This window comes from Mesoplodon bidens (assembly GCF_964165515.1).
Source record: "Mesoplodon bidens genome assembly, chromosome: 8".
Classification (NCBI taxonomy): Eukaryota; Metazoa; Chordata; class Mammalia; order Artiodactyla; family Ziphiidae; genus Mesoplodon; species Mesoplodon bidens.
The window spans coordinates 36,866,340-36,996,466 of record NC_138165.1 but is presented as its reverse complement, the minus strand read 5'-3'; the positions used below and the strand labels follow the sequence as shown (position 1 = coordinate 36,996,466).

Sequence of the window (130,127 nt, the reverse complement as noted above, 5' to 3'; positions counted from 1 at the left end):
AGAGCTGAAAATGTAAACACAAGCTGGTATTATGGTGTGACTGGCGGTTTGTGGTTCTTTGTTTGAATACTTTAAAAATGGGCACCCTGGCAAGAACAAAAGAGGCAGAAAGCAGAACTGCTCTGAAATGGCTTCTCTCATCTTCGTCCCTCCTCAGGTACACCCAAAGTAACTCATCCACTTGATGGGGTCTCCAGCAACCATTTGTTTTTGCCTAGTTGGCTACACTTCAACGCAACAGTTTTGTTTTCAAAGCCAGGCCGTTCATTCTTTGCCTTTCGTAATTTTAAATTAGCTTCTGAGTATTTGCAAGCACTATACTTCTGCAGTCATTATTTGCATCAAAATCTTCCACGTGGCAATTTCATGGCAAAGTTTGATGGGTTTAAGCAAGAACCTAAATGCCTTCTGTGGCCTTGTTTTCATATTTGCAAATCAGCAGTGGTTCTTTTACCTCAAATGAGGATTGGCATCAACATAAACCTATCAGACAATATATCTACCTACTGCTCTTGCTTATGCTACTTTAGTCATTGATTTTGAAGTGCAGAAGTTGACCTTAAGAGAAATGTAAAGCGTAAAAAAACCCAAAATTATAAACTTTATTTTAGCATAACATCTACTTGCATTGGTGGACCTTTAGTTTTCTCTGCAGTCTTTGTCATTTCTCCATTTTTACACTAAATATGTTCAATCATTGGCTCTCTGCTGTGCACTTTGATTCTGAAATAGATTTACTTGTGGGATGAAGAGATGATTGTATCATTTCAGGGAGAAAATTAAGACATATAAAGAAGGAAGGCTTAAAAAAAACTCATTTCCTGAAAAATGTCAAGGTAGCTCATGATATGCTTGGTAAAGTACACTATCTTGTTTTTTACAAAACAAAATTTTCTCTTTGGAATTAGGTATACCATCACTACCAAAAATCGGTAAGCAAAGGAACAGTGGATAGTATGGCAGGTCCCTTTTCTTAAATAAAAATTACAAAATCTGATTTTACACCTATTGAGGCAGCCATTCGCCACTGTAAACTTATTTCTGACAACTGTTTCTTTTGGAATCTAATAAGTAATCGAAAAACAAAAGTGATTTTCTCAATATAATCGAAAGGCAGTTAATGCAAAGACATAAACACAAACAACTCATGGTTGTAGACAGTTTTGATGTAGACTGCAATACTTAATAAAGGAATAAGAGGGATCCTAGCTTCGGATTTTTAATGAAATGCCACTCAAATGGAAGCAAGTGATTTCAGAAGTGTTGTCAGTCACTTTAGACTGAAAAGAAATAACAAGAAATAGCTTTTAAGATATCAAATAATTTGCACTCAAATACTGTACTATAGCACCTTGCCTTTGAATAAGCCAACAATTTGCCTTGTTTGTTTAAAACTTATTGTACTTGATCACTTCACGAAACTGCACAACTTGACTGACCTTTGCCATCTTGTATCTTTCTTATCTCTCTCCATGTGAGAATGAGAGCGCTTGCAAGCATTCCACAAATTACAATAAATGAACCATCTACATATACACCAATACTGACAGATCTGGATCATCTTATTTTCACCTGATATATGTTCAGGCTCAATTGAAAACTAAATTATAGAATGAATAGATACACTGGAAGAGTGAGTTTGGCCTTATCTTACACATATGTTTTGAGAACAGCTGTATGAAGCTATTTTGGAGGTTCAATATCTATGGTAATATGTTCAGGTATACAAATAATTAATGTACAAAGCATTGACATTTTCACGGATTTTATCCCCAATATCATATAATTTCCTATCTTGTGAGCTGTATTTCATATTCTGGAGGGAATAGGCTGTGCTACAGGATTTCATAGCTTTAAACTTGAGCTTTTAGTTTTATAGTTTTTTTTTAAATTCTTTATTTCAAATATACGATTGTAATTTTACAGAAAGTTCAAAACATCTTTGAGCCTGTAAACATTCTTATTACTCCTCATAATTTGTGTTGGCCCATCTACTTGCTAATGTGATCACTTTCCTTAGCTACCTCATGCTACTAGTATCTGTTGATAGTAAATACAAACAAACGCAGCCTTTAGGTTAGAAGGCCTTTGGCAAATTTATCTTGTGGAAGCCAGCTAAGGAAGGGAAAATGGGGGTCAGAAAAGCCGCAGCAATGGTCCAATTCTGCATCTGTAGCAATAAGGGTTAAAAAAAAAACAGGATGGACGGTTAAAGGTGGATGGTGGTGATGACTGTTCAACAACGTGAATGTACTTAATGCTACTGAACTGTACACTTAAAAATGGCTAAAATGGTGAATTTTATGTTATGTGTATTTTACCACAATAAAAAAGTAGAGGTTAAAATTGACTCTAATGAGAAATTAGGGACTGGCTCTAAGAACCTACTTGCCCAACAAAAAAGCAATTTTACTGCAGAAAAGATATATGAAAGCAGGAAAACCAAACTTTTCATTCCCATTCATTGTAGCAAACACTTAAGAATTCTTTGCCATTGGAGTTTATTCAAACACAAATTATCATGTAAAATAGCCAAAAGTTGATATTAAAGTAAGACAAAGTTTATCAAATATTCTTTAGTCCCTATTCTATATTTTTTACAACAGGCCATCTTTTTTTTCCAGGTTTTTTGTGTGTGTGCATGCGGTACGCGGGCCTCTCACTGTTGTGGCCTCTCCTGTTGCGGAGCACAGGCTCCGGATGCGCAGGCTCAGCGGCCATGGCTCACGGCCCAGCCGCTCCGCGGCATGTGGGATCTTCCCGGACCGGGGCACGAACCAGTGTCCCCTGCATCGGCAGGCAGACTCTCAACCGCTGCGCCACCAGGGAAGCCCCCCAGGTTAGTTTTTTAAAGCCCATGCACATAAGCATATAACTTATCTGTATGACTATTTATAAAAATGAAAAGGAATGAAGTTAAAAGAAGTGAAAAATAACTCTGCCTTAAATACTAATGAATTTTAAGTAGTTGAAATATTTAAAAGTAAACTATAAGTCATACTGTAGGGCCTACTTTCCTAACTTTTAATAGATTTCTAAAAAAATTCAAACCTTGAAGTGCATGCAATTAGAAACATGCAACAGTGAGGCTAGGCTTAGTCACAGTACTATTTCAATGCAAACTTCTATTTTTGGTGTCCTACAGAGAAGTAGAATTAGAATGTTCTAACCTCTGCTCATTCTGTAGGTGAGAGTATAAAGCTGACTGCTTAAAAAATTAGGGTGGGGGGAGTCCTTTCTCACCAATTCTTTCTCGTGTTTTATGTATTAGGTGATTGTTTTACAATGATGTGGACGATTAAGGACAAACAATTAATTTTGTATGCATAATCAGCTCCAAACTCTCCTGGACAGATTGCCATGAATATGGCCTATCTATGAACATCAGCACATGGTTGATTCCCCGTATTTGTACTATCCTGCTGTTTTTTTGCCCTGCTGTATGGTTTTTAAGGCTAAAACAGAGCAGTGTTACATAAATTTATAGAATCTTAGGGTTGGATGAACTTTAAATTCATCCAGTTCAAGCACCCATTTGATGCCTTAATCTCTTCAAGTACTTACACAGCCTTAGCATTAATAATTCTAGGGATGGTAATGCTTACTTCCACTGGAGCATATATAATTGAGAACAGGAAAACTAAGAAGTCAGGAATAAATTACAATTTCTTCATCTGTAGAAGATATATACAATTGAGGATTAAATGAAATAACCTATATGATCAGGCCTAGCACAGTGCTAGAAATATAATACATACTAAAAAATAGTTATATTTAAATTTATTTATATCACACTCACTACTCTTTATGTTTCAAGTGTCTAGTGCTTGGTAAATGTCACATAATTTGGGAGGGGGGTGGTACCTGGTTGTCTTATTATGTTAAGGTTAGGGTCACTGAAGTGTCATTAGACTAATATTATGATATAAAACCAGCTCACAATTTTTTTAACATGAAAAAAATAAAGATACTTCTACTATACACTAGATTCTTGTTGTGTTAGGGCAATGGCTGTGTCATGTTATATTTACATAAATATTTACCTGTTGACTTAATTTACCTTACCACTCACTCACTAATGCTAAAATTTCATCATGAGATTTAAAGTTCACCAGAAATTTTATAATAGCCTCAATAATGCTTGTCTTCACAAATACAAGGTTGCCTTTTTTTGCTTCATTCACATCTTGATTGACTAGATATTGAGGAGTACAAAAACCTACTAACTTCTACATCTAAAATATCTCACATGTCTCTTTCTTAATTTTATATTCAGATATTTTAAAAACCCACAAAACTGCCCTCTGATAAAAATTACATTCAACTACCTATTATCGTCTTTGAGCTATGTTTTTATCATTTTAAAAAAATTTTATTTATTTATTTATTTATTTATTGGCTGTGTTGGGTCTTCGTCGCTGTGCGCAGGCTTTCTCTAGTGGTGGCGAGCAGGGGCTACTCTTCCTTGCAGTGCACGGGCTTCTCATTGCAGTGGCTTCTATTGTTACCGAACACAGGCTCCAGGCGTGCGGGCCTCAGTAGTTATGGCTCGCAGTCTCTAGAGCGCAGGCTCAGTAGTTGTGGCACATGGGCTTAGTTGCTCTGCGGCATGTGGGATCTTCCCGGACCAGGGCTCGAACCCGTGTCCCCTGCATTGGCAGGTGGATTCCTAACCACTGCGTCACCCCCCTGCTATGTTTTTAAATGTTCCTAAAAATTTCTAGTTCTATGATTATGATTATTATTATTAAAGCAATCTAAATATAAGCAGTTTGTTGAAGATAAAGTAATTCAAATTATGAATATGTAACCTAAAATTTCTTAAGTAATTAGCAGCTCTGGTTTACCTGAAAGATGCAGTTATCAGGACCATGTAGTTTAATATCAGCACATCTCTAATATCGATGTTATTTAAAGCCATACATTAAGAGTCATAAGCATCTGTAGTGACAGAAGAAGCATGCAACAAAGTACTGAAAAACTGGAATAGAATTAATTGGTTTTGGTCTACCCACTTCAAATTAGAAAATAGCAACAGAAAAAAATTAAACACTAAATGTATTCGTTAGGCAGGATCAGCAATCATGCTGCCCACACATGATCTGCAATTAATTTGTATATAAGAAGATTCATCACCTGGAGGATAATAAACTCTAGTTTTATGGCCCAAAAGGCTAGACAAGTAAAAATCACTAATGACTGTACTATATAAACACAGGGGCAAGAATGTACATTGCTTGAGCAAGTGAGGATAACAAGGACACTCTGTTTTGTTATTAAAGTAGACCAAAAGATACATGACACATATCTGGAGATTTTTCTGAAGTGTTAACACTGCTCAAAACAGGGTCACTTAAGAGACATGGAAAAGTGTTACTACAAGGTAAGAAGGGAAAAAGTTGATTTTAGAAAGAGCATTTTTTTAAAAAGTAAAGATCAGTGTTTAAAATACCCTGAGATCATTACGTTAATATTAATTAATTTTTCATAACGGCATATTAGAAAGTCTTACTAATAAATAATAATCTGAAGTGATTTTAGTTTAGACCTTAGTTTAGATCTTCAAATGTGACTTGGACTATGAAGAGATGTCTGCAAACACTATTTATTGAGAAAATAAGTATTAAATGGAATTTCCAGTATTGCCCTACTTTAGAAGAGGCTTTGATGTGAAAACTAATTTCCTTCCTGTAAGTTACAATTGTATAACACACCTTAATTTTGAACCCAAAATAAAACACTCAAGATTACATCCATTCAAATGAGAATTTCTTTTTTAGTGCCAGCTGAGAACTCTGAAAAACACAGAGTGGTAAAAGAATCAGTTGTAATGTTTATCTAAAATACAGAGTCCTGGTCTCCACCTCATACCAACTGAAATACAATCTCTGGAAGTGGGGGCTTGGAATCTGTATACAATCATAGCAAAATCTCTAGTTGATTCTGATGCATACTAAAGTTTAAGAATGACTTTATTGTTAGTAAATATTTATTATCATCAAATATTTCCTTTTCATAAACAAGATTATTTTGTCAATAGGCATATGAAAATACTTTTCCAAATAGTAAAAAATAGACCTGAAATTACTTTTATGAAATAAGTTCTCAGACCTGGAGTCACCTTAATGGGATCAATAATATTATTAGTGCTAAAATTAAAAGGAGAAAGAAGTCAAGGGAAGTGTTAATATAGTAAATAGCATTCAAATTTTTGAATGCTCTACAACTCAACTATTAGTTATAAATATAATCAAGATATTAAAATATATCACTTATTAAGCTGCTTCAACTATCAAAACATCTCAGTACTCAAAACAGATGTCATAGACTATTCAAAATAGATGCTGTAAAACATACTAAGGTCTATGTAATTCATCAATAGCATTTATATTTGACCCAATTCTAATAATTTTATCTATCTGGTTTATTTGATCATAAAACATTAGCTATATTTCAAAACAAAGTTTGAGGAAAGGAGACATTTGCTGCTAGCAATTACTTTTAAGAAGTAGTATCTGGAATAAAGAAGATTAAAAGGCTTATTAAAAAATAAGCCCCCCAAATACCAGACTATACAAAAATACTGTGAAAAATGATCTCAAAAAGTATAGTTATCTGAGACCATTTAATGTAGGGTTAAAACTAGAATAATCTGTATATGCTTGTGTAGTACTGTAACTGATGTTTATGATGATCACTGTCAGTCATCAGGAAACAGCTTTATATGTTCTAGTTTAAGAAAGGAGAGAAATGTATAACACATTTTAGAAAGATTTTAATCTGGGTTGTTTAAAATTAACAATTCTTTAAATCTTAAAGAGATAAATTTCACCTAACATGAAAATTCACTAGTGGGATTTACCTCAAAGGAAGACAAGGTTTTTTCCAAATAGTTAAACTTAAAGAATAGAGATTGTTACTTAGACATAGGCGCCATCTAGTGGCAAAAGACGGTAGTTTCAGGGTAATTGTTTTGTCATTGGATTAGGACAATATGGAACTGGCTACATATAGAGGTTTTGTTAAAGCCTTAAAAAATGTCTTAAATTGTGGCGATTAAACTGAAAATTATTTATTTAATTTCAAAAGAATTCAGACTAATGAAATCACAGAGCCAGGAAGAGGTTGAAAATGATGAAAGTCGTGTCAACATAAACAGCAAAGATATAGGAATATAAAATGGAAAATCAATACAAATAGAGTTTAAGAAAAAACTTAATTGAATATTGATTATAGATATATTATTTATTATATACATACATTTTATGAAGAATGGTCTTCTTACATTCCGAGCTCTTTTTAAAAATTATTAATATGGAGTGGAATTCTCTTTTCTCTGATGAAAGTGGTTACAAGCAGCATCATTATACATTCCAAAATTAGCCCATTGTGAGGAAAACTGGATTTTCTGATTAATTATAATTAACCAACAAATATTTATTAAATAGGCATTCTATATAACTAAACACGTTCTGGGGAATTAATGAGATTGAAAAAATATATAGTCTCTGTTTATAATCTAACAGAATACAGCTGAAATGACAAGAGATTAATTACAACAGCAAATATTTAGTAGGGAAATTAATTTAAAAGTCATTCAAAACCTATAACCACTGTACAATCAAAGTTCAATAAAGGGCATACCTGCTTATTCTGGTGCTTTGTGCCAGCCCAAGAGAGAACATCTCTATTAAAAGTTTATTGTATGTGTTCATTACTTGGTTTGACATGTATTTCTATAATTTCTTTTACTGGTATGTTCAAACATAAATATTATATTCTCTTCTATAAAGAATTAATAATGTCAATTATATGAAACCATATATAATATTTCCTGGCTATGGTAGATATACAGTTCCTTTAATTCTTTGACACTTGAATACAGATAGGCAAGGGCAGTTGATAGTAAAAACTAAACAAGTACTGAAAGCAAATGTTTTAGATGGAGTATGATTAGAGAAGGAAAGATTTAAGAAGTTTTGAGTAAGATCTAGACAGAGTGATAGGTAAAAAATGACAAAGAGGGAGCAAAAAGGCATATAAACTAGGAGCATACAATTGAAAGTTAATATGTACTGATGTAGAGGTGCATGTAGATGTAGAGGTCAATGGGGAAAGTAAAAAGAAATAAAACAAGAATGTCATTAGGGTCACGTAAGGAATTCTGTCTTAAAGACTTACTTTATATGATAGGCAGTAGGGGAAACTGTGCTGGATATTAGAGTTATAAAGACTGATAAGATTAGGTCCCTGTACTAAAGAGCACATAATAAACTAAATGTTTGCTGGGTATCCAAAATTATTTTGAATTTTACTCAGTTTATTCATAAACATATCCGTTTGATGTTTTTATTTCTCGTGTTAATTTTCAGATTCTCGTGCACTAATCACAGGGAAAGTGTGTGTAGTTCTTTCGGTTGAATATCCCAGGGTGGTCCCTAATGTCAGCGCATTTTTCCTGACCCTTATAACTTTCAAGGTGGTTGTCAAGATGCAGTTTGACCATGAACGTCCTCCTTAGATGTCATTGTTAGTTCAGTATCCTACAGCAAGATATGCAATGACTTGATGAGGCTTGTGCTGGATATTTTCTGCTCTTCATCCTCTTCATCCTGCTCTCTGCCCTGGGATACTGGCTCCTGAGGACTGAATTAGCTGGAAGCCGGTCTTAGTCTGAGAATGCCTGGATTCCCCTATGGCCATAGCTCCTGTCTGGTGGCTCCTCCACACAGCTAAAGCTCTCATCTCAGCTCTGGGTACTACCACCTCCCTCCCTTCCCCTCAAGTTTAGGGAGAGTAATGGCTTCATGTTGGCAGGTGCTTCAGTTGAGTCCTTTTAAACTGGCCCACGTCTCTAATTAAACTGTCGTTTAATGATATCTTTTGAATGTGTCTCTGTTTCCTACTGGAATTCCGACTGGTATAAGGCTTCTAGTCAGAGTCCCAGCAAGAAGATTATAAAAAAGGAATATCCACTAAGCAGGAGAGACTAGGCAGAAGAGGCTAGGTTTAAGTTGTGGTAACGAACAAGAACTAAAATCTTAGTGGTTTCACACATAAAACATTATTTCTCTGTCACTCAGAGATCACTCTCATTGACGCAGTTCTTCAGGGCAGCTGTCATTCATGTGTCATGTAGCAATCTCATCTTCTTTGATTTTCTGGCTCCACCTTCTTACCACAAGACATCCACATTTGCCGCTGCAGGGGAAAAGGGAACTGGAAAATTGCATGGTGGCTTTTTACTGCCTCAGCCCAGAAGCAAAACACATCACTTCTTCTCTTAGTCTTTGACCGGAAGTATCAGATTGTCCTGGCCAACTCCCACAGGGCTGGGAACTATGGTCTTCTGTGAGCTCAGGAAGGAAAAAGGACATAGAATACCTGCCCCTGTGGTGTAATAAGCAATATATTTGGCCCTTGTCCATGGTTCCTGGCACAAGGTTCCTGAAACCCATGTAATTTTCTGAGTGCTAGGAGTGACCCTTGTCATTCGTCATAAGCCCCTTTTGATCACACTTGAGTTTATGCCAATGAGATAACTTAGAGTAGGTCCCTAGATAGCCTCAGGATGGGACTGGTCACCAGAAAGGCCAAATGATTAGAGGGTAGGAACTTTCACCCCCATGCACTGACCCCCAGGGAGGGGAGAGGGACTGGATATTGAGCTCTTTAAAACTCCTGAACAATGAGGTTCAGGGAGCTTCCAGATTGATGAACAGATTAAGGTGCTGTGGGAGGGTGGCATACCTGGAGAGGGCATGGAAGCTCTGTGCCCTCCCTACCCTATATACTTTTTCATCTGCCTGTTCTTTTGTATCCTTCATAATACACTGGAATAATAAGCATATCATTTTCTTGAGTTCTGTGAGTCATTCTAGCAAATTATCAAACCTTGGAGGAAAAAGAGGTTATAGGAACCCTGGAATTTGTAGCCGGGTTAGACAGAAGTATAGGTAACCTGAGAACCTGGCATTGGGCCTGATGTTTGAGTGAGGGCAGTCTTATGAGACTGAGCCCTTAAACCTGTGAAGTCTGACACTAACTCTGGGTAGTTAGTATCAGAATAGGATTGAATTATAGGGCACCCAGATGGTGTCAGAGAATCAGAGAGTTGGAGAAGTCGTGTTGGAAAAGACTAAATGTAGACATTAAGTTAAATACTCATGTTAAAATTTAAGGGTAGCAACTAAAAAAAGATAAAATATCATGTACAAACTAGGTCAATTGATTTATAGGTCATACACAATAACTGTAATAATGATAATTAACAAACACGTAACGTTTACCAAGTGCTTTACAAATATTAAGTCATTTAATCCTCACAACAAGCCTATTTAACAAGTAGCATAATTGTCCCCATTCTGGCTCTAGAATTCATGCTCTCAACCACTAATGCCAATGTTTTATATATGTCTTTATTTGATTACAATTGCAATAGATGTCAACATATTTTACACAGGTGACAATAAAGGATAGTAAATGTGGCATGAAAAGATATACAAAATGCTAACAATTGGTATATGAAACTGTAAGTCTTCATAGTTAAAAAAAAAAAGTATTTGTTCTTGGCAATTGGTGGAGGATGGAGAGAGCTAGAAGCATCCCTAAAACTAAAGTACTGGACAATAGAAATAGATTTGATGATATGTGAGAACTTATCACAGGAGAAGGGTGGCACTTCAAATCAGTAGGATAAAGACAAATTACTTAATAAACAGAGGAACAATTAGGTAGTAATCCTGAGAAATGAGAATTTAGAGACCTACTTTACTCCATACACAAAAATGAAATCCAGATAGATCAACAATTTAAATGTAAAAGTCTCTGAAGAAGGAAGATATGATTGTTTAAAATTTTTTATGCTGTGAAATCCTTTTCTGAGTATATGCAGCTCAGAAGCAAAAGCAAAGTCAGCAAACTTTTCCTGAAAGTTTTATACAGCGAAAAATATAAATCTGCAGAGGGCTCCAGGTTTTCCCACCCACCACCTCAGCAGAGCAGTTCCGCATTTATCTGTTTTATATATTGGTGCTCCGTGTAAGGTTCCATCTGACAAAATGTTCTATTGCTAGAATAAGAAAAAGAAGAGGAAGAGGAAGAAGTTGAAAACCACCCTCTAGTTGTGCACACTGAGGCCCAGAGCAGTTAAAGTCACAAAGTTATCAGCATAATCTGGTCTAGACTTGGGCTGTTTGGTTGTTTGTTTTGTTTTCTTCTTTTTGCTATCCTTTTGTTAAGATTAACGAAACACTATATAGCCATGGAAATAAATTCTCTTTTGCAGTAATTAAATAGCCTATTGACTTTTCCTTTTTAAAAAATTTTATTTATTTATTTATTTATTTTTGGCTGCGTTGGGTCTTCGTTGCTGCGCACGGCCTTTCTCTAGTTGCGGCGAGCGGGGGCTACTTTTTGTTGCGGTGCTGGCTTCTCATTGCGGTGGCTTCTCTTGTTGCGGAGCACAGACTCTAGGCGCGCAGGCTTCAGTAGTTGTGGCTCATGGGCTTAGTTGCTCTGTAGCATGTGGGATCTTCCTGGACCAGGGCTCGAACACGTATCCCCTGCATTGGAAGGAGGATTCTTAACGACTGTGCCACCAGGGAAGCCCCTATTGACTTTTTTAGTTTGTTTAGTTCGTAGTAGTTTTGACTAGTTTTGAATCTTTTGCATGTGTCCCGTTATTGATTGTTTAATTACTTATTAGCACTGTCTAATAAGTAATTAAATAATCTAAAAATTATGCAGATTAGAAAAAATTGAATAGACTTTTCAAAGAAATATATAAAGTGCTTGTTCCAAACAATGAAAAATTCATTAGAACTGCCTAAAACCCCTTTTATGGTGTAAGCAGAATCCTGTGGACTCTGTTAAGGTATCTTTTTCCTGTGTAGTTGTCAAGTGTGCGAGAGAACTACCTGTGATTATTTGGAGTTTATCTTCCTAACAAATGCACTTCATTAGAAACACTTACAACCTAATGAAATTGGCATAATGCCAAATGTCCAAAGTATCTTATTATAAAGAGGTGTCACCTTCAAGGCCCTTCCACAGCACAGATACCATGGTTAGTATTACAACTCCAGCAAGCTTTTTTTACATGCTAGTGTCATAAAGTTACTTCATATAAATACATATAAAATAGAATTTATATTGATATATATGTGTATATATATATATATATATATATATATGATTTGATGTTGTGTTGCATGTGAATATTATTTTCAATTTTTTTTTGGTCAGAATGATTAATAGTTCACTTGCACTTGTAAGTATTGATAGTCCAATCATGTTCTGAAACATAAAATTAAAAGTTATCTCTCAGTAAGGAAAAACAACCTGCCTATATTTAATTCTTAATCAAATTATTTGCACTCTCAAAATTACCACTTTTGAAACTTGCACTCAATGGCTGAGGTTTATTTAGAACGTTACCATCTACCTATAGAGAATTCTTGTCATTTGTGAATGAATATTAAATCCTCTTCATGAATGAGCTCATTTTCACCTGAATTGTTTGAAATTCAACTATTACACTAACATTTTAAAGCATTAAGTTTATTGCTTAATTTATTAAATACACGATAATCACAGAAAGCTATCACAAAATGCTAAGAAAACTAATATAAAGATTAATAGGATTTATAGTGAACTAATCTGCAAATCAAATAAGTTCATTATGAAAATAGTTATACTCTAATAAAAGGACTCTTTATAGACCCAATTAATATCATCCAACGAAGATTATCTTGTATAAGCTACCTCATTAGAGGCTAAGAAAGCTTTTGAAGTGTAAATGGAGCAATATTTTCTGATATTTAACACATTTTTAATTTAATTATCCTATTTATAAGTGGATCAAGTTTATTTTATAAAAAGTTCAGAGCTTTATGTAAGTCCTAACCAACAATTCACTAATATTTTTACTCTTAAAATAGGAGCTAAGTGTCAGTTTCGGGATTTTCTAAAATTAAGAAAAAAATTTTTTTTCTAATTCTTAAGAAGAGAATGAATTTTATGCAAACAATATTCTGCACATTGAAACAAATAACAAATGACAATACTATGCTTCTTGAATCCTGGGATAGAAAAGCGGTTGAGTCTTTAGTAATGATCTGATATAGCCAATTGCCTTAAGCGAGAATACACATATATAGTGTCAAAAAAAGGTCATAATCTAGAGATATTGAGCCATTAAAGTCTTCACTCTTCTACTTTATTTTGGGCACTCTGTACGCTAACAATTTTAGGAAAGGAACTTTAGTTTCTTTCATTTACAAGCTCCCCAAGTAGTAAATGGAAGATAGGACATTATCAGTCAAAAGATTGGGTACCTCCCTGTGCATCTTATTTTAAAGCTCTCAAGAACTTGAAGTATTTGATACTATCCTTACAGATGATAAAGCCTTCTTTGATTATGGCTAATAAAGCTGTTCAAAATTGTCATTCTATGTCTTATATGGAATAGAGAACATTCAGTATTTTTCTCAAAATAACATTCAATTGAATTCATCCGTTAGTTTTATTTTCTAGGTTAAAAACCCCAAATTACTCTCATCTTTATTCACTCATTTTTCTATTATTAAAACAATTATTATTGTTGTTTGTTCTTTTTCTTAAAATGTGATAAAAGCTAGATATAGGATTCTAAAAGGGGCCTAGTCAATACCAAAAATAGGAAGAAATTACTTCTGTGCACGTGCTTATTTGAACAAGAATGGGGAGGAGAGGTTAAGAAGTATCTAAATGAAAAAGATGGAGATTTTGGTGAGCTTCATAACTGTAGGTAGATGTAAGGAGAGAGAAATATATCCTAAGCACTGAATGTGCCCATGAAAATGGCCAGAAGTAGAACATTGTGCGGAAAGGGGCAGCTGAGAGAAAACATGATGGAGATTAATCCATGAAAATGGAAATTAAATTTTTTTAAGATTAAAATTAAATTTATTATTTATCAGCCATGATGCATGATGTATCAGCTTTTAACTGTGGATTACCATAGTCATTTTTCCTGAGTATACTGGCAGAATTACATTACATGCCAGTTTCAACATCATTGAAAAAAGTCAAAATTTGGGAATATTTATACAAAGTTAAAAACACAAAACAAGATAGGACATGAATACTTTGAAGTAAAAAACAATGAAGAGATTTAAAAAATTGACCCAGGACTATGTAAAGCCATTAGAAGGGGGTCAGATGGTTTGGGGAGTGGTTTTAAGGATTTTCTTGGGGGCATTTGTGTTGGGCATTTGAAGTATGATAAGCAGGATTCAATATATATATTTATTTATTTATTTATTATTTTTCTTGCTGCAAAGTGAAAGGTGTAGACTCTGGAGATATTGTGAGATAGTGGTCACTAGATATTTAAATTTGAAATTCTTATAGACTAAATTCTATGCAAAGTAACTCAATGTCATGCTGAATGTTAAAATATATCATTTGCTTACACTTGTGTATTCAGCTTATAGGCCACCATGGCTATTCTAAATATACTATTCTGAAACTAGAGCTTTTTCTTATAATTAATACTATCTATTCCTTGAATTCGGGATTATTAGAAGTAAAGTCTTTTAAAAAATTATTTATTTTTTTGGCTGTGCTGGGTCTTAGTTGCGGCACGCGGGACCTTTTAGTTGCGGCACGTGGGACCTTTTAGTTGTGGCATGCAGGATGTTTTAGTTGCGGCATACAGGACCTTTTAGTTGCGTCATGCAGGATCTAGTTCCCTGACTAGGGATCGAACTCGGGCCCCCTGCATTGGGAGCGTGGAGTCTTAACACCTGGACCAGCAGGGAAGTCCCAATGTTAAGGTATCCTAAAGCCAAAGTATTTGAGAATAAGAGAGAAGGTGTGAATCACTAGATGAGAATGACCTGGGCTTGAAACCTGGGTTCTCTAAATTTCATGCTCATCATTTGAAAAGTGATGGTGTTGGACTTTTGATAATATCTAAAGTTCTTTTAATTATATGGTTAACTATTTTCTTGTTAACTTTTTGCTTGAGATAGTTGAACCTCAATTTCCTTCTAAGGCCCTAAGTAATACAGTGATAATCAAAACGGATACAGTCCCTGTCTTATAGAGCCTGGGGCTGAGTGGATAATAAAAGCTGACATTCTTTATACAGGCCCAGTACTGTGCTAAGTGCATCATATACACTATTTCATTTAGTCACATAATCCTACCAGATTGTTACTATTTTGATTTTACAGATAAGAGATCTGAAATTTACAGAGATTAGGTGACTTGCCCAAGCTAAGTAAGAGGTGGAACCAGGATTTGATTCTAGAACTGTCAAATACCACAGGGTGGATTATTGGAGTTGTATATTAAGTCTTAGAGTCAGGTAGTTTAAGTCCTTTACCTTTTTTTTTCTCAAAGTTGTTCTGGTTATTTTAAGTCCTTTGCATTTCCATATGAATTCAATTTTTTATTTTTATTTTTAAATAAATTTATTTATGTTATTTATTTATTTTTGGCTGTGTTGAGTCTTTGTCGCTCTGCATGGGCTTTCTCTAGTTGTGGCGAGCGGGGGCTACTCTTTGTTGCGGTGCGCAGGCTTCTCATTGCGGTGGCTTCTCTTGCTGCGGAGCACGGGCTCTAGGCACATGGGCTTCAGTACTTGCAGCATGCAGGCTCAGTAGTTGTGGCTCACGGGCTCTAGAGCGCAGGCTCAGTAGTTGTGGTGCACGGGCTTAGTTGCTCCGCTGCATGTGGGATCCTCCCGGCCCAGGGATCGAACCCATGTCCCCATCATTGGCAGGCGGATTCTCAGCCACTGTGCCACCAGGGAAGCACCTCCATATGAATTTTAGAATTAACTTGGGGGGAATTGATATCCCAGCATTAAATCTGGTCAGTTACTTAGAAGTACTTTGATCCTTTGGACCTACTTTTAGTGTATGGTTAATTATTCCCCATTACTGAAGCATACCATTCTTGGTGCTCTTACTGATGCTGCTTTAATTATGAGGTTTTTTTCCAAGGCTAGCTCTTGGGAACAGACATTATTATTGGCCCTTATGAACTGGTCACCCTTCCTTCTAATCCTTTCACATGGGATCAACAAATTCTCTTTTCAAAAGGCAGAGGAAACAAAGGCATATAAAACCTTTGTTTTAATTCTCATCTAATACCAATTTCCTTTTCCCATTATAGATTGAATGCTATTTTCTGTGTCTTCCATATAGCTTCTTCCATTAGAAACTTTTTTATTGTGCAAAATTATTTTGTAATATAAATAATTACCCTTTTAAAAAAAAACATATATATATCTTGGCCCAGCAGCACAGCTTGTGGAATCTTAGTTTCCCCACCAGGGATTGAACCCGGGGCCCCTGCAGTGGAAGCATGGGGTTCTAACTACTGGACTGCCAGGGAATTCTCTCTCTTTTTAAAAAAATCTTTAGCATATACTGGGTTTCTGAACTTAAGGCACATCAGTTTGGAATCATTCGAGTTACTCTGTATATTTTACTTACTTTGCTAGAATACAGTAAATTAAATTTTAGAGGCCTCTTGGAAACAGAGGTTATGCTTTTTTACCCAGTAGTAACTTGAATATAGACTCTGGATTCTGATTTATCCTCTTTTTTTTTTTTTTTTAATAATGTGGTAACATGCACATTACTTTTTTTTTTTTGGCTGCGTTTGGTCTTCATTGCTGTGCACAGGCTTTCTCTAGTTGCAGTGAGTAGGGGCTGCTCTTTGTTGCAGAGTGCAGGCTTCTCATTGTGGTGCCTTCTCTGGTTGTGGAGCACGGGCTCTAGGTGCGTGGGCTTCAGTAGTTGTGGTGCGTGGGCTCAGGAGTTGTGGTGCATGGGCTCAGGAGTTGTGGTGCACGGGCTTATCTTCCTGGACCAGGGATCAAACCCGTGTCCCCTGCATTGGCAGGCAGATTCTTAACCACTCCACCACCCGGGAAGTCCCTGATTTATCCTCTTTGTGGCATCTTCTCTTTATAGATGCTAAAAAAATTCTTTGTTGAATTATTTGCTCAAACAAAGAGCAATAAGGAAATTGCTTGAGAAAATTAAATTTTATTGACACCAAGGATACTTAGGCCACATCACCAAAAAAAATTTATGGCAATATCAGTAGTGCCTTTTAAATTAAATGACAAATTGGAAGTGTTTAACAACATATGGTCCCTTTTTCTTGACATATATGATTAAGAATATATCTTTTTATCAAAATGTAAAATACCATCTGGCAGAAGTAACAATTATTCTATTGGCTTTATACATTAAATTAAATCACTGTACTTTAAAAAGTAAATATTTGCCTATTTTTCTTTTTTCTTGTACTAGATCTATATTTATAATATTCAAAAACTGCATGATTCAAAAACTATAAGTAGATATAACAATTAAAACTAATTTTGAATTTTGAACAGAAAACAATATGTTTCTTAAATTTTTTCCAAACATTTCTTAAAAATTCAAATGGCAATAACTGTTTTCTAATATTCATAATTGTAAAGTTAGGCTATCTGAAAACCTACTGTTACAATTTCTTGTTAGACACATAGTTAGACATTGTAGAAAGGAGTTATATGTATATGCATGGATTGCTCTTTACAAAAAGGAAGGAATTTTTATAATAAGGTTGATGCATTTTGAACAGGTATGTATTAATGCTAATAGCCAGAGTTATTCATTCATTTGACGATCCTGTCAGGTTCAGAAGATACCAAATGAGCAGGAAAGTTTCCCTCTGACACATGTATATTATGTATTTAATAAGGTGAACTTTTTGGCAACTTATGATTTTAGGAAACATATCAAACAATTCACAATTCTGTGCATATAGTGTTCTCCAAAGCCACACTGGGACTAACCCACACAATGAATGTTTTAAATATTAGATGTAATATTCATATCAGATATGTGGCCTGAATTCTATAAATTTTGTTGTTTATTTGTTTAACTTTAAAGAAGTGATTATTTCAAGAGGGACTGTATCTGCATTTTAAATGTTTCTGATCCTTTTGAGTAATCTTAGTAAGCAAAGTACTTGAACAAATATTACTCCAATATTCAACAACAATTTTTAGTACCTACTATGGCTAGGCCATATCCACTGCTCTCAAGAAGCTCACAGAGTGAAGTAAGTCAGAAAGAGAAAGACAAATACCGTATGCTAACACATATATATGGAATCTAAGAAAAAAAAATGTCATGAAGAACCTAGGGGTAAGACAGGAATAAAGACACAGACCTACTAGAGAATGAACTTGAGGATATGGGGAGGGGGAAGGGTAAGCTGTGACAAAGTGAGAGAGTGGCACGGACATATATACGCTATGAAACGTAAAATAGATAGCTAGTGGGAAGCAGCCGAATAGCACAGGGAGATCAACTCGGTGCTTTGTGACCACCTAGAGGGGTGGGATAGGGAGGGTGGGAGGGAGGGAGACGAAAGAGGGAAGAGATATGGGAACATATGTATATGTATAACTGATTCACTTTGTTATAGAGCAGAAACTAACACACCATTGTAAGGCAATTATACTCCAATAAAGATGTAAAAAAAAAAAAAGAAGCTTAAAATTTAGATGCAAAGGCAGACAAGTAAAACAGGGATGATAGAGTAGGATTGTAGGGTAAGCAACATGACTAGTATTAACACTGCAAAACATTGGGGTACAGTGTGTGGAAGGGAGATGGAAGGAAGCACATTTCAGACAGGAGTCATACTTTGGTATGACTAAGGAAAGTAATAAACTAACAAATGTGAGGATTTTTTTCTTCTTTTAAATCAACTACATGGTAGTATAAATTATATACAATAAAATGTACCTGTTTTAAGTGTACAGTTTGATGAATTTTGATAAATCACAATAGATAGAACATTTCTGACAATGCAAAAAGTTCTTTCCCACCCCATGCAGTCAATCCTCCCACATAACTCCACTTTGAACCCCCAAGATAGTCACTGATCTGCTTTCCATAACTATTATATATATTTGATTTCATTTGTTTAGAGTTTCATTAAAATGGTATTATACAGTATATACTCTTCTTTTTTTCTTTTTTCTTTTTTTTCTTTTTTTTAGCGGTACGCGGGCCTCTCACTGTTGTGGCCTCTCCCGTTGCGGAGCACAGGCTCCGGACGCGCAGGCTCAGCGGCCATGGCTCATGGGCCCAGCCGCTCCGCGGCATGTGGGATCTTCCCAGACCGGGGCACGGACCCGTGTCCCCTGCATCGGCAGGCGGACTCCCAACCACTGCACCACCAGGGAAGCCCAAGATGGGAGATTTTTGACCTCTGTATTGGATGAGGAGCCACTGTTGAAATTTTAAGCAAAGAAGGAGCACAACTGTATTTGTATAGCAGAAAGAACCTTTGCCAGTGAAGCGGAGAATGAATTATGGGCAGACAGACTGGAGGCAGAGAGATCAAGGAGATTAATGCAGTATTCTAGGAAAAGAGTAATGAAGGCTTCCGTTAAGGTTGGAGTAGAGAGAAAGGAGAAAGAGGAGTGGTGGATTGGAAAAGCTATTTACAGATTAGACCCTTCGTGATTTCCAGGGTGTTTCATTGGGAGGCCAGTGCGAACAGGTAAATCAGAGGTAAGGTCTGTCTATTCTCAGATCTGATTAGGGAAACTAAATGGAGGATGGGGTCATCTACCAAAAAAAAAAAAAAAAAAGGGAGGAGGCACAGGTTTGAGGGAAAACATAAAGACATGGATGCAAATATAATTAGTATTACCTGTGATTGAAATAATTTGTGTTTTTTAGATAAAGATCTTTGAGTGGGAAATTCTGTGTACTTGTGCCACTCAACCAGTTTTGGATTCAGATGCCACAATCCTTCCTTTCCCTCCATCCAGTAGATTCATCACCATTCTTGATTTAGGAATGCTTTAAAGATGCTAGTCATTTGGAACATGTCTGACAAAGTGAGAGGGACTTGGTAAACATGCTGCCCTAAACAGAAATGTGATATAAACTTGTCAATAGTCAGTTATTTCTTGGGCGGTTTTGCTCTCTGAAAACCTAGCAGAGCAGATAATGGGTGAAACGTTATTGGTGATGATAATTACCTGGAGAAACGTGAGTATATGATTTCTTAAACCTTGTAAATTAAATTGGGCTTAAAATAGATGGTTTTACCATTAGGGAAATGTTTGTTTTCCTTGAAATTCAACCTTTGCAAATTGGTAAAGATAAGGTGGGTAGACTGCACTATGGAAAAGAACATCCGACCGCTTTCCACTCTTTTCACACCTCTCCCTTTTCTCTTTTGCTTCTCAGATGACCAAGTTAATCTCAGTCCAAGTGAACCTTTTAGTTTTGAAGTAGGGCCGCGGTGAACACCAAAACGAAGAAAGGGGTTCCGGTCTTTGCATTCCTGCAGTTCCATCTCGGCGCCAGCCAGGCGCGCAGAACTGGGGAGGGAGAGGTGCGGGCAGAGAAGGGAGGATGTCGGAGGGGCGGGAGAGGCCCTAGCGCTAACTTCCGCCCCACCCTCCAAGCCGGGACGCCTGAAGCAGGCGGCCCGCGTTGTCTGTCCCGGGCGCTCCTCCGGGGACGCCCGCTCGACTCCCGAGTCGTCTTCAATTGGCCGTCGGGGAAACGGAAGCCGAAGCGGCGCAGTGAACCCGGAAGTGCTTCGCGGCGGAGGCCTGGGCGACTCTTTTGAATGGAATCGGGCTGATTCATCGCCGGTTCGCGGAGCCAGAGCCCGGCCGAGTCGGAGCTTGCTGCTGTCGCTGCCGCCGCTGCGTCACCGCTGTTGGAAGACAAGGGCCCAGACCGCGGCCTCCTGCTCCGCCCGCCTTCAGGTAAGACGGGGAACGCAGGCCCCAGAGGTCCGCGGAGGCAGCCACGCTAGGCCGCTGCCAGCGCCGTGCTTTCCTGAGTCACGTTGCTCAGCCGAGTTTCCACTGGGGTCCCGGGCGGTGAGGGTGGAGTCCAGGTTCCTTCGTCCTACACGCTGTCTCCCCGGGTCTCTGATTAAGTTAGGTCTGGATGTGGTCTCCTTCCTCCAAGCGTTTCTGCTCCGCTGAATTCACCACATCTTGGGAGCCTCTCCTCTTTATTCAGAGAGGACTCTTAGTTTTGGCTTCTGTTTGTCTGTGTTCTGTTGAAACTTACCCCTGTGTTGAAAAACTTCCCGCCAGACAGGAAACAAGGGCGAGAGAATAAAATTAACTTTCCCTTTGAATGCATGTTTGCTTTATCACTTGTGTTAACCTTAGGCCTTGACCCCTTTTCTCATAGTGTTAGGTTTTCAACTGCCTTCAAAAACAAAACCCCCGAGGTGCATTGTTTTTTAACCTTGAAACTCTGAAACAAAGTATGGTTATTCCTGCTCTACCTTTTAACTTAACTTTCAGTTTGTCCCACTTGAGTAGTTGTTGATGAATTGATTACATTTCCTGTTTTCAATAAAGTAGAAATCTGCTACTGTGTGTTACATCTTGCAGCTTAATTTTCCTGGGGGTCACTACTTTGTGTCAGGCAAAAGAGGAAAAATGTAAATTTCTCGAAAGAGTTTGAATAATATAAACCTAGTGACCTAAGGAAAAATTCTTGAAATTAAAATGGTATCCAAAAGTTGGGAAAGGCAAGGAAGAGGCTTTAGAAATTAGCAAGAAATGTACTTCTAGAGTGAAAATCATTTTTTCATTGCTCACAAAAGTATTTAGTGCTGCTGACTTAATGTTTGTGAGTAAGCAAGAAGACAGCCACTGATAATGTTGAAATAAAAAAGAACTGAATACAGTTATACTGGAGAAGATTAATATAATGATGGCCTTCTAGTCTTGTCCTATAAAGCTAGCAACTGGCTCATTTAAAGTTTAAATTATGTTTCTTTTAAACATATAAATTTAAATGCGTTATTGTGCATTTGAAGAGATTAAGATACGTGGTGGCTCAGAATTAACTACAAGATGTGTTTAGTGAAGTGGTATTTAGTGAGAAGCCTGAATATTGTCTTGAATTCGTCCCAGGACAGAATTGCATCTGGCCAACAGAAGAAAGTTTTGAAGTCATGATCTTTCAATGAAGCCTCACCTGTTGAGTTTGGGAGATTTTTTTTTTTCCCTCAAGGGTCTTGATAAATATTATATTGCTGTTCTAATTGAAAAGCTGGATTTTTAACCTGTTTGACATGGGTGTATTCTATTTTTTATACTTGTCTGTAACCCTTGTGTTTAATATCTAATTTCAGAACCCATGTTTGAAAATCAATAACAAGGAGCAATTGTGCTTCTATTTGTTTTAAATTTTATAGCAATGTTTGTTTCATAAGTCATTGTCTACCTGTGAAAGCCTTACCTGAATACTTGTGATTTAGTACTCATGAACTTGTCATATACCCAGTTTGTTGCACTCATTTGACACTTATATTCTGTTTTATGATATTTTGGTATCCCCATCTGTAAAGTGAGAATTGGATTAAATAATCTTTCCGGGCTCTAAGATAAATAACAATAACAACAGTTACTGAGTACCTATGAATGTTTCAGGCACTATATTAGGTGCTTTGCATTTTTTTCTTACAACAGACTTTCAAGGAAGATATTATTCTCATTTTATAGATGAAGTCTAGAGGCTAAAAGAAGGTAACTTGTTCATATCATATAGAGGGTAGGTGATGAAGCCAGGATTCAAATCTAGGTCTGATTGCCTCCAGAGCCTTTCCGGCTCAATACTGCTATTCTTTCACCTTATGTTTTTTCTATGGGATTATATCATGCCTCCCCAGGTAGATTGTAAATTCTTTCAGTGAAAGTCACTAAATTCCTTAGTGGCTCTGTTTCCGTATCACCTTATAAACAAGGTAGTATTTAATAAATATTTTGCTTCAGTGCTGTAATTAGGAGATAGCACAAGAAGATATTCATGATAATTCCATCTCACTGTTCTAAACGGGGGGAATCTTACTTTCAAAACCTTATTTGTATAATTAAGTTTAACGTTGACTCTTTCTATTTTTTCCACTGAAGAAAGCCCTTAAGAAAGTGAGAGAAAGAAGTTCCTAATTACTTTCCACAAATCAGACAGTAGAGGAATTAGAAATACAGTGAGATCACAAATATGGAGTAGTTAAAGGATTTAGCATCAATCTGAGAAGTAATAATATATAACTGCAGCATGGGTTGAGTCAAAAATGAAAAATGAGCTAGGAAACAGTAGAAAAACCTGAACAGATAAGGGCTTCATGATTTTGTTAGCTCAGTTGTGAGATGAAGAAGTGGAAAATCATCAGGCTTTTGAGTGTACTGATATTTATTTTGCCCCCTTTTTTTTTTTACCAATTAGGATTCTAAACATTATGTATGACATATTAGGCATAAACACTTTATTCATATTATCTCATAATGTTTTAGTTAATTATATCATGAATAGGCTGTTGAGCCGTCTGCTTTTTGATAGGTGTAAAAACTTGGTTTAGATCCATAGACCTTTTGCATTGCTTTTATTTCTAAGCACTGGAAGTATTCTTTTATGTTCTAGTGTAACACTTTTAATTTTTATGAACCCCTTTGCGAAGTTCTGCAAAATGCAAGTCCCTTTTCTCCAGTGTGATTCATTTAGTACTGTGAAATATGCCGTGTTTTGAAATTCACTAAATGGCAAACTCAATGGGAAGAAGAACTCATGCTGGATGAACTGTAGCTATGCTCAGGATGGTGGTGCTGATGACAGCAGCTAGCATTCATTGTTTACTTGCGATGTGCCATCATTGTTTACTTGCTATGTGCCAAGCATTGTGTTAAATGTCGTTTATGTTCATTATCTTATTTAATTATCTAAACACCTCTATGAGGTGGATACTGTCATTATCCCTATTTTCCAGATGAGGAAACTGAGCCTGAGAGAGAAAACTGACCCAAGGATACAGAGCTAAAACGTGTTAGAGCCAGTATTTGAACCCTGGCACTTAGATTGTAGACTCATAGCTCTTAACCTCATATACCAAGAAAAAAGTCATCACCATTTACCATCTGGGTCCAGTAGACCTTTTAAAATTTCTTACACCTTTAAGTCATTTAAAGGTGTATGTACCTGAAATGGACAGCATTGTTGGAATGTAATTAACTGCTCATCATCCATCATGGATGAACCTGGAACATATCCATCTTATAAAGATCGGTTCCACATTTTAAGTATGTCTCTAATAGGCCCCAGCTTATCTTTTCTTTTGGTTCTACTTGCACTTGCAATACTTTGTATGTGTGTATGTGTGTTAAAATATGCATATCATAAAATTTACCATTTTAACCATTTTTAGGCATACAGTTCAGTGGCATTAAGTACATTCACATTGTTGTGCAATCATCACCACCATCCATCTCCAGACATTTTTCATCTTCCCTGATGCAGTACTTTTTAAAACAAGCTTATAATTTTGTTGAAGTGGAGATGTCCATCATCTTTGCTTATAAAACATTTTTATTTTTAGATTTATAAACACCAATTAGAGTTAATCCAATGATTTTTAAGAATTTCTACATTCTTTCCTTTTTCTCACCTTTGTGTATACTTCAGCATTTGTCCACTTATCAACTGTATCAACATCATAAAAGATAACAGAATATGTCATCTCTTTATAAAAACAGGTTCTTGTTGTAAAATAGTGTATAATGAACTCCTTGTTGAATACTAACTGGATGAGAATGTCATATTTCCTTTCTGGTCTTAGAAATATATTGTTCAACTCATTGATCCTTTAAAAAGTAATTTTTCGAGGTAAAATTCACATAACACAAAATTAACCATTTTAAAGCGAGCAGTTCAGTACCATTTAGTACATTCATAATGTTGTGCAACTACCCCCTCTATGTAGTTCCAAAACATTTTCCATTCTTCTAAAGTAAAACCCCTTACCCATTAAGCAGTTTCTCCATTTTATTCCCTCCCTCAGCCCCTGGCAATCACCAACCTGCATTTTGTCTCTATGGATTTATATATTTTGGGTATTTCATGTAAATGGAATCATACAATATGTGACCTTGTGTTCATGGCTTCTTTCACATAGCATAATGTTTTGACGTTCATCCATGTTGTAACAATTATCAGTATTTCATTCCTTTTTATAGTTGAATAATATTCCGTATGTTCCATTGTATGTGTATATAGAATTTGTTTATCCTTACCCCCTTTGATGGACATTTGGGCTTTTTCCACCTTTTGGCTGTTGTGAATAGTTATGCTATAAATATGCATGTACATGTTCTTGTTTTGAATACCTGTTTCAGTTCTTTTGGATATATACCTAGGAGTAGAATTTCTGGGCCATGTGGTAATTCTGTGTTGAGCTTTTTGAAGAGCTCTCAAACTGTTTCCAACAGTCATTAATTTTTTTTTTTTTTTTTTTTTTTTTTTTTTTTTTTTTTTTTTTGCGGTACGCGGGCCTCTCACTGTTGTGGCCTCTCCCGTTGCGGGGCACAGGCTCCGGACGCGCAGGCTCAGCGGCCATGGCTCACGGGCCCAGCCGCTCCGCGGCATATGGGATCCTCCCAGACCGGGGCACGAACCCGTATCCCCTGCATCGGCAGGCGGACTCTCAACCACTGCGCCACCAGGGAGGCCCATCAGTCATTAATTTTTAAGTTTGAGAAAATTGATATAGGATATTGTCAGTGGTCTGAGATTTTGTTTATATTAGTGGTTCTGAACTGGGATGATTTTGCCCTTCTAGGGGACATTTGGCAATGTCTGGAGACTTTTTTTTTAAATTGAAATATAGTTGATTTACAATATTGTGTTAGTTTCAGGTGTACAGCAAAGTGATTCAGTTATATAAGTATATTTTTTCAGATTATTTTCCATTATAGGTTATTACAAGATATTGACTGTTGTTCTCTGTTATACAGCAAATCCTTATTGCTTATCTATTTTATGTATAGTAGTTTATACTGTTAATCCCATACTCCTAATTTATCCCTCCCCCACCCCCTTTCCCCTTTGGTAACCATGTTTGTTTTCTATGTGAGTCTGTTTCTGTTTTGTACATAGATTTATTTGTATTATTTTTTAGATTCCACATATAAGTGATATTATATAATTTTTATCTTTCTCTGTCTGACTTACTTCATTTAGTATGATAATCTCTGGGTCCATCTATGTTGCTGCAAATGGCAATGTTTCATTCTTTTTTATAGCTGAGTAATATTCCATTGTGTATATGTACCACATGTTCTTGAACCAGTCATCTGTTGATGGACACTTGGGTTGCTTCCATGCCTTGGCTATTGTAAATAGTGCTGCTATGAACATTGTGGTACATGTAACTTTTCTAATTAAGCATTTTCATCTTTTCCGGATATATGCCCAGGAGTGGGATTGCTGGATCATATGGTAGCTTTATTTTTAGTTTTTTAAGAAACCTCCATATTGTTTTCCATAACAGCTGTACCAGTTTACATTCCCACCAACAGGGTAGGAGGGTTCCCTCCTCGGAGACAGTTTTGATGATCACAGCTGGTGGCATCCAGTGCGTAGAGGCCAGGGATGCTGCTAAACATCCTATAATGCCCAAGACAACCCCCTACAATAAAAAATTATTTGGTTCTGAATGTCAGAAGTGCCAAAGAAACCTTAGCTTATGTCAGTTTTGTTATCATTAGAGTGCTGTTACTTATTTCTTTACATCCACCTTGTGATTCTCTAATAATTGTGAAACTTTTTTTCTCTGTCAGTTTTCTCTTTGCCATTATGGGAGGAAAATGAAGAATTCTGAATTCTCAACTGTATTCAATGAAAGCTAAAAAAAAGACTACAAAGATGATGTCTCCAGTCTTTTATATCTTTTTGAAAGATGAAGCAGTGCTTTGGGCAGCACAATAAAAACTGAAGGATGATGCAATGGCTGTAATGTATTTCACTGTTGCATCATTTGGGATGATTGTTACCATTCTTCCATTTTCTTATTATTTTAGTCTTTTTTGGCATAGTTGGGAATAACTGATTAAGACATGACAAAGTAATTCCTACGATAATGAAATAACAAACCTTAAAGATATAGGAAAATCAACCACTAAGATTCCATAATATGTTATAGATTTCTAATAATGTGCAATGAACCTATATGGTAATTGCTCAATAGAATGAATTTTGTTCTATTTAAAAAATGAATAAATCTTCTTTGTTCTTTAAAACACCTCTAGAAAGACTGAAAGTCATGAAATGTCAATCTTTACATATAATTAGAACAGGTCAAAAAAGAAACTTTGGAAACAAAATTTGGATACAGGGGTAATCACTATGCTCTATAGCTCCCTTGGATGGTATTTCATTCTATACTCTCAGGAAATGGTAATTAGAAATCAATTTTGATTTCTATTTTGTTTTAGGAATTTTGCTTCTTTTAAAGCTCTTGGTATATTTCCCTCCTTAGTTCTCAAAATAATTACATCTTATTTACTTTTTTTTAGGAGAGAAAAAAAATAAAAATAAAAACTTGGGAAAAACTATACCTGCCAGTATTAGCAAGAGCTTGAGTTAAGAAGAAATTTGTCAAACTCAACAAATTGAAGCTTAACACCGCAAGAGTTGTAGTTACTGACCAGGTGAGCATTAAGAATATATTTTACTTTTATCTATCCTTACAGGATATGTCATAAAGATGTTATGAAAATGTATCAGTTTTAGCACACATGAAAAGCCCAGATTGAGGGGCTCATGAAAGTCATTTAGATAACTAGCATTTTTGTCCTTGTCTGCTTTCTAGAAACTTTTTTTAAAGTAGTATGATTTAGAACATTTATCGATGTATTTCATTCCAAATGTTAGTATTTTTATTAAACCTTATTATCTTAAAATATTTAGTTTGTTAATTTTTTTCCTGTTTGCTGAGACATCTGATTTTGTTAAAAACACAAATTTGACCTGCCAGATTTTCTTTCCCTCTGCTCCTCACATTGCTCATGTATATTCACAGCATCTGGAGTCTGTGTAAAGTCATCAGAAACAACACAGGGGGAATAGATAAACTGAACACAGCTGGGAATTGACTTCGGCCTGGAATATATAGAATGTCTAAAGTTTTTTTCCCCCATTTGTTCTTTATGTTTGTAAGCTTGAACTGGGCCAAAAGAATTTTTTTGAAGGGGATAATATATTGTAGAGGAATAAACGTATTTTATATTTTAAAATACACAGGGTTTGGTTTTGTTTTCAGTCTACAGCCTTTAAAAAGTGATATGTATCGAATGCCATATTTGAGTTGAGGAATTTTAATGAGAATTTGATGGAAATTTTATTTATAAATATTGCTATTAGGAGGGTGAGTTAAGGTTATAAAGTGGAAATTTTGTTTGGACTATCCAGTTTTCTTATATGCCTTTTCATTTTTTTAAAATGAGTTTATCTGTTGTCAGTCTCACAAACTTGTGGAGTGAAACAAGCCAGACAACATATATTATTTTGTTTACATAAAATTCAAAAGCAACAGAAGTGATCTGTGCTGTTGGAAGTTGGAATTCTACCTTTGCAGGGTGGTAGAGACCAGGAAGGGGATACGAGAGTTTCTTAGGTGCTGACAGGGTTCTCTTTCTTCATCTTGGTGGTGGTTTTGGTAGTGTGTTCACTTTGTACAGGTTCCATGGCTGTATCATTTGTGCACTTTTCTAAATATGGACTTGAATGAAGTTTGCTGTACCAACAGTGTTAAATATTCACAGGATTAAATTGTTTGCAGGATTCAACAAATATAATTAGGCAGTAATGTAGTGATCATAAGTACATTATTGAAAAGTTTGTATAGCTGTTCTAACTAGTGAAACAACATGGACAAATGACTAAAGTAATCTGTTAGCATTTAATTTAGAATATAATTTGTGGTAATACCATTTTCTAAAGCCTACACCTAGGAAGAAGAGGAATTTTAAGGCATAGTAGCAATTTTTAAGTAGAAAAAAAAGCCTCATTGTCATGTTTAAAGTATTTTGTTGTACTAATATTAATGTTTATAATTTGATTACTCCTTTTTGTGTATTTGTGACCATACTAGTACCCTTGTTGTTTTTTCCTTTGATTTCTTCTGTGAATTTTTCAAGCTTATAAGAATATCTTCTATAATTATTTCAGACATAAAAAACAAATCAGATTGATATTTCAAAGTTAATTCTCTTGGTACTGATTAACTCTAAAATTGTAATTGAGAACAGCAGCCAAATTTCCTTAGTGAAAAAGATGTATATCTTTACAGTATCTGAAATAATGCAAACTATCTGTGGATTCTAGAACACTATCTTAATGCATTTAATGCAATATTACTTTATATTTCTTTTAGTATAATGAGTTCGTTTTTAAAAAGCCTTTGACGCTAATTCAGAGATCCATAATCTGCTCACAATGTCTTTCACATGTAGTTTTGATGATAACTGACAAGCTGTAAGTTAATTAGCACAGAACTTACTAATGAGGATGTTAAAATTTAATTTAAAAGTGAGGATTTTTATTTGTACACTCTGGACAAATTGAAGGAAATTCAATCATACATATGATAAGCATTTCAGGCACTTTTTCCTCATTCAGGTACTTTATTAGGTAACAATAAGAAAATATAATTAACTTAATGATAGCAAAGTTTTGAAAGTATGCTAAGATTGCTTGTCTTTAAAACTGGGGATAACCCAAAACCAAAGCAGTAAAATAAGGTCTGTTAATTAGCATGGAAGACAGCTTCTTGAATTAATATGTGGTGTTAATTAACAGGAAGTCTGATGTTGTGTTGTAATTACCACCAATATTTTTGACATACTGAGTGACTGAAGGTGAATTATGTAGATAGCAACTGAGTAAACACTTTTGTGCTTAGGAACGTTTTTCTTTGTTTCTGTTTTCTAGAAATATGGACAGACTTCTTAGACTTGGAGGAGGTATGCCTGGACTGGGCCAGGTTAGTATATAGACTCTACGTGTTTCTTTGTGTGTAAACTATAAGCCTTTCACTAGTTATCCAAAGAGAAAAAAATCAGTCCCAAGAAAATTGCCTCACAGATAACCTTATGGTAAGAAGCTTCCCTTACTGCTGGTTACTGTATTCCAACACTAAATAACTTGTGGAGAAAATGTTCTATTTTCTTAATTTAATTTTCTCCTAGGAATAAGAATTTTCTCTATTTGCTTTGATTTAAACTTTTGGGATATGCGAGATTATCAAACTTGCCTTTTGGTTAAAAAAAAAAAAGACTCAAAGTATCTTATTTCTGGGTTTACAATGTAGACTTTAAAAGTAACACATGAAAAAGTAAACATGGCATACTCTTGGCAAGATCCAGAAAACCCATAGAATGTTTGTATGTACAATCTTAACGCTGATAAATTCCTTCTAGTAATTATGATACATGGATGAATTAATCAGTAATACCTCTCTTTTCTTTAAATTTGGTATATATGGTTTCTTTTTACATTCTTATTAAAATTAAGTGAATTTTCAGTTGTTTTAATATTATCATCTGTCTTGTTCCATATTGTTGGGGCAAATGGCCTCCAGATAGATTTCTATCTCAGGATATTCTGTCTGCTTTCAGCTAAAGAAGAAATTTCTGCCTCTTTTGAATTCTACACTGATTATCTTTCCAGTCACTGATTATCTTTCCAGTCCAACATTCACAAAAGAGATGACTATGTTAGACTTTTATGTAATGTATTTTATGTCCAAATTTTGGGACTATTTTCATAACCCACCTTAAGAACCCTTTTAGTTGTCAGCTGTTTCCTATTTCCATATCACTGTCAATGACTTTGTCTTCCTTTATTCAAAGTAGTCTAATATTTTGACTATTAAGAAATAGTTTTGTTTGAGATTTCATGAAATTTTCAACGTTTTATAGGTACTTTTACAAGGGTCTATCATGGTTTATGACTAATAAACCTTTTCCTTTTAGAAAGTTGAAATCATCTTGTGATCCTATATTGCATCCTTGCACAGACTTCAGTTATTTTTTGTTTGCTTTTGTTAGTTTTTTATAAACAGTGAGGTTCATTTGTTTATTTATTTATTTATTGGCTGCGTTGGGTCTTCGTTGCTGCACGCGGGCTTTCCCTAGTTGTGGTGAGTGAGGGCTACTCTTCACTGTGGCATGCGGGCTTCTTATCGCGGTGGCTTCTCTTGTTGCAGAGCACAGGCTCTAGGTGTGTGGGCTTCAGTAATTGTGCCACGTGGGCTCAGTAGTTGCGGTGCATGGGCTCTAGGGTGCGGGCTCAGTAGTTTGGCTCGCAGTCTCGAGAGCGCAGGCTCAGTAGTTGTGGCGCACAGGCTTAGTTGCTCCGTGGCATGTGGGATCTTCCCTGACCAGGGATTGAACCCATGTCCCCTGCATTGGCAGGCGGATTCTTAACCACTGTGCCACAGGGAAGCCCCTACTTTTGTTAGTTTTGAATATTTCTCGTGTTCCTTTACTGTAAGCGTGTTTCTTCATGATTCTTCATTTTTGTAAGATCTGTGTAATACATTCTCTTAAGAGGCCTAAGCCTCTCTGAACTTGACCCTTCTAAAGCTGCTTCCATACATTTACAGACATTCTAGGTAGCTTCTAGAATTTCCCTAATTCATTCTGAAATTAGCAATAACAATGTGTAGGCATATAAAAGTGTCAGAAGTGAACTGAGGTGGTATGTAGATACTGCACATTTACCTGCAAATTACAGGTAAAGATGTTGCCTTAGTAGAATTCTTAAGGGAAGTTGCATCAAATTTAAATACCAAAATAACTTTTTCCTTAAGTAGTAGATGCAATAAATTATATATCCATGCCAGAAATCCATGCTGGGAAATTGTTGGACATGAAATAATGGGTTGACTGACCACCGATTGAGTTACACCATATCTCAATGACCGCTGCAAACCTTTGCATTGAGTGGAAAACTAAGTGTTGATTCAATAACCTGTCCTTGGTTTTGGATAATTTAATCAGCACGTGTCCCCCCCTCAGTTTGTATTCTTATTTGAACTTAAAAATGTGTTGCCTGAGAATCTGATATTTCATGTGTTTCATCTTCCTGATTAGATGACAGACTCTCAAGAGAATGATTTATGGGGTTCTTATTTCTGTGTTACCTCCTTTATCAAATTCTAGGTGTTCAATGATTACATTTTTCCTTAAAATTTTATTTTACTCTTGTTCTAGACTAATTTGACAAATGGATACGGTTACTTCTAAAACATGAAATGTTAAGTGTATTATTTTTTAATAAACAGGAAAAAAGTTAAGTGTATTGTTTATTTTTTAATTTTTTAAAATTTTTTGGCCACGTCACATGGCATGCGGGATCTTAGTTCCCCAACCAGGGATCGAACCTGCACCCCTGTGGTGGAAGTGGGGAGTCTTAACCACTGGACCACCAGGGAAGTCCCGAGTGTATTGTTTATTTTTAAATAAAAGTCAAAGACCTTTGGATTGATAACAGCTACTCTTTCCATTAGATAATGCGTAGCAGCCAATAAAAGTAGAAAGGAGATAGAAGTTGTTTTATCCCTCCAAAAATCAATGGGAAATGTTACTATCTTACCATATAATATAAAAGTCAGAGGGCTTCCCTGGTGGTGCAGTGGTTGAGAGTCCGCCTGCCGATGCAGGGGATACGGGTTCGTGCCCTGATCTGGGAGGATCCCACATGCCACGGGGCGGCTGGGCCCATGGGCCGTGGCCGCTGGGCCTGCGCGTCTGGAGCCTGTGCTCTGCGGCGGGAGGGGCCACAGCGGTGAGAGGCCCGCGTGCCGCAAAAAAAAAAAAAAAAAAAAAAGTCAAAATTTCCTCATAAATAGGGGCAGGTTACTTGCTGTTAACTTTGCAGATGGCTCTTTTAAAACATGGGAATAGTAGCAGAACAGGATTTTCCATCCATTCTACTGACTCGGCTTTCTTTGACTAGAAATGACCTTTCTCTTTTCCATGGCTAATGCTTTGACTTATTCTCTGATCCCATCCTCTCTTGAAACCTTGCTCATCTCCACTGACCCCTTCCTCTGCCTACAAAAATGTTTAAGTGTCCTGTATCCCCAAAACAACAAAACTTCACTGCATTCTGCCATTAAACCTTTTCTTCCATTTATTTCAAGAATTCCTGAAATAATAGCTTATACTCACATATTCTACCTCCTTACCTCCATTGACTCTCATGAGATTATATTCTGGCCTCCTCCTTCATTACTGGAATTGTTCAAATTGCCAAGTCTATTGGCCTACTTTTAGTTCTCTTTTCACTAGACTTTAGTATATCACACCGTTCACAATGTCTTTCTTAAGACTTTTTCCTCCATTAGCTTTATCATGGTACTTTTTCCTAGTTCTTCATTATGGTATGCATACCTATAAAACAACTTAAAGTTTTTCTTAAATGTTACATTTTTAAATGTTAATACGTGAACAGTAGCAGGCTAAAATCATTAAATCTGTCTACAGTCCCCTACTTTAATATAACTTACCAGTAGTGAAGCAGAAACAGATGTTTTATTAGAACTATTAAAATTTGTAAACAAATAGCTTTTATTTCAAATGTGTTTTTTAATTTACTTTGCTAAAGTGCTTATGAACTTGAAATTACTGAAAGATGTGAGATGACTGTATTAAAAGTATTTACTGCTGTAATTTGACTGCTCGGTTGTCTTCATAACTATCCCAACTTAGGTCTTGGCAACTAAACTATTTCCAAAAGCAGTCAAGACTAAACCCAGGGCTTCCCTGGTGGCGCAGTCGTTGAGAGTCCGCCTGCCGATTCAGGGGACACGGATTCGTGCCCCGGTCCGGGAAGATCCCACATGCCGCAGAGCGGCTGGGCCCGTGAGTCATGGCCGCTGAGCCTGCGCGTCTGGAGCCTGTGCTCCGCAACGGGAGAGGCCACAACAGTGAGAGGCCTGCGTAGAGCAAAAAAAAAAAAAAAAAGACTAAACCCAACAGATGGGCCTAGCCAAAGCATAGTCTGCAGTATCTAAAAGTTTTTTTTTAATAGTTTTATGATAGTTATTTTATTTATTTATATTTTGGCCATGCCACGTGACTTGTGGGATCTTAGTTCCCCAACCAGGGTTTGAACCCGTGTTCCCTGAAGTGGAAGCTTGGAGTCCTGACCAATGGACCACTAGGGAATTCCATCTAAAAGTTTTTGTTTAAGTCTCTTGGTCCATTTTAGCTTTAGAAAGAGTCAGGATAAGCTTAAAAGTAAATGCAACTTAAGTAAAATGTCAATGACATTTATTATCTCTTATTTATATTCTTGAGGCTAGTATTTTGAGTTTTTATGTGTTGGGTGTTATGCTATAGGGAATACCAAGGTAAACAAGAACATTGTTACTTAATCTAGAGACCTAACATTCTAGTAGACACACAGCAGTTATGTTTCAAGTGCCTGGCACATATTAACTACTTTGAATTAGCGAATACTAGTGCTTATTGTAAATAATGTGATTTGTAGAGGATGTGGTACTTAATTTTTTTTCCAAAAAAGGAAAGTGAGACTGAATTGAGGAAATGATGCTTGAGCTAAATTTTGGAATATAGCAAACACATATTGAGAAAGGCCTGGAGAATAGGTGATGTGAGGGGAAATAATGGGAAAAGAAACTGGTAAGGGAGTTTGGAGTAGATTATAAAAGGTACTGAATGCCATTTTTAGTGATTTTTACCTTTTCCCCAGTAAGTGTTGTACTTTAATGAAGATTTTTTTTAAGCAGAGCTGTGGGATAACTGAATCTGTGGGGTTTTTTTTGTTTTTTTCTTTTTGTGGTACGTGGGCCTCTCACTGTTGTGGCCTCTCTCATTGCGGAGCACAGGCTCCGGACGCGCAGGCTCAGTGGCCATGGCTCACTGGCCCAGCCGCTCCGCAGTATGTGGGATCTTCCCGGACCGGGGCATGAACCCGTGTCCCCTGCATCGGCAGGCGGACTCTCAACCACTGCGCCACCAGGGAAGCCCAAATCTGTGTTTTTGAAAAGTAATTCTAGTGGTAGTTTGAGGAATAGGTAGGAGGAAAGAGTTTGAAGGTAAAGTCATCAGTTATATGAAGTATTTTTGTCTTTTAACCTTCTAGGTACATAGTAGGATTATACTTTTCCATCATTTTTGAACTTAGCCTGCTCATGATTTTGCTTTGGCCAATGGAGTGTGAGTTGGAAATTAGCAGGTCACTTTTAGGTGGAAGCTTTAAGAATCAGTGTGTCATTTACCTGCCCTGGTAATCAAGGAAGCATGGAAATGGAATCTCTCTTAACTGAGAGAGAGTGACATACAACCTGCAAGTCAGAAATCCTATGATTTTTGTGTGAAATTCCCTAATTTTTTTAGTCTCTAGTTTTTAAGAAACATGATATAGGCCAAACTAAGCACAAACCAAAAACATATGTGTTGCCTATAAGTTATCAGATTGTACCTTTCTAACACAGACCTCAGTAAATTTCAAATGCAAAAATAAGGGAAAAAACTGTAGGTGAGTGGTCAGAGAAGGCTTTCTGAAAGTGGTGAGATGAAAGCTACATTTTGAAGGATTATTTCAGGTTGCTAGACTTAAAAAAATAACTTCATGAATTGGGTATGATGTATTTTATGTGTTGTAACTTCCAAATCCACACAGTATACAGATTTTATATTTATAACCAATAACTTTTTTCGGTTTTTGTTATGAGTCTTGGAATAGAGATGTTCTTTCAGTTATCTGTCTTTCAGATTTTGGTCTAACATTTTATAGAAAGAATTAATTTAAGATAGTAATGGGGGAAAATGCCTGGAATAAATGAAGAAATAATAAACTTTCATGAATGATGAGTCTCAATATCACATGCCAATTATCTCCAGTTAATCATAAATTCAATGCAGTTCCAATAAAAATATAACCAGAATTTTCATGGAATTAGAAAACTGATTCTAAAATTCATATAGGAGAAAAAAAATCCAAGAATAGCAAATAAATTCTTAGAAAGGAAAAAGAAACTGTTCTACCAAATATCAAAATATATTTTAGTGCTGTGTGACTCAAGTAGTGTTATATTGGTATAGAAATAGTCAGGTAGATCAGCATAATCAGATAGAAAGTCCAGAAATAGACTCATGCATATATGGGAGCTTGATTTATAATAGAGATGATATTAAAAATTAGTGGGGAAGGAGAGGCCCGTTCATTAAATGATTCTGAAGCATCATTTAATGGGGGGAAAACTAATATTAGATTCTTACATTATTCTGTACACAAAAATGTATATCAGATGTATTGATGACCTACCTGTGAAGATTAAACTTTATAATTTTGGAAGACACACCTATTAGGATGGCTATTATCCCAAAATATGTAGCAAATAAACAACTGTTGGTGAGAGTGTAGAGAAATCCTTGTGCATAGCTAGTAGGAATGTAAAATTGTGTGATCTCTGTGGAAAATGGTATGGTGGTTCCTCAAAAAATTAAACAGAATTGCCATATGGTCCAGCAATTCCATGTCTGGGTATATACACCAAAGAATTGAAGGTAAGGAGTCAGATATTTGTACAGCCATTTCATAGCAGCATTACTTGCAATAGCCAAAAAGTTGGAAGCAACTTGTATTTATTGATGGTTAAGTGGATAAACAAAATGTGGTGTATTAATACTATGGAATATTATTCAGCCTTAAAAAGGAAGGAAGTTCTGACACATGCTGTGACTTTGATGAACCTTGAAGACATTATGCTGAGTGAAATTAGCCAGTCAGAAAAGGACAAATATTTTATGATTCCACTTAAATGAGTTACTAGAGTAGTCTGATTCATAGAGACAAAAAGTAGAATGGTGGTTGCCAGGAGTTGGGGGTTGTAGTGGAATGGGGAGTTGGTGTTTAATGGTACAGAGTTTCACTTTGGGAAGATGAAAGTTCTGTAGATAGATAGTGCTGATGATTGCACAACAATGTGAATGTACTTAATGCCACAGAATTGTACACTTAAAAATGGTTAAAATGGTAAATTTTATGTTATGTATATTTTACCACAATAAGAAATTCAATTACCACATCTTTGTAATGAGAGTAACAATATCTACTTCAGATGGTTCTTATAAGGATTAAATAAACTAACCCATGACCATGTCAGACATACAGTACATAGCCCAAAAAAATATTTTTTGGAAGAAAATTTCGTCCTTTATGACCTCAAAATAGGAAAGCAGAACTCAAAAGAGAATATTAGTAATTTGACTACCTCAATACATTATTAACTCTTGCCCTAACAAAGACAATAGAAACAAACTTAAAAGACAAGTAGTAGAGCAAGAGGAGATACTTGCGACACGTTCATCCACAACACATTTAGTGGAACCATAAATCAGTAACACAAAAAAAAGACCCATAGGAAAAAAGATCATGAAATGATAATCTGTAGAACAAGATTTGCCAACAAACGTGAAAAGATACTCAACCTCACCGTATATCAGGGAAATGAAAAGTAAAACAAGTATTAGATTGGTTTTTTAAACAAAAGTTTGTTGTTTTAAGTGTTAATGAAGACTTGGGGAAGCAAGAATTCTCATGGAAGCCTTTTTCCTTAGGGTTGGTGTGGGTGTGGCAGTTTGGATTATTGAAAAATTGCAAAGTACTTAAGTGTCTATCTGTGCCAAAATGCATTATGATGGAATATTACGCAGCAGTTAAAATGAACTAGATTCTATATCTCAATATGCATAATAGACCTTACAAACATATTAAGAGAAAATTTCAGGTTGTAGATATAAACATACAATATGAAACCATTAATGCTAATTTTAAAAACATAGAGTAACTTTTTTTTAAGGGCATGTAACTTTAGTAAAAGTATTACAAGTTCTATAGCAGCACTGTCCAATAGAACTTTATGCTGTGAAGGAAATGTTCTATATCTGTGCTAATACAATAGCTATTAGCCACATGTGGCTATTAAGCCTTTGAAATGTGACTAGAACAAGTGAAAAACTGAATTTTAAATTTAATTTAATTTTAATTTTAATTAACTTAAATTTTATAGCCACATGTAGCTGTTGAGTCCATGATAATGTGCCTAGTGTGACTGAAGAGCTGAATTTTTAATTTTACTTAAATTTAAATAGTCACATGTAGATAGTGGCTACCATATTGTATAACACATGCCTGGATAACTCATACCAAATTCATGAGAAGGGAGGGAGACCAAAGGAATTTCCACTTCATAAATAATGTTCTCTCTTTTTAATAAACAAACACAAAAATTAAAGCAAAAGAACAAGTCAGTGAATAGCATTAAATAGCATTTTCCTTTAGTAAAATTTTTTTTTAAAAGCTGCCAAGTAAAACATAATCAGAAATTCATTTTATTTTTCAGTACTTTTTTTCATGCTTTACTTAGACATTGCATATTCTCCTTGGAGTTGAAGAGGGTAACACTATAGCAGTTGCCAGAGACTAGATCATGCAGGGCCTTTAGAAAATTCTCTTCCAAGTGAGTTGGGAGGTTGTTAGAGATTTTTGAGCAAAGGAGTTATGCTCATCCTACTTCCATTTTTAAAGACCCTGGATACTCTGGAGATGAAACTTAAGGCAAGAATGGAAGCGGAGACATGAAGCTACTACGGTACTGTTTTAAAATAAATTACAGATTATGATTTATTTTTATTGCGCACTTATCTACTGGAGAGATTCTGGTGTGGCTTCAGCCACATTTGAAATAAAACCTTTATTTACTGCTCATGAAAATGAGCAGGTGTTTACAAAAGGCTTTTTATGAGTTCTCTTTATGTTCCTGAGCTCTTTAACCTGTCTGTATTGCCAGTTTTTACATACTGATGGGTGCTTCTGGTTACCTTTTCCCCCCTTTGATTCTTTGAGTATCCTGATGTGATCCTCTGAACATTTACAAAGAGCCTTTCTAAACATTGTTAGATTAATTTGGCCATTTTTGTTCCTATTGAGAAATAGGGAAGGGTCAAGAAATTTTAATTCTTTTATTTCTTTGCTTAACTACAAATAAATAGTGATTTTGCTTTAGAAACAAAGGAAAAATACGAAATGCTTTTAATTTTTTTTCATTTGCTGCTCTTGTCATGTAATAATTTTATTATTTAAAAAAGTATAGTTCCTAATTATCCTATTCATATACTTGAGCTGATGTTTCTCCTGTAGAAAATTAGAAAGAGGTCAGGTCAAAAACATGCTAATTAGAGCATATTCTTTCTAGGTGTCATTGTAGTATAATTCTTCTGAATAGTTATTAGACCCCATGAAAAATGTGCTCCTGAGGAGTCTCAAATCTGTTCTTGAGAGTTTCACGTAAAAGGGAAACAAAACAAATATCTGGTGGGTGCACTGTAGTTAATCTGTGTTCTTTTGTTTGAACATTCTAGTTGTGACTGGTCTTTCAAGGGGAAAGGTCTTCGACACATGTGAATGTTAAATTCTGTCTTGATATGAAATTACTGTAAATGACTTTGCTTGAATTCTTTAGGACATAAGGGGAGCAGTGACGTGTTTTCAGTTATAGTGAAATTGTCTTCCAAAATTAATCACATTCTGATGAAATAGAAAATCAAAATTATGAGGAAAAATGAAATGTTAAGATTTTAAAATTAAAGTCAAGGATATGATGGCTCCATGACAACTGATACTGCTTTTGGTAGAAAGGGTATATCGGGTGAGAAACAAGAAAAGATACCTCTGTCTAATATAGGAAACTGAGATGTTACAGCATAATCTTAATATTCCAAATGTATGGGATGTTATGATCATAAAAATCGAATTTATGTCCTTTTCTTCCCTACCTTCAACATTGTTTTACATGTTTGATTTACTGGTAACCATTCTCATTTGGTACACTGATCTTTGGGTTTCCTATCTTAAACTTGTGTTACATAGTTTTTAATTTTTCAGTTCATTTTATCATTTGGACAGTTCTTTAGGTTATCATACTCACTTAAAATGTGGACAGACATGGCCAGTGTTCTCTCCCACAACATACATTCAGGGTGGTTGTTTGTGGAATATTTTCTGGGTTGAGCATCCTGGAAGTGTGCCACGAGAGCAGGGCAATGGTCTCTAGTGGGCAGCCTTCCAGTGCTGCTTTTCAAACTGTTGCCAGTGATTTCACAGGCTCTTCCTTCCAGGAGACTGAATGAATGCCTGTGTTGGGCACAATGGGAAGGCTTAGGGACAATAAAGAGTTAAGTAATGACTATGATAGTTGTACTTCTCTCTCATTCATTGTATATTCATTTCCTCTGTTTTTACTTGATTACATATTCTTACCTGCCTGTGGTATCTCTCTGTTAACTATTAGTTCTTTGTTACCTAGTGTTGTAAACACAAGACCCTGAGTAATTAGAAGCAAAATGCTTATCAAAAGTAATAGTAGAATGACAAAACCTAGTTTTGGAAAAGCACCCCTTTCTGCTTTATAGAAAAGGTATTCTTTTACATCATGGGAAACTACTTATTTTTTTACCTAGTAAAATACATTTTTGTTACCATTATATTGCTGTATCACTATAGGGAGTTAATTTTGGTTTTACTTTAGCTTATAACTAGTTCCACAGTTTCTGGCTACTGTTTCCTTCCCACTTGCAGGTTCTGGTTACTATATGCATTTCCTAGTTTCTATTTTATAGGCTAACTGAGGTCTTCAAATATTTTATAGCTCAGTCTTTGTACAAGGTTCTTCCTGGGGATTTCCTTGGCATCTATGAAAATTGTAGCAATATAGGGAGATAGCCAGATACTCTAAATTGGGAATGTAAGTTTCAGTGGGATCTGGAGCAAATGTATGGATCTGTAAAGAGAACTCACATATTTTGACAGTTGTATCAGGATTCCCCTCTAGAATTTATAGCAGTGGTGTGGAGAAAGGGATGAGAGCCAAATGGACGAATGCTGAGGGCTCCCATGTTTTAATGTGAGATGTTCTATGTATATAATCTCCTCGTTTAATCCTCACAATAATCCTATATGGGTAGGGATAATTATTTCCATATTATAGGGTCAAGTCACGGAACTAACAAGAAGTGGAGCTAGAGTTGGAACACAAGTCCTTCTGATGCCAAAGCCTATCTACATCAACAACATGTCCTCAGGTAGATAATATCTATAATAATGTTGTCACTGGCTACTTGCTTCATAAATTAAGAAACCTTAAACAGTCTGGTATTTTTACTGCAAAATGTAGGTGAAGAGAAGATTCTTGCTTTACAATTTTTTAGGTAACCTAAAATATTTGAGAGGATTTTTCTTCATTATGACGTGTAATACTTGGCCAATGTTTTTAAAATATTTAAGGAATGAGTAAATATTTCATTCATTTTATTCCTTGTGACAATATATATCTTGACATATTGATGAAGACAGAGGAAACAAATAGTACAACTTTTTAAAGAAGGTTTATATTTCTTACTCCTTTTAGTTTATAAAACATTTTCCTTACTGTTCAGAAACTGATTAGTGCTCTAAACTAATTGTCAAAATGTGTGGTTTCATTAAAATAATTATTTTTGGAAAGAGGCTTCTATTATTAAGCTAATTTGAATGACCAATCTTGTTGTACCTTTACTTCTAATAATGAAAGAAGAGGTACAGAGAGCTGTTTTATTTGAATAATAGACTTGCCAATTAGCCATCAAGTGCTTCCATCTGTGAAATTGTTGATCAGATGGGTTAGCTGGGATGTTTCCAGACTAGGGCATCATAAATGGCACTTGAAAACTGTCACTTTGATGATGAGGTTTCAAGTATTACACTGCTTGATGCTGTGGAACCTTTTTTTCCTTTTGCAGTACCATGTTTTTTTAGAACATACTCGTCCCACTTACGAATTCTGTGGCATCAAGAGAACTTGGGAGACCTGCCACTGATGTAAAGTTCTGCCTAATCTGCTGCTCTGGTCTGTGCTGAGATTAAACCAGAGTATTAACAGCTTCTTTCATGGCCTTCACAGTAATGTTGGTTGGTGATCTGACTGGCACAGGCAGGCAATGCTCATTACTTGTGGGCCATGGAACTGGCACATGTTAGCAAGTTTCTTTGCACTTTCCCATTAATATAAACTCAGTTTCAAGTGTCTTACTCCCTTAAGTAAATGTATAATAGTCTAAGCTATGTAAGCGTTGAGGTTTCTATGTAGCAATTGTATAAAGTGAATTTAACATCTGCCCTATACATTTTTAAGGATTTATGTTACACATTGGTAATTATTACATTTAAAAATTTAATAACAACTTGTAAATATAAATTTCTGGAAATAATTGTCATGTGTCCTTCTTCACAGTACTATATCTTTCTTGCTTGGTCTTATATTTTATAGGATGATTTCTTTAGTAAGTTGACTTCCTTGAATGCTTGTGGATATGATTAACTATTGGAGTCCCTGAATGACATTCCTGTCTGTTAGGCCTGAATCATGCTTTTCTTTTCCCATAAACCCAGATTCCTGAAATTTGGGCAGGCTTCCTGGTCACCAGTCTGTGTGGGGACAAATTCATGTCCTTGTCACTTTGTGGACACCAGCTTGCCCTTCTGTCTGCCCTGGCACAGATCTCTGATCTGCCTAAACTCATTGTGAAAGGCAGTATGTTTTGGGCAATGCTGAAAGAAAGGCATGCTCTGGAGCTAGACCAGATCTAAACGGTGGCTGAGCTCCATGGAAGAGGAAGAGAATGAGAATGCTGTGTCAGTGTGCAGGAAAGTGAGTGGTTTGGGATCTTGTTCCTATTCATGTTTCTTTCAGGGTAGATTTTCATATATTTGAACCATCCTCAGGTCCTTCAGCCTCCCCGAGCGGACCATCTATCCCCCAATGAGAGAAAAGTATCAATTCAAATGTTTTGTTGTTTGTTATTTGGGAGTATCTGACCACTGTGCCTTTTTTGTTCTCAAAGGTTTGGCTGTTCCCTCTCCTAGGCAAAAATGTCCAGTAGTTAGTGAATAACATTGATTAGGCAACAGGTTTCTGTTTTACAGGTGAGGAAATTGAGGCATATAGCAATTCACTTGTTCAGTGTACTATATCGTTTGAAGAAATATGACATTTGGGGGAAAAAAAGTGACTTCAAAGCAGAACTGAAAGGCTGTTGCTTTTAAGTGCTCCTCTGTAGAGCAGTAAATGGAAGTATAAGAAAAGAAGAGAGTTGTGACAGTGTGACCTGTGCCTTTCTTCCCAAAGGAATAGAACTTTCCCCTGTGCCTTTTGACCACAGTTACTCTTTCATACCTTGTAAGCATTTTTTCCTGATGTTTTTTCTGTGCCTGTTCCTTAAGTCCTCAGAAATAGCAACTTGGTAACCTTTTGCGTGGTATCCCAAATAGTATTGTGAATAGATGAGTGCTTAATGAAGTTAGGGTAGTGGGCAAGAGTATTTCTGAGAAGTCTTGGAGAGGTGATTTCTGCCCCTTACCCTCTAGCTGCTATGCTTTAGAACTTCTGAGCCTTTTATGCTTCTAAGAGCATAAATCAAGGAGTTTTTTTGAGAACCAAACAAGATATTTTTTAAAAAAGGTAAATAGTTGTTTTAAAATAGGTAGTATATGACATGTTACAGAGTTGAGAAATTAACTGTGCATATGTTGAATGTGTCCTTGCTGTTTCTGTCCCCTTCCCTAGAAACACCTGTTATCAGTTTCTTTCTGTTCTTCCAAAGATATTCTGTATCAATGCTGTCTGATAGAACGTTCCGTGAGGGTAGAAATGTATTATAGCTAGCTGCCTATATGGTAGCCACTAGCCATGTAGCTATCAAGCCCTTAAAGTGTGGGTGGTATGACTGAAGAACTAAATGTTTAATTTTAAATAGTTTAAGTAGCTGCATGTGGCAAATGCTACTATATTAGACAGTGCAGTTTACATACTTAATAGTATATTCTGGAGATTGTCCCATTGCATACTTATACATATAAAGCTGCCTCATTTTCTTTAAATGATTGTTTGCTATTCCTTTTTATGGATGAACCATGATTTATTTAACCAGTCCTCTGTCAGTGATGCTTAGGTTGTTTCCTATCTTAATGTTTTCACAAGGATATTTACTACAACATTGGCAGCTTTGAATTTAGGCTTCACCACTTACCTTGATCACCTTGGACACATTGGTTGATGTTGAGCCTCAGCTTCCTCATCTATACAGTAGGCGCAGTAGTATCCACTTCGTGGGATTATGTGATTATTAGAAGTAATTTATGTAAAAGACTCAAGAATGGTCTAGGAGCTCAAATTAGGCGTAGTAGATAATAGCTTTACTGTTACTTATTATTTTAATAATGAGACCATAACAACCCCATTGGCTGATGTTTAGTGTTGAATTGTGGCAGAAAATTGAGAAAGCTTTGCTTAGCCCATTTTAGGTTTGTAAGTATAGACAGTCTCTACCTTTTATTCACTTGACTTCTCTGAATTGTACATAGCCATCTGTAGATTACTCTTCATATGCTAATTTAGAACTTTTGTATATCACTGGCAAAACTGTACATTTAAAGCTCTTACATGGTGCCTTCCCTGTCAGCCAATGGTTAAATTTAAGCAAGATCACTGTCTTAATACAACATAGCTTGTGTTTGGATATTTTATGGTATATTTGAATATTGGTGGAAAACAGGAAAATAAAGATGCTTATACTATTTAGAAGCAGCCATAAAATTATATGGATTATGGAAGTATATTATGAGTTTAGATATCATTTTTTTCTTTAGTATTTTCAGTGATGTTGCTTATAAATAAAACCCTTAGAATTTTATTGAAAAAGTAAACTTTTTGCATTGTGATTCCTTGACCACAGGTGATTTTTTCATTCTTAATACTCTGGCAACTATTAATAAACTTGTTTTAAGTTTTCCTTGACTTCACTCTTCATAAACATTAAGATCTGTTAACAACACCTTTGCACTTCATATGAATGGTTTTCTTATTCAGAGTTACTTAAAGAAAAGTTAGATTAATTTTTTAAAGGCAGTAATCAAAATTTTCACAAGTATATAGATTAAGAACCAATTTCAAGCATGTTCTGTGTCTGTGTATACTACGAAGGAAATGTGCTGGCAGGTTTTTGTTGTTTTTAATCTGAGTACATAAATGGCATGTTTGTGAGTGAAACTCAGTTAAAGGAAAAACAAAAGTATGAGCCTTTTTCTATCTAAATTTAGTATTTATTTCTAAAGCATATATATATTATGTTGAAATTAGAATTGCTAGTTTTTTTGTTTTGTTTTGTTTTGTTTTTGTGGTACGCAGGCCCCTCTCTGTTGTGGCCTCTCCCGTTGCGGAGCACAGGCTCCGGACACGCAGGCTCAGCGGCCATGGCTCATGGGCCTAGCCGCTCCGCGGCATGTGGGATCCTTCCAGACCGGGGCACGAACCCGTGTCCCCTGCATCGGCAGGCGGACTCTCAACCACTGCGCCACCAGGGGAGCCCAGAATTGCTAGTTTTTGACAGACATCAGTAATTTACGTATTAAAAGTTTATCATTAAAAGTAGTAGGTGGAGTGGTAGCAGCTGTGTGCCAGGCACTGTATTATTTGCAGTACATATGTTGATACCATTTAATCCTCATAGTAACCAGTACTGTGGGTATGATTAGCCCCATTTCACAACGGACAGTGAGCCTTAGCTTTAAGCTGTGTAGTGAGGATTCAACCTCACATTTAGTTTTTCTGATTCCGAAATATCTATGCTGTTTACAGTATTTTAGTTTGGGAGAGAGTTTTATCAAATTGTTGATAAGCATCATCATCTTCCTTATATACTGACTTTATAGGAATTGTCCAGTTCTAATGGTTATTCTTTGTTCATGGTGATGGTCTCAGGGCTGCCTCTGCAGATGATTTTGAGCAGTAAGTAATAATATTTTTCAGTGTGTAAACAGTAAGGTACATTTGTGTTAATTGAAATGATGCACTGAATCAAAGGGATTGGACTGTGGGTCAGGAGATTTGGTTCTGACGTGTAGATTGCACAGTTGTTTAAATGATCTGTGTTTATTTTCCTGTCTGTTCCTATCTGTATGTTTAATAAAAGTGTGATTATACTTCTTTGACCACTTCGTTGTTTCACGGATCAATAAAAAAACGATGAGAGGATTTAAAAATGTTTTGTAAAGTCATACAGCACTCAACGAATACTTTAAAATATTGGCTGTCTCCAAGCACATAACGTTGTGGTGAGTTGTCAAGCCTTGATGAAGCATCCCTAAACTAGATTGTCTCCTAAGACCATAATTTCTCTTAACTTTTGGAGCTGTCTTTGGAACTACAAATTATGAGATAGGAGGTTTGGAAACTGCAGAGAGAAAGGGGAGTGAGAGAGGGAGAGAGAGGGGGAGTGTGTGTGTGTGTGTGTGTGTATGTGTGTAAGTAAACAAAGGTGCTGTAAACCAGTTACATTGTAGGTACAATCAGGAGTTGATTTTTTTTTTGAAAGATAGGAAAACTGCTCTTAAAACATTTTAATTGGGCATCTTTGAATGAATGCTATTTTTGCCATGATGCCGGAATTTGCTGAATTGCTATGGCAGATCGTGTTATCTACCCTATTTGTAGGCCTTTTTTCAATTTTACGCTTACAAAAGAGTTTTATTTTGCAGTCACTATATTTGAGAAAGATCACTAGAGGAGGTACTTGGGCATTAAATAACTTCACAATATTCTTGAGTTATAAGAAGTTAGGATAGAAATATTTATAAGCCTTTTATTTTTGTTTTATTTTTAATAGCTTTATTGAGATATAATTGGCATACACTAAACTATACATACTTAAAGTACATAATTTGGTAAGTTTTGACATGTATACATACACCTATGAAACTGTCACTACAATCTTGATGGTGAACATCCATCTCCCCCTCTCCCCCCAGATTTATTTATGCCATTTCATAGGCCCTCTCCTTTCACTCTTCCTCATTCCTCAGGCAACAACTCATCTGCCTTTATACATTAGTTTTCATTTTCTAGACTGTTAAACAAATGGAATTTACAGTAGATTTTCTTTTTTGTCTGGCTTTCATTACTATATTTCGAGATTCTTCTCTGAGTGTTTATCAATAGCTCGTTCCCTTTTATTACTAAGTAGTATTTCATTGGCTGGATATACCACACTTTGTTTATCCATTCACCTATTCATAAATATTTTCGTGTTTTCTGGTTTGGGGCTATTACAAATAAAGCTGCTATGAACACTCTGTACATGTTTTATTTCTCTTGGGTAAATACCTAGAAGTGGAATGGCTGGATTATATGGTAGGCATGTGTTTAACTTACTAAAATAAAAAACTGCCAAACTTCTCAAAAATGATTTACTGTTTTACATTCCCACTAGCAGTGTGAGAGTTCCAGTTCCTGCACATCCTGGCTAACACTTGGTACATGGTATGGTTAATTTTTAAAATTTTAGCCATTCTAAAAGGTAGTGGTATCTGATTATACTTTTAGTTCGCATTTTCTTAATGACTAATGATGTTGAACATTTTTTCATGTGCCAATTTGCCATTTATATATCTTTTTTAGTGAGGTCTTTATTAAAGTCTGCTGCCCAGTTTTTACTGGGCTGTTTTATTAACGAGTTTTGTGAGTTCTTTATCTATTCTAGATATAAGTCGTTTATCAAATACGTGATTGCAGATATCTTCTCCCAGTCTGTGGCTTATTTTTTTATTCTGTTAGTGTTTTTCAAAGAGTGGTGGTCTTAATTTTGGAGTCTAATTTATAAGATTTTTCTGTTATAAATTATACTTTGGTGTGGTATCGAAGAGATTTATGCCAACCCAAGGTCACAGAGGTATTCACTTATGTTTTCTTCTAGAAGTTTTATAGTTTAACATTTTATATTTAGTTCTGTGATCCATTTTGGATTAATTTTTATATATGATGCAAGATATGGATCATGTTCAGTTTTTAAAACTTTTTGAATGTGAATATGAAACTGTTACAGCATCAATTGTTGATTATTTTTTTCTCTACCTTTGCATTTGTACCTTTGTTGGAAATCAGTTGTCCCTATATGTATGGCTCTATTTCTGGAGTCTCTATTCTGTCCCATTATCTATTTATTTATCTTTTTAAGCCAGTACTGCACTGTCTTGAATACTGCAGCTCTATAACACGTGTTGAAATCAGGTTGTGTTAGTCTTCCAGTTGTTGTTGTTGTTGTTTAACAGCATTGTTTTGGCCATTCTAGGTCCTTTGCATCTTCATATATATTTAAAAATTAGGTATGTCAATTTCAGTAAATAAAAATCTGCTGGGGTTTTGGCTGATGGTATATCAGACCTACACATCAATTTGGGGAGTATTGACATCTTAACTCTATTGTGTCTTCCAACTCATGGACATAGTATACTATCTCTCTATTTATTTAGATTTTCTTTAATTTTTCTCAGTAATTTTTTGTAGTTTTCAGTGTACAGAATTTTTATATCCTGTCATGTTATGTCTAAGTATTTCATATTTTTGATGCTATTATAAGCAGTATTTTTATTTCATTGATTATCTTGTCTGTGAAAAAGACAGTTTTAGGGGACTTCTCTGGTGGCGCAGTGGCTATGAATCCGTCTGCCAGTGCAGGGGACACGGGTTCGAGCTCTGGTCCAGGAAGATCCCATGTGCTGCGGAGCAACTAAGCCCGTGCTTAGTTAAGCCCACAACTACTGAGCCTGCGCTCTAAAGCCTGCGAGCCACAACTACTGAAGCCCATGAGCATAGAGCCTGTGCTCTGCAACTAGAGAAGCCGCCACAAGGAGAAACTCACGCACCGCAACGAAGAGTAGCCCCCGCTCTCCGCAGCTAGAGAAAGCCCGCGCTCAGCAACAAAGACCCAATGCAGCCAAAAATAAATTTAAAAAAAAAATCTATTGAAATTTAGACTCAATGTGAGTGAATTAGTATATTAAAAAAAAGGACAGTTATACTTTTTTCCTTTCCAATCTGGATGCCTTTTATTTCTTGCTTTATTAAATTGACTGTAAATGTCAGTGAAATGTTGAATAGAAGTGGTAAAAGTAGTCATTCCTATCCTGTTCCTGATCTTAGGGGGAAAGCATTTATTTCACTATCAAATATGATATTAGCTGTATGTTTTTAAATAGATGTTCTTTATCAGGTTACAGAAGTTCTCTACTATTTTTACTTTGTCAGAGTTTTCATCAGGAATGGATGTTGGATTTTGTCAAGTCTCTTTTCTGCATCATTTGAGATGATCGTGTTTTGACCCTTTATCATTATATAGTGACCTTCTTTAGCCCTTGCGATGTTTTTTGCTATGAAATTGATATCATCCTAGCTTTCTTTTGATTACTATTAATGTGGTGTATCTTTTCCTATCTTTTTCATGTTAATATATTTGGGTCTTTATTACTTCCTATTTGAAGTAACTTTCTTGTAGGCACTATATAGTTAGGTCTTGTTTGTTTTTAATCCACTCTGATAATCTTGGCTTTTTAATTGAAATTTTAAGATTATTTACATTTAATGCAATTATTGATATGATTAAGTTTAAATCTATTATATTGCTGTTTACTTAGTGTTTTTCTCACTTGTTCTTTTGTTGCTTTTTCCTTTTCTACCTCCTTCATGTAATATTATATTACTTCACTTGTAGCATATGAATGTTAAAATAGTATATTTTGTATCTCCTCTGGTATGTTACTGTTGTTATAATTTTTAGTCTCACCTGTTACAAAATCTGTAGTATGTTTTTATTATTTTTGTCTTTTTTTTTTGGTGGCGGTGGTAAAATATACATAACAAAATTTGCCAATTTAACCATTCTTAAGTGTACAGTTCAGTGGCTTTAGGTACATTCACATTGTTGTGCACTTAACACCACCATTCATCTCCAAAAGTTTTTCATCTTCCCTGTACCTTTTTTTTTTTTTTTTTTTGAGGTACGCGGACCTCTCACTGTTGTGGCCTCTCCTGTTGTGGAGCACAGGCTCCAGACACGCAGGCCCAGTGGCCATGGCTCACGGGCCCAGCCGCTCCGCGGCATGTGGGATCTTCCTGGGCCGGGGCACGAACGCGCGTCCCCTGCATTGGCAGGCAGATTCTTAACCACTGCGCCACCAGGGAAGCCCCTGTACCTATTACTAAACAATAATTCCTCATTCCCCTCTCCTTCAGCCCCTGGCAACCACCATTATACTTTCTGTTTCTATGAATCTAACTACTCTAGGTACCTCATATAAGTGGAATTATACAATATTTGCCGATTTGTGACTGGCTTATTTTACTTAGCATAATGTCTTCAGGGTTCACCCATGTTGTATCATGTGTCAAAATTTCCTTCCTTTCTCCCTTCCACCCTTCCTTCCTTCCTTCCTTCCTTCCTTCCTTCTTTCCTTCCTTCCTTCATTTATTTATGGCTGTGTTGGGTCTTTGTTGTGGCCAAGCTTTCTCTAGTTGTGGCAAGCGGGCTACTCTTCATTGCGGTGGGCGGGCTTCTCGTTGTGGTGGCTTCTCTTGTTGCAGAGCACAGGCTCTAGGGCATGCGGGCTCAGTAGTTCTGGCTCGCGGGCTCTAGAGTGCAGGCTCGGTAGTTGTGGCACATGGGCTTAGTTGCTCCGTGACGTGGGATCTTCCCAGACCAGGGCTCGAACCCGTGTCCCCTGCGTTGGCAGGCGGATTCTTAACCACTGCGCCACCAGGGAAGTCCCTCCTTCCTTTTTAAGGCTGAATAATACTCCATGTACGATATACCACGTTTTGTTTATTCATCTGATGATGGACGTTTGGGTTGTTTCAACCTTTTGGCTATTGTGAATAATACTTCTGTGAACATTGGTGTACAAATCTCTGTTCTAATCACTGTGTTAAATTCTTTTGGGTATATACCCAGAAGTGGATTTGCTGGATCATATGTTAATTCTATTTTTAAGTTTTTGAGGAACTGCCGTACTATTTTTCACAGCAGTGCATTATCTTTTAGAGATTTAAATAATAAGAAAAAATCATATATTTACCTGTGTAGTTCTCATTTCCTGTGTTCTTTCTTTTGTGTGGATCTATATTTTTATCTCGTATTATTTTCCCTTTGCCTGAAGGACATAACATTTTTTTGTAACGCAGGTCTGTTGCCCATTAAAAAAATTGGACTATTTTTCTTTTAATATTGAGCTGTAGAAATTCTTTATATACTGTGGACTCAAGCCTCCTTATATGATTTGCAAATATTTTCTTCCGGTCTGTGGGCTCTCTTCTCACTTTCTTGATGGTGATCAGCCTTCTCTTTTATGATGTGTGTTTTTTTTTTTAACTTTGGCCGCACAGCGCGGCATGCGGGATCTTAGTTCCCTGACCAGGGATCGAACCTGCACCCTCTTAAGTGGAAGCACAGGGTCTTAACCACTGGACCTCCAGGGAAGTCCTATGACTTGTGCTTTTGATGTTGTACTAAGAAATCATTGTTTAGCCAGAGTTCATGAAGATTTACTCCTCTATTTTCTTCCAAGAGTTTTATCTAGTTGTCTCAGCACTATCTGTTGAAAAGACTCTTCTTTCCCCATTGAATTGTCTTGGCTCCTTTATCAAAGATTTATTGACCATAAATGTTGCGATTTATTTCTGAACTTTCAAATCTGTTTCATTGATCTCAGTATCTCTCCTTATTGTTCTGTAATACTTTAAAGACTTTTCTCTTTATCACTGGTTTTTAGTTATGCTATGCAGTGATATAGTTTTCTTCATATTTCTTGAGCTTGTGGTTTGTTGACCTTCCTATATCTGTAGATTTATTATTTTCATCGTTTCAACAGATTTAGAAATTATTTTTAAAAATATTTTTTCTGTCCTCCTACCACCTTTCCCACCCTTTCAAGGATCCTGATGACATGTATATTTTTCTTACAGTAGTTGTCCCTGCTGATGGCTCTGTTAATTTTTTTCCAATGTCTTTGGTCTCTTTGTTTCATTTCCTATTGCTATATCTTCAAGTTCACTCAATTTTTTCTTGTGCGGTGTTTGATCTTTCATTAAACCTATCCAATATATTTTTCATCTTACAGCATTTTTTTCTTTCTTTTGGCCACCCATGGACACCCTAGAGATAGAGCTCCCCCAAGCCCTTCTAAATTCACAGCATATTTTATCCTGTTGCCACTGATGTATTGTGGCATTCATCATAAGAAGTTTCATTTGGGTCATTTTTATGTCTTTCATGTCTTAACTTTTTGACAGTTATAATAAGATTTTAATGTCCTTGTCTGTTAATTTTAACACCTATGTTGGTTCCAGATTGGTTTCAATTAATTGATTTATCTCCTCATTGTGGGTCATATTTTCTTGCTCTTTTGCATGCCTGGTAATTTTTTTTACTAGTGCCTGACATTGTGAGTTTTACTTTGTATGTTGGCTGTTTTTTATTTTTATAGAATATTCTTGATACTTGTTATGGGATGCAGTTAAATTACTTGGAACCTGTTTGAATCTTTCTATTTTGCTTTTAAAATTTGTTAGGTGAGACTGGAACAGTGCTTAGTCTTGGGCTCATTATTTTACACTACTGAGGCAAGACCTTTCTGTCTAATCAACGCCTTGTGCATTTTAAAGTTTTTCTGTTTGGCTGATGGGAAAAGCATTATTACCAGTGCTATGTGAGAGGTAGGCACTCCTCCCTCTAATCCTTTTGGGTGTTCTTAACCCGGCCTTAAGTAGTTTCCTGATATACCTGCACTGATTAGTACTCAGTTGAATATTCAAGGAGGACCCTCAGAAGATCCCAAGGTTTTTCTCCCTTTGCAGCTATTTTCTCTCTGGTAGTCTGTCCTGATAACTCTAGCTCCTTTGGTCTCCCAGTAATCTCAGCTCTTAACATCTCAATTTAGAGAGTCCAGTAGTGTTTGCCTGGTTTCCTTCCCCCTGCACTGCAGCCTGGAAACTGTCTCAAGGCAATAAGCTAAGGTAGTAGCAGGATTCACCTCCTTTGTTTCCAGGTTCTCAGAGATCACTGTCTTTTGTTGCCTGATCAGTGTCTTGCAAGCTATTGTTTTATATAGTTTTATCTTTTTTATTTGTTTCTGGTGAGAACGTAAATTTAGTCCCTGTTGGACATAAGCAGATGTCTTTTTTATTTAATTTATAATAAGAAAAATTTGTGTGGGACTGGATATTCTAGATGGATTCTCTTTTCTAGTGGAACTTTAGAGAGATCAGTATTAAAATTGTACTTAGATTTTAAGAAAATATGCTGACATTGAACAGTTAATTGAAACCAAATTAACAGAAAGTGCTGTTCTTTCTTAGCATTCAGAGGTAGTAAATAAACAGGATAGGTTATTGCTTTATGGACACATAAAATTTAATGTGTAAGGCAGGATTTCTTAAACAGGATAGCACAAATACTAATGGGATAGATTGATAAATTTACATTGAAATTTAAAATTCATTTTCCTTTATAAACGTGATTATAAAATAAATAGTTAATATTTGTGGAACACTTAGATGTGCCAGGCACTGTTCTAAGTACTTTAAATATGTTAACTCATGCAGTCTTTCAACAACTATATGAAGTTGTGTTATTGTTAAGAGTCCTCATTTTTTCAGATAAAACTGAGGCATGAAGAAATGTAAAAAGCAAAGTGAGGAGCCGCAGATTGGGAAAGATATATCTAACGTATAATGGACAAAGCACTAGTTATCAGTATATATATTTTACTTCTACAAATCAATAAGAAAAAGGAATACATTTTTAAATGGGCAAAAGACAGGAACATTAGAAGAAGAAACACAAATGGTTTATAAACATGTATAAGCTAGTGGTAGTATACAACCACCTTGTACGTTTTGGTAAAGTCTAATAACGATGAAGATTTGCTTATCCTACATCCTAGGAGATCTTTTCCTAATTATATTTCCTAGGGAAAGTCTCCCACATGGATACAAGATCATTCACAACAGCATTGTTTATAACCCTTCAGTACTCCTTTCTTAAAGGGCTGGATAATAAATATTTTAGACTTGTGGACGAAATGGTTTCTGTTGCAACCACTCAATTTCACTCTGCCATTGTAGTGTTTAAAGCAGCCATACATACATAATACAAAATGAATGTGCCTGGCTGTGTTCCAATAAAACTTCATTTTTCAAAAACAGTCAGCTGGTTCTCCCACAGGCCCTAGTTTGCTGATCTCTAGTTTATAATATCAAAAAATTGAAAACAACCTAATTGTCCATCAGTAGGAGAATGTGTACATAACTTTGCTTAACACAGTGGACTTTTGTAAAGTAGGTGATCTACACATATCAGCATGATTAATCCGTACTAACATACTGGAGGAAAAAAGCAAGTGGAGGAATAATACATTCTAAGTTTTAATATACAATTTAAAAACATACAAATACTATAAAATATATTACCTACATGTACTTACATAGTGAAAGTATGAGGAAATGCATGATATCACCAAAAATTAGAATAGTGGGTACAACAGGGGGTATGGAGAAGATGCAGTCAATCAGGGAGGATGACACAGGAGCTTCAGCCTAACTTTTGGTGATGTTTTATTTCATAAGCTGTTTAGTGAGTGTATTATTTATTAGGTCTTTTGTGTCTCTTAAATATTTTATAATAAGGTTTAAAAGAAACAAAGTTTAAAAGAAATTAACAGTGGTTAGTTTGAAAAAAACATTTGTTGTTTGCTCTTTGGATAGTTGTCACTTGGCTCTCTTTTTCTCTCAACTGCTCACATACCTGCCTCATTGGCCTCTCTGACACCCAGGAAGGCAACTTTCTACTCTTAGGCCTAAAACAGATTAGTTCCCTAAACAATAACCCTTGTGTCCAGTCTGCTGCCTAATTGGTTTACTATCTCAGTCTCTTGTTCTCTAAGTATACTTCTGGCATATTAGTTTCCTTTTCTCTAGCCTCTCATTTATTCAGCCTTTTGGATATACTTATCCTCCTGGAGAAGGGATCTAAATTTCTTAACGGAGACCACACAAGCAGAGGATTGCCTTTGGCATTTTCATGTGTGCTTGGCTCACAGAGGCATCAGAATGCCTTGCTTGGCATGTTTGTGGGTGAGATAGTGATCAAAAAATAAAAGCCAAAACTGCATTTATTTATGAAGAAATTGAAGAGTTATTTATTGAGCATCTCTTTGTAATTCCTCAAGTGTCCCATGTCATTCTTCTCATTCATTCATAACTTTGTATAAGGAATTCTCTCTAAACGAATGTCCTTTGCCTCCATTGTTTGTCTAATGAATTACTACTTACTCTCCTTCCACAGTGCTTAGATAATCCCCTTTCCCCAGAAGTCTTCTATGGTATGTCAGTGAGGAAGGCTGGGGTATGCTTTAGCAACAACCCTTAAACCTCAACCGCTTAAAACTACAAAGCTTTCTTTTTTGTTCACGCTGGGTCAGCTGGGTACTATTCTGTGGTGTCATCCTTACTCTGGGACTCAAGCTGATAGAACATCATCACTGAGCACTGGCTCTTAAAAAGCTTTGACTGGGAATGACAGGTCACCTCTGCTTACATCTCATGGGCTAAAGTAAGTCACATGTTCACATCTAACTTCAATCAAGGAGATGCAGTTCTATTATGTTCCAGAGAGAAGGGCTATAGCAGTAATTGTCACCCATGATGTCTCCAAACCTGATTAACCTCTCCTTATTTCATATTTCTGTGACACTGTAAAACCTCTGTATTTCACTGAGTTGAAATGATAATAAAACCCTACAGTAATATTGAATGTGATATGTTTGGCAGTTGGCTGTAGACCTCTGAAATTCCTAGCCAGGTAGCTGGGCAAGCTGACTTACCTCAGTCATTTCATTAACCTTGCAATAATGAAATCTTTGCTTTATTATAAGTTTACAACAGTGGTTCTCAACCTTGGCTGTACTTTAGAATCATTCACCCCAGAGCAGTTTAAATCAGAGTCTCGGAGGGTGGGTCCAGGCATCAGAATTTTTTAAGCTCGCCAGGTGATTCTGAGGAATAAGCAGGGTTTAAGAACCATTGGCTTCCATGTTCATTGCTTGTTTGCTTTTTGGGGAGGCTCTTTGAAAATAAGGCTTTATTTTTATTATATCCCCAAGGCTTATTCTCTTTCCTATTTTTTTGGTACCAAACCCATTTTACAATTATATATATATATTTATATTTACTTGTATAATTATCTGTCTCCTATATACATTTTAAGGACTAGCACCACATGTAATTAGTTCATCATATACCTAGTTCATGTCATAGTATGTAGCACATACAGTTTCCCCAAGTCCTTTTCCTTTTTCTCTCCTAGCCATGCCCACAATTTTTGGATTCCGTCTACTCTATATGGTACTTTTTCTTATATAATACATGGTTCCTTGGTCTTTCTCTTCTTTCATTAGATGAGATAAATAACATATTTGAAGAAATATAAAGCAAGATGCACCCAAACAGGCAAGGTTATTAGTGTTCTGTGTTAACACCTCTAGGGCCCGGCTTTTATGGCTGCTTAGTGGCTCTAATAAGCTGGTCACAGTAGCATCCACTTAACCCTAAGCTCCTCTGATCAGTGATCCAACTAGTCTTGAACTCTGTCTTCTCTTCCAGGGATACCCATTGCTTGGATGTCAGGTAATCAGCTTTTTACAAATATTTGTTGAAAAAATATTTTATTTTGAGAACTATATGTTAAAGAGAAATAGCCCTTGGCCTCAAGACTAAGTCAGATATAATATTTGTACAACTTCTATAAACCAAAGAGATACTACATGTTACTCTAAGCATTTTGTATGGAAAACACGCCATCTTCTCTCTTGTGTTATAACTGTGTATTTCTTTTAAGCATGTCAGAGAACTCCAAACTGTTTGATTTATATTCAGAAGTGCTGGATATTTTTCATAAAAGGCAAAGTGTGGATAAGAAAAAAAATGACCTTTAAAAAAAGTCACATCCTCAGTAAAACACCCATTGAAATGGAAGCAGTATTAACTCATGTTTGGCTTCTTAAGAATCCATGCTTCAGTCAGCCCTTTTTTTAAAAAAAAAAAAAAGCTTTGAGTGGTAATATACAGGATGATTGCTGTTTCATGTCTTTGTGCCTTTAAATGTCAGTTTCTTTCCTTGCCACTCTCCTCTCCTTTTTTTTTTTTTCTTTTTTGCTTGGAAAAGTTATACATATTTTTCAATTCTTAGTATAAGGGAAAATTGTATCCAATACATAGCTCTGACTTCTTTGCCCCTTATACATGCTTTTGTGGTGCTTTTATAGTTTTTCTTGCCTGCCTTCTGGTTTGTAAACATTTTGAGGACAGGGGCCTGTTTACCTTTGTATAACCAGTACATGGCAGTCGGCTCTCAGGTCTGTGGTTCTTGAGTGAATAAATAAAAACATGCATTCTTTGTATATGTGTGTGTAACATTCCATACATGACTTTGCATACTATACTTTAAAAGATGAGCTACTTAGTGAATTATGAATGCTTCCCAAAATAACCAGTTTATTTGTGGCTGACTGTATTTTACATGTTTTGTAATTTAAATACATAAATAGTTGAACAGTATAAAAGGAGAAAGGGCCACCAGTTACTTAAGAACTTTAAAGTCAAAGCCAATTGTAGGGTCTGTTGTGGAACAGTTCTGATGCCTTAATGTTCTCTTGTAGGACTTTCGAGGTTCTGCTTGATTCTGGGACCTATTTTATTTCCAGTATAAAAGATAGCATGTTTTAGCCACTCCTAAATGTTTGTAGTTACAGCTTCTGAAGTTTGACTAATCGAACCTCTGTGGATGATGCTTCTTTATAACAGAGGTAGTTAAACACTGTGCTTGTTCCTCCCTCATTGCTATGGGGCAGAGTGAAAGTCACCCAGAGTGGGGGATAGCCGGTCCTTGTTCTGGTAAGACAGATTTCACAAAAATGTCTGAAGTGGTTGGTGCTTATGGCATTTTTAAAACACACACATACACATTTTCAAGTAGGTGAAAAATGTTTCAAAGTGAATATCAAGAGCGGTCTTAAAGAGAAAGAAATGTCACAGCTGGGCATTGTTCACTAGGCCTCCAGCCCCTGTGTTATTTTGATCAGGTGTCTTTTTTTGTTTGTTTGTTTTTGCGTGGTACGCGGGCCTGTCACCACCGAGGCCTCTCCCGCTGAGGAGCACAGGCTCTGGACGCGCAGGCTCAGCGGCCACGGCTCACGGGCCCAGCCGCTCCGCGGCATGTGGGATCCTCCTGGACCGGACCGGGACATGAACCCGCGTCCCCCGCATCGACAGGTGGACCCTCAACCACTGCGCCACCAGGGAAGCCCTCAGGTGTCTTTTTAACCAAGTAATGGTGTCATCTCCCCTTCTACTCGACTGTTACCTTGCCTTACCCCACTGCCTGTTCCCCCACTGAAATTTTTATATTCTCAAACTGTTGGCTCCAGGGTGGCCACTTAGGTTTGCTGTATTGGAGGAGCTGAGTAAGCCTAGGGAAAAAATCAGTTTTCAGAGAGGAGGAACTGAGTTTGTCATAATTGGAATGCTTGAAAGAAGGAGACAAATGAAAAGAAGGAGGAAAAGAATGAAGTATAGGATGTAGGAATATAACATGTATGATTCCCATTTTTTGACATCCTCAACTATTAAATTTCCCATTATTATCTAAGCCCTTGCTGATCAAGTTTTTAGTAAGCGTATTGTTGGTTATAGTTACTTGAGAGCCCAGCTGTGTTACAACAATGGATGAAATTATGTCTCTGTTGTCATGCTGGTAATTTTTTTTTATTGATTTATCACAAGGCATAATTTTAAGCATTATAGATTTTCTAATGTTTAGTTCTTACTCTGATAATTTTTTTTTTTTTTTTTTTTTTTGGCTGCATTGGGTCTTCGTTGCTGCGTGCGGGCTTTCTCTAGTTGTGGCAAGAGGGGGCTACTCTTCGTTGCGGTGTGCGGGCTTCTTATTGCAGTGGCTTCTCTTATTGCGAAGCACGGGCTCTAGGCGCACAGGCTTCAGAGTTGTGGCTCGTGGCTCTAGAGCGCAGGCTCAGTAGTTGTGGTGCACGGGCTTAGTTGCTCCGTGACATGTGGGATCTTCCCGGACCAGGGCTCCAACCCATGTCCCCTGCATTAGCAGGCGGATTCTTAACCACTGCGCCACCAGCGAAGTCCTCTGATAATATTTTTCAGCGATGAAAGATGTAGCATATGTATGTTAATTTTTTAAATTGTAATATTTAGAATATTATTTATATAGTTGGGTTTTAAATATCTATAATGCTTATTATATGGGAATATTAGTATTTATAAATAAGGTATTTCAAAAGTAATGCATCATTATTTTAACATTTCTATTCTTATTCTTCTTTCCTTCTTTTTGTCTCTCTCTTTTTTTTTTAAAGAATTAATGTGCCATCTGGAAACCTCTGAGATCATGCTATAAAAGGAATTTTGGCTTTTTGGCAACCAGTCATCAGGATATGCTGTGACTGTGCACCTTATCAGAATAATGAAACTTAATTAGAAAGGTGTTTATCTCATATATGTTCCAAAACATTTTCATAATGGGGATTCTTGTATGGACATTTTGGAAATAAAAAAATTATTATTACTCTATCCCAAGGTTAAGGTGGTTAAGTTATCATCATGAGATAGTCCTTGGATCTTAAACAGAAATGTAAATCAAAACCATATATGGCTAAATGGTTCTGAGCTATTTTTAAACACTATATTCTATATCTTTTTTCAGTGTTAAAATAAGAATACATTTAGTTTATATGTTTTTCAGAGGGGAGAGTTGCAGTATCACCATGCAATTAACTTGCTCTGTTCTTCTCTTCTGGAATAATGTAGTCATTGGAACTGTCAGCCAAAGGACCTTTTTTTGGAACTTTTTTTTTAACTCTAAAAAGTAACAAGTTTTTAAAATTAACTGAGAGAAAACAGCTGAAAGCATGCATTGAAAGGGTTAAGTCGACATGAAAGAATTCATTTCCACTTTAATGACCTAGCCTTGCTGGGTTAGGACTATGGGGAACATGCTTCTGACTTGTACTCCTATTGCCAATTAACACCTCCTATAACAGGTTGCCTCAGCTAGTCATTGAAGCTCAGACAGTAGAAATAGTTTACATGCAGCTTGTTTTTCACACTAGTTGTTTAATACTCATAAAATTAAAGTATTAAAAGGTTGTTTCTTACCTTGCTGGGTAAGAGATAAACAATACAGTGGTAGTTATTTGTGAATGTTTGAATTTGCTTATTTTCTGTTCAGGTTTTTTTTCCCCCTTCAGGGGTTATTAACTGAGGAAACTGAAGGTGGTGGTTTCATCAGATTTTAAATTTTTTGACAGAATTTGTTGAGGGTTATGTTGCATACCATAAATTAAGAATTATTTTCTGTCAGCTTTCCAATATATTATATGTTTAGGTTTTATTTTGTTCTTAAAAATATAGTCACCTTCATTTGTTAATAAAACTTGTTTTCTCTTTGTTGAAAAATATTTTAACAGACCTCTAAAAATAATTCTATAATGCAGGACCAAATACACACCTTAAAACAGCCATTATAAAAATAAATAAGTCCAGGTAATATTTTAATCCTAGAACAACTTTTTAATAAATTTTGAAATGCTTTATGTTATTTCCTAAGGTAACTTTATATTTTTGGGTTTTTTTGGAGTGTTGCAGTTCAGTGATACTACTTATTTTACATTTCTTTTTAAGTGACACTGGTTCATGTTTAATCAGCAGGTACTTTAATAACATTATAAAATTGGCTAAATAATTGATATCAGTTCACACTAAGACAAAGGTGGAGTAATATAACTAATAGTGTTAACATATTTCTTAAAAGGCCTGCGTAGGTAACACTTTGAGGCATTAGTTTTTATCCTGTTATAATGGCAAATGCCTTTTTTTTTTTAACACTTAGTCAACAAGGGCTGCCCAAGTAAAAGTCACAGCCTTTTATGCTGGATCAGATTTTAACCTTCTAAATGTGTGTGGGGGGGACCCACAAAAACACAAAAAAACAACTCATGTCTCATTTAATTTTACCATATTTAAAATTTGTGGACCTGGATGATAATTTCTGTTTTACTATATGTGACAGATAAAACTTGTTGTACAGAGGTGGGTTTGATGCCCTTTTGGGGTCCCTAATAGGTATTATATCACTGGTTAGGTAGATTTTCATGTATGTATAAAGGTCAGTCACACTGCTTGTGCCTATGGCTCACCTATTTTACCCTGCAGTTCTGTTAGATAGCTAACTTATACCCTTAGTCAGTTTAAAGGTATGGATTTCCCCTACCTCATTTTAAACAAACTTATTTTAAAGAGTCAGACTTACTTAAGTGATTTCAAAGTTGTGCCTGTAGGATTTGAGCATTGTGGATTTATATATATAGCAAAAGTAATTATTTCAGTTTCTTATTTGTATGAGGGGTATGTGCATTTTAGTTTCATGTTTTTTTACAGAAATATATAACTAAACCATATTCTAATTTTCAAATTGTTACATTCATTTAAGTTTTAACAGTAGACTATAAATGTTGTAGAACATTCAGATATTTCTTATTTTACTTATTTGTTGTCAGTGATGTGTGTGTGTGCTTTTTGTGAAATACAGACCAATTTTCTTTAGTATTTTATTTTATTTTTTCTTTTGCTTAATACCACTTCAGTTATAAAAGTACCTTCAGTTATTCTCACAGTTGTTTTTAGAGAACCTTGGAGTTTAAGTTACATCATGTTCAATCTTTAAAAAAAAATGACTTTCTGTACTTGTTTATTATGGTGGTTAGATAATTGTTATAAGGTCAACAGAGTTAACTTGAATATTTCAAACACCATGTAAGTTGGTAATTTTAGAGCTATGCTGTTGATTAAACATCAGAAAGAAACATTTTCTTCATTGTTTATTTTTTAGAATAATAACAGCCTAAGCCAATTTTTGAAATTCAAAAAATATTTGGGCCCAGGTTTTCATTTGATTTATATCACTGTATAGTTTTTTACTTTACTTCACCCAGCATTTAGCTTAGTTTCTTTTTTTTTTAGTTTCTTAAACATCATAAATTCTCAATAAATGAAAGGTATTTGAAAGTAATTCAAATTCTGTACATTTATTCAAATTTTTATCATCCTGTGAATGGAACACATGTAATTTGTCATTGTATGTGATCACCATATGTCCATTTTAGTTGAATGTAAACATAGACTAACAGTAGTTGATTTAAATCTAACATTAAAGTTTGTATCACTTTCTACTTGTGAAATCTTTTGTTTCTCATTAAAGTCATAGGATTATAAATATGAGACATGAGGGCAGGGGTAAAGGGACGTGGAAACTTTCTGTGGGTGAGGAATAAAAGCTATCCTATATCTCTTTTCCTGGGTGGCACCTCCCAATCCTGGAAGTCCCTTTCTGTGCCCATTACCACTTCATTACCCTGACTGCTCCTACTCTGTACATTTCTCCTCCTTGAATCCCCTGACTCACACGTTTTCTTTCTTAAGTTATTTAACATTTGATATAGAGCTGTATATACCTCGATATCTTTATTTGCCTAGGGTATAGCCATTTTGCACCTCAAGTATCTTGAAAATTCTTACTTGACATCTCTGCTTCTGTAATGAACTAGTGTCCTACTTTTGGTGTTGTGCATATTTACTTAGTTCTTTAAAATACATTAAAGTAACACTCAGATAATTTGGTGTGCTTACATATGTACAACCATGATTTAATTGTTTGAATAAGGTGATATATTTGTGAACTGTGCTTGCCTTATTATTTTTCTATCATTTGTATGCTGTGATAAAAAAAAAGCGCCAAATGTTGTGTAACTTGTTTCCTACAGTATATTTTAATAAAAAGGCATATTTTTGTTTTCACAGTAGTGTACATACTATGTTATAAGTAAATTCAGTAGTGCCTTTTGGTCTGCCAAGCCCCCTGTGCCCATCTAGACTTCAGAAAATAAAGGGAGGCCCAGAAGTGTTCCCCGTTCTTAGTGGGCATACTAACTGCTTTTAGGTAGGAAGAGCATCCCAAGAGTTATTTCCATTTTCTTTAGTAGGAAATGGCTCCAGGTGGAAGAGGATTCTAAAATTGTAAACAATGGAAAGGAACTAAGCTTCCAGAATAAAAATATATTTGGGCATATGAAAAAGGGATGGTATGCTATAGTGGAAAGGCCACATTGCTAGAAGTCAGAAATTGCATTTCAGTCCTGATGATCTGTGCCAATGTGTGTTTCGTCTGCCTTTCCATTTACATTATAAGCTTCTTGAAGCCTTCATTTAACCATACAGCTGTAGTACTAGGCACATGGTAAATACTTAAATATTATTTGGAGCCTGGGCTTGATCTCTGCCTCACATTTGAAAAAATGATAAATTTTTTCAGAGCCTGAAAAAAAAAGTCCAGATTTTCTCTGAGAAGACCATGTGGACCATGGAATGATTTGGAAAACTTCAGGTTAAACAAAGATAAACAGATTTTTTCCACTCCAGGATTTTTCTTAAAGCCTCTTATATTCTAACATACAACATAAATTTGGGGGGTAGGGTGGATTTTCATTATATTCCAAACTTACTTAACTAGGAGTGAACTCTATGGATGGTGTTTTCTTGAAACTCTTTTCCCAAAAATGAGTATTTTAAAAATCTCTGTCACACTGCAGAATAACAAAGAATTGATAAAACTTGGTGATACATTGACTATAAGGACTGAAGGAGAGTAAATGAAAATTTTTGCCTAGGTTTCTAGTTTGAGACTCAAGATAATTATAAGTTGGGAAGGTTAGTTTGTAGAGAAACATGGTGAGTTTGATTTTTGAAGATGTTTAATTTGAGATGTCTCTCTTAGGAAATAATATGATGATTGGTAGTATTACTAAGTGAGGAGGGAACCCTTAAAAAATATCATCTGATTTAATTAGTCATCAAATACTTGAACCCCTCTGTAACATTTTCCCCAATACGAACCACTTATGTTTGAATAACTCCAGTTACAGGGGACTCATTAACTGGAGCTCTTCTTTAGATAGCTTGGACCAATACAAGATTTTTCTTATATTGAACCCAAATTCAATCTCCCCATAGCTTCATTCCATTAGTCCATAGTTCTACAAACTATATAGTCTAAATCAGTGGTTCTCAAGTTTTAGCAAGCATCAGAATCACCTGGAGGGCTTTCTAAAAACCAAGATTTCTGGGCTCTGCCCCTAGAATTTCTGATTCAGTAGGAATGTGCGTTTATAACAAATTCCCAGGTGGTGCTGGTGCATCTGGTTTAGGGACTGCACTTTGAGAGCTATTAGTCTGAACTTTGTCTGACAGCTTTTCATATATTTGAAGATAGTTGTTTTATACCTTGTCTTTTCCAAGCTTTATTAAGTTCTTTTGAATATTTCCTATATATCATGACTTTAAGTCACTTTTCCATACTTGGTAGCTCAGATTCTGAGAGTGAAGAACTCTGGAGTAGAATCCTTTACATACAGTCAGGAGCCAACCATAAAAAGACCTCATGGTTCAGTGCTCTAAAATACTTTGCACTGGTAAATGTTGAAACTTGTGTGGTGTCTTATAGGTTAGTTCCTAATTTACCTCTGTTTGTTATCATGGCCTTCAGGATGGGAGAGGAATCTGCCTCCATGTGAATGTACTTCACAGCCGTACTCCTTTTTATTAGCTTTCTTTTTAAATTACGGGAAGGTTCCTTCAATATTATAAGTTAAAAATATTCAATATAGCAGCAGGCTAGGGTACTTTTTTTTTTTTTTTTTTTTGTGGTATGCAGGCCTCTCACTGTTGTGGCCTCTCCCGTTGTGGAGCACAGGCTCCGGACGCGCAGGCTCAGCGGCCATGGCTCGTGGGCCCAGCCGCTCCGCGGCACGTGGGACCTTCCTGGACCGGGGCACGAACCCGTGTCCCCTGCATCGGCAGGCGGACTCTCAACCACTGCACCACCAGGGAAGCCCTAGGGTACTTTTAACTTAAGGTAATACTGCTGATTAAGATGGCTAGAGTCATCTGAGATCTCAGAGAAAGGAGCTTTCAACAATATTTTTAAATTATTGGTTGTTATTTGTTCTTAGGTTTATCTGCATTATTAAAAGAACTATCATGAATATTCTGGTTCAAGCAAACATCTCTGTTTATTTACTTAAATAATTTCTAGGAGTGCAAAAGCGGGTTAAAAAGTTTGTACAGTTGTAAGGCTCTTGATATACATTGCTCAGTTGCTTTTCTGATAGTTTGTACTAATTCACATTTCCACCAGTAGTGCTGAGAGTGTCTCTTTTATCACACCCGCTCCAAAATTGGGCATTGTAAAGCTTGTTTGATAGGAAAACAACAGCAACAACAATGTCTTAATGTGTTAATTGGCATTTCTTAATTAAAGGAGGTCAACTAGTGAGGTTGAATATTTTTCATATTTATTTCATTATTTCTTATGTAATTAGTTGCTTTATATTCTTTGCCCATGTTTCCATTAAGATTTTAGTATTTCGTTAACTTGGGTATTGACTTTTTGTCATAAATGGGGCAACTGTTTTTTCAGGGTTTTTTTTTTTTTCTTTTAACTTTTTTAGTACAGGTATACCTCGTTTTATTGAGCTTCACTTTATTGTGCTTTGCAGATAATTGTGTTTTTACAAATTGAAGGTTTGTGGCAACCCTGCATCCAGCAAGTCTGTTGGTGCCATTTTTCTAAGAGCATTTGCTCACTTCGTGTCTCTGTGTCATGTCTTGGTAATTCTCAACCCTCCACCAGCAAAAAGATTATGACTCACTGAAGGTTCAGATGATGGTTAGCATTTTTTTTAGCACTAAAGTATTTTTAAATTAAGGTATGTACATTGTTTTTTTAAACATAATGCTATTGTACAGTTAGTAGACAACAGTATAGTGTAAACATAACTTTTATATGCACTGAGAAACCAAAAAATTCATGTGACTTGCATTATTGTAATATTCACTATATTGGAGTGGTCTGGAATTGAACTCATAGTATCTGCAAGGTATGCCTGTATTCAGAAATTTTAGGTTATATTGTCAGTTATATATATATTTTTTTGTTCAGTTGAGTTTGTAACTAGAATGTATTTCCTCGCCCAGGTGAAATTTATTTATTTAGTTACTTAGTTATTAATACTGAAATATTATCCATTAGTAAACAGTAACTTTTCATACTCCCCTCCATGCAGCCCCTAGCAGCCATCATTATATTTTCTGTCTTTATGATTTTTGACTGCTCTAATTTCTTCATCATATAAGTGGAATCATACAGTATTTGTCTTTTTTGATTGGCTATTTGACTTAGCATAGTGTCCTCAAGGTTCATCCATGTTGTAGCATATTGCAGAATTTCCTTCCTTTTTAAGACTGAATAATATTCCATTGTGTATGTGTATACCACATTTTGCTTATCCATTCATCCATTGGTGGACACTTGGGTTGCTTCCACTTTTTAGCTCTTGTGAATAACGTTGCTGTGAACATTGGTGTACAGACATCTCTTTGAGAACCTGCTTTCATTTCTGGGGGGTTATATACCCAGAAGTTGAATTGCCAGATCTTACAGTATTCTATTTTTAACTTTTTGAGAAACCACCATACTGTTTTTAACAGTGGCTGTACCATTTTATATTCCCACCAGCAGTGCATGAGGTTTTCCATTTCTTCACATCCTTGCCAATACTTGTTTTCTGTTTTGTTTTTTTATTAGTAGCCATACTAATAGGTGTAAAGTGGTATCTCCTTGTAGTTTTGATTTGCATATCTCTAATGATTAGTGATGTTGAGAATCTTTTCATGTGCTTACTGCCCATTTATATATCTTCTTTGGAGAAATGTCTATTCAAATCCTTTGCCCATTTTTAAATCAGGGTTTTGGTTGTTTTAGGAGTTCGCTGTGTATTTTGGATATATAATTTGCAAATGTTGTCTTGGCACCCTTGACACTCTTATTAAAAAATCATTTGACCCATATATGCAAGGGTTTGTTTCTGAGCTCTCTGTTCAGTTCCATTGGTCTATATGTCTGTTTTTATGCCAATACCACATTGTTTTGATTACTGTAGCTTTGTAGTAATTTTGAAATCAGGAAGTTTGAGTCCTTCAGTTTTGTTCTTTTTCAAGATTGTTCAGCTGTTCAGGGTCCCTTGAGATTCCATATGAATTTTAGGATGGGTTTTCTATTTTTGAAAAACTTGTCATTGAAATTTTGACAGAGATTGCTTTGAATCCATAGATCACTTTGAGTAGTTTTGACATTTGAACAATATTAAGTCTTCCAGTCCAAGAACGTGGGATGTGTTTCCATTTATTTATGTCTTCTTTAATTTCTTACAGCAATATTTTGTGGTTTTCATTGTATAAGACTTTCATCTTCTTGGTTAATTCCAAGTATTTTATTCTTTTTTTTTTTTTTTTTTTTTTTTTTTCTTTTTGCGGTATGCGGGCCTCTCACTGTCGTGGCCTCTCCCGTTGCGGAGCACAGGCTCCGGACGCGCAGGCCCAGTGGCCATGGCTCACGGGCCCAGCCGCTCCGCGGCATATGGGATCCTCCCAGACCGGGGCACGAACCCGTATCCCCTGCATCCGCAGGCGGACTCTCAACCACTGCGCCACCAGGGAGGCCCTATTTTATTCTTTTTGATGCTATTGTAAATGAAATTATTTTTGTAATTTCTTTTTCAGATTGTTCATTATTTGTATGTAGAAATGCATGGTTTTTTGCATGTTGCCTTTGTATCCTGCTACTTTACTGAATCCACTTATTAGATCTGATGTCTTTTTTGTGGATTCTTTAGGCTTTTCTTTGTATAAGATCATATCATCTGCAAACAGAGATAATTTTCCTTTCTAATTTGAGTGCCTTTTATTTCTCTTTCTTGCCTAATTGCTCTGGCTAGAACTTCCAGTACTATGTTGGATAGAAGTGGTGAAAGCAGGCATCCTTGCCTTTTTCCCCGTCTTAGAGGAAATGCTTTCAGTCTTTCACCAACATGGGACATTATGTTCACTGTGGATGTTTCATCTATGGCTTTTATTATGTTGAGGTAGTTTTCTTCTATACCTAGTTTGTTGAGTGTTTTTTTCATGAAAGAGTGTTGAATTTTGTCAAATGCTTTTTCTGCATCAGTTGAAATGATCATGTGTTTTTTTTCTTCCCCTTCATTCTGTTGATGTGGTGTATTACATTGGCCAGTTTTTGTCTGTTGAACTATCCTTGCATTGCCAGTTTTAATCCCACTCAGTCATGTGTATAGATAGTCCTTTGAATATGCTACTGAGTTCTGTTTGTTAGTATTTTGTAAGTATTTTTGCATCGATGTTCATAAGAGATACTGGTCTGTCTGTAGTTTTCTTTTCTTGTAGTGTCTTTGGTTTTGGTATCAGGGTAATGCTGGCTGGCCTCATAGAAGGAATTAGGAGGTGTTCTCTTCACCAATATTTTTATCATGGTTTTGGTTATGATTTGATTTTTTTAAAATGTAAATCATTGATCTATCTGGGTAGTGATAATGTGATATGGAGAAACAAATTTAGTTTTAAATGTTTTCCATATTGAACAGTTAAAAAAGAAAAGATAAAATAGAATATGTTCGATTCTATGGTAATAACTTTGAATCTAAATGAAATGAAACTTTCTGGAACAATATAATATTCCATCTAGTTTCAAGACAGGTAACCTCAATTTACTAATACCACTGCAAATGTTATAAAAATTAGCTCCAAAATCAGCTTCAGAGCCAAATGTTTCATTAGTGAACTTGTCCAAATTTAAATCTGAAGACATAGATAATTTAGTATATATACATTTTATTAGAACATAGAAAATGGGAAGTTGTAAAACTTGCCAATTCATTTTATACATCTAGCATAATGATATCAAAACCTGACAAATTTAACAGAAAAAAAGAAAATGCCAGGTCAATCTCACTCATAATAATATATTTACTAATATAAATATATTTTAAAATTTAATATAAAAATAGTAAATCAAACTTGAACAATTTATCCTGGAAATAGAAAAGTGATTTAATACTAGGAAATCTATTAATGTAACACATCACTGAAGAAAGGCAAGGTAAGTAAAATATAGTGGCCATTGTGGCTTCTTTTGCAAAAAGAAATAGTTATGTCACTGACAAATCTCACCAATCCTTTTTGTTTTGTTTTAATTATTTGTAAGCAGCATATACATGAATTTCCATTTTAAACCCATTATAAAAGGCCTTTAACAGGGGACTTTACCTCATTTATATTTTTTCATTACCAATATATTTGGTGTTACCTTATGTTGTTTGCTATTTTTGTTTTGTTCCCTTCTTTGTTCCCTGTTTTTTATTGTCAGTGTTGTGTTAGCTTTTTCTTCTCCAGAGATTTGGTAAGGTGTGTATTCAGTTTTCCTGTTTATTGTGGTTATTTTAAATTTGTTCAAAGACTCTCAAATCCATATTTCTGTAATAGTCTAAGTCAACACTTAAACAGATCTCTTTTTACCCCTCCTATATGTCAAACAGAGAGTTTTGTATACTTTATTTCTCTCCATCGCCCTATGTAGTTATTGGGTGATATCTGTGGTTTTGAACCCTGGTTGTTTATGTTATTTAGCTCTCTCTGTTTTTAACTGCTTTCAGTGGTCTTAACAAATTGTTTTGTATAATGGCTTTTCCATTTTTAATTTTCTATTTTTGATTTGTGGGGTCTCAACTGGATCATTTATTCAAAAAATGCTTTGAAGGAAGATACATTGAATCATATTTTCTGAGCCCTTGTGTATATAGTAACATATTTGTGGGCCTTCAGACATTTTTTTTCGTGGAGTGTAATGTTTTTGACTCCACAGGGTTTCTCTTAAAAGTCTGAAACTTTGTTTCATTGTTTTCTGCCGTCTAATGTTGCAAAGAAATACAAAGTCAACTGAGGTGCATTTTTTTCTTCAGGTTATGTAGTTTTTCTATTTGTATGGCTTTAGAAATTTTGTGTTATTTATGTAGTTAAGATTTACCTAAGACTTTACAAGGTATATAACACTTTTCTCCATTGGTTATTGCCTGACATTTAGTGATGCAAAAGTTGAATTTTTTTTTCATTCAAGAAAGTTTTCTTCAGCTTTGTCTTATTGATGCTTTCCATTTCTTAATTTTATTCTTAGGATCAACTGTATTTCTTAGCTTACATCTCCTTCCTTTCTCCTCTAGTATTATATTTTTAATAGTTTTCATCTGTAACTATTTTACTCTACATTCTAAGACATCTTCAAAAGTTTATGTTCTGTATCACTGAATTAAACTTGTCATAGTGTTATTTTTACCCTTGTTTACTCCACTGTAACCTTAATTCTTAACTATTTTTCATCTTGGTCTATCCTCCAACGTTCTATTTCAAAGATAAGAAATCGTCTCATATTCTGCTGGTGCCAAATAGTTTTCCAGAATTTTGTATATGATTCCTATTTTTAAATGACTTTCCTCTCTTTGAATTATCTGAATGCTATTCCTCAGGAGTGTTTGCTGAAAGGCAATGTATGTAAATTGTCCATAGCTCCACAGTTTTCTCAACTCAGGTCATCTTTGATCTACAGCTGTACTGGCTCTTACATAACTGTTTTAGCTCAGTTTCCAGAGTATTTAATGGAGTTTTCTTCACCGTCATTGCCTGGTTGTGTTCTATTCTGAACAGGTGAGCATGATGATAGAAAAATGATAGCATCTGCTCCAGAGATCCTTAACACGTGTTCCATAGACAGTGTTTTACATGGGTTACTCTTTTTTCTTTTTTTTTCTTTTTTTTCTTTAGGTTGCAGTTCACTGCCACAAACCCTTCTCTACTTCTTGTCAAGTTGTTTTCTGGGAAATTTATTCTAACTAGTTCAAGAAACAGAGTAGTAATAGAGTGAGAAGGGTAACAGGAAATATCACTGGCTGCTGTCTCAAAAAACAACAATAGAGAAACCAGCTACATGGTTTTCTGTTAGTATGTTTCTGAACCAGAAGAACATAGTGAGAGAGGAGCTAGTGATCTTTGTACTTACTTGCATATGGCTTGTTCGCTCTCCCAGGGTAACTGGTGGGTATTTTCCCTTCCTGTTCCATTGACTTGCACTACCTTAACTTGTTTATTCTTTTTTTTTTCAACCAGTACTTAGTGAGTTCTGTGTGCCAGGCACTTTGCTAGGTACTGGATATATATAATGCTGAATAAAACAGAGTGTTTCTTCTTTCACTGATGGCAGAAATAGTTTTTGAACTTTGTCAGTAATGCATTTTGGCAGAAATAGTTTTGGAACTTTGTCAGTAATGTATTTTGGTGATGATGTGATGTTTTATTTCCCTATTCTTTTTTTTTTTCTTAATAAGTATTTCCTGGCAAGTAGAGAAAGGCTGTATTAATAACTCTAGCCTAGATACCAGTTTTAACTTCTTTTGTCATGGGCATTTTTTAAGTTGCTCTGAATTAGGAAATAACTTTTATGAATACAGTGTTCATTGTCCTGACCTTAGAGTATTATTTCCCCAAAAACATCTTGTGACAACTAATTTACTATTTCTTCTCTTTTTTTCTTAAACTTTCTTAATTAGATGAATAAAATTATCATATCAACAAAATTATCTTGTTTTATGTGGTGACCTCAACAAATGTTTTGGCATGATAGCACTTTAGCTTACCTTAGAATTTTCATATCTATTTGAAAGGCAAGCAGTAAAGCTGCATTAGGTGATAATAATGAAGAATTCGGTTCTTTTTAAAATATGTTATCTGACATGTATTTTTAAACATAAAATTTGAAGGATTTTATTTTTCTCACCACTTTGTATATAAGGAAATAGAGGTAATTTTTGTATGTGATGCTTATATTTAGAGAAAACTTATTCTAGAACTTTTTATACTCAGTGCTTCTAGTAAGTATTTTGAGCTTTTAAACAAAACCAAACCAAAAAATCACAGAATCTGGCATATAAACAGACAAGAAGCACAAAGTACACACAGACCTGTAAGTGTGAAATGTAATGAGTAAAGCAATTTTTTAATTTTAGTAATAAGCAAATCCATAAAAGCAAGGTAGAATATTGACTTACAATTTAGATAGCTAACATGTTCATTATGTAATTGTAATAGAGTTATTGTTAAGGAAAGGGAACTTTAAGCAAAACAGGACCTGGCAATTAAAAGTCACATCTCAGTTTCCCAGACTGCTCAGTATTAAAAAACAAGAAGCTTTCCATATGCACTGATTGGGGCAGAATTAAATTTATAAGATTGTAGTCATCTTGAGGGTAAGGACTATATCTAAATTACTTTGTGCGGCAGAATGTTACAGTAAAAAGTGGTTTGGTGCTTTTGATGAAGAAGATAGAATCCTTAGGGAGAAACATAGTATCTTCTTAGGCTGTAATAAGATTAATAGTAGTAGTTGTCAGGATTTGGAAGTACTTTCATGTTAGCTACACCAGTCTCAACCAGTTTGTTCACATATGGGGCAGTTTTGTTAAATTTGATGTTGTATAGGGGAGGGGAACAACTTCATCAGGTGAAGTGCAGAGCATGTTGTTCACAGCTCTTTCACCTAGGGATTAGAAATCTTCTCCGCCCCTCACCCCCCCATACCTAAGTTTCTGCAGAGATCCCATAGCCCTAATCTACATGCTGTCTTTAGCTGAAAATCAGGCTCAGAGAATTTACTGTTCATGTTGGTCCTTCAGTTAATCAGTTTACATTCACACTGGGGTAAGAAACATAGCTAATTGGTGCATTATAGTTATTTTGTAGTGGAGGTAAATTAGCATCGCTGAAAGATTCAAGCATTGTGTCCATTGGACACTTACCTGAGTACTAAGTTTGATGTTTTCTACAGGTTTGATATTTACAAGCTTGTTTTGATTGTGTTGTAGCTGAATACTTAACATGTTTCCCCTAAACTCTTTTAAAACAATCATGTTTAAATAACGTGTAACTTTAATTTTAAACTCATAAGTTCTTTGTATTTATAATGATTTGTATGTTTGTTTCTAGGGGCCACCTACAGATGCTCCTGCGGTGGACACAGCAGAACAAGTCTATATCTCTTCCCTGGCACTGTTAAAAGTAAGTGTTGAATGGAGTTACTTGCTTCAGAGAGTTCAGCTGCTTTCTCTCTTTTACTTTGGAATATTTTTCACGTTAACCCTCTCACACATAAGCTGTTGTTTTAGGTGCATGTATAAAATACAGTGTTTTATTTCCACTGAAACACAATTAAGTTATTAATTTTAAAAAGGGGGGTGGGTCCAAAGATCTCAAAGCTTTGTGTCTATATATCTTCCTCTTTACAGATGTTAAAACATGGTCGTGCTGGGGTTCCAATGGAAGTTATGGGTCTGATGCTTGGAGAATTTGTTGATGATTACACCGTCAGAGTGATTGACGTGTTTGCTATGCCACAGTCAGGAACAGTGAGTACTTTTATGGTTGCCTGATGCAAGTAAACATGTTTCTTTTTTCTTTTCCTGTGCAAAATAACTCCCGTCATATTGTAATTTTCTCTTCCTGATAGAAAACTTCATTATAAGATTAATGATAGAAATTTTTAGACTGTATTGAATCAAATCATTGATCTTTTAAATGCATTATGAATTCCCTGTAGATCCACAAATTGAGTGATGCTAACATTTAATCCCTTTACTTGTTCTTTCAGCTTTAACTAGCATAGTGTACTGGATATATAAGTTAGTTACCTTAAAATAGTAGGATACTAGTTTGATTAGTTTGAACATTTGGTTCAAAAGATTTCAGACACTCTTTTTTTTTTTGTTTTGTTTTGGTTTTTTTTTGTTTTTTTTGCGGTACGCGGGCCTCTCACTGCTGTGGCCTCTCCCGTTGCGGAGCACAGGCTCCGGACGCGCAGGCTCAGCGGCCATGGCTCACGGGCCCAGCCGCTCCGCGGCATGCGGGACCTTCCCGGACCGGGGCACGAACCCGTGTTCCCTGCATCGGCAGGCGGACTCTCAACCACTGCGCCACCAGGGAAGCCCTCAGACACTCTTAATTAGAGTTTCAACTCACCTACATTATCTAGTCCTCATGTTTTGTTTTTATTGTTTTGAAATATCGCCCTTTTTAAAATGTTCTGTATATGGTGATAAATGACTCTTAAGCTTTTCCTATTCAAAATGTTAAGTTTAAAAAAAAAACAAAAAAACGTGACAAACTTTAGTTCTTTTTGCCTTTTTGCATGGTAATTTGTTAATAGATGAACCATACTGCGTACACATTTTGGAAGTCCTCTACTTTGATGCATTTAGAATGCATTGTTCTTTGTGGGAGTTTTTTGTTTTGTTTTGCTCTTTTGTTTAATGCATTGGACTTGTGGATAAGTGTGTATTTAGATTTTTTTTTAATGGCCAAAAAACAATAACCATTTACTTACCTTCCAAAAAATAACACATATATCCTTTTCATCTACTTGCCTAAGAAAATATAATATATATATTTGTCTGATGAATGTCCTTATGTGAATATCCGTTATAGTAAAGGGTTCTTAAGTTTTAATATCCTTTATTTCCTTGTACTACAAGTGCTTGTTTGACAATATAAAATAGAATATTTGATCCCCATGTTCATTCTATGTAGTAGAGTTGGAAAGTTTTTCTTCTAGCCCAAGAGTTAGCAGACTTTTTCTGTAAAGACATATGTCTCTGTCTCATATTCTTGTTTTGTTTTTTTTAAACCACCCTTTAAAAATGTTAAAAAACATTCTTAGGCTGTAGGCAGTAGATTGCATACCCCTGTTCTTGAGGATGCACTCTCAATTAGAATTCAAAATACTGTTGATTTTGGTGGGAAGAAGTGCTTATGTTAACTGGTTTGTTTAAGTAGATTAGACTTAAATTCCTGATGTTAGAGGAAAACCTTGAGGGAGCTATAATGGCAGTGATCTATCACTGGAGAGATAATATGAATGCCTTTAATACTTCCATGTCCTAAAATTTTCTTTTGGTTGAACTAGCAAAATAATGCAGCATTTAAAAGACTTGGTTGCAGATTGCCTCTTGTGGGGACTATTTTGAGAATGCTGTTATATTTGAGGTAATATTCAAATGTATGTATTTTCCTCCAGTTGCCTAATCTACCAAGTAGTCCTAACTAAAACACTGAACATCCTCCCCTCCCAACTCAGCCAACCAAAAAACAAAAACAACTCTGGGAAACTATTCAATTATTTTCCTTCCTCAAGATGTTTACATTACTGAAGAAGAAAAAAACCGACTTGAACTGTTGATTATTATAGCACAAGAGTTGTAGAACTTTGGATGAGATGGAAGAGGCCTAGTGCTTATCAGTTATCAGAGGGTGACGTTAGGAAGTATGCTTGCCTAGACTGATCTAACCAAAAAATAATTGGTTCACTTATTTGGTATTTCTGGTATGTGTATATATATACACACACATTAGTCATGGCCATAAACTCTTTTAAAGGAGCCTAAAAACTATCTTAACTCATTAGCTAACAGCAGTATGGTACTTGGCGATTTTTTTTGTTTTCCTGGTACTTGGCAATTTAAAAAGTTTTATTGATGTATGGTTTATAATTGAATGACATGAATGGGTATCAAATATGGGTATCAAAACCTATTAAATTATTTTGGTATCCCAAAATAATATACATAGGTTTTTAGGCAGTAGCTTTTTGTTCGTTTATCTTGTAATATAATTTTTTTCTCATTGTTATAGAAGCTAATCATTTTCCTTTCTTTCTAAATCAGGGGGTCAGTGTGGAGGCAGTCGATCCAGTGTTCCAAGCCAAGATGTTGGATATGTTGAAGCAGACAGGAAGTTAAGTATTTCAAATGATCATATAATGGAATGATGGGAAATATTTTCAGAAATGTGTCTCAGAACTTTACATGTTCGTGAATATCATTCTTAGGGGAAAAAAGCCACATAATTAATGTAAAAATATCACTGTCAGTGCTCTGCACCACCTATCTAGTATCTATTTCCTCTAGAATCATAGAAATTTGCCAGTTAGGAAACTGCCTCATGTTAAAATTCTCAACTGTTACATAGTAAATTTGGACTGTAGCTTCCCACCGTTTAGCATATGGAGTTACTCTCTAGTCACTTATAATTGAAAGAGCTTGTATGTTCCAAAATTTGAGAGTTGCAGCTAAATAAAATTCTGAATATTTAATTATATTTATAGTCATATTGAGTTTTAAAGACAGGGAAAGTACAATCCAAATATTGTTCAAGTTTTTTACCCCAGATTAAATCTCTCAATAGTTGTCATTCTCTTGCTCAAATTCTTCTACTGTGGAAAAAACTTCAAAATTAATGTTAGCAAAAGGCTCAGCAGCTGAGCAGAACAGTGCAAATTGGTTTTTGACTGAGTTCCTAGTTCTACTGCTGGTTTAATTGATATTTAATCCTTTCACAACAGTGGATCCTGGTGTCCATTGTTAAAAATGTACTCTGCCTGGAAAATCCAACTCCCAGAGCTAAGGAGTTAAAGAGTAGATATTTACTTGAATGCTGAAAGGGTAAAAACTGGCTCTGAGAAAGTGTGGTAACAAGGTGAAAAACTGAAAGCCTTATCTACCACTGCTAATGTGCATCTCTTGATGATAGCACTCCTTTGTCACACTTTTTCATTTCCATGTTTTCTGGATAATATGGTGTATGATTTCAGTGTTTCTAATGGTGCTTTTTCACACCTGTGTGTTTTTCATGTCTTCTTAATTTATACCCTGTTAGTGTGTTGTTTCTTTTCATATCATAAATGTATTACTTGTTCTGTTCTGAACGGCTGAATGCCCTCTTTGTTTCAGGCCTGAGATGGTTGTTGGTTGGTATCACAGTCACCCTGGCTTTGGTTGTTGGCTTTCTGGTGTGGATATCAACACTCAGCAGAGCTTTGAAGCCTTGTCGGAGAGAGCTGTGGCAGTGGTTGTGGATCCCATTCAGAGTGTAAAAGGAAAGGTAGAGTGGATTCTATCTTTATTAGCATCTCCTGCCACATTCTGTTTACAGATACATCACATAAAAATCTATTTTATTTAAAGCATGATTCTTAATTACACAAAAAACCAACCAAACAAAAAACTGTACCAGTTAATAAATGTGTCTTGGTATTATTATTAGCAACTTACCTATTTAGAGATTTGTTTCTACTTTAATTAGTCTAATTATAAATGTTTATCTTTAATTTTTTTATTTCATAGATTTAGGAATGTTAATCATACTGAAAGCCTTCTATACACATTTTATTAATATTTTAATAAACATTGCCGTACCTTCTTTTATTTTAAAATGGTGAATTTGGCATCGGCACAACATTTAAAAAAAATCTAAAGAGCTCTGTTTGCAGACATTGTGCAGGACATATTCTGCAGTTGTAGGTTCCAAATATTTTAGACAGTGAAAACTTGCCCCAAACACTTGGTATCAACCGTTTGCATTTTTGGAGTGAGGACACAGATGAATGATTAGATATGCTAAATGATTCTGAAAAGAGATTAACTTGCAAAGCATATTGGGTTATAGTTGTTCTTTGTTGAAATCTTTTGTTCTTGTTTAGTTCTTTTTTCCTTCTTTTTTTTCTTTTTTTCTTTCTTTTTTTTTTTTTTCTTTCTTTCTTTCTAGCCCCATATGCCATTTTCCTATTTCCTGCCTCATGACAGCAGGGAGCAGCTCTATTATCACCTTCACAGAGCTGTCTGCAAATGTGAGAGGCAATTCGATTTTGCTCAACCACAGGGAGAGTGGATTAGAAAAACTACAGAACATACAGAAATTGGCTAGGTGGTTACTGCTTTAAAATACTGCTGAGGTGTCTTGTTTGAGCATGTACGTCCATTGTAGTCTAGAATAATTGTTAAAATCACAATACATTTATGGAATCCTTTTATGCAGCTTTTACAAATAATTTTTGGAGCACTTAAAAATAAATATTAGCTTGCTATCTATCAGACCTGGAGTTTGATAGTATTGCAGATTACATTTACATCTGCTCACCAGCTCAGACAAACTAAATATGGCTGTTTAAACATGGAGTTTTTATCTGTCATGAATTTGAACACTTTCTGACATATTATTGTGATGAATAAAAATTGAGCTCTTTTCTAAATCATGATCCTATTAGATGTGATTTAGCTGTTTAGAGGCAGAAACTAGCCACAAAAACAATAATAATAGAAACTGATACACTAGGCAGTTCTGAATGGATAACTTCTGAGGCTTGCTATGTAACTGTATTTCAATTTATTTACTTTCTTTTTTACTAAGTGTATTATTTAACTGATATAGATAAAAGGAGTTGAAAATCTTTGACATTTGTTAGTTTTATGAATTAAAGTACAGTATAATATTTAAGTTTAATTCTCTGATAATTAAGATACCTTATAAAAAAGTAACCCATAAGTAACTCATTTAAGTAATAATTATTAGTTTAGAAATATAATAGAATTATCTGATTAAATTCCCATGCCACAATATATACTACTAATAATTGAAGCTTAATTTTAAACAATTAGAATTCTGTTTTGTAGTTTTAGTGTGACTTTTTATGATACTTAACTCGTGATGGTGGCTGCGTTGAAAAGGAAAATATAAACTTAAATACAATGAAAGAAAGCATTTTAAAAATAGAATATAAATAAATGAATATGTGTTTTGGTTATCTTGTTTATAGTATTTTAAATGGCAGTTTTAGTTTCCAAACCTAGTTTAGGTATTATATAACTGTGGAGTTTGCATTGTTTGTGTAACCATGATTCAAAGAATGCACTTCATTAAAAAATATACTTGTATCACATGACTCTGTTGTCATGTGGTAAAATGTAGTATTTAAAAATATATATCAAAAATTACTTTAGGAAATTACATGTATCACTGTCTAGTTTTATATGTCATGGAAAAAATTTTTCGGAAAAAATTTAGTATAAGCATCTATCACTGGTGATTTGCATCACTTGTTGTACCTAACGAGATTCATACAATTATATCACCTCAAATAAGGATCCATTTTTTTGGACTGTAACTTCATTTATAAGGTGTCTGAGTTTGGTTATAATTTATAGTTTTCTCAGTGTCTCAAAACTGAATTAAATTAAATGTTAGTAAATCCATGGCCAGAGTGTTCTAGTTAAATCATTATACTTAAGAATATAAACTTACAAGAAAATGAAGAATAACATAGTACTCTCCCTTCCCTTTCCCTGCACATGATTTATCAAAGCTGTCAAAATATTTAGTAAGGCAATGATTAGATCAAGAGTTAAATGACAATCTATATATAAAGGATTTAAGTGGGTGTCTGTTCTTTTAATACCTCTTTCCTGTATATTTTTTTTTTTATAGCTTTTTTTTTTTTTTTTGGCTGTATGTGGGCCTCTTACTGTTGTGGCCTCTCCCCTTGTGGAGCACAGGCTCCGGACGCGCAGGCTCAGCGGCCATGGCTCACGGGCCCAGCCGCTCCACAGCATGTGGGATCTTCCCGAACCGGGGCACGAACCCGTGTGCCCTGCATCGGCAGGCGGACTCTCAACCACTGCGCCACCAGGGAAGCCCCCTGTATATTTTTATTTACATTTTTGTAAGTCCCAGTATTATCTCTGGTTTTTTGAGTGATTAGGTAAAAATGGATTCTTTCTTTGTAATCTCAATTGATTCAAACTGTTTGATTTCCTTTTATAGTGAATTGACTGTATCTTTATGGAATTATTGCTATGTGCCAGGTATTATGGCAATAATCATTTGAACTTGTCTCATTTATTCTTTTTGGTAATTCTAGAAATAGGTTCTATTATTCCATTTGTCAATGAAAGGGTATAAAAATTTAGGGTCAAAAAGATTACTTTGCCCAAAAGCATACTATTATGTATTAAGCAGCAGAACAAGGATACAAATCTAGGTCTATAAAATTTCAGAACTCAAGCTGTTTACTGGCTTTTTAATATTAGACAGTTTTGAACAATGTAATTAGAATAACTCAGGAATGGAAAATGAGTACCAAAGTCATTGCAGGGCATTTTCTTAATTTACGTGTGTAGATGTCATTTCCTTCAACATAAGTCAAGAGGAAGGAGCTGCACATTTTCTCAGAGTTCTCGAGAGTTCTGTGTACTATTTTTAGTAGGTATTATATATTAATTGATTTTCTCATATAGTATTTTCTATTAATTAAAAACAGTTTAGACAGACTCATGTCTGTCAGCTTTTGTGACATCCCTAGGACCAAACATTGAGACCAACATAAAAAATAAAATGTACTATATGATAGAGAATCCATATCACTCTGTATATCACATAATCCTGGAAATGTTTAAAAATGATACAGGTGAAAAATCAATGATAATAACATTTGTAATTTAAATGGAGTATAAGCTTATAGAAATTACCAGCGAGCTCCACTCAAAACTTACAAGTGAAATAGTTTTTAAGATTCTGTTTTAGTTTACTTGTAAAGAAAACACGTATTAAAATATTTTAAACTTCAGTTCTCAAGTGGCATGGTGGCAACCTCTTGCTTAATGTTTTGTTATCCTGTATATCCAGCCTACAACTGGACTTAATCCAGGAACAAATTTAGAAGTAAATTCAACTTGTAATATGACTATACTTCTTCATTAGGGCAAAAAGAACAGTCACTTTGTGCAAAGTCATAAAACTAGCCTACAGCTATGACTACTTTTGAGAACTAATTTTCTTGTCAGGATTCCTGTCAGTAAAATGTTCACATGTTACCTGCTAACTGCAAACAATCTTTGTGTCTGTTCTCTATTTTGAAAACACAATCACTAAAACCCCTTTATCCCAAATAAATCTTCACACTGGCTGGACTTTCTTGAAGATTTTTTATTTACTTTGATTGGAAATACTCAATGGGCTTCTGAAAATGTGGTGTTTAGTTTCAGATCAACTCATCATCAGGTATTTCTTAAGTACAGCTGATATGCCTGTATGCTAATGATTTGGGGATACAAATTAAATAAAAAATGGTCTTAGTCTTTTTGAGAAGATAAGTCATATACATTTAGTGTCACTAGTGAGCCAAATAACAGTCTGCTAGTTATGTGCTGGTAATCCTCCACTGCATACTGATATAATACAAATTATACTGATACTGCTTTGTTTCTGTAACTAGGTATTAAATTGATTGCTAGTGACAAATGATTCAACAAATACTTATTTAGAACCTTTTATGTGTCAATATGCAATAAAATAGTACTTGTATAGCAAACATAGTAAATGCAGATTAAAAGTAGGCAGAAATCAGTGTAGACTGCATAAAGTAAATGAAGTTTGGACTGAATTTGAAGGACATCACTCTGTTATTGTTGTCTTTTAATCAGCGTTTTACAGAAAAGGTAGGGCTCTGAAGAGTAACTACAAATATAGGAGGAAAGAATTAGGGAATGAATGTTACAGGAGTTTACCTTTTATTTTCAGATATCTAGAAGGTCATGTCTTTTTCAAGGTAAGGGGGAAAATATTTACTTATCCAAGAAATTTTGTATTCGAAAGTTTTAAGATGGTGGTGATTTTAAACTACTCCACTAATAGTTTTGTTATAGTATTTTCTTATTGTTATTAAAAATTATATACCATAAAGGCTGGGCATAAAGTAAAGAGCACAGGCTTTGGGATCAGGCCTGTATTAGAATCCAATTTTTATCTCTTCTTTATAGCATGACCTTGAGCAACTTACCTAATCTTCTTGAGCTTCAGTTTTCTCATCTATAAAACAGGGATTTTAGTAACTATCTCATAGTATTATGAATATTATGAAGTGATATATATAATCATTACAGTGCACATGCATATAGAAGGTGTGCAATAAATATCACTTTATTATTCTGAAGATTAAAATAATTGATACTTAACAGGAAAAACAACTAGCATATTAAAAAAAATAGAATGTGAGCATTTCTGAAAACGTTGTTAAGAACAAGTCTATAAATTAATTACTAACTTGCTCACTTTAGGAAGATGAAGGTAATAATTACAAAAGAAATGAAAACTTTCCCATTTATATTTTGTACGTTCAGACTAATTTAGGAATACTCTTCTGATTCAGCTGATTTTTTTATTGAGCACTTACTATTTTTCCAACATATTTCTCTGGGGCATGCTGCTGAAAAAGAAAATGAATATATTACTTTAAAATTCTGGCCTTTGAAATGATTGATGTGATTAAAACCATTTTGTGTTTCATTCACCTGTCTGTATGTTGTCTCTCTCACAAGACTGGAGCTTCTTTTAAGGGAGAAATGTTTCCGTATCTTGGAATTGATGCAGTGTCTGCAAAAAGTAGTTTTTTTAAAATAAATTTATATAAGGTAAAATCAGGAATGAATGTTTCAGTGGTCAGCTAGCTGTTACCAATTCAGACTTTTAGCATATAAGAAAACTGCAGCTAATTTTGTGAGGTTTAGTTAAGTAATTTGTATACATTAGCAGTGATCACTTATTTAATGGGTGAAACATGAGATTGACAAGGTCAGTGAGCCAGTTTGTTCATAGACATTAACCTTGATGAATCCGAACCTTGTGTAATCAGAGTTAGAGTTCAAGTTTATCATGTCATTTGTCTTCCAAAGGTAGTGGAAGATATTTAGAATAGCTGTCATTCATAAGATTTTCTGTTGATCAGTATCCCGTAAAGGTTAATTAGGGCTGAATAATTCTTATCTCAGATTGTATACATACACATACCTTTCCTTTGCCTAGTTTTTCAGACTGAAAGAGAAAAATAGAAAATAGGACACATAAAAATTCTATTTCCATTCCTAATATAGCTCTGTGAGCATACTCATCCAACTCTTGGAACAAGGTTAGTTACTATATTATCTTCTGTTTGCGTCCTGTTTTTTACTCCTAGTATCAATTTGAAGTTTTATAACACTCTTAGACATAATCTGTGAGGATGTCTAAGAAAATATTTTAGGTGCTAATGTGCATGTACTATTCCTGATAGATTTAATAGTTTATAACATTAATTTAGCTGATAAATCAGAAATTGTCAGCTAAGAATTTTAAAGCAATTTTATGTTTAAAATTCTAAGAAGCATAAATCTGATATAGAACTAACAGTTCTTAGTTTTGTTCTTTTAATTTAGAGCTGCTGTATTACTAATATAATTTCTGAGCTAATTTATTATTGTTTAATAATTGCTGTGCATTTGAGTGATAGACATCTGCTTCAAATTAGTTTGAATTCAGCTGTTTCTGTAAAGATATAGGAAAACCTTTAAAACAACGTCCCATTATCTATAAGAATATTATTTATTGACTCTTTTGCCTCTTGAATGCTTTTCTTTCCCCAATCTAATGATCCCTGGTCATTCATTCAACAGACATTTATTGATCATTATTGTGTGCCAGGCATACAGTAGACACACAGGAGAGTAAGATCTACTCCCTGTCCTTAATGCCAGTGTTGTACCGGAAAATGGAAACTATGACTTTGTATAAAAGGCCTTTGCGTAGTCCATGTATATTAATTGCTTAAGATCATATTCAAATGATTTGACATTAACCCTTGTTAATTGTGAGGATGTTTCTGGGCCTGGGACTTAGTTTTGACGGGTTTAGTCTGTTGTTATCACTGTAATTTCCTGAAGAGGGTAGAATTGATTATGGTCGTAAATTCTCTTCTAAGTCATAGTTGATTATTATTCTAATAATCAGTAATTATTCTTAGACTAGTAGTAAGCTTTTCAGTAGATGTCCACTGCCACTTTTTACATTCCAAATAGCTTTTCTGTATGCAGTTTTTATTCGTAATTAAACACAAGTCAGTGCTTTGTGATGTTTGAGTGTTTCATGAATTCAAAACTGAGCAGTGATAAGGAAATGGGAAATATATACTTTGTAAAGCTAGTGATTAGATTTTTATAGACAATGAATTTGTGGGGGCATTCAGTGGTAAAACTTTATATAAAACAGTAACCAAAGGGACTTCACTGGCTGCCTAGAGGTTAAGACTCCGTGCTTCCACTGCAGGGGGTGTGGGTTAGATCCCTGGTCAGGGAACTAAGATCCCATATGCAGTGCAGTGTGGCCAAAAAAACCCCCCAAGAAACGTAACCAAAAATGCTTTCTTGGGGGCTTCCCTGGTGGCACAGTGGTTGAGAGTCCGCCTGCCGATGCAGGGGACACGGGTTCGTGCCCCGGTCTGGGAAGATCCCACATGCCGCAGAGCAGCTGGGCCCGTGAGCCATGGTCGCTGAGCCTGCGCGTCCGGAGCCTGTGCTCCGCAATGGGAGAGGCCACAACAGTGAGAGGCCTGCATACCGCAAAAAAAAAAAAAAAAAAAAAGCTTTCTTGGAGCTTTTCATTTTAATAGATATTTATTCTGCACCATATTAGGTGCCCCAGGTACTCTGCTGGGGAATGGATATTCAGTGGTGAATAAGACACAAACCTTGCTGTGAAGTAACTGAATCTAAGAGTGATCTTTTCTTGCTTTTGTGTTAGGATAACTGTTACATCAAATACCTTGGTGATGAAGAGTACTGGCTTTGGCATGCTGTGTATGTACAAATGATAGTGGTGTCGCTTACTGGTTGTCATCTCATTTAATGTATTCAAGTCCTCGGAACCTCAGTTTCCTTATCCATAAATTGAGAATATTAATACCTACCTCTTGATTGTTGAGTATTAGACAATATAATTTCTATATGATATTTTAACAAGCCCAATAAAAATATGTAAAAGTGATACATAGCAAAGTAATTGACCTTTGCATATTTTTCCTACAAAAAGGACTATATTTTTTGAGAGATGGCAGTCTGAAGGATATATTTGTATTTTTCTTTGAAGGTGATGTTAAAGCACAAGAAATGTATGTTGTCTTTTATTTCCCTTTTCCCCTCCTTACTGCCTTTCTAACATGGGTGAGCCCTAGCCCTTAGTCTCTAGAGCCTTTTATTCCTTTACTTTATGTGGGACTGTCAATAAGCATACCAGTTGTGTTGCTTTCAGTTGTCTACTAGAGGGGAATCTGAAGTCATTTGCTCATTTTATGTTGGCTGACAGAGTAGCCACTAGATGGGATTGGTACTCTGAGTTGGTTATCTGACCAGTGACCCAGAGATGCTAGTATCTTGTAGCTCATTAATAGTCCCTGAAGAGTTCAGTTTTTAAGTTCACTGTTTATTCGTCACCTATAATTCTAGAAATACTATCATAGAGGAGTATCAAAATTCTAGGCATATTGTCATTTTTTTAAAGAGATAATATTCAGTATAACTGTTACATTTTTTCTTTATTTTATTTAGGAATTTTCCTAGGGAAATATGTCTTTAAAGGTCTCTCCCTAATTTCCTGTTGGCATTTTCATATGCCAAATGTCTGTGGATACCAAATTTATAACTCTGATTTGATTTTGGGGGTGGCTTTTTTCTAACTTTAACATTGTATTGCAGTAGCAGTATTCTCCTTAGTTTACTGGTCAGGTTGAGTGCTACAAGAAGCAAACGCCAAAATGAGATTCAATCTGTCTGACTGTGCGGAAGGAGAAAGAGAAAGTAGGATTGGGTAGGAAGAGCGTCAGACTGCAGCATGTTCCTAAGAAAGTTTCAGCCAGGCTGTTGGGGAGTCCTTGAGACAGTTGTCCTTTAGGAGAAGACCTTATTTGGCAGGAATGGCTAGGTTTGTAGTACCCCTGCTGTGCTCAGACATTGGCTGGGAGTAGCCCAAGGGAGGTTTGACCTGGGGTGAACCCCCAGAGGATCCAAAGTGTAGCATCTGGAGTTTGTGAGTCAGCTATGCTCTCTACAGTAGGTTCTATTGAAAGGAGATCTGAGCTTGGCAAGTCCATGAGTGCCACAGTTAAAAACACTGAGAACTATAGTGGTAGGTACACACATTTATTTCATTTAATCTTATCATTAAATGGTGTCATTCATGAGCAAATGGAGACATTGAGAAGTTAAATAACAGTTATCTTAGCTCAATAACTAGCAAGTGTTAGAACCAGAATTCTAACTAAGGCAGGCTTCTGACTGCAGAGTGTCTTAAGCATTTAAATACCTATACTATACTGAGTACATGCATACACTGTAAAAATTTTGCTAAATTTATTTTATGACATAACTATATTCTTTTTAGAAAGTTTCATGAATCTAAAAATGTTTAATTACCTTTCACCATACTAGTTTTTAGAGATCAATTTGTTTTTATTAAAGTATATATATCCAAAACGGTGGCTTTACTGTTTGAATTTTGATGCATGTCTTCACTTGTCAAAAAAAGTACGTTATGCTAGTTATACTCTATCCCCTTTTCTCCCAATATATTGAAGTTGTACTACAGATCTCTAGCTACAATAAGCAATTCTCCAAGGATGAAGAAAGAAAATGTACATACACATAGGAATTTCTTTTCCAGAGCTAAAATTGACATTTTATAAATAATTTCCATGTTGCAAAGTTGAGACTAAGAAATCACAGCAATTCAGTGATATGCATTTGGCATGAGTCAGTTTTAGTTCTTAGTGCTTTTCATTGGAAATGGCATAAAAAGTAAGATTTCTTTGAATTTTTTATGCCGTGGGCTTACAAGAGACATAAGATGTTTTTCTCTTATAGATGCCTGGCAGTGCACGGCAGCAGAAGTAACGAACTGGTCACAAACCCCAGCAGTACTTCCCAGGTCACATGCACCCTTAATTTTTAAAGAATCTAGAAACAACCTAAGCAGTCGATAACAGGTCATTTCTAGGTGATAAAGGGTATTTGATTTCCACACCTAGCATTTTTATAGTCATTTAGAGACTTATTTATGGTGGTGGGTTTATATGTGTTTAAATATGTAACCTAACTGGTCACTGAATTGTAACTTTTTTCTTTTCTTGATGTTTGACATTGATATTGAGGTCTGAATTTTTTTTTCAAGCTTTTTTTCTTCCAGCTCATTTTATATATAAACACTTCCCATAGTCATTGACTTCAATATAAGGGCAGCTGGGAATGCCAAAGGCAGCTACTGTTAAAACAAAAAAGGAGAGGGGGGTGGGGAGGGAGATAAATTATGAAGTACAGTATCTACTGCCAGAAGTGCTTGTGCATTTTTCTTTCAAACACCTTTGTATTAAATTAATTTTACAAGCTTTACTTAAAAATTAGTCTCCTTTGAATGTAAAAATTGGGAACCATACATTGGTGCTTTAGAAATTTAGTCTAGTCTTTCAGTGACCTAGCAGTTGATATGAAAACATGAATTTAAAAATAAATAGCATATTGGATAAACTGTACTATACTCATGAAAGAAGCCAAAAAATTATGGATTAAACTGAATTTGAAAATAATTACAGTTTTGTGTCCTAAACCAGATTCGTTGTTAAAATGAAATGATAGGTCTTTGACCCTTGGGTGTGCTTGGAATAAATGTGGAACACAGTATTGTTTTTAAAACTATTTTGCTTTTATAAGCTAAGACAGATGTACAAAAAAGATGCAGTTTTTATTTTGTATTGGCAGCTTCCAAATATTTAGTATCTATTTCCAAGAATTGCAATTAGTAAAGCAACCATGGTACTGAAATCTGCACATCCCACAAGCTAATTATATTTGCAAGGTCAGAGTGAATACATATTTTCAGGAAAATAAAGGGTTATATAAATATGTGTCTTCTACTTGGCTGTTATATCACAGTTTGTTGATCTGGGGTATAATGTGTACAATTCACAAATTTGTCTGATAACAGAAAGTGGTGTGTGATTGTGTTTATTTTACTAACCAGTATATTCACAGCAATCACTTCCAAATATCTCTCCAGTAAAGATGTGTTAATTACAAAACAGACAAGGTCTTCTATTATATTAAAGCTACTAACAAGAAGACAGCAGGAATCACACATGTAAATAGCATCATCAACCCCTATTTTAGTCCTCTGTTTTGATCTGTGAGTTGCGCATAGACCAAAGGTGCTATTAAAGACTGAGTGTATGAAATAGGCAGCATTATATGAACAAAATTTATTCAACAAGAAAACAGACCTTTAACATGAATTTAACAAGCCTGAGAAATTATAAACTATCATATGCTGCAGATTCATGCAGTGATAATAAACAAAAAAGGAAAGTAAGAGGTTTCCCTAAGCTAGCCAAACTGCTAATGGTTTTGTTATAAGCTGTCTACTGTTGCAGTGACCTCTGAAAAGTCTCAAGGCACTTGTACCAGAAAAAATTAAATGGTCAGGCCGGTGAATAGAGATTCAATGTGGTGCGTAGGATTGCAGCATGGAAAGGAATTATAAAATTCTATCTTCATATTCCTGAAAATATTCGTCATACTTTAGCTTGGAAGTTTTTGTTAGTACATATTAAGGGGTAGTTTTTGTGCAAAGTTTTTTGGCTAAATTACTTTTTGGATTTATAACCTTATAAGACATAAGCTGAACTGGTTTAATGTATATATACTTTAAAACAAACCATTTAGAAAATTCATATAGCCCCAAAAAATGAATTTTTCCCCTGCCCCCCCCATACCTTAATTAATCCTTGGGGGTTCTTTGTTCAGTATATTGTATCTAAGATTTCTGTTCTCATCCATGGAGTGACCACTTTGCTGTCATTCTGTTGCATCATGCTGTAAATACATAAACATGGAGAAACGCCTTCAGCCTATACACACCTCCAAGTGCTCACCAAGGCTTTTTCTTGAATCTTACTGTGGCATAATTAACACCTTCTTCACCCATTGCTCATTAGTGCACTGGACATTAGTGAGTCTATTTTGATAGGTTGCTCTAAAGGAGAAACCCACTTATTCTCACAGCACAAAAAGCAATTATAAAATTGTACAGAAATTAAAATGTAGACTATATTGCCATATTTATATTTTTATTGTGTACTAAATCTAATTTTGGTCTGCAGGTTGTTGAACATGTTAGTTTCCTTAAGACAGTTGCTATAGTGATGGCAGCAAATTCCTTTACTCTTGGTGTAAAGTGTTCATTTTCTATTGGCTTTCATATTGCTACTCAGAAATCGTCATTCTAAACATTTCGTTTCATATAGGCCATCACTTACTAGTTGAACAGTATATTAAATTCTTGAATTTTTCTCTTAATTTAAATAGAATTAAAATTTCTAAATTTCAGATTGTTTTTAATTGATCATGACATCTCTTTAGCTGGTATTTTCATTTCCCTTTTATGAAGTTTCACACCTGTTTATAATATTCCAGAGAAATATTACAGAGATTTTTTTGTGTGTAAAATAGCTGGTCTCCTAGTTTGAAAGCATTCAGTATAAAAAAGATATTCTGTGATATATTGTGGAATTTTCATAGTTTTGTAGAAGTGTTCTTTTTCTACAAATGATACTGAAATCTTTAAATGGAATCCAAGTATTCTAAAAACAATTGGACCAAAATGATGCTTTGCTCTTAAATATTTACTGCTATTGGTTAGGGAAGCAATTCTTAATTTTGTATTTATTTAAGTTGTACATCTGTCTATCAAAATGGTCTCTTTTCCCTTCTTTAGCCTACATTTTACCTTATTTTTATGTGCTTTTTAGTAGAAAATTTTACTTCTCTATGTTTTTAAACAATTGTTTGAAATTATTTATGATAATATCTGATTAAAGCATGTTTGATAGTAGTACTTATTACTTTATGAAAATGTGATTAGAAAAAAAATTTAAGTATAAGCAAGAGGTATAAACCTAGGCCATATTTATTTATACATAATTGTGAAAGTTAAGTCTGGATTACAGTTACTGTATAAAAAGAAAAAAGTTTTCACAAACTATTAAATCATGCATGTTCTGGGGATACTTGGTTTTATTTTAAGGCAAGAGGAATCTTTGGGGAAATTCAAACTGTTAGAAATAAAAGCAAAATTCAAAGTTTTGGGGTGGGTGGGGGGATTGCCGGAGTAGACAGAGGCCTTAGATTGAGTCATTTGTCATAGTGCTTTGGTGTAAGTTTGTATTCATTAGTACTGTTGACCCTTCATGGCAGCTTTTTAGAAAGGGTGATTTTTCCTTTCTTTCTTTCTTTAAATCTTATTCTTTAGCATATAGCATTTAGTAATACTTATTACAGATTTTTCAGACTTGATTAGATTCCAGTTGGCTTATTTTGGAAATAAATTTTTTTTAATCCCTTAGTATCCTCAAACAATAATTATACAAATGAGAAACAGTCTAGTAGACAATAGCTTTTAAAACAATGATAAATCTCAGTTGTTTAGCACTTTTAAAGGCAAATCTAGAAATAACTATATTTCCCTGCTTTAAGATATTTTTATGTGAAGAATGTATTGAGTTTATTCTCTAGGTGATTGATTTACATTCCCTGGAAGAGGCATCTGTCTTAAGATCCCCAGTTCTTTACATAAAACTTAACAACATTTAAAAGCTTTAACAAGTTCTTTCAAATCCATGATAATGAACAGAGAAAAGCATTCGGATAGTATGTGATTCTTGTTAAATCTCTTAATATATGAGCTAAAAGATGATTTTTATCATGTAAGAATTTGAAGTGTTTCTCTACAGAAATATTGAGTACACCTAGGAAAAAGAGGATACCTATTGTTATTTCTTTACTATGAACTTAGGGCTGTATCATTCTATACCATGTTCCTGGATTAAAGCACGGACGACCTTGGTTTTCTTGAATTGTGCCTCGTATTCTTGACAGTGGCTTGGACATTTAAGGCCATCAGACAAGGTACAAAGTCTTTTATAGTCACAAGAAGTAAAAGGTATCTGACTAGAAGAGAATACGTGGAGCAAGTGCCTTGCTGGTTGTAATTTTGTTGTCATTTCAAGTACTGTGGTAGTATAATTGATGTGACAGGGCTGGGCTTTAGATGTGGTCCCTTAGCTTGTGCTCACTTTCAGTTTTAGTTTCTCTTTGTCATTCATTTTGATTAGGTAAAATTTAGGTGACAGACATATGCATACCAATGAAGGCTGTTTGGTGTAAGTTTAGTAATGATGTATTTCAATAATAAAGATGCAAAGTTAATATTTTCCTTTACTGCTTCATGAAAATTGCAATAATTGGTGTCACCTTACATTACAAGATAGAGGGTGGTGTGCTGATGGCGCAGTCAGCAGGAGGTTCTTTTTTATTAATATTATAATTAAATGATTTTCTGGAAATAGGCCAGAAACAGATGCAAGTTGATCATGCCTTGTCCAGTGTTGCTTGGCACCATCACTTGCTTTTTAAAAAAGAAATGACCTGACACCTTGTTTTTACAGGTTGTTATTGATGCCTTCAGATTGATCAATGCTAATATGATGGTCTTAGGACATGAACCAAGACAAACAACCTCAAATCTGGGTCACCTAAACAAGCCATCTATCCAGGTAATGCCTGTATTTGATAATGTGTTAAAACTGTTTTACATTTTAAAAGCCTGTTATAAATGACCATTTTAAGATCCAGTACTTAGCATTTTAATTTGTTTTGCAATTAATTTTTCTTGTGCTTTAAAAGGAGATTATGGAAATAGTGTTGCAAAAGTTAGATTTCCTCACATATGAGTCTGCTTTCAGTGAAGTCTTTAAACTTTCCTGACGTAGTTTGAGGACACCCTTTTGGGGGGCATAGTAGAGTCTTAATCTTGAGAGTACCTTACAGCTTTGCACGGTTAACACTGTAGTAAAGGACTCATAGGGGTTTTAGGTGGAGTGCGTTAGGTATCATGGTATCATTATTGATTTGGTTAGTAGACATTTCTTACAGTAGTAAATAATGGTAAATTATTGTATACTTTAAGAGGTCCCCAGAAGCAGTTCCTAAATAGTACTTAAATATTTTTACCTTTTTCTTTTTTTCTTTTTTTGCCTTAATCCCTACTTTTAAAACAAATCATACAAAACGCAACTACATATTTCTTTTGATTAGAGTTTATATCTTGTTCTTTCTAGTGATGTCAACCACCATTATTACAGTTATTCAGACACTTAATATCCTCCTGAGTGATTAATGTTTTCTTTGTATCATCCACATGCTTCATTGTTTTTGCACAGATCTTTATTGTCTGCAAAAATTATTTTAAACGTGTTTTTAAGTGCACCACAACCTGTGTCTATATAGTTAATTGCTTCTCTGAAGATTAATTAAAAGGACAGAAATACCGTGTTTGGTTAAATAGAACACATAGGACAGAGACATCGTAGTAGCTAGTGCTGCTCCCCTTCTGAAACCTTGCTCTGGCATATGATAGTCTCTGGGGAGTTGTGGCTTTGACAGTTAACCATGGTTAAGCTTGGTTATACTTTGATAACTTTATACTTTTAGATGCTTACTTTTTCAGCAGTCACTCATCTCAAATCTTCATCAAAGTGAAAAAGTTTTCTCAAAGGATTGAGGTGTGTTCCTTTTGAAAAAATTACTTAGAAGCCAGGGAAAACTGCAAAGTATAGTGAGTATGAAATAAGCTACTAGTGTTTTTGACTGGGTACAGACAAGCCCATGCTTGCATGTTCCAAGAGAATATATTATTGGACCTGTTTAGCCTGTGATAATGACCTTTCTTATAACCCCCATAGCATCATACTGCTTCATTATTTTTTTGCAAATATTATTTTTTTTGTTAAGTAGCATCTCACAGTCTAAGATCATTGTGATTACTGCATGGTGTGTTTCTGCCAGAAGTTTTTACTAATTGCAAGTCAACAGCCACCTGTTGCAGATTTCATCTTTTAAATTTAAACACTGGTTTTTAACCTTAAAATTTGAGTTAATTAAATAATTAAAATCTGTTTCTTTCTACATCAGTCCAGTTTGTATTTTTACCTTATAGTCTGTAATTTCAGGTGAACCTTATGAAGCAGGTTGCAAACCCAAGTTAAAAGGACCTGTGTATATAACAGCTACAGCATCATTGTTTTCCATTTCATTTTAGTTTGTTTTGGCTTCCAATTAAAATCTGTATATATATTTATTTCACAGTTTTTATAGCGCCCATCAGGAAGACATCTATCTGGGTGCTTTACAGTTATGAGACAATTCCAATACTGAAACACTCAAATGGGATCAAGCCAAAAAGTGATGGAACAAAGGCACACCTTAAAACAATTTCTTAGTTTTCTAAGACAAGCTAGAAAGAAAGCAACCCAGAAGAACTTGAAGTGAATGGTGATAATCATGATAGAATTTTAAGATGTGTTAGCAGAATCTTTACCTCAGGGATCAGAAGCCTTTCAGAAAGGCCATGCCTTTTATTTTGAAGGAAAGTTAGTTTGTATTTAGAGGGATCTTGTTCCTAAAGCAGCTTATTACTGGTAGGAATAGGAACCTAACAGGTACCATCAGCACTCATGTGGGTGGTTACTAATGCTTTTCTAACACTGATTTTTTTACTATCATACTTAAAGTAGGGGGGAAATATTAGGGTTATGCTGTAGACTACTATTTAATATATTGAGGAAAGTTCAAAATATGTTAAGAAAAAGGTTATAAAATCACATATGCTAGTTCTCCTTTTTGAAAATATATATTTTATAAACTGTGCCCATATATTTACAATATATTAGTATTGATTACCTTTAGGTTGTAGGATTATTGAATTTTTTTTCTTGTTCTTCCTTCTCCATATTTCTTAAACTTTCTACAATGAAACATCTATTGCTTTTAGAAAATGTTATTTTTAAAGCACTAATAACAACGTTGAAGTATCTGCCACAAGGCAAAGCTAATAGACAAAGTTTATGTGAACTTTCATGTTTTAAATGAGAAGTCATTAATAATCCTGATAGAGAGGGAAGAGTATAATGCCTGTACTATAGACTTTTCTATTAATATATGTGACTTTGTATTATTTTGTACTTGGAACATTTGACCATTATTGTCAAATGTATAGAATTGAGAGTTAGCAAGCATTTATTTTAGTAACTAAAAATGTAAAGCTATTCCACTAAAAATTGTTCAACAACATTTCAAATGCTTTAAGGGCCACAGTGTATATGAAGACTGGTTGTCAACTGAATGGAAATTTAGTAACTGTTGATGCATAGATGCATTATACTAGGGTTATGAGCCCCTAAATGTAGCCCTGAGTACAACTGCATTGTCTAACACAGTTAAACTATTTGAAAAACATTGTTTTCGGTAGTTGTTAAACAGTTATAAAATAGTTGTACCAGAAGGAACCATTGTGATGATTTTGTAGGTGAGGAAACTGAGGCCCAGCAAGTTTGTGATTTGCCTAGCTTATCCACTGAGTTACTGTAGGAACTAGTACATAACCAGAGCTCCTCATTCTTCTATACTATATTTGGAAGTTTCATTAATTCATTAATTTTGGCATAGATAATGTATATATACAGCTCAAAATTCAAAAGGTATGAAAAGGTATTTAGCAAAAATTCTTTTCTTCTTTTGCCATTTGTGACCCACTTCTCCACCCTAAAGGGAACAAAGCACATGTTTTGTTTCTTTTCAGAGCTATTATATTTATATAAAGAAAGATTCATTTTAAAGTATGATTTACTGGATTATATTTAGCACCACATTTTCAGTTTATTAATGTAAAATAATTTAAGGCAAACATATATCTTTAGATCTAAGTAAATATGCCTTTTTTAAGAGCATGAAACTTTTTTAACCTATCAAGAACCTATAAATAGGTTATTACATAGTTCATAAGTTGCATATTTTATAATATGCCTGCTTTTCCACAGCAGTGAGCAAATGGAGTTATAACTTCTGACCTCTTCTCGGTAGTCTGGACAATGCCAATGAAGTATTATTTCACCGTAATGATTATTTGTGTGCTTTTCTTTGAATTTGTCATACCAACAAAATTATAAAGCTCTACTCTAAAGATTAGCTTAAAGAAACATAGAAATAACCTGGAAGTTAATCAGTGGGATCTCAAAACTCTGCTTTGTCTAGTTCCTCCTCCAAACCACTCTTTGTCTAGAATAAATAGCATCTTAGACTGATAGTACCAACCTAGGAAGAACTTCCTTCTTTGAAAGGTTGGCAGCCTTTGAGCAAAGAAAACAAGGGTCCGGATATCCAAGAAGCAAATAAGCTAAGTCCTGTTAGTAATTCCAAAAAGTATTGTCCCAGAATCAGTGCTCTAAAAGGTGGCTAGTTTCCCGGGTCAGCCACTGAAATATTATTTAGCCCACAATATAAACACTATAGAATAGAACCATGCTTTTTAACAGTGCTTCTATGAGAAACTGTTGTAGATTTCAAATAATTAATGAATGAGCTTCAGGACAATAACCTGTTTTAATGAAGAATTACCTAAATTTTCCTAAATTCATCATATGTTTGTTAGGTGTAAATTTAAAAGTTAAGTATTGATGTTTTGAGAAATTTCCTGATCATGTAACTCCTTTGTCTGCCTGACATACTATGGCATTTGCTAGTATGTTATGTTTAATTTGCAATTTGACCCAGTCAAAAGGCTAGTCTCCCCCTTGGTAAAGCTAATCTTACATGTGGTGTATGCTGTCACAACTTGTAATTCAGTGTCAACTAGAATGGGGAATTTGAGAGAATTTATTTTTCACTGAGCTAAGTAAAAGAGCCTGTGCCTTTGGGTTTATATGGAAGGAGGACTGTACATGGCCAGTTTACCTATGATTTGGGATGAATGTACTTGGGGGCACACAGCAAGTGAGTAAGTGAAATTGGGAAATGGCTTGAGGATATCATTTGATTTAAATTTATATTTGTTTATTATTGTCCCTGCTAATCTTTCATGCTGCCTGTTAGTTGTACTACTTTCATCTAAATAATGTAATTAAAAATCAAGTAGGTAGTGCCTTCAAGTTCCAAACTGTATATTTCAGCAGTACAGTTAATCTCCAAAATGTGGACCTATCTGTGTGCCCATTTGTCTGACTTCTGTATCTCTTGGCCATACCTGTTATTAGCTTTATGGCCACTATGTAGAATTATATAGTTGGAGCACTGCATAAAGGTGATTGGATGAGAGGGCAGTTGGCACCTGAAATCTAGCCTAAACTTTGCTCTCCAGCCAGGCTGAGTTTGCTTGGAGCACTGGGCACCTTTTTCTAATTCTTCCACCCAGAGGATGCACTTCCTAATTTGCATAAAGGTGAGTACAGATTAAGGGAGGCACTGATTAGATCCACTTTTTTTTTTTTTTTGCGGTACGCGGGCCTCTCACTGTTGTGGCCTCTTCTGTTGCGGAGCACAGGCTCCGGACGCGCAGGCTCAGCAGCCATGGCTCACGGGCCCAGCCGCTCCGCGGCATGTGGGATCTTCCCGGACCGGGGCACGAACCCGTGTCCCCTGCATCGGCAGGCGGACTCTCAACCACTGCGCCACCAGGGAAGCCCTAGATCCACTTTTTGATCCACACAGTACAGCATATCTAGGCACTGAAATTTAATTCACTATTCCTGATTATTATTGAAATGAATAAGGATTTAATAGGTACTCCTAGTACTTTAATTTCATATAACAACCACTTTATTATAGCAGATGTTAGGAATATAAGAGTGGATTGTTATAGTACATACCTAAAATGGGTTAGTATTTGGTGGGGTGATTTTTGCTAGCAAAGTTTAAAAATAAGACTATGCTTTGTTTTAATTCTGATCCCTGAAGTATGAAGACTTAATTTAAGAATTTCCTAAGATACATTGTAGCATAGTATGATAGAAAAAACATGGGCTTTGGAGTCAGAAAAACTTGGGTTCAAATCCCAGCTTTGCCTTTTTATTAGGTATAAACTAGGACAAATTGAGATTTGTGTCTTATTTCCTCATCTGTCAAAATACAAATGGAACCAGCCTACCTTACTGGGTTGTTGTGAAAATTAGAAGACTTATTGTGTAAAGCAGGTGCAGGTGCTCATCAAATGTTTCCTTTCCACTTCTTCTTCTACCTCAACACCTTAAGACTACATTGTAAAAATCCAGTTATTAGTGTGGTGGTTGTTTTAGTTAGCTTTATCTTTAGATTCCTGAGAGTTAACCCCAAAGCCCTTTTTGTTTTTGTACTTGAAGATATGTCCAAGGTGCATTTCTGTACTTTAATGTCTTAGAAGGCTGATAGAGGGGTCCACAGAAACTGTTCTGGACCTCATTTGAACCTATGTAGCTAGAGTTAGACATTTGTGCAGCTGTGAATGGATTACAGCACATGCAGGATTATTGTTTCTTAATAAAGCCATGCCATTAGCTTCAGTTTTTATGATGATTTGACTGTTTGTCTTGGCGATCAAGTACAGTGGAAAAAATTCTGCTTAGTGAGATTGCCTGAGACTGGACCCACTAAAAAACAAACTCCATTTCGTTAATTTGGAGACATATGCAGACACGTTATTTTTAATATATTAGAACTGAATTAAGAAAAACGGAAACTCCAGATTAATGTTGTGGGTGAAGGAATAATTATATGGCTTTTTAGGCTTTTCTTTTGAAATAAGAAAGAGCCCCCTATGTAGATAATCATAAAATCAGACTTAATAAATTATGTATTATTTATAAATTATGAATAATTAATTTATAGGTTAGATTATGGTGAGGTCAAATCATATCTCTGACTCTGAGCAAGGCTACTAAAACTGTTGAATTTATGCGGCTCTATGTCATGTTTTAAAGAATGTGTGCCCTGTACCTCTAAATCTCACTTCTAAACTCGTAGCTGAGAAAAATATAGTTTAACATTTATTTAGGATAAAAAGCTATTTTTAGAAGATGGTAAAGGTATTGTCTACAGGATATGTCAACAGTTTCAAACAGTTATATTTATTTTATTAGATGAAAAATACTAATTTGTCCTTCTTCTAATCATTTATCTATATAGGCATTAATTCATGGACTAAACAGACATTATTACTCCATTACTATTAACTATCGGAAAAATGAACTGGAACAGAAGGTAAGCTTAAATTTTTATCTTAGAGGCGGAAAAATATCTATTTCAAACAATTTAAACTATTACCTGGTATATTTGAATTTAAATTGTTGACCCCTTTCATTGATGCGTTCAAATATTTTTTCAGTCCTGATGAATTGCAGCATAAAGGAATATTTTATTGGACAAATTGAGAGACATTTTACCTTATTGGTAGGCCCTAAAACAGGAGAGGAATTAGGAAACAAACATTCCAGTTTGGTTTTATGATAAATTATAAAAATCTTTCTTCTAGTCCTGCGATTTTTCTGATTAATTTATCTTCTCCAAGAAAATGGCCTTTTGTTACTAAATTGCTAAATAAATAGCTTTCTAGATTTGAAAGGAATAAATTAGATTGTAATTGCGTAGTGTTTTTAAAAAAGTACCATGGTTACTTAGGATAAACTAAAGGTGATTCAAAAGGGAAATGCATTTTAAGGGTTTTCAGATATTTAGATCTAAATTTTTATACCTTTTTATAGTAATCAAATTTGATTACTTTAAAAATTACCTAGCGTCTTGGTAGATTAGCATTCTTTAGTTTCTACTATTTTAAGATTATTTCAAGAACAGTTTTTCTCTCAACTAATTCGAAATATTTAAGTCTGCCTATTACTTTTTGAAATTACAATCTGAACTGCTTTTTTTCTATATTATTACAATTAGTCATCCTCCAAAAAGCTTCTTGTATTTCTCTCTGAGAAAGACTTAAAAAAATTTGAAAGAACGTGAGTACTATTGACAGCCCCTAAGCTTTGATTTCTACATGCACTCTGAAGTCCAAACATAAGTAATCTGTAGTAAACAAGACCTTTCTTACTAGTTGAAAGTGTTCCCCACAAAGTTACCCTAGAAGGGATTCTAGTGCATATGGTGTATGGGAGTGGAGTAAGAGGGCTCTCCATACTACTCCCTCTTTCAACCAGATCATCTCCATTTTCAGTCTTATTTATATATTGTGGGCAGAGTGTGCTGTATAAGATTTTCTGAAGTTTGATAAACAATTGTTTTAAAAGTTCAAAGCCACCAGTAAACTCACTCAAAGGTCCTAGGTGCTTTAGCCTGGTTTTGAGTGAGGGGCTGCAGGGGACCAGTTCTTCCTTGACCTGAGGGGAGACACAGAGCCATAAAGCTCTCTTCCATCTGCTTGCTTTCGTCCCAGAGTTTATATCAGCTGTGGTAGATTTAGTTGATAGCTTGAAGTACATTTTCAACACTTATTTTAATTTTATGTAGAATAGGTACAGGCTGTGGGATAAAAGGGTACCACTCAGACATAAACTGAAAAATTCATTCAGATACATAAATATTTTATCAGTCTGACACCCAACTATTTGGAAATATCCATCTAATTACATCAAATTTTCTTTTTCTTTTTTTCCTTTTTTCCTTTATGGTGCTCCATAAACTTAGCCACCATCCTTGGTATAAAAAACACACATATAGGGCTTCCCTGGTGGTGCAGTGGTTGAGAGTCCGCCTGCCAATGCAGGGGACACGGGTTCGTGCCCCGGTCCGGGAAGATCCCACATGCCACAGAGAGGCTGGGCCCATGAGCCATGGCCGCTGAGCCTGCACGTCCGGAGCCTGTGCTCCGTCCGCAACGGGAGAGGCCACAACAGTGAGAGGCCCGCGTATGGCACAAAAACAAAACAAAACAAAAAAAACACACACATATAAATACTTATATAAATTAATTAATATTATATTTATGTTCCTAGTATAGCTCAGTTCCGGTGCTTTCTTGATACCCAAAGCCCTGCCTTTACTCTTATCTCACCAACCTGTATACTTAACTCCAAGTGTTACCTGAGGGGCCCAATCCAATCTTTGTCCAGGTATGGTAGAATTATTCTGCTGCTCTGTGGGAACCTTCTTTGTTTGCTTTTGAAGTGTAGAAAAATCCAATTCTCAACACTTAATTATAGGTAGCTTTATAGCATAGGTAGTTGCAGCTGCACCAAAATTTCCTGAGGATGTATTTTCTAAAACACTGTCACTGGCGAAGATGGGAAGCAATCCAAGAAATTCGGGTTACATGTGCAGGAGTTTCCCAGTTTTTTTCCAAACTACTCTTGCCTCCATGGGCCCTAGGAGGGGCATGGAGGATTATGGATCTTTTGTGTCTTGAAAATTCTCATAGGTGATTTTGACATGCAGCTTATTCTCCAGCATAAGGAAAACTTTGTACCACTTTTAGCTGCAAACCTCTAAACAAATAATTGTTCTAAACTAAACTCATACACTTCCGACTGTGTCTTTAGATCCTCATAGCTTGTGGATCTCACTTAAAGTATACTGGTTCTCATAGCAAAAGAACAATAGTCATTCTGTAGGTACCATTTTTATTTCACATTGCATGATTTTATCAATCGTTTAGAAAACTCTTCTTATTCAATGATTATCCTCAACTGAAGGACATTATTTATAGAGTAGGACTTTTAAGAAAAACTGTCTTAAGACTCTGAACTTGAAAACTTATGAGCTTCGAAGAATATGTATTCAGAATTAGGAGTCCAGTTTGAGAACTAATGAACTAAGGTGTTTAGTTCCATGATCACTACTAATAGGGTCTGATCCCAGTTTGCTGATGTGACTGCAAAGTGGATGGATCTGTGATTTCCTTCCCAGTTTTACGACTTTTCATTCTGGTATAAAGAAGTTTAAATTTTTAAAATTATAGATGGAATATTAGAATCTGAAGAAAACTTAAAGATTATCTAATACAAACCTTCAGTTCATAGATATGTAAACAGGGACTCAGAAGGATTGACACAGTCATTCAGTAAATGGAGGCATCTACCTCCTTATCTCGGCATTTGAGAGCTGGGCTATATGAACTATTAGAAATCCTGTGTGTAACATAGTAGTTTCATTCATTCCACACATGCTTATTTAGTATTTGCTGTGATTAGATTATGATCTAGATTCTAGACTCTAGACCTTGGTGATCTTGAAATAAACAGAGCAGAGTCCTTGCCTTGATTTCTCTTTAATGGGAGAGAAATGCACTAAACAAGAAAACAAAAATTTCAGCTGCTTATAGTGTTATAAAAATAGTAAAGCAAGTTAAGGAAAGAAAGATGTTTAGATAGTATGGGGTGGCTTTATTATATAGTGGTGAGGAATGGCAGCTATCTCTAAGGAAGTGAGAAATGTAAGCCATACAAAGATAAGAAAAATAGCCTTTGAGGCAAAGGGACAGCAAATGCAAAGGCCATGAGTTGGAGTATTCCTTAGATTTTATTAATATAAATTTAGGAGGATACTTATTAGAGTTTATTTAAATTAATAAAATTAAACTTAAATTCATTAATTCCAAAAGTTGTTTGTAAAGTTGTTTCTCAAGACAAAGGAAATTTCCTCAATACAGGAAAATAATTAATTTTTCTTTATATTTTTTAGATGTTGTTAAATTTGCATAAGAAGAGTTGGATGGAAGGTTTGACACTTCAGGACTACAGTGAACACTGTAAACACAATGAATCAGTGGTAAAAGAGATGTTGGAATTAGCCAAAAATTACAATAAGGTAAAAACTTACTTTCAACATTTATTTCTTACAATCTTTGGAATATATATGATTAGATATCAGGCGTTGTATAAATATAAATAGTTAAGAGTAGAGTGGCCTATTTTGTAGACCAGATAGTAAATATTTTAGGCTTTATAAGCCATCCAGTCTGTTGCAACTGCTCAACTCTGCCGTTATAGTGTAAAAGTAGCCACAGACAATACGTAAAGGGATGAGTGAGGCTATGTCCTAGTAAAACATTATTTACTAAAACAGGCAGTTGGCTAGATTTGACCCATGGCCTATAGTTTGCCAGCCCCTGTTGTAAATAGCTTTACAGTTGAAATCTCTTCATTATTCAGAGGACTTTTTCTTGGAAGGGAAGGAGGAGCAAGGAGATGTGAACAACAACAACAGCATTTAATACTTGATAACATATAACTTATTTTATGAACTTCTCTGTTTTTCATTTAATACGTATTTATTGAAAACCTGCTGTATGCCAGGTGCTGGGGATATGGTAAAAAATAAGACCTATCCTCATGGAATGTATTTTCTGGAAGGGGAAACAGAAAGTAAACAAATAAACACAGCATAATTAGTAATTAGTGCTGTGAAGACAATAAACAGGATGATGTAAAGAGTAGCACAGGGAGACCATTTCATATGAGGATGTAAAAAAAGTTATATTTTTCACAATCTCCTGAAAATATTTATTGTATGCTAAAGTATATGCGGCCATGATAGCATTTTGTTTATAGATTCATGTTCTTTTACAATTCTGAAATTAAGAGAATACTTGAACAAGACTAAAATGTATCTTCTGTATTATATCAGTTTCCTAGCATTGCCACCACAAACTACCATATGGGTGACTTAAAACAACAAATTTATTCCCTCACAATTCTGAAGCTAGAAGTCCAAAATCAAGGTATTGATAGGGCCATGCTCCCTGTGAAGCCTCTAGTGGGGAGGATCCTTCTTTTTCTTTTCTAGCTTCTCTTGGTCCCCAGGCATTCCTTGGCTTATGGCAGCATAACTCTAATCTCTAACCAGGGTTATGATTTCAGTGTATCCTTTTAGGGGGGACATGATTCAACTCATGTATTTTTCAACTTTTTTGACCAAAACCCATATAAAGAATAGATTTTACATTTGACCCAGTACCTGCAAATGTATATGTATGTGTGTATATATATTGCAACAAAAGTTTTATGAAGCAGTATTTACCCTTATTACAAGTGGTTATATTCTATTTTCTTTCTCATTTGACTCAATTTCATACTGTTTCAGTTATATACATACATATTATATACATCGACATATGGTTTGTAACCTATTAATGGGTTGAAAACCTGCAATTTTTAAAACATGTATACATACTATACAGTGTTATGCTTACAGATATTTACTGAATATCTTCTGTACAATTTGCAGTGGAAAACAGGGATCCTTCCTTCATTTTTAGGAAAACAGGGGCATTAAGAAAAGTTCATAACCAGAGTACTTGACCAAAATTTGTGTGTTTGATAACACCTTAGTATTCAGATTGTCCACAGACCAGCTGCATCAGTATCACTTGGGATCTTGTTAGAAATGCAGGTCTTCGACCTACTACATCAGAATCAACATTTTAACAAGATTTCCAAGAGATTTGTATACTCATTCAAGTTAGAAGTTAGAGAACACTGCCATAGAGAAGTCCATGTGAAGTCCTGTAGAAGTTCAAAGGCTTTTGCTTTCAGATGGTACAGACCCAGGATGCTGTCTTTTGAGAAGATAACATTTGAACTGGACCTTAAAGCATGAATAAGATTTGGACATACAAAGGAATATTACCCTAGGCCAACTGAACATCACGAGCAAGACTAGGAGACAGAAAAGCAAGGGCATCTTTAGGAAACTGTGTTTGGCTAGAGTAGAGTACATGAGAAGGGTGTACATAAAAGGGTGAATAGTGGGGAATAAAGTTTTGTTTTGTTTTGTTTTGTTTTTGCGGTACGCGGGCCTCTCACTGTTGTGGCCTCTCCCGCTGCGGAGCACAGGCTCCGGACGCGCAGGCTCAGCGGCCATGGCTCACGGGCCCAGCTGCTCCGCGGCATGCGGGATCTTCCCGGACCGGGGCACGAACCTGCGTCCCCTGCATCGGCAGGCGGACTCTCAACCACTGTGCCACCGGGGAAGCCCGGGAATAAAGATTTTTAAAGTTACTGAAGTCAAGTAACAGAGTTTGGAAAATCAGAATAGAGTTATTTTTGATCAGGGGCATGGTATACCCAGAACCTGACTTTAGAAACATAATTTGACAAGGCTATAGAAGAAAGAGTGTTGTAAGAGGAGATTTGAAGTGGAGATTCTATATTTAGGAGGAGCTTGCTATTACCCAAACAAAAGGTACTAAGTGTATGAATTACTGTAGTGGCAGTGGGAAGGGAGGTATCAATAGACTAATAAATTAAAACGTGGTGTCAGTTGGATAGATAAAGTAAAAGAAGAAGGAATCAAAGGTGAGTTAAAGGTCTCCTGCCTAGGTGACCAGAAGTATGTTGGTACCGTTAACATTTCCAATTTAAGTAGAAGTAGAAAGATTGAGAAAGAAGATAAAGAGATTAAACAAGCAGGGAATTCCCTGGCAGTCCAATGGTTAGAACTCTGCCTTTCACTGCCGAGGGTGCAGGTTCAACCCCTGGTCGGGGAACTAAGATCCCACAAATCATGGCTTGGCCAAAAAAAAAAAAAAAGTTTAAACAAGCAGTTTACTATGTGGGACTAAAAATTAATGGTGGGGGCTAGAGCTTTTGGAGACAGTTAAAGTTGATATTGGTTGTCACACCAAAAAAGTAATATTTTACTTTTTAAATTAAACACATCTTACAAAATAAATATTAACCAAGAGACAGTGTATAAGATTTGCCAAGTGTTAACAACAAGTCTTTTGAGAGAATTGAGCTTTGAAAAAATGTTGATGGGCCCATACAAGCTAAATTCCAGCAGAATTAAGTTTGGCTTTGAGGAGCATGCCCTGATTTATATGTAGGGTTCCAGCTGGAAATTCCCATTGCTTCTAGATTGTAGGGAAAATATCTATATATTTAATCTTTCTAGTGTATGCTTTCATGCTGTGGAGATTAAAGAGAAAAAATAGTTTATCATATTTAAAACAGTTAACCTTTTATAAATTAACCTTTAAAGAAATTTAAGTTATTATTCAGCGGACTGTAGGAATGGTTTTCATTTCTCTGTAACATTACAAGTTTAAGTAAATTCTTATTGGTACTACTGCCAGGAAATAACCTATTTATGGTTACTGCTGCCCATCCACAGAAGTTTTTGCTATTTTACAGTTTTAAAAAATCTCTGAAGTACTCAAAAATTTGTAAGGTTTGGTTATAAAGTGAAAACAATGTATAAGCTGTGATATGAAGGAGTCCAAATTTGGGGCTGTAATTCCCTCTGTGATTGAAAGAGAATGTGGTGGAGTTTTTAGTAACACTTAAAATATAAAAAGAAAGGCCCATACAACCAGTTCTTCATAGTATCCTTTTAATTGGTTGGTGTTTTAAACTAAGGTAATTACTGTTAGGTGCCAGTTAGCTCCTAAAGCGAAAGAAGGTTAGAAAATAATTAAATTCCTTTGTACCAACTTTTTGATTTTAAGTCTAAAGTCCACGCTGACATTCCGGTTGATTATTAGTCATTGATTTCTCTAGTTACTGAACTTTAGCACCCACAACTCTTCTATTCCAAATCTCCTAGTTTATTCGTGCCAAGATGCATCAATATTTTAATATTGATAACATTTGATTGGATATTTGTAAATGAATCTGCCAGTGAAAAAATGAATTGTAAAAGACTTTTTTAAGAATAGCATAGACACATAAAAATTTGCTTTGTTTTCAAGCATGTAGCCCTATAAATTCAGAGATCTGACAGTTTACTTTTCAGGTAGAAAAACTGCCTACTTAGTAACCTGAAAGAAGGTTTGGATGCAACTTTTATGGAATTACATGTAAAATATGTAATTATATGATTACATTTGGTTTATCAAAGTAGCTGTATTAAATAAGAAGGTCTTGTTTTGTGCTAGTGCAATAAGCTAAGAAAAACAAAATAAGATATAAATTGGGAAACCAGGCCAGATTATCATTGTTTAAGTATGATAGGATATGTTTGTAATCTAGCATAGAAATACATGAAACTAAACTAGAATACTATTAGAACTATTATGATTGAGAATTACATAGCCATGCAGTTACATAGGCTGAAACTGGTTGAAAAATATAAAAGGCAAATCAGTTTACAGAAGCATCCAAAATTACAAAGTATTTAGGAATAACTACCATAAAAAATGTAAATGTATAAATATGTATATATGACTTCTTTGAAAAATACTAAAAACATTTGTGAATAAATTCCCGTTTCCAAAAAGGAATACTCAGTATTTGTAAAGCTGTGGTCAAGCTTCCCAAAGGTTACTTTAGTGCTAGTAAGAATATCAGTGAGCTTTTAAATTTTGATAGCTTGATAGTAAAGTTTACCTGCAATAAAAATAACATTTATTGAATGCTTATTAGGAGTCAGACTGGCAGAAAATATTTGTACCTATAACACAGAAAAGGCTAGTATCCAAAAAGTACATAACAGACAAAGAATTCCTATAAAATATAAAGAGACGATAATAAATTGGACAACAGCTGGAAAATTCACTGAAGATGAATGGCATATAAACATGAAAAAGAGTTCAACCTTATTAAGTATTCAAAGAAAAAAGTTAAAAGCATAAGTAGATTTTTTTTTCTTTTCAAATTAAAAAAAATGGTTTGGGAGAATGCGCCACTAGTGGGAAAATTAAAAAGTGATATATGACATTCTTGAAGGCCATCTCCCGTTTTATCTTTAAATTTTAAGTGCATATAACTCTTTAAGCCAATGTATTCTCTTTTAAGCATTTATTATGAAGAATGAAATTCTACAAGTACCAACTTAGAGAAATATTTAAAACTTGCTGTTATGTGTGTAAAATGAAATTGTGTAACAATATGAAAAGTCCCTACTATGTTACCTTCCCTCCATTTTTCAATGATGTCTCTCTGTCTCACATATATCTCAACGTATTATGCTGTTAACAGTGTCACCTCTCAGGTGGAAGGTAGGGGAATTTTATACTTTATGTAAATCCTGGATTCTTTTTAGTTTTTGCACTAAGCAGGTGTTATTTATATCTAAGATTGTGTTAGCTTGAGGTAGCAATGGCTTAAACAGGATAGGAATGTACATCTCTTGCAATTCAAGGCCATGTGAAACTTTGAAGTTACTACATTCACATACCCAGATATCTTCATCTTTTGCTCCACTTTCCTTGTATTGGCTTCCATCATTTAGATCTCCTCATGATTCATGGTGATTGCTAAAGCTTTAGCCATCCCATCTGAGTTCAAGCAACAGGAAGAAATGCAAGGGGCAAAAGAGAGAGACCTCTCAGCTAAATCAATTCCTTTTCAGGATCCTTTCTATAAGTCCCACCCAGCACTTCTGCTTATATCTCATTGGCAGAACTTAATCAAGTGGCATACTTTGCTTTGAGAAAGGCTATATAGTCTTCTACCTGGGAGCATTACTGCCTTTAATAAAATTGGAGCTATATTATAAAAGAAGAAAGAGAAGATGTGTATTAGGTAGGCAACTAGCAGTAGACTCTGCCACAGAAATTTTTTTCAACAGTCTAAACTACAGTTTCTATTATACATACACACACTTGTATGGGCACACACATGATCTTTATTTTATATCTCTAGTTTATATATAATTACATTTTAAAATTGGATTCCTTATAATATTTTTAGAAAGAATTTACATATTCTGGGTCACTTAATAAATCATGGGTTTGGCATTATTCAGGATGTGTCATTAAAAAGTAATGAATTCCCGGGCTTCCCTGGTGGCGCAGTGGTTGAGAGTCCGCCTGCCGATGCAGGGGACACGGGTTCGTGCCCCAGTCCGGGAAGATCCCACATGCCACGGAGTGTCTAGGTCCGTGAGCCATGGCCACTGAGCCTGCGCGTCCGGAGCCTGTGCTTCGCAACGGGAGAGGCCACAACAGTGAGAGGCCCACGTACAGCAAAAAAAAAAAAAAAAGTAATGATTTCCCGAATTGCCATGAATGTTGCTTTGAGGTCTTTGGAGATAGATAAGACTATATTTAAGTCACAGTTTCATTGCTTATTGGCTGTGTGGCTGTATGTGTCCCCATCATTCGTTGGGCACACTCCTTTTTTGTATATTACATATTGCATTATAATTTGAGATTTACAGGCAGGTAAAGTAAAACCCAAATGCAAGCTTCTTGAAGAGCAAGAACTGTCTTACTCATAGTGAGTACTTAATAGTTATTTACTGAATGTATAAAATGATGAAAATTCTACTGTTGAGGACATACATAGAATGTACTAGAGCGTTATAAGCACTTTCAAAAGGAGAGTTAGAAAAAAAATTTATAGTAGAAGTATTGCTGGAATTAACATATAGAAGATAGTGCCTAATTTCTTTATGTAAAATGTAGATTACTTCACTGGGATGTTTTAAGGATTCAGTAAATTAATATGTACATGTTAATGTTTAATTACTAATGGTTGTAGGGAACCCAATTTTTTGTTCTCCATGTTCACACCTGTAATACTTTCTCAGATAGTTTTCTAATTGTTTCATGTTTGTTAATTTTGCTTTCCCAAGTATGTTTTATAAAAGCCATTTCTTTAAACTTATTCTGTGTCCCCATAACCCATAATGTGATTTTCAGTTATATAGTCAATGCATTAACTTTTTATGAAAATCAAGAAAGAACTAAAATGCCTATATTACATTCACTAGCAGTTTATGCAGAGATTGTTTACTGGTGAAAAAATATACCATATAGGTGATTTTACAAAGCATGTGCTTAAATGGAAGCATGGCATGTTAAGAGTGAACACTGCAAACATATCAAAGGGAAAAAAAGAAGCCCAAGGAATGGAATAGATATGACATATAAAGTGAAATAGAGACATGGTGTCATGAAAGCAGAGGTTAAAGGATTAGAAGAGAAAAGGGGTATTGGAAAAGGTGTTCAGAAAGTTCAAGTAAACTGGGTCCATTGGAATTTGCCAGGTGGAGATCCTTAAAAGAGTATTCATGAAGTGCTAAGGGTCCAATCCATGTTTGTTAGAAGGTAAATAAAATGGTAGAATTTGAAACACAGATTTTCCATTTGAGAAATTTGACCATTACCAGGAAAAAGACAATGAGGTTAATGGCTTTAGTAAAAGCCTCTTTAAGATAGGGGGTACATCTGAGGGGATTATGATAACATAACAGACCAAATTCCAGGAATTTCTTAGAACTGTGCAGACCGTGCATGATGGGATAGCCATCTGGGGGTCTTTGTTGATAAACTGTTAAAAACGTTTCTAGTGTGAATAGCCACAAACATTTTCAGTGCTTTTTTGTTGGTTGAGTAAACCGAAGAGCACGAATGCAAAAGCAAAATTTGATGCCAAATCACAGAAGTTGCCATAAACACAGAAGTTCCCCTAGTAAGGACACTGCCTGTGCCTGAATTTCATTTGTTTCTGCTGCTACCATTTCTTAATTTTTCCTGGTGACTAGCCAGATTAGAGCTATGAATGAAGGCAAACTGGTCTTGCCCAGATGATAGATGAGATAAAGGTAACCTAGGTAGGTGGAGAAAATATTTAGGGGTTTAATGTGATGATCTGGTCTATCTCAGAATGTAAGAGATGTGCTTACTCTTTTGTCATGGGGGTTTGCAACCTTAGTATATGCCTAAATCTACAGCTGCTCCTCATTTTCCAGATGGCATCTATGGCTGGGAGTACTTTTTACCATCTGCACTTCTCAAAGAGTTTGTGAACTCTCTCTTTTAATTATAGGAAATGGAAAAACTAATTGGTAAAGTGGTTAAATGATATAAAAGATTTTTAAAATTGAGTTAGAGCTTTTTATATTCTGTTTAACCTTTCAAATCAGATCAATGCTTTAAGTGCTTTTTTACTTTCATCTTTTCACGTCTTCCATCTTTGATATTTGCAACACTCCAAAATACTCCATAATAACTATTTTGTACATGGACTGGCATTTTGAGCCAAATTCCAAAACCCTTACCTCCTTCCAATACCGTAAAGTACTATTGTTGGTGTGTGCATAGAACAACTAACACTGAATGGATATAGGGTACAGACTTAACGTGAATTGGTCCATTTATCTAATATGTTTTCAGGTTGGTAAGGTGTAGTGTCATGATTTGTAAAAGTAATTTAGAAAGACAAACTTTTTATGCGTTGCTAGTGTTTCCATATATGTAAAACACTGAGATAGTAGGAGAAGCAATTTCCCAGTTAGAAGATACTTTTCTAACTAGCTGCGAATAATAGGAGTGACATCTGACTCTGAAAATGAATATATTCTCTGTCTAGGGAATTCTAGATTTGGAGTGTTACTAACTTATTTTCCCTTTTTTAGCTTTATGAGTCATAAATGTATTTCCTAATGATGTGTTGTAAATAAGTATCCTGTAATAATCAGTAGATACAATACTTATTCACTGTCTTTTCTCTTTAGGCAGATTCTACTGCGGAAAATTCTCCAGATAGTTTGTCCGTTTATAAAATTAGATACTTGCCATCTTTGCTCATTTTCAAGTTCTCTGTTTACAAAACTATTAAGAAGGTGTGAAATGCAGCCAAACTTCCCAGTTTATGGGAAATGTCGGATGATTGCATTTCCTACGTGTGCATTGTTCACACATGAAGAAATTTGGCAGCTGTGAGATGATTAAGTTTAGAGTATCCAAATCTAACCCTCACTGGGATTTTGGTTTCCTGCTTTCTGCCCCTGTCTTCTCACCCGCTTTGTAACCATATTAAGTGCTATGGTATTACTTCTTAAGATTGGTGATACTTAAATTTTCTTCATTTTCCATTTATCAAATGCTATGAATAAATCATAGACCACGAGTTCACCTGATGCAGAGTCCTAGCTTCAGGCAGTAACATACCCAAAACTGTTACGAAGGAGGTTGCTTAAACTTAGAATGCTCAATAAAGAGGTTACACAGTGGTGCCATTATTAGGGTAGAGGGCAATATTGGTAGCTAATCTAAATGCTGTAATTACTTCAAAATTTTTCTGCTAGAAAATTTATGGTCATACACATAAAAGTTTGTAGCTGGCTTTGAAAATAGTAGAAAGTGGTTTGTATATATGGTTTGGTTGATTTAATTTTTATTTGGTTTGGCATTTATTTCGAGTAATTTTTTTGATGTTGAAAACTTCAGATGATTCTATTTCTTCATGATTATTAAAGATCATTCATGTGGAGAAGTGAGAATTTTTTCTGAGTACATCTATTACTTTTACAGATTTAAATATGTGAAGGTATTAAGGGATTACACTATATAATTTGTTAACTGTGGATCAAAAGTCAGTAGCAGGTCCTTTGATCCTAAGTGTAACTGATAGTTAGATACTGGGTATGCACAGTTTGGTTGACAAGAAAAAGGAGACAAAGATAATAGGAAGTTGGGGGAGACCCATAGTGAAAGTAGGAAAAGAAAAAGGAGACAGAATAGGAGTAGTTAGGGCCCCAGTGCCGCAAGCAGCTCCCTTAGCTTCTTCCATCCTCCGGTTTAGCCATCCCTCAGATAATTCCATAACAGTTTTCAAATGGTTACCACTTCCATTTGGGGGTCCAATTGGATATTTTCAATGTCTTTTACAAATTTCTTAAGTCTGTTTTCAAAATGATGGTGGTTATAGTTTTTATTACCCTGAAGGCTTGTTCTGAAGATTAGCAAAATTGCTTTTTTGTGCAATAAGTTACTTGAATAAAAGGTTCTGTGAATGAAAATTATGATCATCATTATCTTTGATGATTATTCGGCAGTGGGAAAAGTACATTTAGAATTTGAAACTCTGTCCTTTGTGTTTCATTCACAGGCTGTAGAAGAAGAAGATAAGATGACACCTGAACAGCTGGCAATAAAGAATGTTGGCAAGCAGGTGAGGTGTACTGTAATAGGTTGTGCATTCAGAGAGTAACATGCTCTTGTAGAGTTAAAAGTATTTTGGAGCCTCTGTGATTTTTTTTCCCTGTCTGTTCACTGTACATTTTTCTTCTGTCATGTAAATGTGATGCTAATTTTGAAGGTCCCTGAATTATTTGATGTCAGATTCTTTTTGCCATCTATAGAGAAGTAAATCACAAATATACCTGTGAGATACTATCTTTAGTGAAAACAATTTTGTAGAAATAATGTAGGAAACTTGTGTTCTGAATTCATTTTCCAAGCACTATTTTTACCCATGAAGATAATAGAGTGGTAGGTTTATTTCATATGTAACAGTTTTAAAAATGATATAGTTTATCAATATGTAGGCTTCAATATATAGGTAATATTCCTGAGAAAGCTTAGAGCCCTGTTGGATTCTACTGAGTGAAGAGAAAGGGTTTTAAGTATTTGCTCTTTCACTTTTCCCAAGATGAAATATATATTTTAGTTCCTATTTTTCTGAAGGTTGGGGGGAACACAGCAACCAATTAAAAGAATCTACAGATTAATTAGACTGTTTTTTAAAGAATGTTGATTACATTTTTTCATTTCATGGAACATGGTTATCATATTGCTGATGTTGGCAGAATCTTGATATTTCAGATGCAAGACACTAAGCTGTCTTTGCTTTCAGCCATCCTACCATATGCTCTGATCCCATCACATCTCACAAGCTATGTAGGTTTGGGCCAGGACCATTCTTGGATGGGAAATCTCTAAGAATCACCCAGCTGCCACAAGAAGTAATGTAGATAACTGAGGGAAGTGTGTTACCAATTCACCGCAAAACCAGTTATTCCAATAGAGCAGTAGGGGCAAAGGTCTGACTTAAGTATCATAATTGGTGAAGTCAAATCTCACTGCATTCTGAATATTACAGTTTCAGTAACAAGAGGAACCCTCCAAAACCAAAAATGAGATATAATTCATCTTATTCTCTCATCCTGTGTGATACAGTCACCCTTGTTGTCTTTTCCCACTACTTATTTTAGTCTAATATGTAATATTAGATCACCAACTTGGAGCCTAGCATTCAGTAACTATTTTTTGAATAAATGACTCTGATGCTATAGTTTCTTGATGTAGATTCTATTTAACAGTTAGCAGCAAAGAAATTAAAAGTGAAACTGAAAATATATATAATTGGCAAAGTTTAATAATCATCAGAATCATTTTTAAAAAATATAGTACTTCACTGGTTTGGCCTCCTGTGTGGCAAAAGCAAAACTGCCTATGATGGAATCAGACCAATATCTTTTTCTCCTGCCAGTCTTTCTTAGTCTCTGTCACCTAAAATGTCCTAAGGCTTATTTCTGAAATAAAGAAAATTTAATGTTGTGGTCTAGTTATTTGAAATTATTTATAGCGTGTTGTATCTCTGGGTATTTTAAAGAAATCAAGCGTATTGAAATTGTAGTTTAGAAAAGAAGAGCCAAGAAGTAATTTCAGTGGTGAACATTTGTTTAAAGTTAGGAGTCTTGGTATTTTAGCAGTACATATAAGAAAATAATGGTTTAATTGAAAGTTTTTAATTGTGTGCAATATCTATCCTTTATTTCAAAGCTTTCATATTTAGCTGAAATATTTCAATCAGCTCAGCCTTAAACATAAATGTATATTAAGCATTTAAACTTAACTTCCTTTATTACAATGCAATTTTTTAAGTCTTGTTTTTAACTCAGATGTTTCAAATACAGATTTTATCAGGTTTAAGTTAACGGATTGTACCTATATTCTTTCCTGTGATACATTTTTTCAAAATAGCTACACGAAATATTTATCCTTAACATTTTAGAATTGATCCAAATTGTATTTAAATTTTTAAATTACTGACAGTGACTTTTGATCCAAGAATATTTCCTGAATCATTTAAAGCACTATTCCTGAAATATTAAAATTATATAGGAATTAAATTAAAATTACAGAGGAAGTGATGAGAATTCACATTGAACTCTTTCCTTTTGGTATGTCTGCTTTGAGTAAAGTACCCCCTCAGACATTCAGTATATATGAATGGCAGAAAATATACACACATAATCAGCCTTATACACACAGATAAAATGCTTATGGTTTTTTAAAAAACTCAGATGATTTCGGACTGTATAGAATTCCTTGTGACTCTTTTATCATTTCTGCTGCAGAGTCATAACATTGATTGTGTAAATCGATCTTTATTTTATCAGCTCCTTAACATTTTAACAGATTTAGAAATCCTGAAAATGTAACAATATATTGGGAAAGTTAAATTGTAAAATATATATAAATTTAGTTTTGGCTTTCTTTACCAATTTCATCAGCTACTGAAAAAAAAATTAAGTAATTCGTCTACCAGTAATATGGTTCTTTTTTCTTTTTCTTTCCTTATTCCTTTTTTCTTTTAGGACCCTAAACGTCATTTGGAGGAACATGTGGATGTACTTATGACTTCAAATATTGTCCAGTGTTTAGCAGCTATGTTGGATACTGTTGTATTTAAATAAAGCAATGCAAAAAGCTCTTAGTGATACTTTCAGTGTATAGTCCTCTTGTTCCTAATGCTGAAAATCAAGGGACCTCTGAAGGTGTATTTGGTTAAATATAAGACATCTGGCATCATTTGCAGCACTGTAACACCTTCAGTCTCCATTGTACAATTACTTCTGTTTCTTTAGTCAGGGTCTTTGCAGATTCCAAAGTTGTATAAGAATACATCAAAGTGGACAAATTTTGTTAAGATCCCATTTAATATTTGAAGAAATCAGTAACACAAATATATTTTGATTGTTGCTTACAAAATAAAATACATTTACAGTCTATGTCTCCTGAGGTCTTTTTGGCACTGGGTGGAATTGACAGAATAACATTTGACAGTGCACTGGAAATCTCACACAAAGATATGTTTTCCTTTGTAATTTAAGATAACACATAAAACATCAGTGTGGTAACAAAACTTCACAAATGTAAAATGACTGCCATTAATGAGTGGCTACCTCATTAGTGAGTAACCCAGAAAAATGTTGACATATTTTATTAAAAGTATTTGTCACAAGTTAATATTGAATACTCAATATCTTGTTAACAGATTATACTTTCAGTATTTCGAGGGGTACATATAAGGAGAAAAGGGAGGCAGTTTAAATTTAGACTTTGATGATTTTTTTTTTTTTTTTAAAGAGTACATTCCACCAACAGTGTTGCGATTGTCTGGGAATTGCCTGCTGCAAAACTTCACTAGACTTTCAGCTGAGACAGCCATAGAAGGTGTGCAGTGTCCTCAAAGCAAAATGAGAAACGTAGCCATAATGTGAATTGAATATCATGAGCACATAAGCAATAATTTTGTCACTGTTTTCACTCATCTTTCTTAAATTAACTTAGAAGTACCCAGTTTTCTGATAAAGACAAAAATTTGACTAATGGCAGTTTTCATAGATGACCTCATCCCTCAACCTGTTTCTAACCTGATGTACATAAGTACTCACACATGGTACAGCACCATACTGGGTACACCAAAGAATGTGCAAAACACACGGAGACAAAGATTTAATTCTGTCTCTCCCTTTGTGAAAATATGGTAAGAATGTTTCTAAGGCTTCATTAAAGAGGGAATTGGGGATTTAGAATTGAGATTTAGCCTCTGATAGAGTAGTATGAATAATGTGGTGAACCAAATTACTCTCCTATTTGAATAATTCTAGGCTGCTCTTGGTTGCCTAATGAAAAATTACCAGAAACTAAAAGTGGAAGTGGCTTAAATTCCCACTATGTTTCACAGTCTCTGTTTTTGGTGGAATAAGGTATTCTGAGCATTTCTTGATTGTCCTGCAGTTTCTTCTTTTAAATATAGTGATGGTATATTTTATGTAGGACTTGTAATATGTATTAATTTAATTGTTGGGATTACAACAGCTAACGATTTACAATTAAAATATGAGTTGAAGTTTGTAGAAATTTTCCTTTTGCCTGATTTAAACTTGTGTGCAAGTGTTTCGTTTTTTTTAATATATGATTTTCCCCTTTACATAAATCAGGTTCTGTGACTTCTTTCACAGATACTGTGAAAAAGCTAGTCAAGATTTTTTTCGTACAATATGCCCGCAGAAGAAGGCCTCAATAATACAAGGGTTATTCTCAACATTCCATTGGAAACTACTTTTTTTTTTTCTTTCTTTCACTTTACTCCCCTGAAAAATAGCTCCTGAGTGAGTAAAGTGACTGAGAAGGCTCACACAAGGCCTGCCTTTTGCTCTTCTTATTTGATCACCTCATCTTCCGGGACTTCCCACAGTCACATACCATCTTCTCCCACTTGGTTCATGTTGGAGACGTTCCCAATTTCAAAACCTTACCAGAATCCCTCCTAGCAAAAACCTACAGTTTTGTAGATTTGGAGTCAATCAGAATGAGGATGTCTTAAGAAGGCTCAGTGAACACCTTTCTCTTGGAATGCACAGCTATTTTAGCAGCAGCCTGATAACCCAGGCCCAGGCAGGCACTGAAACAACTTATTTAATCACAAGCTCAATAAGCCACTTCAGGGGAGAGAGAGAGAGAGAGAGAGAGAGAGAGAGAGAGAGAGAGTGTGTGTGTGTGTGTGTGTATCTCTGCAGCACTAGAACCAAAACTCTTGCCTCTAATACAGAGATGTTCCCGCTTTCCACTTAGACTAGTGTGGGGGCATCAAAAGCTCCAGCCTCACTATTCAGTGCCATCTGCCTGTACCAGGAGCACCTGAGTCTTCCAGGAGCTCATTAGAAATACAGACCTGCTGAATCCGAATCAAGAATCTTGGTGTGGTGCATAAGCAGTTTTAAAGTTTGAGAAGACCAGCTCTACAGAAGTATGATTCAAGAGCTGATGTGCTGATTCTGAGAAAAGCCTGTTTTCCTTCTTGAGCATATATGTTAAAGACATAGATAGCCTGTATGTGAGGAATCACTGAATTCAGTACTGGTAATCTAAGTGAGAGTGCACATTTATCTCCTAATCCAATTCCTTAGAAACTCTGAGGAGGAGGCACTCTCCCTTTCCTCTACTTTAACATGTCATTTTTAGCATTCTGCATTTTTTAAAAAGCCAGTTCAGGGTACCGGGAATAACAAAACCCGAAAAAGAGCCCAGGTAGACTCTCTCCTTTCTGCGACACACTGAAGGCTCTGTCCCACCGAGGAGGGGGTGGAGAGAAAGGCATTCGGGGACAAAGAAGTGAATGATCGAAGAAAGGGGAAAGCAAGAGTAGCCAAAACCAGGCCAAAGGCTCTTGGGAGAAATGGCGGTGAAAGGTAAAAGGCAAAGAAAACCAAGCGTCCAATAATGTCATAGCTACTGTCCCCTCCCCCCACACCCCAACGCCTCAACAGTTAAGGCCCTGCTTGTTAGTGAAGCTTCCTGGCCACGAGCTGAGATTTGCTTTCGAAAGGAAAAGGGGTTCTGGCTGTATTTTTTTTTTTCCCCAGTCCGGGACATCTGGGCACCAACCCTTCCGGCCCTGGGCCGCGCTCGCCGGGCCTTGCCACGGCTGGTGCCCTCTACGGCCAAGGCGCCCGCCCGCCGCGGGGGCGCAGTCCGGGCTCAGCGCTGGCCGCTCGGCCCCCAGAGGCGGCGCTCTCAAAATGCGCCCGCCTAGGCACAGGTCGAGTCGGGTTAGCCCCTCTCTGCAAAGCGCCAGGCCCACCCAATGTCCCCGGCGCCGCTCTCCCTCAGGGAGTGGCCGGGCCCGAGGAAGGCAGACGCACTCTCTCGGAGGAAGGTACGAGCTCCACCGGGCGGAGGCGCCCAGGCCGAGCCTCCGGCAGGGAAAGAGTGTGTGCCCCCCGGGGTCCGCGCCAGCAGCCGCTCGCCCCGCGCTCCCCGGGTCTGTGGGCGGCTCCCTCTCGGGACCGCCAGGGTGCTGGGGAGCCTACGGGGACCTTAGACAATGGAGCCAGAGCGGGGCGGCTGGCCTGGGGCCGAGCGCCGGGCGCGGGGGTGGCTTCTCCCGCCGCCTGCCCCCGCAGTGCCCCGCGTGGAGCTGGCCCGCCAGTCAGCCAGCTCGCGGGGCCGAGCTGAGCTCCGGCGCTGCGCTCCTCCTCCTGGTTCCCGCGCGGCTCGGCGTCCCGGGAAAGCCACAGGAGGGCAGGTTGGCGGGTGCCGGCCACGGGAAGCAGCTTAGAGCGGTGAAGCCTCTTGGCCCTCTGGTTCGGGCGGAGGGCTGGGCTCCTCTGTAGACCCAGTACTGGGAGATTTCTTCCTACACCTCGGCGCCGCTTTGGGCCTCGTGCTATTGATTTGTGCCAACATCCTTTTAAACTGGTTCTTTTCTCTCTTCCTCTTTAGATTCTTTCTCATTTTAAAATTACTGGCATGGATTCTTTTTCTCCCCTCCAGATTATATAAACATTAAACACACACACACACACACACACACACACAGTTTTCCGTAACGATCACTGCGTTGACACCACTTCCACTCTGTCTCCCCAGATCAACGCTTCTAGGGAACCCATTTGCGCGAGGACCCGGCCCTCTCTTTTCCTGGCGAGGCTTTTGAACCTGTCGCCAAGGCCGTACCTCTGAGAGAAGGAAGTGCAGTGGGATGCGAGGCATGCATGGCGCCTGCCCCCAGTTAGATGCTCTTCAGATAATCTGCAACCGAGCTCGCTGATAAAATATTTAGGAAAGACCTCGTAAACATCACAGCAGCTACATTAAGGCACTTCAGCCCGACAGCTTATCATTATTTCAAAACTTAAAAAGGAGATCATTGATTGTCACTGTTTCTGTGCTCAACCAAGAAACCGAACCTTCCCGAGGTGGGTGGATGGGGGGCTGAGTTGCTTGCCTTTCTCCCCCACTACTCCCCCTTCCCGCTCTCTCTCATGGAGGTGGCTCTCAGCAGCAGTGATTTATTTATTTATGTATGTAGTTTAAAAGGTGTGCGTTGGTGGGGGTGCTCGTGGAGGACACACAGGACCTGCTCACAAAGGACTGGGTCAGGTGTCTTGTGCTTCTGTATTAACTGGAAAAGACAGACTCTGGAACTTTTACAGGGCGAGAAGAGGCCACCGGCTCGCGCTTTGTATACTTTGCACTTGAAATCGTTACATTCAACTGAATATTTGGCTCATTCAGATCCGAAAAGTCTCCTAGCATCGTTGAATTCCCTCCTCCGCCCCTCAGCTCCAAAGGAGGGAGGTGGGGGGAGAAGGTAGGAAAATGTTTAGTAAATTGCACATCTTTGAATCTTCCTAAAGCAGTGGTCACAAAGCTTAAAGGTGACACAACAGTGCTCACGTAAAACTAACACACGTTCCCCACCCCACCCCCAAGCCAACAATAAAATCATCCCCTTCAGTTTGCCATGATCGCAGCGACCAGGAGCCAGGTGATTATCCTAATTAATGTCTATCTAATTAAATTACTGTCAGCAGTTAACCAATGGCAGGAGCCGTTTCATCGGCTGCACAAGCAGCAAGATCAAAAGTGAGCCTTTTCTGATTGCTGCATAGTGTCAATTGGCCAATCTCTTCTCCCAGGGAAAAAAAAAGTAAATCAAACCTTTGAGAAGCATTTGCTGGTTGAAGTGCTTTCTGTCTAGTGAGGGGGTCTGTGGATTTCTAGTTTATGATAAATAGGACTTTAAAAACCAGGGACAGGAGGGCGAGTGTTCAGGTTCCAGAGCTATGCAGCTGGAGCACTGCCTTTCTCCTTCTATCATGCTCTCCAAGAAATTTCTCAATGTGAGCAGCAGCTACCCACATTCAGGCGGATCTGAGCTCGTCTTGCACGATCATCCCATTATCTCGACCACTGACAACCTGGAGAGAAGTTCACCTCTGAAAAAAATTACCAGGGGGATGACGAATCAGTCAGATACAGACAATTTTCCTGACTCCAAGGACTCACCAGGGGACGTCCAGAGAAGTAAACTCTCTCCTGTCTTGGACGGGGTCTCTGAGCTTCGTCACAGTTTCGATGGCTCTGCTGCAGATCGCTACCTCCTCTCTCAGTCCAGCCAGCCACAGTCCGCGGCCACTGCTCCCAGTGCCATGTTCCCGTACGCCGGCCAGCACGGACCTGCGCACCCCGCCTTCTCCATCGGCAGCCCCAGCCGCTACATGGCCCACCACCCGGTCATCACCAACGGAGCCTACAACAGCCTCCTGTCCAACTCCTCACCGCAGGGCTACCCCACCGCCGGCTACCCCTACCCACAGCAGTACGGCCACTCCTACCAAGGAGCCCCGTTCTACCAGTTCTCCTCCACACAGCCCGGGCTGGTGCCCGGCAAAGCGCAGGTGTACCTGTGCAACAGGCCCCTTTGGCTGAAATTTCACCGACACCAAACGGAGATGATCATCACCAAACAGGGCAGGTAATGCTACGTTCTTGGCTGCCGCTGCTCCAGGCGCGGTCCGGGGGCAAGGGCACCCGGCTTGTGACCGCCGCGGCAGCGAAGATTTGGGGTCGGGAGCGGAGTGGAAGGCGCTCTGGCGCGTCCTAGAGTTGGCTGGTGTTGGAAAAACGGAAAGTGGAAGGTCTAGCCACCGCGGTGATGTCGGGGAGGGGGGTCCCGCTCTAGAAAGGGGGTCGGAGAGCCAGTCAGTGGCCGGAGAAAGGAGAGCGAGAGAGGGGGGAAGAGCCCTGGCCGGCGGCCGGGAGATGGGAGGGGACGCATCAACGCCCGATGCACCGACAGGTGGAGATTCGGGTCGCCAATCTCGCTTTCCAGCTGGGCAGTGCTACCTGCCGACTCCCCGACTTCAGCCCCACTTCTTTTCCTCCGCCACCACCCCTATTCCAACCCAGCAAACATTCGCTCATTGACGCTGAGAGCACAAGTTTTGCTTTGCTATCTGGCGCCTCGCTTCTTGCATTTAATCTTTAACATTTATGTTTTCCCCCTTGTTTTCTCCCCCCTTCCTAATTTAAATAGGCGCATGTTTCCTTTTTTAAGTTTTAACATTTCTGGTCTCGATCCCACGGCTCATTACAATATTTTTGTGGATGTGATTTTGGCGGATCCCAATCACTGGAGGTTTCAAGGAGGCAAATGGGTTCCTTGCGGCAAAGCGGACACCAATGTGCAAGGCAAGTCCTTCCAATTAACACGTTTTCCTGACACTTATTTAGGTGAGAATGATTAATTAAAGCCTTTGTGGACTGGCTCGAGCGACTTTTAAAACGATCGGCCAATGACTTTTAAAAGCAAACGAGGGGGATAGGGGGACAGACTGAGCCGCGAGAAGGGGGAGGATTATGCAAAAGCTATTTTAATCATCCCAGTTAATAGGAGGAAAGCGCGGCCTAAAAAAGCCCCAGCTAATGGGCCTCGCAGTGGAATAAGGGGTGTGCGTATGTGTATATGTGTGTGTGTCCTACGTGGAGAGGAGTTGGGACTGGGCAGTGCCCGGGGCACATGTAAACAACTTGTTTCTTTCTCTAGGAAATCGGGTCTATATGCATCCGGATTCCCCCAACACGGGGGCTCACTGGATGCGTCAAGAAATCTCTTTTGGAAAATTAAAACTTACAAACAACAAAGGAGCTTCAAACAACAATGGGCAGGTCAGTGGCTCAAGCGCTCATTTCTCTCTCTCTCTCTCTCTCTCTCTCTCTCTCTCTCACACACACACACACACACACACTCACTTATACATACTCGTCCCTCCCTAAGATCCAGTTCATCACTCTAAATCAACATGAGAAACTGGACACGTTTCTTTGCTTCATTAAAAAGACTTCTAAAAAATTCTATTTCCATCCTCCGAAATTATATTAAACAATCTACAAAGTTGTTCTTCTCCCCACCTCTCGCCCAATTCCCGAGTTCCCAACCTTCCCAAGTACAAATACTTGGTTGATTTTGAGAAGGAAACGCGCAGGATCTGCAGGTTGTGAAAATCTTTGTTTCTCCTTAAAGGAGGACAGGGAGAAGGGCCCTGAGGATCGGGCGGTCCGGTTTGGTTTTCCTCCCGTGCTCGGGCGATCCGTGCTCCGGGGCAGTGAGGGCTGGTCTGCCCCAGCCAGCCAGTCACCAGCCGGGCGAGGCCCGCTGTCAGTTACTAGGGGCGGCGGGCTCCTTGCAGCCTCCGCGCAGCGGGCGGCGCAGAGCCCCGTGCACGCCGGCCGCGTTAACGCGCCACCCGGCGCTCCCCTTTCTCTCCGCCGGACAGATGGTGGTTTTGCAGTCCTTGCACAAGTACCAGCCCCGCCTGCATGTGGTGGAAGTGAACGAGGACGGCACGGAGGACACCAGCCAGCCCGGCCGCGTGCAGACATTCACTTTTCCCGAGACTCAGTTCATCGCCGTCACCGCCTACCAGAACACCGATGTAAGGAGGCCTGGGGGCTGGGCGCGCGGCGGTCGGCACCGGCTTCTGCAGGCCCGCGCCGCTACCCCCGGCCATGCCCCGCTCTGGCACTAACGTCAGCCGCAGCTGGCTCTGCTGCGCCTTTTAGGCGTAGGGCTAGGGGCCTGCTGGGCACCTTCCCTAAACACCTAGCCGGTGGGAAAACGCTTCCTATTCGTCTCCGTCGCGGGTCACCCGGGCCACCTTTAAGGTGACCAGAATTTCTCGGGCCTCTTGGGAATTTTTATTTAGTTTTCAAGCATCACTTTCTGGGTGATCAAAAGAAACCCACATTCATATATTTAAAAACTACAATAAATTACTGGGGGCTACGAAGTGAGTTTTCTAGCAGTTTGAACATAAGCATTTGCAAGTTTGCAGAAACTTATTTTACTACTGTTGATTTGACTACTAGAAGTGATGGTGTTTTTAAAAAACTTAAATGAAAATATTAGAAGTTTAAAATATGCATTTATTTTACATCAAAACTGATTTTAAGATGCAGCTTCTGGGTTCTTCAAGTTGTGTATCAAAAGCGACCAATTTTAAAAAATATGATGAAACATTTAAGATACACAACATTTTTTAGTGATGAATTCAAGTGCCCCTTAAAGATTTTTGCCTGAGTAAGTGCATTATGTAACAAGCATTAAAAAAATGAGCATTTGAACCAATTTAGAACACATGGGAGAGCTAATTGAAAGCAATTCTTTAGTTTTAGTCACCATTAATTTAAACATGTTCCTCATAACTTTCATCATACTTTCTTTTTTTCCTTTCCACCCATTCCCTCAAATTTTTCCAGTTAGGGAAACTTTGCTATTTAATGAAATGGTGGGCCGTAAGCCCCTGTAAAAAGCGGCAGATGACATATCCTTAAACACCCAACCCTCTGTATAGAATGTAAAATCGTATTAATCTTTTTTTCTCTTTTCCAGATTACACAACTGAAAATAGATCACAACCCCTTTGCAAAAGGATTTCGGGATAATTATGACACGTAAGTAGTTTTGCACTTTCTCAAATTTGTGGAATTGGGCTTTAGGTCAAAGGTGGATTGCTTTGTACAGGCTTTTGGAAGCTAGAAAGTGTGAAGACAGGGTTGTTTTCGAGGTTTTCCTTTCCTTTTTGTCGGCTCCCTTTCTCTCTGGTGACCTGGCTTAGTACTTATGAGATTTTGGTGAAAGGTTTCCTCCGCCTATTTTTAGCTTTTGCGTGAATTACAAAGTTGTTGGCGGGGCTCGGGGACTGGCTGGCTGGGGAAGCCGCCCTGGTTCCCGGGTGCGCGAGTTGTATGTGGCACTGCAGATGCTCAGCTCAGATTGTCTGCGTCTGAAACCGCCCGAGTCTGCCTGAAAGTGCATGTGGCTCTGGCAGTTGTTACAGTCTCCTTGGCATATGTGACTTTTATTTACCCATTTCCAAGTTTTGTGTAATAGCTTTTCCTGTGCAAGTTTACTATGGACTGAATAAAAATGTGCACCCACCACAGGCAAGTTCACGAGCACAGCCGATATTGCAGTGACTTCAGGCTTTGGGAAGGACCCAGGTTCTGTTGCTGTGTTATTATTTATGCTTCAAAAGAAAAATATTTCCTCTTATCGTTTGTATCTAGGTGCACTTTAATTAAATGTGTTGGTTCCCTTTTCTCCAGGCCTCCTTTACCTATCTCCATTTCTTTTCTATCAAAATGCTGTCCTCTGGGGCCAACAGTAGGTGTAAACTGAATACTTCCTGGGTTTGTTCTAGCGTTCTTCCTCAGAGCCCAGGTATAGTGCCTAGGAGTTCAGAAAGAGTTATATAGCAAAATCGAAATCTGGATTGTGGTGATCCCTTCACTTTTTTCTGACCACAGAAGGGTAGGATACATAAATTTTAATTTCATGGCTTGCATTAAGTGCTTGGGATAGAACTACAAAGTTGAATCTGTCTTTGACTAGGAATAGATTAAATTTGTGGAGGAGACAAGTGGCTATCTCCAGGTAGATACCAAACTTCCCTCCTGATATTTTTATAACAAATTGAAAAGACAGTCATTGATGGTACTGCCTGTAACTGTCATGTGCATCCCTCAAAAGTGGTCCAAAGGAAGCAAGCCTCATCAGTATGATTCCCCAGAAAAAAAAACTTGGCTACGCTATCCCTTCCTCACAATCTAAAAAAGGTGGGCTCAGCACACTGGAAAGTGTGTGGCCCATGAGACCAGAGATATTGGTCTCTGTACTAGGGGGTCTTGTAGATTCTGAGCTTTTAATTCTGCTGTGAACATCTGTTCCAAAGCATTTATTTTGCACAAATCAATTCAGTAATCCCAAGTGGGTTGGGACCTGGATGGGCATATAAACTGTATCTTTTGCAGATTGTTTTTTTTCTTTTTAAAATATTGTGGTGGTAAACAGAGAAGATATTTGCACCTTGCTGGTTATGTTCCCTTCCTGCCTCCCTCTACTTGTTCTTATTTGAGGCTGTAATTAAATTTCAGGAGGGAAATTTTGTGCAGTAAGCAAACTGCACCTGAGCAGCCACAGCATAACCCTCACTTGCCCCTCTTCTGGCTGACTTCTGTTGGAAAAAACCACTTCCATTTGGTTCTTAAATCACTATATATTTCTCATAGAAAGCTTCTTTAACTATACAAGTGGATATCTTAGACATTTATGGGTTAGAGTAGAATGGTTTATGACACTCTCTTTCCACTGTTAATGTCGGTTATTTGGGCCTGGCTCACTTTTGGAGAAACAGGGAGAGCAATAAAGAGTTCAGGGGGGCCAGGGGGTTTGCTTGGCCACTCACCAGGGAATCTCCTCCCCAAAGGACTGAGGTCTGACAAGACTGAGGCTCTCTTTCAAAACAGTCTGTTGATTAAAGATTAAAACATTTATGTGTGAGCTAAATAAAAAGAGAGGCATGTGTGTATGTGTATGAGAAAATACTTCGACCAATCTTGATCCAATCTCTGGTTCCTTCTCAATACGAATGGGATTTTCTAGGCCCAGGGCCTAGAGCTAATCTTTGACTATTTTATTTAAGGTAATTATTAGTAACACAATTACTGTATGTGATTGGGCAAGTTATTTAACTTCCCTTTGCCTCAGTTTCTTCACCTGTAAAGTGGGATAATAATGGTACCTAACTTGGAAAACTGTTGTGATGGTTAAATAAATTACTGTCTGTACAGTCCTAGACAAGGGTGCCTGGTACACATAATCAAGTTGTATAAGGATGAGCTATTATTAGTGGGAGATTGCTTGGCGGAGGTTGATAACTGTACTTTAAGAGTGTGCCCCCCCAAGTTGTTGTTGCTGTTGTTTTTAACCAGTAACAGATCAAAAGCTGGGGAAAGAAGGTCAGAGTAGAGAACGCTTTTTCTCTGCAAAAGAATTTTACTGATTGATGACTTTGTTTCCAAGTAGTAATTCTTGTTTGTATTAGTGGTCGGGAGCTGGGGGTTAAAAGATCACACGGGGAAAACGAGACAGGAAGTCCTGCGGAGGCTTACAGCAGTAACCCTCCTGGGTCTCAGCAGACTGGCGAAGACCAGTCCGATGCTTGTCAGTACCTGGGGGGCCCGCGCGTGTGTCAAATGGAAGAAAGCGGTCTTAAAAGGGTGGAAGTGGGTGACTTGTTTATAAATTTCGCTCAGAAACTCTCACCGAAGAAAGGCCCACTGGGCAAATAACACCTTAGTTCCTGGGTAAATCTGCCTCAATGTGTACACATACAGTGGAGAAGTGGGATGAGAATCCCCTACTGTGCTCCTCTCTCGGGCCCCCTGTGCACCTGGCGAGACAGCGCAAGAGAGGGAAGCCTTCCTCTTCACCTGTATCATTTTTAGGTCCCTGAATAGACAGATTGATTCCTTTATAATTTCACGATTTATTTTGGAGAGGATGCAGGTCTTTTGTCTGTCTCCATCCTGGACGGCAGGTTACACGTGGAGACGGTGCGGGTGGGCGACCAGGGTTGGCCTTCCCTTTTGCCCCCCCGAAGGGACCTGGCGCCACCCTTCGGTTCTCTCTCTCTCCCTCCCTCGCAGGATCTACACTGGCTGCGACATGGACCGCCTGACCCCCTCGCCCAACGACTCCCCGCGCTCGCAGATCGTGCCCGGGGCCCGCTACGCCATGGCCGGCTCTTTCCTGCAGGACCAGTTCGTGAGCAACTACGCCAAGGCCCGCTTCCACCCGGGCGCGGGCGCGGGCCCCGGGCCGGGCACGGACCGCAGCGTGCCGCACACCAACGGGCTGCTGTCGCCGCAGCAGGCCGAGGACCCGGGCGCGCCGTCGCCGCAGCGCTGGTTTGTGACGCCGGCCAACAACCGGCTGGACTTCGCCGCCTCGGCCTACGACACGGCCACGGACTTCGCGGGCAACGCGGCCACGCTGCTCTCGTACGCGGCGGCCGGCGTGAAGGCGCTGCCGCTGCAGGCGGCCGGCTGCACGGGCCGCCCGCTCGGCTACTACGCCGACCCGTCGGGCTGGGGCGCGCGCAGCCCCCCGCAGTACTGCGGCGCCAAGTCGGGCTCGGTGCTGCCCTGCTGGCCCAACAGCGCCGCGGCCGCCGCGCGTATGGCCGGCGCCAACCCCTACCTGGGCGAGGAGGCCGAGGGCTTGGCCGCCGAGCGCTCGCCGCTGCCGCCCGGCGCCGAGGACGCCAAGCCCAAGGACCTGTCCGACTCCAGCTGGATCGAGACGCCCTCCTCCATCAAGTCCATCGACTCGAGCGACTCGGGGATTTACGAGCAGGCCAAACGGAGGCGGATCTCGCCCGCTGACACGCCCGTGTCCGAGAGCTCGTCCCCGCTCAAGAGCGAGGTGCTGGCCCAGCGGGACTGCGAGAAGAACTGCGCCAAGGACATAGGCGGCTACTACGGCTTCTACTCGCACAGCTAGGCCGCCCCTGCCCGCCTCGGCCCCGCGTCCCGCCGCGGCCGGGCCCCCGCCAGCCCCTCGCGCCTCTCCCCCTGCGCCTCCTGCCCACGCCCCACTCGCGCGCCCCCTCAGTTTGTTTGACCCTCGAACACCGTCTGCAGCGGATTAGTACAGGTCTCCGAGTGTAATTTTAACCTTTTTTTTCTTTTCTTTTCTTTTCTTTTTTTTTTTTTTGCACAGCAGTTTCCGCAGTTAGCGCACCGACCTTCAACTTGGCTGTAAACCTTTTGGTTTTCCTACTTACGAACCTTCTGTGAAGTTATCCTCCCAACAATTCCCCTCCCCCTCGTCTTTTTCTCACCCTCTCCTTCCCTTTCTGGTAATGAAACTCTTCACCTTTAGGAGACCTGGGCAGTCCTGTCAGGCAGCAGCTATTCCGACCCGCCAAGTCTCGGCCTCCCCATTAACCGTAGGATGTTGACTCTAGAACCTGGACCCCCCAGCGCGTCCTTTCTTATCCCCGAGTGGATGGATGGATGGATGGTAGGGATGTTAATAATTTTAGTGGAACAAAGCCTGTGAAATGACTGTATATAGTGTTAATTTACTGTAACGAATGGCTAGTTTTTATTCTCATCGTCAAGGCACAAAACCAGTTCATGCTTAACCTTCTCGTTCATTTCTTTTACTTTCTTTGCCTTTTTCTCCACCCCCCTCCCCTTTAACATTTTTTCTGGTGGGATAATTAACAATATTCTAAGAGGCTCTGAAAACTTGAAACTTGAAAAACTAGATAATGATGGATTTCTCACTTCTCCTCAATCCGTTGCATGAAATAATTACTCTGTGCCCTACTGCACACAAATAGCTAAGGAGAATCTGACCAAACACCTGTAAAGGATAGGTGTCTTTTCATAGGCAAGTCGATTAAGTGGCATGATGCCTGCAAAGCAAAGCTAACTGGAGTTATATGTTTTTTACCCCTTCCTTCTAAATAGAATAGCTCGACATCAGCAATATTATTTTGCCTTATTTGTTTTTCCCCAAGTGCCAAATCCATTACTGGTCTGTGCAGGTGCCACATATGCTGACAAACTGTTTCTGAGTATCTTTTCAGTTCCCCCCTCCACCTTTATATGCTGTAAATCTTTGTAATGAATATTCTACTAATGATATAGATGACTGAATTGTTGGTAACTATAGTGTAGTCTAGTGAAGATGAATTGTGTGAGTTGTATATTTTACTGCATTTTAGTTTTGAAAATGATTTCCCCGCCACCTAGAAACAGCTGCAATTTGACTTCCTTGGGAAAACACTAGCATTAATGCAAGTAAGACTGTTTTTCCCCCTCCCACTAAGTCTTGTTATATTTGATAAGGAGCACTAATCCCCCTGAAAATAGATTAGTAGGATTTCTAATGTTGTGTAGCAAACCTATACTTTTTTTTGTATTTTAAAATTAATGTGAAATATGCATCATACACAATATTCAATCTAGATTCCAGTCCATTGGGGGGATTTTTTTTCCTGATAGGAATTCAGGGTCTAAACGTGTGTATATTTTGGCTCTTCTGTAAATCTAATGTTGTGATTTTTATATTTGTTTCGTTTTGTCTGTGAACTGAATAATTTATACAAGTACACACTCCATTGAGAAACGTTTTGTTTTTTGCTCGTTTGTATCGTCTGTGTATAACAAGTAAAATAAATCTGGTAAAATGCTATGGTGTTTGAAAGCAGTTTACAGTTTGAAAATAATTTAATTATAGATGATTATTTTTAAGGGTTAAGGAAGAATAGCCTGTCCCTACTCCAATATGGGGCAGTCTGTTTAGTGGAAACTACCTCCCATTTTCCTCTTAAATTTGTTTTATAGCACTACCAGTAATTACTTTTTTTCCTCTTATTTACAACTACTTAGTTCCCTGTGAGTCGTTTCACTTTGTTGCACTCTTTTTTTTTTTTCAGGAAAATGTAGACACTTCCTTATATCTTTAAGTAGGAAATAATGTGAGCAGGAAAAGGAGGGTCTTTAATATGAAATTTAGAATTTCTTTAAATTTCACAAAGTCAGAAGGGAGGCTTTGGGCAAGAGAAGGGTGTGATTTAAATGCTTGTCAAAATAGGCTGTTGACCGCAGCTCTTGGCAGATGTCGAAAATTCCGGTCCTTAAATACGAGGCCTTGGAGTTGAGTGGTGAATCCGTAAATGAATACACAGGATGGCCTACATTTCTTGAGTGGATTGTTTTGGGGGGATTGGGAGGGGTTGGAGGGGGGGAAGTACTCATAGAGCAAACTCGTGAAAGGTCGGTATTTAACCACTGAGCTTAAAACTTGCTTTAGGAGGTATCTGGGGGGCACCACTCCGTCTTTTCTACAACGGAACTCCTGTGCCAGTCCTGCCCAAGCCAGATCCCCATCCCTTGAGAAAAAAAATACAGAAATGTGGATATTCCAGCTGGGGGGTCGCTGCGTCTTAGTCAAGGTGTCCGCAGAGCTCTGCCTTTACCTCCTGGAGAAGCGATTTTTGTACTTTTGTGTCCAGAGAAACGAGATCCAAGAAAGAGGTGGAGAATGGTTCAACTTTCTTGCTTAGTCTGGGCCAGTCTCAGGTTATGGGACGAAATTTACCACCACCCAGAAATGGTCGTGTATCCCCTTTGCAATTTGACAGATGCAAAGAGGCTTCAAAGTTCCAATTAAAATGAAAATTGGTGGGGGGAACAAGACCGATTTGCCTTCCCTGGGCGATTTCGCCACTAGACGGCGTTCCGCGGAGTTTTGTCTGCCACATAGAAAAGCGAAGACTGATTTTCCTTTGTGTTTCTCCGTTCCCACACCTAAGAACTAAACAAGAGGACAAAAAGCACAAAACAGGGGGCCTGCGTGGCGAGTGAAGTGGAGCAGTGTGTTCCTGCAATCACCCACTGGCCCTGCGCCCTTGCGACCTCGGTGCCGCCGAGCAGGAGGCGCACGTGCAGCCGGAAGGCCCGGGGGCGCCCAGGCCGAGGGCGAGGTAGCGGGGGCCGCGCTGGGCTCCCGGGAGTGAGCCTGGAGGTCGGAGCGCGGCGCCCGGCCAGGCCTGCCGCCCTCGGGCCAGAGTCACCGCGAGCAAAGCAGTCGGTGTCATGTGCGGAAACGAAGCTCTTAGAAGCCGAGGATAGATTTCACAGGAACGTAGTGCCCGGTACTGAAAGACGCACTTAGCTGCTATTAGGAAGTACTTAAAAAAATTGGGGAGGTCGTTTCCCTTGCAGCTCTGCACCATCTGCTGTGTGGACTGAGTCAGCGTGAGGTAAATTCGCAGCTCCGCGCTCCTCTCGGAGGCAGTGTGCTTTCCTGTCCTTTGCAAGCATGATCATTTCTCCTGGCTTCCAAGGAGTCTTGGGTGTCTAGTGAAGTGACACTGTCAGTGTGTCGGAGAAACTGCTGCTATTCCAAGGAAATCAGAGTTCGTTTTGGGAGGGCCTGCGGGAACCAGGGTTCGCGTCCCGGGTTAGATTTCGAGTTGCCTTTTTATCTCCGTGAGGGTAGGAGTCAGGGGAGGGACGGAGAAGGATGACGAATCCTCCCCGTAAACTGCAGATTTCCCCAGTTTTACAAAGTGTCTTTTCAAAAAGAGAAAGAAAGAAAAAAAGGC

General features: G+C 36.8%; 2 protein-coding genes across 2 annotated transcripts; both read left to right on the top strand.

The window, feature by feature from the left end:
- Nucleotides 1-20,493: 20,493 nt before the first annotated feature.
- On the top strand, nucleotides 20,494-114,098 carry PSMD14 (proteasome 26S subunit, non-ATPase 14). The gene is made up of 12 exons (XM_081241810.1): nucleotides 20,494-20,800; nucleotides 27,407-27,541; nucleotides 29,823-29,874; nucleotides 72,862-72,933; nucleotides 73,161-73,280; nucleotides 75,591-75,661; nucleotides 76,656-76,806; nucleotides 91,052-91,159; nucleotides 97,596-97,670; nucleotides 101,094-101,219; nucleotides 111,191-111,253; nucleotides 113,685-114,098. Exons 3-12 carry the CDS (start codon nucleotides 29,827-29,829, stop codon nucleotides 113,781-113,783), a joined length of 933 nt encoding a protein of 310 aa, XP_081097936.1. The 5' UTR covers nucleotides 20,494-20,800; nucleotides 27,407-27,541; nucleotides 29,823-29,826; the 3' UTR covers nucleotides 113,784-114,098.
- A 4,845-nt stretch (nucleotides 114,099-118,943) lies between these two features.
- TBR1 (T-box brain transcription factor 1) lies at nucleotides 118,944-126,914 on the top strand (the record flags this gene model as incomplete). Its single annotated transcript, XM_081242259.1, has 6 exons — nucleotides 118,944-119,635; nucleotides 120,197-120,351; nucleotides 120,707-120,828; nucleotides 121,437-121,595; nucleotides 122,552-122,613; nucleotides 125,650-126,914. The coding sequence occupies 6 exons, from the start codon at nucleotides 118,944-118,946 to the stop codon at nucleotides 126,503-126,505; spliced, it is 2,046 nt and encodes a 681-aa protein (XP_081098385.1). The 3' UTR covers nucleotides 126,506-126,914.
- Between the last annotated feature and the right edge of the window lie 3,213 nt (nucleotides 126,915-130,127).

What these genes read in the sequence shown, in the direction of transcription:
- PSMD14 (XM_081241810.1), top strand. Translation starts at nt 29,827, where the DNA reads ATGGACAGACTTCTTAGACTTGGAGGAGGTATGCCTGGACTGGGCCAG. An exon ending in CTATGCCACAGTCAGGAACA is followed by an intron (nt 73,281 to 75,590) that starts GTGAGTACTTTT and finishes TTTCTAAATCAG; the next exon opens with GGGGTCAGTGTGGAGGCAGT. An exon ending in TAAACAAGCCATCTATCCAG is followed by an intron (nt 91,160 to 97,595) that starts GTAATGCCTGTA and finishes TTATCTATATAG; the next exon opens with GCATTAATTCATGGACTAAA.